The sequence below is a fragment of the Haemaphysalis longicornis genome, unplaced genomic scaffold (assembly GCF_048455015.1).
Source record: "Haemaphysalis longicornis isolate Haplotype H1 unplaced genomic scaffold, Haemaphysalis longicornis Haplotype H1 scaffold_4, whole genome shotgun sequence".
Taxonomy (NCBI): Eukaryota; Metazoa; Arthropoda; class Arachnida; order Ixodida; family Ixodidae; genus Haemaphysalis; species Haemaphysalis longicornis.
The window spans coordinates 52,662,375-52,806,553 of NW_027526361.1; the positions used below are offsets into that span (position 1 = coordinate 52,662,375).

Sequence of the window (144,179 nt, forward strand, 5' to 3'; positions counted from 1 at the left end):
TCTGGTGTCCTCACTGACTCCGTTGTACGCCAGTACGCCCTGCAGGAAAGCCGACGTTCTATGACCGTGTTGATGAATGATCGTCGGTTAAGTGAAAGAAAAAGGTTGCCGTGGGCCGAATCGAACCTCTGTCCCTCACTTTATGAAGCCGGCGTCTATCCGATTGCTCCATTTCGGCATAGTCGAAGTGAGCGCCAAGCAGCAGGTACCAATTAGCGTCGTACACCCGAAACCCAAACGTCAGGCCTGCGGAGGGCATACCCGAGAGTTGCTGTGGGTATTGTATAAAAAGTGGTGCGTACCTCCAGAGTTGCACATACTCCCAGTGTGGGATTGGCCAACCAAAAAATCCATCGCGAGAAAGCTTCACCCTCGACCGTCGTCGCCGTTAGACGGAGGTGTGCATGATTTTAAATGATGAGCATTTCAGTAACTCACGATGTCACCCGCGTTGACGTCCGTAGTCGTAGTCCGCACCCCTCCCCCTACACTATATAAAAAAAAATGCTATCCGGTGCCTGGTTTCGATCCCTCGACCCTGCGGGCGGAACGCAATGTCCATGGTGCTCTACCCACTGCGCCACAAAGCCGACACAGAATGGGAGGCTACGAACGCGCCTTATATCCTTGACTCATTCAAACTACGTCAAGAAGCTGCTGATACAACGCATTCACTACCACCAACTCCCCAAACACTAAACGTTAACGCAATACACCCACCCCCTTTGCGACGCATTTACTCGAGTCCTTCTCGCGGGGAGATGGGCCCAATTTCTGGCTGCCTTTTTGTTTACACGATCATCTCAAGCAGGTAAATTGGTTCGATAGGCACGAAGCAACCAGAACAAAGTTCGCCTGCATCATGGGCGAAAAACAAATTTTGAAAACAAGGTTAAGAAATAGAGAGTCGGTTCGGTTGCGCCAATCATAGAATACGCTGCGGAAAGCAGCAAACGTTTCTGCATGCAAAGCGGTGCCCAAAACCTCACGCCAGGTATATGTGCAACTGTGTGGTTACGAATACTTTGGCATCCAGTTACTCCACGTTTACTCTGGTTTGAAAAAACAAAACGTGTGAGAGGAATAATTTAACCCGAGTTATTGGTGAAGCTGTTGCTGCCACTTTCACAGACAGGAGGGTGAATCGTACTGAACATAAAATTAATTGAAAGAAGATCCCCGCGATGCTTATTACCTGTTAAATATGTTTTGTGTTATTGGAGTTCGCGAACAAGACACATGTAAATAAATTTGATCAGGAAAAATCGCATTGACGTTTTGAATTACTGTCAAATTACAAGAACGCCAACCCAAAGTACAGAGATATCAAGTTAAAAATACGGGATGGGCGATCTTTCGGGTAAGGAGCGAAACGCTGTAGAAAAGAGTGGCCGCACTGCCAACCAAAACTGTGGCGATATCAAGAAAAAATATTAGATTGGCGAAGTTTCGGCTCAAGTGCGGAAAGGACGAGTACGGGACAGTCTCAACACATGAATAGATGATTCGAGTTTATCTTGTTCACTCATCGGCGCTAAAATCATCGATTTTATGGGTTGCGCGATCTTATGGGCCTTTGATTAAATTTAATATTTCACCCCTAAAGGGGCGTGGGCGTTCGCTCGGAAGTTTACGGTACGTCGGCTGCGCAAACATAATCTCGGAAATAAATTTCATGTCCTCATTGGTACATAAAAAATTCCTGAGGCAGGGCGAAACATTTTTCGAAGTTAAGTGATTCCATCTGTGATCATTCGATTTTTAAAGCGAAGCTATGCTGTATGTCACGGTCTCCCCATATAGCGTACGTGTACGATGTCGCATCGACAAAGAACTTTAGATCTTGCGGCAGAGGCAACTTTCTGTGACTGCTCTGTAGCTCTCAATTCAATGTATACGTATCTCGGGAAAAAAAAGTATATTGAAATTTGCAGAAAAGAGGACTCCATGAATAACGCAAGTTTCACTTACTTTTGATGATTATCTAGTTCACAGTGAATTTGTTAACGTAGTACAGTTCCCGGCTGCTGTCAAAACAAGGGCGCCTACGGAGGGAGAATGCATGACTATAGAAAAGGGCGGTAACCTTTGCTTTATCAAACTGATCCCGAAACAAATTATGTGGCCGTTAAGACGACTTTAACAATTCATATAGTTTCCTTTACTTGTCATAATTACCTAGTTTAAAGACAAGTTGTAGATATTGCGGAATTTCCGTCTGCTCTCAATACACGGGCTTGTACGGGAAGAAAACTGAACAACCCCGTATCAGTCTACTACAATAAAACTCTAGTCGTTCCAGGCTCCATTCACCTAATTAACAAGATAACATGCTCAAGATAACATGTCGTTCCAGGCTCCATTCACCTAATTAACAAGATAACATGCTCAATCGCAAATCACAAACAAATGTATTTTGTGTTATGGAACCCTTGGAATTCGCTCAGTTTCGCTGGCCAGCCTTTGTCACAAAGTAACAGGGAACTCTTTTTTTTTTAAAGACGTTCCTTGTTGGTCCTGCCTGGAGACGTTTGTTGTTTGGACTAGCCTTCCAATTTCGCACTGACTTCATCAATAATGACATGAGACACAGGTAAACCTATTCTTGGTTATATGCGTTAAAGCCACCCTAGCTGCTTATGCCCAAGATCCAGCGCTCATCGCACTGATTGTGGGGATTTAACGCGGCGACGCTACACAGGCGATGAGGTGAGGGCTCCGGATTAATTTCGACCATCTCAGGATCTTTAACGTGCGCCGAAGTCTCGAAAACACGGGCGTTTTCGCTTTTCACCTGGAAGCGTGCATTGTCTTAAGCATGCCACTTGTGAGCTCGGGAAACTGCTGTGCACCATGATTTTTTATTTCATTCAGTGAGCGGAGTTTACGTAAGAAGAAGTGCAACGCCAACCGCACGCCACTCACAGAGTTGTAGGCAGCCGTTTTGCAAAAGAATATAAATTTAACGCCGCTTTGAATAAAGTTTCGCTTTTATTTGCCCTATTTACGTAAAGCAAGCCTGCCTTTCCGAAACGATGCGGTCAGACTAACAATGTGCACTGATTTTAACTAAATAGTTTCCTTACAAGGCGGATATTCGCACCAAAAACCTGTATTTTCTGGGTATTGGGAAGCCCCGCCTTAAGTGCGCGGAGCGATCGGTATGCATGCGACACTATAATGAACTGCGCAACGTTGATGGTATAAAAACCGGCCGATTAGTTGTTGCAGGCACCTTTCCGAGTAAGACGCCGAGAAGAATGAAGGCTCTGGTAAGCGTCTTGATTCAATATACGCTCCGACGTTGGTAATTCGCTTTCCATAAAACTGCTTTAGCGGTTTCTGCGAAGAGAATTATCGAAGCTTTCTTCATTCTTTATTCTCAATTATAGTCTTTTAACGTCGGCGTTAGAAGCAATATATGACAAGCCCGCTTCGTTGAGTAATTCAGGGGCTCGAAATTTTGCTGATGATGTCTCGGATGATGTCTCTAGGTTTTTATAAGCTAAACGCGCTCAGGACCAAAATGGTGCTAAAAGCTTAGGGCAAACACGGTTGAATTGACTCGTACAATGTACAACGCGCCCTTTTAGCTCGCAACTGCAATTGTGTGCTCATCATTCCCATTGTAGTGATGTAAATATTTCCAGACGAAGTCATCTTCATTGTGATGAATGTATAAATTAGTAATCAGGTAAAATCAAAATCAGTTTATTCCCAGCGACTCCAGCCGTTTTTGGGATCCCTGAGTTAATTCTTTAGCACTGCTAATGCTTTATATGCTTGGAATAGGGCTCGAAGGTGCAGAAAATGTCTGTGCACTTCGGGTTTTCTTCTTCCACACCTTCGTAAAGTACAACCTGCGGCACGCGGCGTGCAACGCAACTGTTCACGAACGTGCGTTAACAGTCCCCGTGGTGGGAGAACAATCGACGATAGTGAATGACGCAGGGGTCAACACCGAGAGGACTGTAACGGCAGTTAACTTTCCAGAAGCACGTGACGCCGACGCCATAGCTGACGTTCCTCGTTTAAATAGTCAATGCGCATTACTTCTTATTTTCTCCATCCATGCGACGTTCGTTAAATTGACTGCAATAACAGGTTCTCTCTGTTTCGGGCTTAATACAAAGCTTTAGATTGGGAAACAGGACGAAATGATAGTTCGGGACAAATGATAGGTTTGAGCCACAGGAACTATTTGAAATCCGGGATTGTTTTTCCACATGGAAGCTTTACGTCATAACAGGATCTTCATGCGGCAGGATTCTGCGGAGTTAGTGTAAAATTATGCTAAAGGTTAAGCCGGACCAATATTTCCTCCTATGCTGTGATGCAGTTGCTCCTGTCCGTTTTCTGCGTGGCCATGTGCATCGCACATGCCATCCTCTTCAAGAAACATCTCCTCGGAGGCCATGGACTCAGGGGTGGATTCGGCCCCGGCTACGGAGGCGGCTACGGAGGTGGCTACGGAGGTGGCTACGGAGGTGGCTATGGAGGCGGCTACGGAGGCGGCTACGGGGGTGGCTACGGGGGTGGCTATGGAGGCGGATACGGCGGCGGCTACGGTGGCGGATTCTACGGATAGAATTTATACATGTGACAAATTGGCCCCAGGGTGCGTTAGCTCTGCCATACTCTAATTGTGACAAAACTGCGCCTGAGGTGTAAAATTCCGATATAATGGACGCTGTCTCGAAGCATCTATACCAGGGGTCGGCTCGACTATGTTGGTGTATCCGATGAAGGCCAAATTGAAATAGACCAGTCAACGCCAGAACTAAGTTGGCCCTCAACAAAGGCAACTTGTGTAAATTAATTCGAAAATTGTGTTTAAGCACCACAAAAGCGAGCGATTTGCATTGATTATTTTTCGAGATGAAAGGCCGGCTTGTGGTTCATAGGTATCAGTGGACACATGCACGGAGCGAATATAGACTTCTAACTGCAAATAGTTATAGCCCTTATTAAGGTCCTTTGTCGCAATGAAATCCTGACGAAACTGTGGCGATGGATATCTCTAGCATTAATTGAAAATATTAAATCGAGAAACACCCCACACTAAGGGTACACAGTGCTTTAATAACAAAAATATGTTTATGTCTCGCTTTGTCCCGTTAACCGGTTCTTTACATTAACAAAGAACATTGTTTCTCGCAGGTTCCAACCAAGGCCTGAAACTACATCATGATTGGAGGAGACAGCAGGGAAATGTGAATCTCCGAAATCAGTCACTACGAGCAAACTGCAAAAAAAAAAATAATAAAGTGTTTTTTATATTCCTTACGGTTTCTGTTCTCGGTCGTCCATCTACAAACCGATGCTATACAGAGGAATAAAACTGGCTTCGAGTCAACAGATGTAGGGAGGAGGACGTCGGAGTACGATAGGTTGAACCATTTTTGAATAATTTGTTGATTTATTTATTTCCAATTACCCTCAAAGCCAGAGGCATTAAAGAGGGGAGTGGATACAAAGATACAGGTCGAATAAAAATTTGTTTGCATGAGTACAGGCTTGTTAGGTTCCTGGGTATGCATTATTAGCTAGTGCGGTACGAAAAAGTCGGTCGACAATGGTGGCTGTTGGTCCTGGAAGGTGGTTCTATTCTTTTGAAGTGCGTGGTATGAAGGACTTAAGGCAAGCTCTTGTTCGGCAGGGCTGGATTGAAACTTTGTGAATGTGATCAAGTCGTGGGGAAATGTGCATTGGTGGAAGTATGAGTTCGGTGCGCAAATGAGAACTGTGATTGAATATTTTATGAAATTGGCTCAGCGAGAAAATTGACGACGGGATGCAAGGGAAGGAAGGTGCAATGTGTTTTTCATGGGCGTTATGCTAGCGGCACGGTTGCAGTTATGCAGTATGAAACGAGCGGAGTTATTCTGTACTAAAGGAGCTAATTAAGTTATCAGTGCTGGGATCCCATATGGAAGATGCGTATTCTACTTTACTACGCACTAATGTTTTATGTAACGTTAGTTTTAAGGACATAGGTGCGGAAGAGAAATTACGGCGAAGATACCTTAACGTTCTGTTAGTACTGTTGATAATCGTGTTAATATGAAGTGACCAGGTGAGGCAGGAAGTAATGTGAACACCAACATAGCGGTAAGAAGTGACTGATTCGATGGGGGAAGTATTAATATAGTACGTAACAGGACTGTATAAGGAGCGAAACATTCGCATTGCTTTACATTTGGTAGTGTTAAGGTCCATTAGTCACATGTCACACCAGTCTGAAATTGCGCTCCTGTCAGTCTGCAGAATGTCAACGTCGTTTATATTATTAATCTCTCGAAATATTACACAGACGTCCACGAAAAAGTGAATGTTAGAAGAAACAAGAAGGAAGGTCGTTGATTGATTGTAGGGTTTAACACGCCGACTCAACGCAGGCGATGAGGCGCGCCATAGTGGGGGGCTCGGAATTGATTTTGACCATCTGGGGATCTTTAACATGAACCGAAATCTCGTACACACGGGAGTTTTTGCGTTTCGCCTTCATCAGAAAAGCGGCCGCCGTGGTCGGGAATCGAACCCGCAACCTCGTGCTCAGCAGCACAACGCCTTAGGAGGGAAGGTCGTTAATATATATTAAGAACAAAAGCGAACCTAAAACTGAACCCTGAGGAACTCCGGAATGAACAGTACTAAAGGGAGGGTTGAAATTGTTAGCAGTAACAAACAAACTGCATTCGGTTAAAAAGAAAGTGCTCCAGCCATGGTAAAAGATCGCGACCAATATTTCATTTGCTTAATTTAAGTAGTGACAGCTTGTGTGATACCTTTTCAAACGCTTTAGAGAAATCTAGAAAAATGCAGTCTGCCAGTGAACAACGATCAAGGATGATGTTAAGTTTATGAGTACAGGAAATAAGTTGGGTTTCACAACAGAAGGTTCTGCGGAAGCCATGTTGGGCGCTGATAAAAAAACAGTTAGATTCGAGAAATTTTACAATGCTTGAGTAAAGAATCTGCTCCAGTATTTTGCAAGGAATGCTAGTTAAAGAGATTGGACGGAATGTGAAAGGTGAATTGCTACTACCTGATTCCCGAATGGCCACCACCTTCCTGACCTTCCAGACCTCAGGGAGAGTGCAGGTGTCAACAGATTGCTGGAAAATCTTTGACAAAATAACAGAAGAATACAATTTAGTACCTTTTAAAAATTTGGGGTTAATTAAATAAATACCAGGGCTCGAGTAAACCTGGAGTTCTTGAATTTTTTTCTATTCCTTTGGGTTCGATAATTATTGGATCCATTTGTAGGAATTCATAAGTGGGCATGTTTGGGATCCCAATGTTGGGACCAGAAGTAACAAAACTACTACAAAAAACATCGTTTAAAATCACTGGACATAGTCTATCAGGAATGACCGAGCCATCCTCATCGAGTAAGTTGATGGAATCACTAGTGTTGTGGTTAATGACTCGCCAGAACTTTTTCGGATCGTTTAAGAGTCTGTTAGGCAAAGTGTTTTAGATAAAATGTTTTTTCGCTTCTTTTACCTTTGACACGTAGTCAAGGTTAGCCGCCTTGTAAGCATCCCATTTGTCAGCACAACAAGAATGTTTTGCAGCACGGTACAGGCGTTTCTTCTTGTTCGAGAGGTGCTTTAGGTACGTGGTGTACCACGGGGCTCGGGAATGGGATGAGAGGATGCGCAAAGAGACGTATTTGTTTATTAAGTCGTTCACTTTTTCTTTAAACATAGACCAGTTAGCTTCTGTTGTACGGCTGTCAAAATCCTGAAGGAAAAGGTTCAGGAAAATTGACAGTTGCTGGCTAATTGTTTAAAAATCCGCTTTGTTATAATCGCGAATACATTTAGTTCTCGGTTTTTAGTACAGACATAAGTATGTCAAAACTAATTGATAAATGGTCGCTCAGAGATAGTAAATAAGATCTGACTGATGCAGTATCTGGGTGAGAAGTTAGTATCAAATCGAGAACATTAGCGGAGCTGTTCGCTATACGAGTTGGTTCGGTAACATGCTGTGTAAGCGAAAAAAGCGAGCAGAGGCCAACACATTCGGCGCTCTGGGATGAAAATGGCATAACGAATGGTCCAAGGGGAAGCCAGTTTATATTTAAGTAATTAAAGACGCCCATTAGAAAAATTGTAGCGTTGGGTGCCGTGGGACAACGATGTTTAGCACGTCATGAAGCTCAACAAAGAAATTGGGTGGGTAGTTAGGGGGGCGATAACACACCCCGACAACAATTCTTTGGTGCCCAAGTTCTAAGTATGCCCACACAGTTTCTAGTTCAGTGCGTAAGTTAATCGTATAAGATATGAAGGATTTGTTTATGGCTAGAAGAACACCCCCGCCTTGCCGCAAAGTACGGTCGCAGCGGTAAGTGTTAAATCGAGATGGGTTGTTATATAGTTCAGCGTCATGCACGTTTGAGTTCGACCAAGTTTCCGTGATTCATTTTATTGCGATAATGTCAGCATTACACGAGTCAACGAAGGAGTTAAATGAATCTCGTTTATTAACAATACTTCTAACATTTGCAAGTAGTACGGTCACGGGTGTTAACGCACCCCGTCCCCTCGCGTTTCCCTATGTGGTCGGAGATTTCGAGCTTTGTGCCGCGATTTCGGTTGCGTGAGGCATGTTAGATGCACGTGCTTCAGGAACTGCGCGCGCAGATTCTGTTATGGCTTCATTTTGCGAATGATACAAGTAGCATTTTTTAGCAGCGAACGTTTTGTTATGTAGCAAATAAAATTCGGGAGTAATTGGTCAGTTCTTTGCGAAATCCAGAAGCAGCTTTAGCCTTATTTCGCGAGTAGCCGGTGAGTAGTCTTCTGGTATACTAATGCTGCTTTCATTTAATTTTGAACGCAGAGCTAACACCTGGCTTTTTACTTTAAACGACAGGAACTTAATTATGACAGGGCGGCATTTTGAAGGAGAAAAAGAGCCGATATGGTCCGCACGCTCTATTTCATAGCGGACAGCTCACTGTCGAGCTCTGCTGATAACACAGAAACTGCCTTTTTCCGGTCTGATCCCATGTTTCTCGCTCATCTGGAATGCCATAGAGGACGACGTTCTTTCGTCTAGACCTGCTTCAAGGTCTTGTAATTGAGGCATTACGGCATCATTCTGGTTTGCCAAGCACGATGCAGTGTCCTTTACAATTTAAAGTTTTTGTTGTATTGCACCAAGGTCATGATTTGAAGTTTCAAGGGATTCAAGGCAGGCAAATATATCTACAAATTTAGTTTCCATTGCACTCTGGCTGGATTTTAATGATTTAATGTCAGTGCTAAGCTCCGTAGTGCGTGCGTCAATGGATTGTAATAGTTCGAGCAGCTTGCCAGAGATGTCTGGTTCCCTTTGCGAACTGTGGGAGCGAAGTGTTGGGCCCGGATTTATTTCAATATCCCCAGAACAGAGTAGCAAAAAAAACCATGTAATAGCACTCGCAAGCAATTCCGGAAAGCACTTGCGGGAATGGGGGCGAAAAAAGGAATCGGCTGTCGCTTTTTTTACACACCTGAGGAGCGTAGAAAAGATGCGTGTAAGCCATACTGCACGAAGGCAGCTCCCATGCCTACGGATGATTCCATCGAACCGCCGGGATTTTATATGCGTCGGTTGAGAAGATGTCTCTGCTGTCGCCCTAATAATCAGATTTGTGTAGTTGCAGATAGCCGGTACGGAAAGTATTTTGCGTGCTGGGTCATTGGCGTCAGGCAGCCCGAAGCCACGTGGGCCACAGGAAGCAAGTAGGATGGTGGAGTGGCCAGCAGATAAGTCGTTGCCAGGATCATCAGGGCCTGAGAAGCGTAGAAAAGGTGCGTGAAGCCATACTGCCACGAAGGCAGCTCCCATGCCCACTCAATGTACCAAAGGGTATGTTTACCAGTATGATTGCAAGTAGTAGCTTCCCGATGCAGCAGAAACATGTGAGTGTGGAAGTGAGCGAGGAATTGTAAGTTCTATTATAGAGTACTTTACTCAAGGAGTCTGCTGTAAATGCCGACCTGTGCTGTAGTCGCCATCCTCACTGCCGGCACTATCGTTACTTGTCGTCACCTAAATCACTACCACCATCATCAGCTTGCTGATGTCCACTGCAGGACGACGAAGTCTGCCAGAGACGTACAACAGCTGCTACGCCCCTTATTCCTTGTCGATTTTCTGCTCCTAAGTTCTCGGCGAAACCGCATCCTGCTGCTCCGCAGAATACCGCATTAGCACACGAGCATCTCGCCAGCTTCGTAGGGGAAAACGCTTATATAGCTTAAAATAACAGGAATTAGCTTCAAACTCTAAAGACGCATCTTCTTCTTTTTTTGCAGTGAATCTGTCTATGGCAGGGGCAAACCATTTGCTGTTAGCTATCAGAAAACTTTCAGAAGCACGGAGTGCGCATGAGGAAAAATCCGCGTGCGAAGGGATCCAAGCCATAAAAATTGAAGCCCCTTCGTCTAATGACAACGATGGTTGAAACAGTCACCTTTCTAGTGAGGAATTCGCTGGCTATCATCAGGGTAGTCGGGGTTCACAAAGTTTTGGTGGCGAGACCGTCACCATTAATGAGATCAAGAAAGCTTCTTTTGAATCTGAACTGCTTCGACCTTGTCGAAAGGGCGCCATCAGATAGACATCTGTTTCATGACACGAGGGACCCAGATACTATTCTGACCACGGGAAGGCGCTTGTGAGGCGCTTGATGCGCCTTTGTGAGGCGCTTTGTGAGGCTTTGTGAGGCGCTTGATGCGCCTTTGGTTATCATTATCAGTATCATCGTTTTGTGAAACCCATTGTGTAAAGTTGGCATTTCAGCAGTACGTTTTTGTGACGTGACAGTCGCCTACAGTGTGACAGAGAAAGCTTCGCTTTAAAATGAAGGAAGCGGCGAGGCGCAGCATGGTCACGTGCACGTTTGTGACGTCGTTGGTGAATCACAGAAGGAAAGGTAACGCTATCGCAGCGAATAGCGTGTTGGTACGAGGAACAAGGCCGCGAGCAGCGGCGGCGATAGAACGGGAGCGCTCCCGTGCTGACCCGGCAGCCCGAGAAGCAAAACGGGCCGCAAAGGCGAGATAAATCATCAACTTTACGCCTATCCGGCGGCACGAGTGAGAGGGCTGGCCCGCGACGACGAGCGCAAAAGACGGCGTTGAGACGTCGATGACGCTGCAGCCAGGAAAAAATAATCTAAAATGGTATGTAAGTGTAGCCATACTGTAGCACCGTGTCGCCAATAGAGCTTCGCTGGACAAGAGCCCTCACAGAGTTGAATTTACTGATTGCTTTCAAAATTTTCGAATGAGTCGCGAAATGTGGCCGAGGCGGTGTTTTCACTAATTGAACCAAGCTCCCTCCTTTGGAGAGAGATGGTTAAAAGGCGAAGCTCTCTGCCACACAACCTGAGTCAAAGTACAAAATCCAAACTGCTTCGACCGTACCAGAATGGCGCAGTCGGATAGACGTCTGCTTCGTAACGCGAGGGACCCAGGTTCGATTGCAACCACGGAAAGGTTTTTTTTTTTTCTCTCGATGCGCTTGACGTGTCTTCGCCTGTCATCATCGTTAGCCTCGTTGTGTGAGATATTGTGCAAAGTTGGCTTTCCTACACTGCGTTTCACTCGGACGCGCAACGCAATCAGTGGGTCATAGAAAGCTCCCCTTTAAAGCGTTTTGCTAATTGTCCACTTTCAGTTCGATGGGGGGGAACAGGATTGGTTACTTACCGGTCTTAAACCCCCATAGTGATGTAGCCTGCTATTAAATTGTCTGCTTGGCTGCGGCATTGTTGTAGCATTCACGATATACCGTACTGTTCTAAAACGGCCCTCAAGCGCCTTGGTACGTGAAAGGGGAAACGTCCTTGCCAGATGAAAACTACATAGACAGTATCGAGTTAAAAGAAAGTATGCCCAAAAGTGTATGGCCTCCTCCTATCCAACATTTATCTCTAGAATTCCCTAGATTATCAAAATATCATAGCTTTTACAATACCAGTAAAATTGTACCCAAATATACGGCGCGTTTGTTGTAAACATGTTTCCTTTAGCGGGTGCACAGTAAAAGTCACAAAAGCATGGCGCTGCTTCCACAAAAAAGACCATTCATTTTGGACCTCACTTGAACGTCCAATTCAATGTCAACTTTAGTTAATCTCAAGCCGGTTCTCTTGCTCTGACGGCAAAACGTCCAACTTCACTCAATGCGAAAGTTGCAGCGTCTGCCTTTGCTTCAAGCTCCCCTCGGCAAACCTGGTGAGGTTGAGGTTATCACATGAGGTCCGAACTCCATGCAGTCGCCTTCAACCTTACGTGGAAGCGTGCAGACTTGCGCCATTCCAACATTTTTACCATTGGGCACTCAAAATTTGCTCAAAGATTCGGAGATAGTTCCGATTTCTTTTTTGCAATGAAGCTGTTTGCAATTACAGCCCCCGTACGCATTCTGCTCATGCGCTGCCACGAAGAGGCGGATGGTATCCCGGGAGGGTTGCGTCCCCATCCTGGACAAAAGTTCTTGCGGGAAAGCCAAGTTTACTAAGAATGTTTCGCAAAAAACGACTGTAACTCTTGCTTTTCAAAAACTATCCCCCCGAATGTATACGTTAGTCGTACACAAAGACGACTCTATCATTATGCAAAGTTTCATTCACTTATCATAATTACTTCACAGTGAAGTTGCAAACGTTACAGAAGCACCATCTTCTTCCAATGAATGGTCTACAGGAGGGAATGGTTACGGAAAATGGTGGTAAATGCTGTTTTATCGATGCAATCTCGCAACAAAATATGTGCCAATTATTCGTTAAGACGACTACATTATTACGGCGAGTTTCATTTTTTTTATGGTAATAAGGTAGTCTGCAGTTCAGTCCTAAATGCTGTGGAATTCTTGACTGCTGTCAACACGTGGACTTCTAAAAGGGGGAAATGGACAGCACCATATTTTTATGCTATGATAAATATCTACACTTTCCGAGCTGCATCGTGCTAATTAACTAAGAAGTGTGCCCAATCCTGAACTGCACACTAACTTTTTTGTTTCGTGCACTTTTCTGAACTGCGGTCAATCGTGTTTTGTTTGATGCTCTCGTTCGGCTTTGGTGTCCAATCCCCATCACATATGGATTGAGGTCGAACTTAAGGGCTCAACACCAGCTTCGCTGGCACTCCACATTCACAACTTGGATCAGCCTCAATCTTTTTGGATTAGCCGATCTAGTATCGGCGGGAACGTCAGCTGTGCAGTATTTACCTGTAAAATTCTGGCCTCACGTGCAGTCTAGGAAAGTAGATATTAATAAGAGCACTCATATCCTTGTCCATATCACTCGTGCGCCCGAGAAGCTATTGTGCTGTCTGTTGATTTTGCTTCTTTTGACCAAACTAAATCTAGGCGTAATATGATGCAACGTACCTTTTTAGACCAAACTTAGCATTCTTCTTAAGTATCGGTTGCGCGTGTTGCAAGTCGTTAGAGGTGCCGCAATGGTGGGCACAAATTACGAATTTTATTTGACCCGTTTATGTAAAGCAAGCACGCCTACTTGAAGCGACGCAGCCAGGCTAACAGCCTGCACTGATTTTAACTGAATAGTTTCCTTATAGTAGATTTATACGCATGAAAACCTGTACGGCTTGCGCAACGGGATGTCCTGTCGCAAGGCTGGGAAGCGCTCTGAATGCATCCCATACTGTCACGAAACGCGAAACGAAGATGGTATAAAAGGATTGCAGTAGCCCTCAATAGCACCTAGTCAAGCAACGCCCCGGGAACAATGAAGGCTGTGGTAAATACACTGCGTTTGCGTATGCTCTCACATTAGACGTCTGCTTTTTGTGACGCCAAGGAGACAACAGTTGGACAAAAATCTATTTTTGGGGGACTTTTGCTTTACCGAAGACTCATTAATGTCCCACGTAAAAGCCTTTCCTGCTAAAATGACATATCATATCTATTTATTACAATTGAAATTTAATTTTCTGCTGAAATCTGGACTGGTAGGACTTCAGGTAGCGGCTTCAACCGGAATGGTGCCCTGATCGACCGCCGGCGCGCAGCTATGAAAACGGTGAAGGCACGTACGGCCCCAGAAAAGGGTGGTATACCTTCCATTACGACCATTCCATAAGAGCCTCAGGACATGTGTATTCTGTAAGAACGCTGAATTGCCTAAGTTTTAAAGGTTCCCCTGGCCCCATTTTGAAACAAAATTTGTTTTGAAGCTTTCAAACTTCCTAAGTTAAGAGCGGCGTTTCATAGATAAACTCATACAGGGCACCATCTATGAGTAAGATGTCGAGTATAAAAGAAGTGCTGGGAATACGTACGGCCCTCCTTTTCGAAAACAGGACACGTTGACCGTATCTTACGGCGGCTACTATTCACCTGATTGTGCCAATAGAAACTCGGCATTTCTGAACGAATTGTCCAAGCGTATTCTTCTCATTGGTCCAATTCCAATAGTACCACTTATTTTCTATCGCTGAACATACAGCAGAGCATTCTGCTATTACTTCGAGTGCAGGAAACTACTAGAAACCAGTCGGAGCGCCATCTTGTGATAATTGAGTTTCACGTTGCCCGACTTTACTGTGCGACGTTGTTCAAGCGCGAAACACTGGAAGCTATACCATGCTCCTTTGTTCCTCCGTTGCCGCCATGCAGCTAGCAGTGTCCGTGTTCTGCGTTGCCCTGTGCATCGCACATGGTATCCTCCTCAAGGCTCTCGGACTTGGCGCTCTCGGACTTGGCGCCAGTTCCTTGCTCGGCCACGGTGGCGGCGGCTATGCCCCGTACCCAATACGATTCCACGGCGGCTACGGACGTGGTTATGGTGGTGGCTACGGAGGTGGCTATGGAGGTGGCTACGGAGGCGGCTACGGAGGACGATTCTACGGATAGAACGTACACCTACACTTTCGAAAAGATTCCCTTGGGTGCGTAATTTTTTTGATACACTTGTTTTGGTGAAAGAGCATTTGAAGTGTATTACCCCCAAGTAGTGCTCCTGTTTACAGTATATCTAACGAACGTAGGTACAATATGACCAGTGAGCGCTACAACACAACTGACAAGAAGCCCTAGCGGTGACTATTAATTCGGGAGCATTGTTAAGAAAGAAAAAAAGTATCAACAATACATCTGAAATTTCACTGGAAATAAAAGCCAGCGTGTTATTCTGAACCACACATGCATGAAGCGGATGCTAAGGGCTAGCTTAGAAGGGCTCCACCCTTGATTCTAGCCTTAGTGTCTACAGAAGTTCGACCACGCTTAAATTAGCGATAGAGATTTGTATTTTTTTTTTCATATTAAACCACGGTGCGAGTTACACTGCAGAATGACAATCAAAACCATATGCGCACCCACCTCTGCCTACCAATCACAGAACTACTGAATCGGCTGTGACTAATATTCACTCCCTTGAACAATTGGAATTCTGACTGGCATTGTTTTGCGATTTTGATGCATTCTTGTGTATGTGTACAATCTATTTCCAACAGTGTGCTACGTGTATTGCGTATTTTTGTAACTTTGGTGCATTCCTGTATTTGTTCAAACTATTTTGATCAGTGTACCACGTGTATTGTGCCTAAATGTTTTTTTTTTCCTTGTGATGCCCCTCCTGCTTGGGCCCTTCAATGGGCTTGCAGTATGTTTTAAATAAAATAAATAATATAAACAAACTTTTCTATAAAAACTTTTTAAAATGAATCACAGGTGTTTTTTACCGCTACCATGTCTCTATATATATGCCGAATGTAATTTATTCATTTTTAGATATACAGTACTCAGGAATCGAAGTTTCCAAACGAATATTACAGTTCAACAAGTATAATTTCGGAGGTTCTCCGAATTCTTGGAATTAGTGGTACCCCACTGAAGCCCTCAACAATCGAAGTACGTTTTAATACATATTGTCAGTGCCAAATATGAAATTCTATAAAATCAAATGAATAAAAACATATTTATTTTATCATTGTCGAATATTCATGTGCCACGTATATCTGATGCTCGTTATATAACATTGCTTGTTTATTTATGTACAGACACAAGTTTTACTTTTTGCAGGTTACATACAAGTGAAGAGTTACGCCAAGATATTGATTGCAGGAAACACGGAGAATGGGAAGAACTGTTTACAAGTCAGGGGAACTTAAGAGCAATGTGAATAATAAATTATTTAGTTTCGAAATAGGGTATGTTGTCTGTTTCCTACCCATTCTATCGGTCACAAAAAGGAATGAAATAGGTCGCGTACTTCGTGTACCGCCAGTTTGGTTTCTAAATACTTTGAATTGCGAAAGCGTGAGTTGTAACACTGCGATTTTGTACCTATGTAATATGAATTCCTAAAAGAATTCATGTGTGAAGAAGTAGTTTTTATATAGGATGGAAATACCTGAGAGAAAAAATGAATTCGCTCTCTCCGCAATCACACTGAACTCGCCAGCAGAGTACTATTACGACCAGGCACCTAGACTAAAGCGCGAAGTCGTTTTTATTTCACCGGCTTCATTTAGCGGTAGTAAGTGCAGTGTAGATTTGCAGAGGCCGCTCCCGATAAATTTGAATTCTTATCTCTATCTTAGCTTAGTTTAAGGAAAGCGCATGCTTTAGCTATCTGCCTTATCAGCTTACAGCTAAGACGTTAACCTGCCACGGTGGCTTTTGAATTCAAATGACCACTGGCAGGACGGTGTTGTATGCTGCTGTACGTGGAGTCGGCACCGAGAAAAGAATTCCAACAAGGTGGCCACGTAACAGCGTGCTCGCAATCTCTACAGCTCCAAGAGAATAGGACTGTGCTTTGTGTATCAACGTTCTAAATGTCCATAGTTAACAGGGAATGGGTCCCGCCAAGAAGGATTCGTTGGCGTCGCGATTGAAAACACGTAAGCGGGGTCATACGGAAGAAACTTGGCTTCACGCCTTACGAAACTTGCGCTAACAGATGAAGGAGGACAAACAATGCGCATTGTTTGTCTTCCTCCTTCTGTATGTCCAGTTAGCGCAATTTGGTAAGGCACAATGCACGAACTAGCCCAACACACATTTTACTGAAGCAGCTTGGCTTCGTTCGGTGTATCCATGTTTTTTTGTCGCCAGCGCCTACCGGCGAATGTATATCACTGTTGTGGAAGAGGGCTGTCCGCTTTTTGTTGCTGGCGTCATGCTACGCCTGGCTGACTTGTTGCACAGGGAATAATTGGAAAGCAGTGTTGCCAGATGGTGGAATTCGGAACCAGATAGGTAAAATCCGGTGAAATGTGTGGCATACTGGTGTTAAGATACCGGGACGGCTACAGCATAAAATATCCGGTAAAAAGTGTTAAAGAAAGTGTGTCACTGCTTTGAGCCATGGTTGGCCCCCTTGAATGGAAGCTGTTGCGACTCCAAACACCCTGAGTGATTAACATTACTGCACTGCGTGTGTGTTTTAATGACTTCAGTAAGTATTTTGGTGTTTACTATCCTATGAAAGTAGTGAAAACTAAACTGTGACATTTTGAATTTCAAACAAATCACACTGAATGACACCTTTCGGAGTTCTTTAAGCGGGGCGTCCTTGCTGCGCTCCCTCTGTAATGAATTCTTCACTGACGTGCTTTGAAGGGATTGTTAATTGTACAGTAACCAGTCAGATGTAAATTACTCACATATTAACGTGACAGAAATATACGTTGCACCGAGTTCTATGTTTGAATAGCAAAATAGGCAAAAATCACAGCGAGCACTGCATCGAATGGGGGGTAATGTTTTGTGCAAGCAAGCAGATAGAAAACAGAGCAAGTTTTTTTAAACTGGAATTTTGAAAGATATTAATAAGAAATGTTATTTCATTTTACGTAAGCTTATTTTGCTAATTTATTTATAGAGGTAATTAAGTCACCCCTTCTATGATGGGATGGGCAAAGCCACAAACCACAATTCTAGAGACTTTTTTGGCAAATAGCCAGCTTAAAAAAGATTCAAGAGCTAGAAATAGTTACAGAGGCCATATTTTAGTGCTGGTGAAATATGGTGAAATTTTTACACAGGACTGGTGTTGAAGCTTTTAGATGTGACGCTGAGAGGAGCATCTCTTGCCGGCGGCCCTGTCCTGCGTGCGTCCGTCGTCCGCGTCCGCACAGCTGCGTCTCTCCTCCGCTCACCCCCTCTCCTCTCTCCGATAGCGAACACTCTCGCCCAACATCTCGCCCAACAATGGGAGCGTGGCGCAGCGCACTCTCACTCCGCCGGTGGGCGGCGCTGCGGGCTGTGCGCATGTGCAGTACTCTCTCTCTCCGCGGTCTCCTCTCCTTCGGGTGCGTGCCGCGCTCCGGCCGGTCTCTCAGTCGACGGTCGCCCACGCTTGCGCTTGTGCTTGGGCTTGCTCTCTCGCAGTACCGACGATTGCTTGATGCGACGGTTCCTTTATTAAAGCCTCCGTCTAAACGACAACAACATCAACGTCTCTCATTATGCTCAAAATTACGCCCGCATCTTCTCGCGTGGAACCCAACGATGTGATTGAAACGCAATTCACGTTCACTACGCGTTTCACGCAATTCGACTAATCGACCCAACGGAAACACCCAACGGAACCCCCTTCAGCGTCGCATCACACCAGAATTCCCGCGAGGGGAGGTGGGCGTAATATTTTTTTATTTCTATCTGGCAACGCTGTTGTAAAGTACACGTGCCTTACCAGGACTATTCTGGCTTTATTGACAACGTCCTCGATCTGGGTGGGTGTTTTTAAAAACAATTGCCCTCTAACACGAATACACGCACAACAAACGCTACAGCATTCAATTCGCCGACTCGGCTGTGAGAGACATTTCAACTCAACCTTTGCTGTGATGGTTTATTTCGAAGCAAAATTGGTTCATGTAGGATCCAACACATTTCGTAAAGTTTAGAAATTTGCCTTGTATTATCCCTGACTTCGTGGCAATATCTATTGGAGTTTGCGGCCACAGCGACCACAGAGGGGCGTTGTGTGTCTAAACGGCTCAAAATACACCGTCCGTAGCATTGATAAGACTACTATATGATGCATGGCACTCTCCATAGAGTATTCAATTGACATCACGCATCTCAACCACCTCGTAAGTATCCGCGAAAGCATTTATTCCCAATAACTGCATAAAAACAAATGCACTTATTTTTATTCTTATTATCATCCTATTTTTATTATAATTAGAAAACGCATTAAACCTTTTTACGTATAAGAAAAGCTAACATGTTCCCAATTGTTTGTTTTCAACAGATCACCCGTGCTTAATAATGCCAGGCTCTTTTTTGTAGGAGTACTGCAATATTCTTCTGCGACCTGTCTTGTACTTTGCTTATAGCCTGGAACGATCATTCTGCATTTATATGTCTTTACTGTAAATACTTTGCCAACGCTAAATATTCTGTTTTTATTACTCTGCTGAACTACGTTTGTAAGCTAACACTTTGGCAATTTTTTCTCGGCTTCTGTCTTTACTTCGCGCAGATAAATACCCTGAAAGAGGTTGAGTTTTGACGTAGTTGCTTAGGTCGCCCTAATTTGGAATACTTCTTGATAAGAGCCGCGAACTCGCCTTCCGCATCGGCGGAAAAAATATTCAGCGCATTGATTTTCTCGTGGCTAGCCATACTTTTTACAGGCGAGCTCGACGCCGCTGTTACAATCAAGAAGTACAACGTGACTCTCGTGTTTTTAATGTACGGTTACCCTAGCTTCTTAAAAGGCTTAGGGTCTGATAATCCGAACAGAAGGCTAGGGGTCAGTGCCCACTTCGATACCTGTTTTCGTAATAAATGAAAAAAAAAAGTTTTTTGACCTCAAACTAAGCGAATAAAAGTAGTTATAGAAGGAAGGGTTGCTCATAGAATATCAGGAATGAGAATATTTAAACTAGCCTATTTTTTAGGAGTAACGGGGCCCAGGAAACAGTTGGTACCACGTTATTCTCAGGGAAAAAAATCTGCAGAAATTCACAGAATTGTCTACTAATACGTAGTATTCTTTTTTCCGATTGTCTAGAGTTTGTGTTCTTTACAAATAATTATTTTGGGTTTTCTAAATTCTTTCCGACCGATTATCTCCATTTACGCCATTATAACGAGAACAGCTGTTACTACGGGCAATCTGACTTTTTGTGTAAATGAAGGAAGTTCGTTCGCCCTTTTCGTTATTCTTTGTAGTTTACTTACTTTTTGGTCTTTTCTTTCAGCTTCTGTTCTACCAATTATCTCAGTTCACGGTATTACAAATATTACATGTTGAACTTCCACGAAATGTGTATTATGGTGGAAGTGTAGAGCGTTACGAGATCGTCGCTGTGGAGTTACTCGGCAAAGAATGCTGCGCATTAAAAAAGCCTAATAAGATGAAAACATTTGTTTTCACTTAAATCGAGTGCGTCATTGCTTAGTGAAAGTCCCAAAATCTCACTTTCTTGCCTGACTTACTTCCATAAAGGGAAGTTTGAATCGGAAATGCACATTGTTGGTCCTAATAAGAGACGATGAGTAGAACAGTTTCGAACTTTAAGGTATTGTAGCAAATTTTTTTTTATTCGCTTCAACTTTTTATTGGTTATGGCTCCCAACACTCGGCCTCACATCCCACAGAGAATACATACGAGTACGTTTTTACCCAAACGTCCAGCCTGCTTGCTCACGGAACTACTACCAGTGAGATCGCACTGATTATGTGTATTATGGTTGTTTTGCTTGTTTTTCCTTAACGGAGTTACGCGGGGAAACGTTCCAACGAGGCCAAGCTTGCAGCATGCTAATCAGATACCGCCGACCGCTGTCCGCACCTATTAGAGACGTCAAACGTTAAGGAGGACGCTGAATGAATGTTCGCCCTTATTTGCTTCGTTTTCGTAAAGCAAGCACGCCTGTTCGAAGCGATGTAGCCAGAAGACCCCGCACTGATTTTAGCCGAATAGTTATCTGACAAGATAGTTATTCATGACACAAACCAGTATCATTTGCTAAACGGGAAATCCAGTCTCAAGGGCGTGCTGCGATCTGAATTTATTCTGCAATGTCACGAAAAAAGAATAGAAGTTGGTATAAAAGGCTCACCGTGGCCTTTGAATGCGTCATTTTGAGCTTGGCGCCGGGAACAATGAAGGCAGCGGTAAGTTTTATCCTTGAAAGTATAGGCTCCAACGCTTGTAATGAAATTCTCATGCAGATATAGATTTATGTATAGAACGTGCATCAAAATTGACGCTCCCCCTCCCCCCTTCTCTTTTTGAGCACAATGCTTTCTTTCGTTTCTCGCTTACTTCGGCTTAAAGTAAACACCTCTGATGTAAAAGTGCATCGTTTAATTGTATAATTTACCTGAAATATTATTTCCGATCATGTTCATCAGTTTCTAGATGATGATCTCCGAAATTTCGGATTCTAACCGGATATTTCTTGCTATTCAAATCGCATGTGATTAGATAATTTAGTTTTCGGGTATAGAAAAGAACTGATAAGGATCTAATATTCTGTATTCAATAAAGACAGGAGTATTCAGAAAGCAATGCATCTCAACGGTGTTTAATGATCAAGTACCAATGGCAGTGCTCCAGTAAATGGTCTAAGTAGGGTAACATTAGTTGCGGTTGATATTTCAGCCTTAGGTGCGTATATATGTTTAATACTATTCTGCGCTCGGTCTTATCAAATGCGATTGAATTAATTGCAGTTATAAAGCTGTAGAATGATGGCAGACGTGGTTAACGCAATCTTAACCTTCCGAAAATTCGCCGCTATAAAAAGCGTTCGTTGTAAATACAACTGTAAGCTTCAGGGTATACGTGGTTTAACCACTGCTTTCTGCAGTGACCGGGTACTACCTCATGGAAGTTGCATTGCAGAGCCACGAAGAAGACGCTTACTAAATGAATATATATATATATATATATATATATATATATATATATATATATATATATATATATATATATATATATATATATATATACATATATATATATATATATATATATTGTTTTTTTTTTGCAAGACAACTTTTCGCCTCTGAGCCCGCTTTGTTCTAGCCTGCGATGAGTAGTACACCTTTTTAACGGGCTTCATATACTGTTAGTTCTCAATTCATGTGCATTGATTCATGCGCACGATCCCGTTCTTCTAATCATCAGCGTATATCTTCCTCTACCAGATTTTTTTACAGGACCCGATATTTCTGAAAATAAAAATATTTTATACTTGAAGCTTCTTCTTGTTGTTACAATATTTCAGTTCGGTTCTGCTCCAAAACCCAATTATTCTCGCTCTCTTATTTTGAAGATCCCTGCGCGAAAATTAGGAAAAACTACTATTTATTTTAGCTAACATTCTTTTTCCGGCAGCTAGTGGTGTTATATCTTACAAGTCAAATCAAAATGACCTCATGTTTGTAAGCTTCTAGAAGGTGAATACGTCTGGAACGAAAGCGAATTAGAAGACGTTAGTCGGAACAAAGTGCTACATTTCTTTGTCTTTTTCAGAGACTCTTTTCAGCGTCGATATCTGTGTGTCGAATTTTCGAAGCCGAGTTTAATTCACATGAATACATATTTGCTAACAACCATCTAGTAATGACAGGGTCTACGATAGGGATGTATTCGTATTGCCAACCAAATGTTGCAACTACCAGAATGCATTATCAGGCTCATATAATGCAAGATTTTCCAGCGCAAACAAAAGCCTTAAAGACATTTGAGGTGGGCAAGGCTTCCTTTCCGGCGCATTTGGGTACACACTCATCCCGTGGAGATTTTTTTCCGTAACTTAGACCTTTATCATGAAATAGCTGAATCTCCGTGTGAAAAGACGCTGCTGTGTGTTATGGACTAACTGTGCCTCAGCGGCAGCTTTATCTCTCCTGTTTCTGTTTCACAATGCTCTGCAGTTGGTGCTATCCATATTCTGCGTGGTCCTGAGTGTCGCCCATGGAATCCTTCTCAAGGCACTAGGACTGGGCGCTCTAGGGCTCGCAGCCGGTTCCCTTCTTAGCCACAAACTAGGTGGTGGTGGTGGTGGATACGCTCCGTACCCAATTCGATTCTACGGCGGCTACGGTCCCGGGTACGGTGGCGGCTACGGAGGTGGATATGGAGGCGGCTACGGAGGTGGATATGGAGGCGGCTACGGAGGCGGCTACGGATTCCATGGCTAGACTTAATGACACTGAGAAGTTTTCCTTGGGTGCGTCAGCTGTGCAATACATTTATTGCGATGGCAACGTGCTTAACTGTACTACCATAACGTAGTACGGATATTTTTAGCCAGGAATCCCATATTCGAATGGTAGCATGTCTGAAAAACACAAAATAGCAGAGCACCAATTAAAGCTACCACTCAGTTCAGTTGAATTGGAAGCAAGAAAAATGACGTAAATTAACTAGGTGGCGGGGCTACCGCTCAGACCAATCGTACGGGAAGTAATACAATATTTCGTCACGGATGACAGGCCAGCTTTCTGGCTACATATTAGCGAAGCGAATACTGGGGCCGAATTCTCCAAAACGACGGGCCGTCGCTTTGAAACGACGGGGTAGCGCCATTGAAATATATGTGTTCTGGGGTTGGGGCGTCGCTTTGAGGCGTTCAGCGTGAAGCAGTAGCTGCAAGAAAAGCACTGTGGCAAGGACGCGAAGCGACACCCACTGCCCACAGTGCTTTTCTTGCAGCTACTGCTTCACGCTGAACGCCTCAAAGCGACGGCCCCAACCCCAGAACACATACATTTCAATGCCGCTACCCCGTCGTTTCAAAGCGACGGCCCGTCGTTTTGGAGAATTCGGCCCCTGCATGCTAACTGCGAAGGGTTCCAGCCCTGATTCCTAGATTACACGTACAAGAAGCGCAGTGGAATTAAAATAATAGGCGGACGTTCCTATTTTCTTATTCTGTAATTGTGTATCATCAGCCTTCACTGTTTCCAGACGAATAAAATTAATTAGCGAAATATAATTTGAAACGTTTTAGAAATCTCACAATTTCCAAGGCCTTTTGAAGCTCTAATCATAAAATTGTTCTCGAAGAGGTATTCGAAAATCTACAAAATATATTATGTAATAAAAGTCGAGGCAAGTGAACAAAGCACTGCGTAAATATAGGCATTCGAATACTCGCATGCTGATTTGAAATTTTCGGCACTGTATAATTAAGTAAAAAAATTATGATTTATCTTTTCTTTATCTCGAGTGAAATGGTTGTTCACATACCGAAAGAACTTTGCCAAAATATACAATCTCTCTCTCTCTCTCTCCCTCTCTCTCTCTCTCTCTCTCTCTTCTTTTTGGGTCGCAGGTTGAAGTTTAACAAGATCGCGATTTGCCAACCGACGAGGAGCGTGAAGATTTCCTGAAAATTAAGGTCGATGTAACTACAAAACAACTAATAAATTATTTATTTTCGGACTTTCGCATGCTGTCTGTTGTTCACGGACAGACTGGCGTACACAAAGTAAGCGAATCAGCCGCTTGAAAGCAGTGCTCTTGCGAAGCCCATTTAAGAGGAAAGGAACCACTCGGGGTACCGCGACTACCGGCTCATTGAATTCATTTTTCCGGAACTAAAACTGTTGATCAGTGTGAATGAAGCTACATAAACATAAATTACATAAACGATGCGGTGTGAGGTGTCTCGCTGCCAGTGGAGGACATCACCTCAATTTTAAAAGCGAAGTCTGAAGTGACCCTTGTGTCAAAAAGGCGACGTTGTCAGGCACAGATAATGGCTGTCACCGTAAATAGCAAAAACACTTAAAACGTTAGCATTTTTGCCAAGGTCAGTATGAATTTCGATGAAGTTAATCAATTTGTTTGAAAAGAAAACTGCGTACGTTGGAGCTGGAATGTGAATAGAACCTGGGTTTCCAGAGCGGGGGTCGGGTGCATTGCAACCACGCTACATCAGTATCTTGTCACACGCATACAAGATTTTGCCTGATGCATGCGGCGCTGACGTCATATCACGTGACAGGCGAACGGGACGGCACGTGAGTACAGCAGGTGCACTCGAACCATAGAGAACTCTGATTGTGGGGAAGCTGCGGGGTGAAGTGCAGCAAGTCTGCTTGTTAAAGTAATTGGCGCCAAAATACAAAGAAACTAAAGCGAAAAGAGAGGCAAACTCGATGTAGCAAAAAATAACTGTTTGTGGTATTGCCGGGAAACCCATAGTACTTTCGCCTTCAACGCACGTAAGCACATTGTATAGCGCTCCGATGAATTTTTTTTTTACTCTTTTTTTAATTAAGTCACACGCGAGAACGAGTGCATTCTCTATCCTCGCTACGCCAGTCATTAACGTACGTAGCTGGATCACAGGAATATAAAGCTCTTTTCTGGCATACACTGGCTACACTGTGCACGCTCGGTAGTGTGGGGTTAATTTATATTACGAGACACTGGTCGCACTAGTTTAACGAGTGGAATTTAAAAAGCAGGTCTACTCTTTCCTGCCAGAAAAGACAATCTGCCCCTCAGTGACACAAGAGAGGGGGGGAAGGGGTGATTATTGTTAGGCTACAATCCTTGTGATGTACACACGAGCAAATTTTTGGTTTAACTAACGAACCTATCAGTCCCCGTTACAAAATCCATTTGTACCTGGCTGAAAATCTAACCCCCGACCTCCATCAACAGTCTTCGCACACAGCCGCGGTACACATCAGCCATCTTCAACGTTTTGTTGTCCTAAGCTGCTCCACTTTGTGATGGAGAGAATTCTTGACAGCACGTACTTACGAGCGTACAAATTTGAAAACATTAGCTAGGCATATGTCACATTCCAGGAAACCCGCCTCCGCCCCACCCTCCATGTAATAAAAAAAACCACGTCAATTTGTTCTTCGCCCATTCGCACGCAAAACACCCTTGCAAAATGAAACATTGCAAGTCGCCTGTCACTCCTGCAGGCATCGCCGAGTCGTTAGTTCAATCCGCTTGACTGACCGGTCGTACGTATGCTGTTATAGATGTACCTGGGAAAATACTCTTATAGCAATGGCTTTGCATTATAATGAGATACTAGGATTCTTGTTGGCATTCAACTTCAAGTAGCGAGAAGCCCAGAACTTAGGAATATTAGCATCTTCTCACCGCCGTAGGAGCGGGCGCTTGTGAGCCTAAAATCATTAAGTTTCCTTACACACCCTGGCGATTATTTTCCTGGCGTTGGCAATGAACAAAAAATTACAGTAACCTTGCTCCGACCTCTGTCGATGTGACTCGAATAGATCTTGCGAAAGATTTGTGTTGACGAGCTGAATTTACCTCCCTCACCTCTAAATCCGTTCCCCTCCCCCCCCTCCCTCTGGCCACTTACTCCTCATCCTCAGTTTCAAGGTCAAGTTAACCCCTTTTCTTGTCCCCTACTCTCCTTCCGTATTGCTCTTCAAATTATGCTCTTCGTTGGTTCGAAGGCCTCATGGCTGCCTTTGCACCACCTGAAAGCTTCCAAAAAATTATTGAAGAGATACCGACAAACCAAAAAAATTGGCCGCATACCGGCTGGCTTCACTGCAAATGTCGTCGAAAGCCGGTAGCCTTCGGTCCCCCTGCCCTTTACTCCTACCCCTCACCTCTTTCCCCGCACTCTCACTCCTCTCGTGGCGAATTCAACAAAAGTTTATAACACATCTGGTATTAAATTTTCCCGCCTTCTCACTGCTTGCACGCGAACTGTTGAGGCCCACTGCCCACCCATTCGTTAAAAATTCGTTTTAAAACGAAGCTTTAGTGTTCTCACCGATGGCGTCTGCAACGCGAAAACACCGCAGTGAAAGAAAAAAAAACGCTTCTAGTGGACCGAATCGAACCTGGGTACCTCGGATTATGAAGCCGGTGTCTATCCGATTGCTCCATTTCGACTTTTTTGCCGGTCTACGACAATAAAACAAAACACCAGGTGCAATGAAACCAAAACATGCACAGTAATTCCGCCATGCAACCAAGGGCCGGCGTTCCCTTTTAGAATTCCCTAGGCGCAATTAGGGGTTCGATTTTGGACAACCACTATGGTGGAGAGTTCCTCGCTCTCTGAACTTCAACTATCTGTGATACACTTTCCCGAAAATGCTGTCGCGTTGCTCGGGCGTCTACATCACCATGAAGCAAGGCCATGTGCTTGTTACGAAAAGGGAAAGCCGTTATTCAGCGTTTATTGCCGCCATGAAGGGAGCGACGCAAAGCCGTGCACGAGAGTCCAAGGGCAGCATTTCGAACTCATGCCCGTGCCCCTCGCACTCCTCGTGCGTGCCAACGTGCCGCTTCTTTCTAGGCGCCTCTATCACCATCATCTAGATTGTCCATGTTGGCGGCAAGTTAGAAATCCGCAACATCCTCCACGCCCACCAAATGCTCACTCGCATAGAAGCACAGATACGACAGTTACATTAGTCTAGTAAATTATCTACCGCACGCCATCTAAACTTGTCAGATCCCAGTGTGACCACCTTTGGCAAACACTGTCGTCGATTGTCCATGTTCCAGAAAAGCTACCGAAATTTGCCGACTCCGCCACTCGGCAGTGCTCTGGTCGCAGCAGTTTGCAGCATGAAAAGTGAACACAATTCACAATGTCTGAGGACTTCACGCTTTGTCGAGCTGTAGCCTCCCCGTCACTCTCGCGTATTTCAGCGAGAGCGTTGCTGACTCCACTCCGAAGAAGTCGCCTATGAGCATTCTCAATGGAGTGGTGACGACGGTCATCTCCAGGTGCCAGTAGCGGGTGTTTCGCTTCATGGGTGGTGCAGTTGACATTCGTTCTTTTTTCAAGGTGGCCCTTCGCTACTTTTCCTGCGTGGTGATCGCTCTTGGCTTGCCTCACAACCTTATCGTAGGGTCTTATCCCTTCTTCGTTTGAAGAAAGTTGTCGAGGTAACCTATAATGTTTGAAAAGGGCATTCTTGCGGTTGTCGACCGTAGACTCTTCAAACTTGCGCAATGCATCTTCATCGGGATGCGAATTCGAAGCGTTCTTGAGACCAACTGTGCCTACCTCCGGAAACCGCCGAAAAGAGCAAGATAGGTCTTCATTGTCGTGCGTGTCTGTGCGAAGAACACAGACGAGGCTGCTGCCTTTGCATCTATTGCTCTCTTGCAGAGATAAAGGTCCTTGTAACGTCCATCCCATTCTTGTATTGACAGCAACCAAAGCAGGATGCTTCTCTCCCCACTGCACTTCGCTCGATTTCGACACGAATTTCAGATCTGGTCCGAGCCAACGAAAAGGCTAACTCCTTGTTTAAACTCCATGCCAGGGAAAGCGATGGTGTCAGCCAGTGGCTTCCCCTCGGCGACCAGGCGCTGCAGAAGTGTGTTGCCCTTAGGTGCTTCAGCCACGTCTTCACAAATGAAAGGCACAACGATAGCTTCAATGTCTGTACACGTACTGTCATGTTGACTGCGGAGGGTCGCTGTGACAACTTTAAACTTCTTCTTGGGACCTCCAGATCGGCCGAAAGCACCGACGGCCAGATCGACTTCGCCAATTGCAGCTAACTTGAGCTTAGAGGCGACGTCTTGTCGGATGAAAGTCCGCTGGCTGCCATTATCAAAAACTCCACGGACGTAACAGCAATGTGACGAAGCTTAAATGCACATCGTAGTAGCATGTCGTCGCCTACATGCCCCCCACCGGACCGTGTTTCGGCACCTCCGTACGAGATGTCCCTTGGCAGTACATCTTAAGCATCGACCGTCACTTGGCGGGTTCGCTCGTCCACCAAGGGGATGTCGCTCGGACATTCCTCCATTCTATGATCTTTGGCGGAGCAAAATAGGCAAGACGAAGTTTGTGTCTTGTTGTGCAGGACGGCAGTTGTCGGAATAGACTGCTGCTTCTTAAGCCCTCGGTCAGCCTCCCCACTCCGTTGAGACTTGCTGATCTGAAAGCTTCTTTCCCTGCACTCGACATCTACTCGCAAGAAAGACAGTAGATGTTCTACGTCTTGCGCAGAAGAACTCTGACTGCTCGTGGAAGCAGTGCTCGCAGCAAGGCTCTGCTGTTTGAAGTAATCGACAATAATGTCGCAAGGTATCACCTTTAAAAGCACTTCATTCAGCATAGCCGCGTAAGACGAAATTCCAACACCCAGGCTTTCCAGTACTCGCCGGTTCATTTGCACGTGGTCGTACAGCTTCCTCAAAGCGGGCACGTTGCGGGCTGAATCGACAGCCCGCAACGTGCCCGCAAAGCAGATTTTCAAAATGCTTCAGCTCGATCACATTGGAATTGCCATACCGATACTTCAAGATATCAACATCTTGATAACACGACTCTGTCACTTGCAGGCCAGCAATGGCTTCAACAGCAGCTCCGTCAAGAAGCGAAAGCAAGTAATGAAAGCTGGTAATATTGGACAGCCGGGGATTCTCGTGAACGGAATGTCGGAACATGTCCCAAAAAGGTTGCCACCGCGTTATAGCTCCGTCGAAGCGCAACAGTTCTAGCTTCGCGAGACGTGCTCCAAACTCACCATTAGGTGGCATGGGCTGTCCGGTAGACGCAGCAGCCTGGCGGTCTCCGCTGTCGTCTTCCGATGGAACAGCAGTCTGGAGCGTCGAAGATGACCTCAACACCTCCATGTGATGCTCTAGTAAAGCCAGTGCGCTGGTCGCTGCGTCGTCATACTCCATGAACGAACCGTACTCTTCCGCTGCTTGTTCGTCGTTCAGGTGTGCTTCAAGCTCGGCGTTAAGTGCGGACAATGCTGCATTGCTCACTCGAAGCCACCCGTGAAAGACCCGAAGGGCGGAAAAGTCCAACTGCTGAGACTGTAGCAGCTGGTCCACCTCACTGATGATCTTCGTGTTCACAGCCCGCCGTGACGCACGCTTGTTCTTGATCCGTTCCATGCCGGTCTTAAGAAAGGCGTTCCCAGCTCGTCAGGAGAAGGCTCGCCGCAACGCTGTCTTGCTTCCCGGATTTTCGGCACCAATGTTACGAAAAGGGAAAGCCGTTCTTCAGCGTTTATTGGCGCCGTGAAGAAAGCGACGCAAAGCCGTGCACGATAGTCCGTGCACGGCCCGTGCCTCTCACATACCTCGTGCGTGCCAACGTACCGCTTCTTTCTAGGCGCCTCTATCACCATCATCTAGACTGTCCATGTTGGCGGCAAATTAGAAATCCGCAACAGCGCTAATGCCAAATACTGTGCAGGCCTAACATCACGACACTGTCATTTTCTCCATCCACGCACAAAAAACGTATGCCGTGTGGGCTGAGTGTAAAATCTTTCCGGAGTGTCCTTTGGAGGGCATACCAAAGGAACACTGCGGCCCAACAATATAGACATGAACCATCATTTAGGGTTGTTTGCAAATGGAACAATCGGTTACCCATGGCATTGAGAGCTTTTTTTTTCTGTCATCCATGATGATGGTGGTTGGATTTTCATGGCGAAAGGCCAACTGGGGAAAAGCGCGTCAAATTAGTGGTTATGTATCAGGGGCAAGATGGAAACACTAAAATCGCTCAATAAGGGCAAGAGTAAAAACAGTTGAAGACAATGGTAGCGGCTGGTGTATAGGGCCAGTTTTGATTACACATGACAGCAAATGAGGTTTGAAAACTTCACACCTGACAAATACTTAAAACCACGTTTGGAAGGGACCATTTTCTTTCACCCAAGTTGTGTCTGAAAGTGCACCAGTGGGCAATTTAAAGAAAAAAGACTTTCGACATGGTCGAAGCGATTTGGTAAACCTAGACGACAACCAAACAATCCGTCATGACAAAGCTTCGTGTTCAACCATCGTCAACATCTGACGGATGGGTGCATGATTTCTTGTTCTGCCCAGAACATCACGAGCTCGAGCTCTGCTCTTGTTGAGTTCAGTTTTATCTCGCCTATCTCTGCCATTTTACAGCGTTTTTTTATTTGCCGTAGTAAGAACCGACTCAAGGTGTATTCTTAATTAACAGAAGGCGGGTACTTTCAATTGTGCTCTTTCATTTTGCCTCAAATGTGCCGGAGGTGTCTATTGCGATAAACAATGTGGATATATCTGACCCATCCAAGCAGTTTAGGTTGTTTACCCGCCGCGGTGGCTCAGTGACTGAGGCGTTGCGCTGCTGAGCAAGAGGACGCGGGTTCGATTCCCGGCCGTGGGGGCAGCTTTTCTGATGGAGGCGAAAAGCAAAAACGCCCGTGTGTACGAGATTTCGGCGCACGTTAAAGATCCCCAGGTGGTCGGTATTAATCCGGAGCCCTCCACTACGGCGCGCATCATCGCCTGCGTTGCGTCGGTGCGATAAGCCCTACAATCAATCAACTTTAGGACCCATTTATACTTCGCTCTCAAGTATTCATTCACTTTGGCTTGGCGCGCGAATAGAGTAAAAGACAGACATACAGACAAAGATTTTTGTGCTTAGGTAGCCCAAGAAAGACCATTGTAGTTAAAAACATTGCAAAACAACTCAAGATTGCTAGTCGCATTACAGAACCCATTGTGTAAGATTTCGACATCAAATATGCCTGGATAGTCAATACTATTAATATACCGCGCTCTGTTACGGCGCGCTCAATAGTTTCGGTGTAGTGGTTCAGTGTGTAAAACCTTACTTCGTTTGCATTCCAATTTGCTATGAAAATTGTTTCTGCAAGTGTCTTATGTTGTGTTCATGCGGGAAATCGGTTACATCTTTACTCTAACTAGTTGCGTAAACCCCACACAGTTGGCCTTTTAAAAGGGCAACTTCTGAGAAAACAGAGTTGCGAAATGGGCATTTAATTTTATCCCGGGGATATGGCCTCCGGACAGACCTTTCAGGATCTAATGGGCACCCCTCCCCCCCTTCCCACTGAGCCACCGCGGGCGAAAAAACTGTCCACCTCTTGACCCGAGAGTTCGACCGCCGGGCCCCCGAAAGCGTGCAGGAGAGGCCAACCATATTGCCCACATTTCAAGAGGTCACTTAACAAGATAGGTTAGGACGACTTACCTACCCACTGGCGCATATACAACTACACGACGAACAGAAAGTATCTCTCAGTGCCCTTCGAATAGCCCTCCATTTCCTTAAATGCCAGTATTTCCACACTATATTATCTGCAATGCTGCTTGTGTGGAGTCTCCAGGACAATTTTTTTGGTGTAGGGGTCTGTCACCATAACCCACTACACCCGACTAATCCCTTTCATGCTCCCCTGAAGCACTGACCAGCTCTGACCTCGAGGATCAAAGCTGGTAACGTTGAGGACATCTATAAACAAGGATGCCCCAAGGCGCCTTAGGATGAAAACTGTTAGCAATAAAGGTTACTATTCTCTTTCGCTTCTACCTCGCGCTCTAATTTTATAGCAATCAGAGAGAGAGAGAGACGGGTGGGGGGGGGAAGGAGAGAGAGAGTGAAGAAACTTTACTGTCCGCAGTACCTAGGTTCAGTCCCTGATTTCAGTCTCAATTCAACGGGTCCATGCAGTGCTGGACCCGTTAATCCGGAGCCCATGTTCACGGAGATCTCCCTGGGAAGCCCGGATGTTCACTGTCGGCGGGGGTGACAGCCGGAGCTCCCAGGAAGTGATGGAGGTGAGGGATGAGGCAAGAGGGGGTGGAGTGCCTTCACAATAAGAATTGGGGATGAATGGATTCCGAAGAAAGAACAGGTGGGACAGGTAGGTGAGTTAAGAGAAGGTCAGAAAATAATAGTTTGGATGTTACTCAATGATGCACGTGAGCTCCCTACCGAGCTCAAAAATATCGCCTGTGCACTTCCTTTCCGTTTTTTTTCCCGCAAACCACAATCACCACCACCATCAACAGTGATTGCATTTCATAAGAAAACTTGCATTGTTAGGCCTAATCAGAGGCGCTAGCGTGATCTGTCTTTCCGTTAGGAAAGAACGGCCTGGCGGTAGATCTCGGGTGCTTTCAATAATTTCATTCTCTAATGCCAGCCTCAAAGCCCAAGGTGAAATCTCAACATTAACAATTCCAACGAGAGCCCAGCCCCCGTACAAACGTATTTCTGCGGCAGCTTTGCATTGGCCGTATCACCTGCGAGTTTGGAGCCGCTGTTGTGCGGCCTGCTTGTTTTGCATGCCTGGACTTTACAATGTTCGCGGGAGGGTTTTGCAACGCAGCTGATAAGAGAAGCTGGCAGCATCTTAATTGGGCGCCTGTAAACGCTACTGAAATCTCCCGAAACGGAACTGAATACATTTTGGCTTTTATTTTCCTGATTTCCGTAAGACAAGCACGCCTATTCAAAGCTATGCAGCTGGCGAAGATGCAGCACTGATTTTCATGAATAACTTGCTTACGATACAGTTTAACGCAACAAAAACCTGTATTTTTTGGTAGATGGGAAGTCACGTCTCAGTGCTGTTGGGTAATCTGAATTCTTGCAACACTGTCGTGCCATACGTAATAGAGATACTATAAAAGGCGCGGTGGAACACTCACGATTATTGCGTTAAGGCGTACTCTGGGAACAATGAAGGCATCGGTAAGCTTTCTGCTTGGACATAAGGTCCTACGTTCATAACCCGCCTTTCACAATAACAACTGCGTATACAACGTACAAATCCCTTTGCAAATCAAAGATCCGAATCTCTTTTTGGACTACTTAAACATTTCATTTGGACTTTGCAATTTCCCACGGAAAGGCTGTTGTCGAAGAAGAACCCATTGTGTTGACAATTTAATACATCCCCGTCCGTTCAGTTTTCGGTTGTGCCGCCGGAATGCGGGTGCACAAAAAGCACATAAAAATATTGAAAATTTAAATTTATCATCGAAGTTTCTCGGAAGCTTCGTATTCTGAGCTAAAGTAAAACTCCCCCGTCATTCTAAATTTCTTGTAGCTAAACAAAAGACAAGTAAAATTGTTATATATTGTAGCCATACAGTTTTTTGTAGTAGTGCAAGTATTCCTCCCTGAAGGAAATGACCCAAAAGTTATGCCATTTTAGAACTATTCTGCAATGTGTTGATCTGAGCTGTTTACGTTCTTCCCCCATAAACCAACTGTTCCTGCTTTATTTTCTCGTAGCGGTGCACCCTCCAGTACACTAAATTGACTCAATTCTTATTGTTCCCAATACCATTGTAGTTCTTCCACGCAGCACACTCATTATTCGTTTAGAATTCGCTCAAAGGTTCAAGGTCATTGTAAAGCGTTTTTGTATTTCCCTTCAATCACACACAAAGAGTACTCTTCACCGGTGTTTAAAAAAAAAAAACCATGCAACATTTTCTTTAACCTTTTTCTAAACCTAAAACGCTTCCACAGCGCAGTAAACAAGAGCATTCAGTACTCATATTACGGGGTCACAACCTACCTCAGTGAAACATCGCTTCTCTATAGGGCTATCAGATAATTTTAAAAATTGCTCAAACATTTCATCTCTCCCGCATTTGGCGTTGTTTTCGGGCTCTAACTACGTCATTCGAGCGGTGTCTGACTATTGGCCGATTTCATATCCGTTGCAGCGAAGATGGCATTTGAGTGAGTGCCTTTATCGGCGACGTTGCAGAGTTCCTTTTATGATCGATTGCTTTGTTAATCGTACAGATCTAGCGGTGCGTTATGGGATCACGTTCAGCCAAAAAACTTCTTAAAACCCCGAAGTTGCTTATTCCTAGCAATGATTTTTTTTTTTTTGTTATGAGATCATTGGATCCTCCGGAAAAAGATGTCACTTTAAAGCAACTTACAGTGCGAAGGAGCCCCTCATCTGTCAAACAGTCATGTGCAGTAATCAAACAGGCATCCAGCAGTCCTCTGTCTCATAGAGTTTCATACAATAATAAATAGAGGAGAAACTGCCGCTAGTGTCAACGCGAACTCCGAGGCGGCGCTTACGCTTCGATGAGAATGATGGGTAGTTCTGGAACCGGATTGCGTAGGATCGAAACGGGCCTACGGCTGCGGAATGTGTGTTTTTGACAAAAGACTCTTATTTCCCGGTCCTATGTTTACAAATTAGATGGCGAACAATAAAGCTAGTGACCCAAAACTAGTTTTTGTACGAACTTAAACGGCGCGTTTAAATAAAATGCAGACGCGGAGTCGAGGAGGTTTGGGGAGTAGGTTTGCCATTTGTCGCAGACTACAGCGGGACGCGGACCGCTTTAAAAACTATTTCTAAAAGTTTTGGCGCTTGCTCTTTTGAATATTAAGAAAATTTTTGTGCTCATAAAATAAAAAGAGAAACCGATTACTTTTGGAGAAGCTGCTCTAGCCTAAATTAGCGACATTCGCTGGTCTACGCCCAAGCAGCCGACGTTCGCACGAAAAGTTTGCCTGTTCCAGGCTGTTCTCAACCGTCACCATCTTCGAAAATACATTGATTTTCCGAACGAGCAGCGCCGCAACTCCTAATTCGCAGGCAACGTTCCTGCATAGAGCTCCGTCGTTTGTGTTGCCGCGCTCGCTGTGCCGGCAATGAATTGGTAACCAACTGGATCCGGAACTCTGGTTATAAAACATTTCCACTGAGGGCGGCGTGTGTGCCCGTTCGGCGTTCAGTTCAAGGAGAAACGTATTTCTAAACGCTTCTTCCAACATAGGCAAATACGTTCATGCAAGTCAAAAACGAAAACGAACTGGCTGCTCAATTCAACACATAATAACTTCCCCAAGCCATTGAGTGCCAATCCGAATCCAGGACTACACATCACGCCCATCACAGCGGACGATCGCAGCGCCAGATTTATCTCTAGTTATTGTATGAAACGCTATGCCCTGTCTCACACCTATGTTTATAGGACAGTTGGGTCTGCAGCACTAATATTTCCCCCCTTAACCCTCCTGTGATGCAGCTGATCGTGTCTATCTTTTGCCTGGCCCTGTGCACCGCACATGGTATCCTTCTCAAGGGCCTGGGCCTCGGCCTCGGTTTGGGCGCCCTCGGCGGCTTCGCAGCCGGTTCCCTTCTGAATCATGGTGGTTATGGTGGGTATGGTGGTTATGGTGGCTATGGTCCGTACCCAGCGCGATTCCACGGCGGGTACGGGCGTGGATACGGCGGCGGCTACGGCGGTGGCTTTGGAGGCGGCTTTGGATTCTACGGATGAAGTGTACACCACTGAGAAGATGGCCCTTGGGTGCGTCAGTTTTGGGATACACCTAGTGGGGGGGGGGGGGGGGGGGGGGGCAATGCTGCCTCAACGGTGTCAGACTCGTGCAGTGTTTTTCCTCGCATGAGTTGATTCCGAGGTTCAAGTCATAATGTGGCCAATGAACGTGAAATTGAGCGAAGCCAGTTAATTCTACGGCGCTGTTGACCTATAATGAAAAGGAGAGAGCTATATTAATTAGGAGCTCTTCCAGCATAACCAAACTACGAACTGGAATACATTAAAAATATGATTACAAATTTACAAGGGCTCGATGGAGATCTTTCGTCTGATTTAGAAGCAACAGTGTGGATTACACGCCAGAAAATCTTTCAAAAAGAATCCGCCACCAGTTAGCATCATCTATCTTTGGGGTGCGTCTGCTCCAGTGAGCTTTACTTTGGTCAATACACACAGTCAACGCAATCTGAGTACGATATATTAAAACGGTTGCACAAATTTCATCATTTGGAACGAAATTTTTACTCTGTCATGCGAACATTCATCGTCATCTTATCAGATATTCGGGTCGTTCTAGAAGTTTTTGCTTGCGGATTTATGATAAGGAGACTCACTGAAATACATTTAGCATGGATATTTTAAGGCAAGAGATCTACAAGGGCCACGTTTTTTGCAATGATGTTAAATAGTTCATGCTAACCATTAGACGAACATGTCATAGATCAACTTTGGAGGATTCCCGTGCCGTTAAATTGACGTGATTCACGCTGAAAGGAATACAGCGATTCTCTCAACTAAGAAGACACTGTAATAACGTAGTGCTTTAGGTACCTCTGAGCCACAAAAATGTTTAGAAATTCTCTAACGCTCCACGCTTTTGAATGTGTAGGATTTTACTGCAAAAGTTTACGTTCTATGGAAGCTACTCCAATGCACGTTCAAACACGTACACATTTCAATTGTCTCTACCATGTCTGACCGCCATGACGCCAGCATAACCTAACCAAATTTCAACGATTTTGACATTACAGTTTTTCCTTTGTAAAGTCAGAAGAGCGCTGGGAAAAGATTCGAATTGGAGGTTTAGGCACCTGAGCCACACCTGGGTTATAGGTGTGGCGTAATGCAGGGCTATAGACTTATTTCGACGACTTAGGGATCATTAACACTAACATTTTAACTGCAGAGCACTTTAGGGGCTCGCCTTGTCGTGGTAGCTCGCTCTAACGCTCGATGTCAAACGACTGCCGGAATCAGGTGGCGCAGCGAGATAACAGACCCAAGTAGAGCCCGGCGTACCGTCGTAGGGCGTCCCGCAGGGGCTTCGAAAACCAAGTGGTTTATATAGTCACAAGCGTTAGAAACTCGTTAAAACGCTGGCGCTTGCCGTACATGTCCCCGTTATTTAGCGCGAAGAAAACTGCAGGTACATTTAAGGGAAAATATATGTAATTAACCGGCAGCACTCGCGTTCATTTAGTTAGGAATACTCGTTGGGTTGTTTTTTACGATAGTAAGCGAAAAAAATGGCAGTGCGACGCCGGCACGTGCGGGAACAAAAGCAAGCACAAAAGGAACGGAACTCCCGCTGGCGCAGTTTCAGGAAGGGGGCGCGCTAGCACTGCGAAGGCGGGAAATTTGAATTGAATAGGGTGGTAGCAGTGAGCTGATAACGGCGCTACAGCCCATTTTGGTGAATCATTGCTCTGCACTTCCGACAGATTTCACGTTGAGTAAAATGGCTTTAATTTTTTTTTTTCACCCCCATCAAGAAGAAAACCATTTCGAAATTCTCCTGCAACGGCAACATCAGAAAGAATGGGCTGCTATGGGAAGGGTATGATGACGGACAATGGCTACGTCTGGCGCTCTACCACGATATCTTCATGCAAATTTCACCTTTTTGTAGCAATTTTATTCTAGTATAACCATGCCGATCTCCATTTAATTTGTTATTGTATATAACACGTCTTCGCAGCTTCCGAGCGAAAACTCTTGGTTGGTTGGATAAGTTTTTTTCGTGCAGGTAGTTGCGACCAGTTGATCGGCGTCCTCGAGAATAGGACATTCGAAACACCAAAATGCTCGTATAACCTTGGCAACAAACTTGAGCATAATAACAAAGAAAGAATCTGCAGAAATTCAGAGAATCAAATGCTAATGCATAGAATTCTTATGCCGCTTGCCTAGAGTGCGAGTTCTTCACAGCCAAATATGCCTAGGATTAGCAAAAGACGTTGAATTATATTATCCTTTTTAAGTTTTCTTTTGTTTCTTTTCGCCAATGATGTAAATGTATACCATTATAGCGACGCAATACCGTTACCTTGCTAAATATGTTTTTTTTCTGTAGAAGCAAGGGACGTACTGGCGAGTTGGCTCATTTAGCTATTTTTATACGCATTTTCAGCGGTCTTTTGCGGACTACGTCTTTTTGTTCTTCATTTTGGGGGAGATGCATGAGATGCGTATTTTTGATTTCGTCAGATCATCTTTGCGAAAATATTATATATTCTAGTTCTTTTTATTTTTGGTTTTTCAATATTCTGTCTAACCAAGTAACGCCATTTACGCTATAGAAACCATTAAACGCGGTTACTCCCGCCAAATCTGCGTTTTTGTGGAAATGCAGGGCGTTACATGGTGCTGGCTGTGGGGGTACTCAGTAAAAAATGCTACGCATTAAAACACAATATCGCTGTTCAAAGATTAGAATATTTGCATAGCCCGGTAATTTGGTTTTGTACCTTAATAATGCTCACACAATATTTTAATGTCAGTTTTTTCACACGGAGTGTTTGTTTTGTATCTAATAAAATGCCTTTGTTCCTTGGCAGGTTCCACGTGGACAATTTCGACAAGGGCACGTTTGGCGGAGACCTTAGAACGCATAAATTTGTACAAAAGTCTGCATGATTCGAAAACTGCAGAACTAATAAACTATTTATTTTCAAAATTTTGTTTGATGTACGGCTGTTATTACGCAAGTTGGCTCCATGGAAACGCCGAAAATTGAAGCGTGTCCGCAGCTGATGCAGAGAGTGAGTACAGAGCTTCGGCGAGTGCACAAAGGAGAAACCTGTGGCATTTTGTATAGCCCTTTTATGTCATATATTAAATTGAAGTAAATTCCGTCCTTAGTTTAAAACTAACGCCCATCAGAACACATTTTCGGCAGCCCGGACATAAGACGCTACAAATAAAGTTTGACCTCTCTCTCTGTCCACGATATGCAAAAATTGCACAAGGGATTGACGGTGACTTCGCTGTGTGCACAATCATAATCATCCGGCACGGAAAGTATTTTAAGTACCTTACCCTTTTAAACGGTAATAGCAGAAATATTGTACTTTCCATATACATGACAGAGCCACTGTAATTGTGGAGATGTCCCAGACCTGCGCGAGTACGCCGTACCATTAGACTGAGCAACTCGGGCGGAAGGCACCGAACCTTTCGCGAACACACCAGAGCCGCAAACAGTGGAAGCAGCAAAACCAGAGGAAAAGCTTGAAGGGGCGGCTATGTCTCGCGCCGAACTTATTCTCAACTCAAGTTTGCTCTGGCCGCCTGTCGGCTAAGGTGAGAAACTGACCAATCGCGTCTGGTTGCTTTTTTCTCCGTGACGCGCCGCGGGCGCAGCGCTTGTCGCGTTCATTTCAACCGCAACCAGAATGCAAAAAAAATACATACATAATTATAAACTTCCAACTGCGTCATTACAATGCCGCTACATCAGTTATCCAGGCAGAAAAAGTGGACGTCAAGCATCTGTCCCGGCCATTTTACGTGTCGTCCCGCCGCAAGGACAAAAGTATGAGTATACGTTTTCACCTGTTCCAGTGAGAAGCAGACGACGGGGATGGAAGAGCGTTACAGATGAGGAACATGACAACAGAAAATAAGGGGAGGTGAGGATAAAGTTTTGCTGAAAACTTTTCACTCGGAAGGACTACCAACTTCCAGTAAACAATTATATATTCCCACAAACGTGACCTTTCCGCCGGTAATTAGTCGGCTATCTCTATTGCCAGGCGGTGACAGCGATTTCGTGGGGTCCTTGTGAACGGCAATGAAGAAAGCGGACTGATCATCGGCGGAAAGGCGTTGTGTTGTGTTTGCGGGTACAGCCTAGCAGATGACGGTTCCTCTGGCGTGTCCGATGTGCGCAGGCGAACTACTCCCGCTCATTTATCAGCGGCCCACCGTGATAAGGCACTGACCCACCCCCAGCCGACGCTCCCGCGATATATGAGAGTTTTAGCTGGCCGTTTTTTACGGCCCGATCCACTCCCGGCGGCACGCTCGGCGCAACCGGAGCCAATGCTGTTCGCTGCCAAGCGCTCCACGCATGCGCAAATGGCGCTCCCGCTTGCTATCACAGCTGGGCGGACCGTGATAAACGGTCAGCTAAAACTTGCTATATAAAAAAAAATCTTCGGCTGCATTTTTTTTTCTAGTAATCGTATACCTAGTTGCTCAAAAGGCACTTAAAAATAACATTTTTTGAAAGTGGCTCATACCATTGACGTCAGTAAGATTTTTAGAAAAATAATGCCTAGAGAACCGAGTTCGACCAGCCTTGTCTTTGAAGCCATAAGCTCTAGGTAGGAAATCCATGAGGCATTTCCAGGTTTCTTTTTATTCTGTGCTCCGATACCCACATCGCAGTCCGGGCGGATGGTCTCTAAAATTTGAAATTCCAAACGAAGGCCCTGCTTACGTGTGGAGCCGTTTCATTAAAAGCATTAGTAGTCTAGGTCACGTCACTTGTGCGCCAGAGTGGTAATTCAGCATGCTCTGCAGCATCCTAATTGGATTCCCGCGGCCGCAGCTTCCCCCAGAGACCTCACTCGTCTCTGAATAAAGTTTTCCTTATCTTCCTCGCTTATGTAAAGCAAGCACGCCTGGTCTGAGCTCTACGAGCATCGAGACGAACAACCTCTATACTGATTTACACAGAATATTTTCTCACAAGCTGCAGTTAATCACAGCCAGAACCCGTTATATTGACGTTTTGGAAAACTGCGGGTATCTCAATGCATGTAACACGGCCATAAAGTACGCAATGAAGACTAAAAAATCGGACCCTCCCAGTCTGTGAAGAAGGACGACCAGCGAAACTGGGCCCAGCACTAGAGCGCAGGAAGCAAAACATATTCGTTTGCAATTGAGCCTAAGTACTTAATAACTAATTAGCTGAATGTCACTTTCAAGAACTAGAGCCTTATCCTAGCGGACAAACGTGAAGCTCTTCGTTTCCATCCCGCGGAGTAGGCATCCTCCTTTCTGTGTAACCCACCAACCCGATCCGCTCAACCATGGAGGGGAGCAGTCGCGTGGCACAGAACCGTGAGATGCCCACGTTGGAATCTCCCCTATCAGGAACAGGCGTGTAAACGGTGAGCGCATGAAGCCAGCCTGCGCGTGCAAGCAGCCAACCCTAACGCACGCATTAAATTGGCCATGCAGACAATATACAAGTTTGTTTTGTTCCAAAGATTGTGTTTTGTAGTGCCCCCAACGTTTGTCCGGCAGCAAACGATGTGTTATTCTCTGAGAATTCAGGGAATTTATGTTAAAATTTTAATTCTCCCTCCAAATTCTGTGTTCGCGACGTCTGCGATGACGTAACAAGGAGAGATCTGCAAGCGAACGTTAGTACGCTGTCAACTCTGCAGCAGAAAGCAAAATACTTTTTTTTACCGTTAGTCCTCCTAGATGGCACCACCATATTATGCCGAGCCGCTGTCTGCCTTGGCTTTGTTTCTGACTGTATTTGCACCTGGCTTGTTTTTGTTACGGTCGCTAGTAACCCTTTCGTGAAACATGGGGTATGCTCGTCAAACAGGGTCGTGTCGCTTACACCAATCGGCCTTGGTCGTGTGAGACAACCCCAAAGCACCAAACTGCTGTGCAGCTGTAACAAGCATAGTGCGCGCAGTACCAACAACAGCTCGCACTGGTGCTTCTATGTTTACGCATACTTTCGCAATTTCCATTGTTTACTCGACCATTCTTACTGCTCTTAAATGAATATGCATTACATTTAAGCGAAAATAGCTCGTTCTGCAAACTTATAAGCCCTGCCTACCTTGCGATTGCTTTTGCCGGCCTCGGCCAGTCGCAGAGGTCCACATATTACGTCATAGGTTCTACCGCGGGAAATAAGCCAGTGAGCCGTTTGGCCATTCCCTTTCCCCCTAATTATATAACTTATTATAGTGAAGCTTACGTTGAAAGTGGTGTCAGTATGATTTTAACGATGCAATCTTTCGAATGCACCAAACGTGTTTTGTCTGGATGGCCCCTTTGAGGAGCAACAGGAGACGTGCGCGTGTTTAGACATGAAAGACGTCGGCTAAAGAATCATTCCGGGAGCCCTTCAAACCAAACGGGAACAACACTAGGCAAAACAACACCCCAGGAGCCCTTGAAGAAATAAACACAAAAGAAGCTGTAGCTATAGTGGTTGTTGCTATGCTCAGAATTTTCTATGGCGACTTTATATGTTTTCGTTATTGGCTCACGTCGGCGTTCAAGCGAGCAAGCTGGTCTTCATTTCCGAGGCATTCGCAGCTACTCGATGAGATGGAACTTCAAACGACAACGGTGACGGCGGCATGTTCTGCGGCAGTTGCTTCCTGTGGTTTTCGCGTCCATTCGCACTTCTCTGTGCACCAATGCTCCTTCAGTTCTCACTCTTCTTCGTCCATGAGGACGACAGGCGTCCGCTCCACAGCGAGTTAAAAGTGCAGCTACTGATAACGGAGCTAGCGCCGTTATCAGCCGATTTCTCAACTTGTGAAAGAGTGATCGGTGGTGGCGAGAAGACGTCGGGAGTGGCGAAGAGAAGGTAAAAAGTGATGTCGAGTCAAGCGCTTTCACCGGAACGAGAACATCTTCGCTTTAAATCGCTTTGAGTAGTCGTCGGTAGCATCTTGTCAATTTAGATGGCAGCAAAAATTGAGACTGTGGTGAGCGCCCTGCTACGATACAGGCACCGAGGTTCACATGTAGGATTCAGTGGAACGAATAATGAACATCTTCCACAAAGTCAATTTTTGACGTATTTTTTATTGGTGCCATATTGATTTTGGAAGTAAAGGCACTTTGTCATGAAACTACGTCGCATGGTTATTTACCGAGCCTAATTTCGTTTTCTAGCACTACTCATACAGTTTTGGGGGTATGCCTTTAAAATAGTCCAGCACAAAACCGAAAAAACAAATATTCTGTTTTAATTACTGGAACTCACTCACGGGAGTTATAGCTGCTTTGTATTCCGAGCCGAGGTCGAAATCACCTTTTCCCTCTAAATATTGAGAAGCTAAAGAAGCTACGTACGAAAGCAGGGTGAATGGCTTACTTCGCACAGGACGATCGCATGGCAGAAAAAAGTTCCAAGTGTTACACTTAACTGCTTGTCACTTCGATGCGTTCGCTTTGTCTCCACCGAACCTTAACCATCGGTTGGAAACGGCCGGCGCGTGAAAAGGCCCTAATCCCTTCAAGCAAACATCGACAAATGGCTCCAAGGTGATATTCAAGGAAGCACGACAGCCGCCTTGCACTCTCTCTCTCTCTCTCTGGCATGCGTTTAAGGTCACAAACATTTGGGCACGTTCACTCCGGAATTCCAAGGCGACAGCAGCGAAAAAGTTGCGTTGTTTCCGGAGTTGGCGGCTCGTGTCCGTATTCAGAGAGGGACCACCGGAGGTCCCTCCCGACTTTTATGCACCTATGCTATCTACGTGTGTTGCGCTGTTTTTGTATTTCCCGCCATTTTTCCGCGCAATTCGTCTCCGTGCAACGAACCACCCGTCATCCGGAGAAAACTTACGACACAAGAGAGGGCGACAGCGGGAAACCAGCGCTGCCGAACGCTGCAACGGCCATAAGGCGCAACGAGCACGCATTGCGCGCTTTTTGTAATCGCCGAAGACAGGCAGGAGCCCAGGCCGGACATTTGTCACGGAACGATGAACTCGCGAGGGGGCCCAATAAAAACCCAGTGCACGCTGTCTCGCCCCTCCTTTCTCTCTCTAAAGACAGTGCCCTTTCTCCCTCCCCGTTGCCTAGGTCAAGTCAAAGTACTAAAAAAGAAGAACAAAACCGCCGTTTTCGTGGGCCTATCAGTTCCGCTAGAAGCCCTTATTTCGGAGCATTCTCTTTAGGGGGTTCGCGTTTCCAGTCAGATACACCCTTTCTTCTTTCCCGTTCTTCACTTTGCCTTGACTTTTCCTTTTTTTCTTGTTTTCTCTTTTTTTTTTTGCCTTTCCCCTGTTTTGCGTGCTGACAACGTGAGTGCTCACGTAATGCTTTCGAGATTACCCGCTAGTGTTCTTGGCGAGCGAGTCACTCATTCGTGCCACCGCTCGCTTTTACAAGACTGTGACGCACGTTCGAGGCTTTGACCATTCGCACTGTATACAAACGGGCTGAGAACATGTGCGAATAAATGAATCTTCTCAGAGGTTTATGAAGACTATGGTTACGTTTCGGCTTCGCAGTATTGTTGACGTCAGAAGTATGCCGTCGGCCGGGAGAATGACGACTGTAGCAGCGCGCGCGCAACCATGATTTATTTGGGATTTCAGTAAGTGCGGGCAAGATTAGCGGCATTGTTAATATGTAACCGTGACGGGCCACTTGTTAATTTTAAAAACGAGAAAAGTTAGCGGTAGTGACCACGTTGAGTTTGTGGAATGGCGTCATTTGTGTTTTCCCGTCTGGGAACCGTTATCACTTAAGACCGCATTTTAGGGAAATTTCAATTGTGTTCCTTGCGCTCCTATCGCGCCATTTTCGTATATGGGGCCACATTGGAGGTTAAGGACATTTATGGTGTTTTTATAGTGCATAGAAATGCCTATTTTAGCGTTTGTGTCTAAATATTCGTAAATACCTAAAAACGCCTATTTTCAATGCCTATTTTTTGATATCGCTACCTATATGAACACAATTTATGCTCAAGTTTCGCTTTCGTGTGTAGCTTTATATTGTTGTCAATGTTACCGGGGCAGCACTATAGTGTTCAACCTAGTCCTCTAGTGGAACCAAAACTCCCGGAAGACAACCACTACCACCAGTGGAATAGGACGCTCATTCTCGGTGACAACAGAAAAAATGTTGAATAAAAAAAATCTGGAGATGGTGGTAGTTTTCTATTGTTTCCACAATTTTAACACGGATTCTTAGAATACGTTCCGCGTGCTCTTCGAACAGATTTCTTCAAACATGAGAAGTCGCACCCTCGTTTCTAGGAGTATACTCAAATCCAACTATATTTTCAAAGTAGCGGTTGCGCATCGAACATGCCTTTGTTACCACATCCCTGCGATATTGAGCAGCCAACGGCGAAACGTCACTGGCAGCTGCATTTCTTTACGCCTTGAAATTGACACTGCCGATGGGCTCTAAAAGGTGCTTTTCCATCAAAAATCTGTTCGGCTGCTCAACACCATTTGAAAATTGTTCTTTAAGTGTGGGAAGTGCATTTGGCAGTGTTGGGACGTCTTGATTGTTCAAATGGGATATCATTGTATATGAGAAAATTGCTAGTGTGGCACCTAACAGTCTCTATGAAAGAGTGTATTCATTTCTTGATAAATCGTAGTCTCTCCAGCGTTTATTTTTTGTGTATGTTTCGTTTCCGTCTCAATTAAATTGCCTCAGGCAGACCTCACCTATGCTCGGGTACAATTTTTTGAGGAGAACGGAAGTTGCCACTGCGCCTCATCACCGCAGCCGGCTGTTCTGCGCGCGGCGCTAACCACGCCAAAAAGGGGCCAGAAACGTGTGCGGAGAGCACTGCGTATTCGCGCGCGTTTTTCCACTTTTGAAAACCGGTCCGGCGGCGATCAGGAGCACGCACGAATGCTACCGGACCGGTTTTGGAAAGGAAAAAAACGCGTGTGGGAACGCGTCGGTCCCCGCGCATGTGTCTGGCCCTTTACTGCAAATAAGACGCGCGTAGTTTCAGTGATTTTTCGAACTTAATCTGCTAATTAATTACTGCAGCTACGGTAAACAAACTACGTGAGAAAAATCGGGCGATTTCCTTTCCACACGCGCCCGCGCTGACTTCCGGGGCCGTTGTTTCAGCGCAGTGCAAGTTGCATGATCTGTTGCCATTCTAAACTTGTACCTGGGTATAGCACTTTTTAAAACAGGATTTCCTGCTCTCAGGTATTCTTTTTCATGCCTGTTTCACTATATGCGACGCTCGAGCAAGCGAAAGTGGCCACTGAACATGCACGTGAGCAGCGCAGTTGTTGAAGTACGCCAATGAATGAATCGCCAGCAGATTCGTGGGACAATTCAACAGCTATGTTCAACTGTTGGCACCTTTGTTCCATCATACACGAATAACAATTTCGGTGGTGGTGGTGGTGGTGGTGAAAACTTTATTCATCCAAAGCTGTTAAGAAAGAGGCGCCGGCTGGGAGCACCGGCACACTGCAATCACCTAGTCGACGGCCAGGATCCGACCCAGAAGTGCAAGAGTGTGTAACAATTTCGGTTTTCCTGTAAGAGATACAGGTCGCGAATGTCTTCGTTTGTATTTTTTTAATTCTTGTGAAAATTTATGGTGCCTTTATTCCGTCATTGGAAAGCTAAAACATTGTTTTGCCTGCCTGTTTTCGGCGCCTAGAACGCGCTTATTAATGCCTAAAAATCCGGCCTCTAGTTATCGCATAAAAATTTTAAAACTCCGTTTTGTTTTGCTCCCGAGGCATTGGCGACGAAGGTAAATCAAAGGTCCCTGAAGTAAACAAACCTCACACAAATACGACAGTAGCCTGCTTGTCTCCCCCAAAATCTTTTCTATCTCGGGAAACAAGGAGCGCATCGAATTAACCAAAATCACAAGATAACACGGGATGTCCCGGCGCCCATGCCTCGCAGCGCATGAGCTTAGTGGGCTTTATTTCAACTGGCAGCTAAACGATATGGTGGCCAATTAGCGGTCGCTCGGTTCGTTCTGTCGCAAATGTTGCTCGTTTGCTATGAAGGTTAGTGAGTAAATATGGGCGAATTCGCCCAGTGGATTGCATGTTATGTTCTCGAAGAATAGAGGGGCTCCTTTTTTTTATCAGAGCTTAAACCTTACTCTTTCGGAAACCACTCATTTTTTCACTACGTTCAGTCATTAAAACGGCCAGAGAGAGAGGAATTTTATTGAAATGAAAAAACACACAAAGGTCGGCCTGATGGTAATATATCCGGCCAGCTATTCTGTGTGTGGGAAGGGAAAGGGGAGGAAAGAGCGTGGATAGAGGACGAGAGAGATGAGATAGCGGCGAAATAAATAAAAGGTTATGTACAGAAGATGCCAATACTTATACTGTGCATGTTTAAAAGTTCAGCCGGACGGGCCTAAACTACGATATCGCTGAGAGGCTAGTCCAGGGTAAAAAAGAGCCAGTGCATTCTTCCGGGTATCTCGAACATTGAGGGACTTCCTGTGGGAACTATTAGGTGCCCTTGAATGCTTTTCTTGGCTGCCGTACCCTTCCAATCTTCCCGGTCCCACATAATTTCCCTCGTACGCTGCTAGCACTGACATGCATTTCTATGGTCATCATCATCATCATCATCATCATCATCATTATCATCATCATCATCATCATCACCACCGATACCAGACTACCTGCGCCCACTGCAGGGCAAAGGCCTCTCCAATTAATCTCCGATTACCCCGGTCCTGTGCTAACTGCGACCAATTTATCCCCGCAAACTTCATCTCATCTGCCTATCTAACTTTCTGCCGCCCGGTGGTACACGCTTGCCTTCTCTAAGGATCCCCTTTGTTACCCTTAATGACCAACGGTTATCTTGCCTTTGCATTACATTCCGTGCCCACGTACATTTCTTCTTCTCAATTTCTACTAATATGCCCTTAACACGCCATTGTTTCCTGACCCACTCCGCTCTCTTCTTGTCCCTTAATGTTACACCTATCATCTCGCGCGCCTCAATTTAAGTTGAACCCTCTTAGTAAGCCTTAGGTTTCTTCCACGTAGGTGAGTACCGGTGAGATGCAGTTGTCATACACTTTCTTCTTTAGGGACAATGGTAGGCCGCCATCCATTTTCTAAATGCCTGCCGAATGCACTCCACCCCATTCTTATCCTTCTAAGTATCTCTGCCTCATGGTTGGGATCCGGGGTCACAACTTGGCCTAAGTAGATATATTCGCTTACCACTTCCACTGCCTCGCCACCTATCTCAAACTGCTGTGCTGTCCCGAGGTTATTGATCATTACTTTACTTTTCTGCGTATTAATTTTCAGGTCCACGGTTCTACTCTGTTTGCCCAGTGCGGTAAGCATGCTTTGTAATTCATCACCCGAGTTACTTAGCAAGGCAACGTCATCAGCAAATCTGAGGTTACTGAGGCATTCCCCATTAACCCTTACTCCTATCTGTTCCCAATTCAATGTTCTGAATACTTCTTGTAAACATGCTGTGAATAACATTGGAGTGATTGTGTCTCCTTGTGTCATGCCCTTCCTTTACTGCTCTCCTTATGGAGGATCAGGATAGCCGTGGACTTATTGTAGATATCCTCTAGTTTTCTTACATAATGCTCGTCTACACCCTGGTTCCGTAATGCCTGAATGACTGCTGAGGTTTCGACCGAGTCAACTGCTTTCTCATAATCTATGAAGGCTATATATAGGGGCTCAGTATACTCCGCGCACTTCCCTATCAGCTGATTGATCGTGTGAATATGGTCCATTGTTGAATTGCCTTTAGGTAACCCTGCTTGTTCTTTAGGTTGACTGAAATCTAAGGTGGCATAAATTCTGTTAGCGATTATCTTGGTAAGTACCTTGTAGACGGCTGACAGTAAGCTGATCGGCCAGAAATTTTTCAAGTCCTTCATGTCACCTTTCTTATGGATTAGGATGGTATTCGCGTTCTCCCAAGATTCCGGCACACTCGTGGTCATTAGGCATTGCGTGTACAGGTAGGCCAGTATATTTATGGTATTTTATGGTATTTGAAGCTAAACATGCGAGCTCGCCCATGCAACAATGAGAAATTCGCTTGCTCTCCCACCCCTTTTCTGATATAATGAAGCACACCTCCCACTCCGTTGCCTTTAGCAGACTCGTTCTATGTCGCTATGCAACAGCTATTACCTGGAGGTGTGAATTCTTCCTCTTAAAAGAAAATAAAAGCACGCAATGAAGGTAGCAAGTAGGCCTGTTAAAGGGGCCGTAAAGACAGAACTGGTTCGTTTTATTCGAATGATTTGGTGTTTTATATTGGCCCAGCGCTTGTCCCGCAGCAAACGATGCTTTGTTCAGCAAGAAATTAAAACAATTTAAGACAAAATTCTAATTCTCCCGCTGCATTGTGTTTCGTGACTTCGGACATGACGTGTCCCGGGCTGTTACAAAAAACAAAAGCTAAAATTGTTCCGTGGCAGCCATAAAGTTTCATACTAATATTTACTAGAGGAAAATCTGTCGCTGCAGTCCCGGGCCGCCGTGGGCGGCGCCATCGCCGCTAGTGACGTTGCTCGCCTACTTGGCTTGGTTAGCCACATTGCTTCTTTTTTGTCTCGAAGCCAAAATCAACAAAAAAGGGTAACATTTATTCTTGTTCATCGTGCATGAAGCTTCTACATAATCACTGACAAAAATAATCTTTCTGGAGGTTCAATTTTTCAATAACAAAACAAATTTGATGAACCTTCTGCAGTAATATTGTTGCTTTTTGCAGCCAGAGCCAACTTTCCACCCTGTTAATGAGCCATCCCAAGGACAAGTGGAACGTGCCTGCCCGGTACACGACGGAACACTCACCGAAGCGCTGCTCGCGTAGACAGAGGCGCCACATTTCCCTCTAGTGTATATTAGTCTGAAACTCTACGGTGACAGCAGAGCAGATGACACGGCCATACCGGAGCCCGCGCAGGCTGCGCCCCACCCACAGCTTCTTTCTCGTCGTCATCGCTGTTGATGAGGGCCATGGCGCCATGGGGATTGTCCCTCGAGTTCCGTGGCAGTATGCGGACTGAGGCTGCGGCCAAAGGCATAAACATGGCTTTTGTTAGCCTCGCATTCGAAAATGAGGACAATAAAAAAATTTATTGTCTGTCGTAATTTCGCGTGTCGTGCTGTCGTCTTGTCGTATTCTTGTCGTGCCGTGATTCTGATGTTCTGTCGCGTGTCGTAATCCGGTCCTGATTTTGATGTTCCGTCATGCCGAATTCCAGTCTTGTCGTAGTCCTGATGTTCCATCAGTAGTTGCACATGGTTTGAATGTTATTGCCCGTTGTGAAGAGTAGCTTAAATGGCACTGCTGTTTCAACTGCCGGAATGTTTGTCGTTGAGAAAATTGACTTTGTCGTTACGACAGAAATGTGTGTCGTAAGAACAGGTGGCTTTGTCGTAACAAGAAGACTTCTGTTGTGTCAACAAAGTGTTTTTGTCGTACGACAGGAATTCCTGTTAGGTTTTTGCGGTATTCCTGCAGTGAGTTTAGACTGGGTGGTTACTCCCTTCATTGATGGTGTACCCGCCTTATTGTTACGGTTGATAGTAATTGTGCTGCGAAACAATGGGTATAACTCTACAGGTAGGGTCACGTAAGTGGCAGTGTCGCGTATACGCCAGAGCCAGAGTCGTGTCAGACAAACCCAACGAGCCCGACGCCCACTTGTCCTTGTACCTACGCATTTGTTCGTAAAGGCTTTGTTTACGCCACCGCTATAAAAAGAATCTGCACTAACTTTATGTGCAAATAGCTCGTTCAGCAAGCCTATAATCCCTCTTCAATTTGCATTGAATTTTGTCGCCCTCAGCCAATCGCAACAAACTGCACATGTTACGCCCAGGTTCAGCGCGGAAATTTCGAAAGTGAGTTGCATGGTTATTTTCGGTCTTCCCCATTATACAGATTATGACGTGAAGGGTGCGTTAAAAGTGGTGTCAGTGTTATTGTACTGACGCAATCTTTCGAACCAACCAAACTTGCATTTTGTCTTCATGACCCCTTTAAAAAGCAAGCATTTGATTTCTTGAGCGTAATAAGGTATCAAAAAACTGAAAGCACTACCCACTGTTTTAATGTGAGAGGGAGAGAGAGGCTAAATATTTTCATTCACCAGCTCATCGGTGTATGATGGTGGGACACCAACATTGTAGGAGGCGTCCTCTAGTCCGGGATACCCTGATCCTTGCTGACTGCCCGTGTCCTCTGTCAGGATGAGCTCCGTCGAGAGGTGTGGTGATGGTGATGACGATGGGGATGACGATGATGACTAGCCGTTGTGACGTACGTCGCGACCCATTGTTGTGACCAAACTCAACATTCCTTGTCAAAGCTGACACTGATGACATCGGTACCAATATTCCTTGTGCATGTATGCGCCGACAAGGTTTTGAATGTAGCAAGGCACAGATCATGTTCTGTCACTAAATGACCATGCCGTAGCAGGCCCTTCAAGTGCTATGACATCTAAATAACGCGGCCTGTTTAAGATGGAAGAAATTTCCGCGTATGAGAGGAAACGAGCAGCCAGCCAATGCACCTGACACCCGCGGAGCCTTGTCTAGATAGCGGGTCCTTATGCCTAAACCAGAGCATACATTCCGCCGCAGCCAAACGCATCGAGATGGCTAAAAGACACGCAACGCCACGGCAAGGGGTGCCTACGGACACTTCTGCACAAAGGCGGCACTACTCGGCAGAACGGTGCAGTCTACACAACGAAATCGGGAACTATTGAATCATCCGGCTCGCCCAGTGACACGGTCACACTTCCGGCGGAAACGGCGGCGATGACCAAAGACCGGGTTGACATTGTGCCCCACAAGTAGAACGGAATGCCCCACGCGCCCGCAAGGCTGTAGCCACGGACAAAAGTGGAGGGGTGAAGGCGGTGGGGGAAGGTTTCCCTGTCTTCTCCGGAGTGGACAAGGTCCAGCGGCTGTGGCAAGCATGACTTCCTTGGCAGTTGGAAAACACGAGCACGAAAAGAAGGGGGTTCCCAACTATGCGACCTGTAATTTGCGGATTGGACGCAACAGTAGCGCAACGAGCTTGAGAAACCAGGAGACAGCGAAGCACGACGCGTTCCTGGGCAATCCTTCATCGTTTGGGCAGCCGCTACTTTCGTTTCATACTGCGGATGTCCTTATCTGGGACGGCGGGCCCTAGCCATCCGTTAAGGTTATAGCTCGGCATATATATACACACGCTTACTGCTTTCGGAGACGACACAGTCGACGACGTCCTAGAGCGCACGCGAACTAACCTGGCTTTGGTCCGGCCCTGGTCAACATGAAGACGCTGGTAATGTCAAATACGTCGCGTGTGATGCTAAAATTAGCAACATTTTGTCGCAATTGATAAACAGAGTCATATGAGTGCTATTCCTCTCTAGGCTGATTTTAAATTATCTGTACTGATAAGGACAGGTGCTGAATACCATGCACGTTTGGCCTAAAAATTCATTAAATTCATTGAACTTTCCAGACCTCAGTCCCGTAATTTGTTTGTGTGTATTGACGTTCTAAGATACCTTCGGCAAAAGCAAATTAGTGAGATTCCGAAGGAATCCTAGGGCGAAAAATAAGTTAGAAATGCAGAATTGACGTTTTGAATTGGAACACAGCCGTAGGTCGTTTTAGCTTTTAATTTGTCTTCTGCAGTTACAGCGATGATAATGTGAAATATATCTCTTTAGCAGTTTTTGTACAAAGAGTGCACATATTTTTTAATGGTTGCATTGTAATTATTAACTATTTTTATGATCCACAGTTTTACGTCATCATTTTCTGCATTATCGCCACGACCGCATTCGCCGGGTACGGATACGGTCTCGGATACGGAGGATACGGCCTTGGTGGCTATGGACTCGGCTACGGACTCGGATACGGACTGGGCTACGGACTCGGTGGATACGGACTTGGAGGATATGGCCTTGGCTATGGCCGCGGTTTTGGTGGCTATGGGCTCGGATATGGAGGATACGGTGGCTACGGTGGATATGGCACCGGATACGGGAGGATTGGCTACGGACGAGGGTACTACGGATAAGCTTTCACTATCCTGTCTGTACATTTGTGAACCGAAATACAATATGTGAAACCTTCTAAGCGCTGTCTCCTGCATTTCTCTTGGACGAAACAAAAGCCCAATCAGAAAATGTACAAGGTAATTGAAGCTAGTTCAGCCCTAACTTCCAAATGCAAAGTTAACGCAATTCATAGCGTGGTTATACGGAAGGAGTGACAGGATGTAACAGAACTCAATACGATATTAAAAGACGAATGGCAAACTAGTGGTTACACCCCAACTTTAGACCTGCATTCAGTTTGTGAACCAGCATGAAATATCATGAAGGTCTCATGGGCGCCAAGCTTCACCCGAATATAGCTATCAGTACATTCACGTCACACCAATATCCCCAGTAATGAATGTTGATACTAAAAATGTCCTGTTTTCTAGACCAACCTCCGGACAGCAAACTAAAAATATAAAAAAGGTTATACATGGGGCTATTACAAAGATTTACTGTATCAGTCGCGTTGTAGAGATAAAATACATGACTTTAAAACACCAATGGGCTGAGAACGAACGATATGCGTTAGAAGCAATAAGTCTGGCAAACATTTACAAACAAAATACGTATGCCACACAACTCTAAACAATCAGATATACCTTTTAGCTAACTAAACGGACATTATCTACCATAAAAACTGTGACGTGTACAGAAACAGGCGGAGCTGATTTCCGCTCACAAAGGCAAAAAAGTGCAACAACACAAACTGCACAACCTTTTCGATATTGTCGGAAAAATGTTCAGTAAAACGTTTGAGAGCGGAAAACAACGCTCAGCGTTTCTGACTTCACGAGTTACCGGTGGTATTAGGCGCACTCGTAGCGAAAAAACGGCGCACTTGAAACGATATACGAGCCGCCAACTCGCTCGCAGGTGGCCATTGCGACAGATCATTGGACACAGTGTCTTAGGCGCTCAGAAAATCTGCCACCATTAGAACTAAAGTAGCGGATCCGGAGGCCGAAAGGGAAAACAAAGTATAGCATAGGGTAAATAATCCATAACAACCATAGCGCGTTCTTTTTGAGCATATTCTACACAGGCGTGGTCACGCTACACACTAAGGAAATGAGCCTTCGAATGAGCTTCTCGTTTTTGTGTAGCTCGTTTTTTGTAGTCTCCAAGAGCCTGCCGTGCGTTTGTCCGTCTGGGTGAACGACCACGTGGTCGTGGCGTCGCCTGCGGACCATGACACGGGTATATATGGGAGTCGGGCGACCGCGGAGAGCCACACGACCAATTTTGCACAGGTGTACCAGAGCGGCAGCCTCTGCAGCCTACGCTTAAGCCCACCGACATGAAGACCCTGGTAAGGCTAAAACCTTTCCGTCTTCTGTTTTTCCTTTTTCATCTTTGATATTAATATTCGGCCATGCTGCGACATCGATGGTCTTCTCGGCGTTTTCGTTACTGCTGCTTAGTCGCCGCAATGCAAGTAAGACTCTAGCAACAATAATCGGTCGTGTCACCGACTTTGTATGTGTCTCATAAACTACTTATGCAGAATGGATTTATGCTTCAGTACCGCTTTCAGTACCGCTTTTATGCGTCTGTTTCTTTACTAGTGATTTATAGTTATTACAGATTCCCCTGATTGATGTAGTTGTTTGAAAGCTTTTGTTCGCACGCAAAAAACTTTAAATATGCAGCTTTTTTCTCCTATCCCCGCGTACCCAAGCTTTCCAAGTCACCTCACACGAAGCGTTAACCTAACTTATAACAAAATTTGTCAACCAATCAATCGATCTTCCATCTGAGCCAGTTATCATTTCCAGTACTGACTATTATGAATCACATATGATACTAAAACAGAAAAGTGATATTGTTATGTGACGCAGTTGTCGGTTTCACAAATTCTGAACTGGTAAATGGGAATGTGGTTGTTTGGTACCAATAAGCGAAACATGCGGGATTTAAACGAAACCCCATTGTGTGGAGAACACTGGGGACAAAGAGGGGTGACACGGAATTTTCGACGTTCCCCATGCAAAACGCAGGTGCTTGCACAACCAGATAATAATTCCTGCTTCAATATCCAATCTCAGGATAGGATTTTTACAAGCGTGCTTATCTTCCTGACACACTCCAGTAAGCTGCTTTATTTTGAATGATCAACATTGATTGAGCCAAGCAGTTACTTTATCGCTCTCCGCTACTTGATAGGATACCGCCAAAACATGGTTATTTCTGTGTTTTTTTACAGTGAACTTCACGTTAATGAGCAGGCAAGGGGAATGTCTTGCGTTGTCTCTCTGAAGCGACCTGAAGAACTGTGTTTCCTACACGCTAGAAACTCATTTTATTTTTCAGACTGGCATAGCAAGCCAGTGCGACGGCTTGACTAACATCACCATTTTCTATTATATTTTATATCATTTTTATAATTTTGCATTGCAGACATTATCAATATCTAATTGCATAGAAGGCTCTATAACTCAGAGTTATGTCTTGGTTTACTTTTAATTAATCATCTTTGGTGGAGGTTGGCCAGCAAGAATTCCCTGAGCCTATTCGTTTCCCGCTTGATTTCATGACTATAGCAACTAGTAACAACAATTCTCCTCTTTCCTCTTACGTCACGCATGGTAAACCTCTGCGGCTCACCTGTCTTTCCAACTGTGACGAGAAAGCCCTCGCAGTAGTGACGGTATAGCGTTGATCCGCTTGAGAGGACTGAATGCGATGAGCGATGATTGTTCGCTTTGTGCGCCAGCAGCTGCTTTTCGCTGGCTAACGAACATGTGATTAGGCCAAACCGTCTGGCAGGAGTTCACTTTATGCTCAATTTAGCGAAGCACTGGTTAGAAACCTAAAATCTTATTGCATGCCATGAAATACCCTAAAAACGCGAGAGACACATTTTCTGAGCTTTCCACTAGTGGCCATCTTTCGTTGAACATAAGGCTACCAGCTGTCTTTACGTACCAGCTACATAAAAAATTATAAACTACATCAACCATCGAAACAGGCGACCGTAAATTTTTGATTCCGGAAAATTTTATGAGGCGCCAAATCCGAATTTACTCCCTCTCCCTCCCACCCTACTCAATAGTACGCCATAAAACAACTACAACTGTGGCCTCGCCTCCGCGGGAATTAAGGCCGATTGCAAGATTTTTTTGTGCCCAATCTTTATTTTTTCCCTTTGCAGTTCTCTGTTCTCGTCCTCTGCCTGGCGGTTGCCGGAGCTCTGGCTGGATACGGATACGGGCTCGGATATGGCCTTGGCTACGGTGGTTACGGCCTCGGCTATGGCCTCGGTTACGGTGGCTATGGACTCGGATACGGTGGCTACGGACTCGGCTACGGACTTGGTTACGGAGGATATGGCCTGGGCTATGGCGGCTACGGAGGTTACGGAGGCTACGGTGGCTATTACGGCGGTTTCTACGGCTAACAATCGGCCCTCCCCGAGTTAATCTTTGTAAAAAAATAAAGACTGTTTGCAACTGCACACGAACTTTGTGAAGTGAATTCAGATCCTTCAGCAAAAACAAATCCACTTTTGCATTAAAATTACATAACGTCTTCTCACCACACTGTTACAATATGTTAGTTTCGGAACTGGACGAACTTTTATCATAAAGTAGGTTTATGAGCAGCAGTATATGAAACACGAGTTTAACGGGGAAGCGACAATAAACTTCGACCGTTTTATTCTGGTTGTCATCACATTTATGAAGCAAGCAGTTTACAAAAACCTTGCGGGCAAATTTACACACTCTTTGAAGATAAATGCAGAAGACCCAGTCACGTAAACCCCATGATTGGGCAGCCGGCAGCATCACACATGTATTCCAAACATCAATTTAATTTACTTTAGAAAACACAAAAAAGAAATTAAAGCCTGGTTAGTTAAGGTAGTCAGAAGGCGTTGGCCGTCCTAATATATATTGAGTAATGCACAATAAAGCATCACACCTAACGTAAGATATTCGCACTGTATAGAAGGATAACTGTCAAACTTTCAGAGCCAAGAAAAGTGTTTTAGGTGCTGTATTTCATATTAGCAAAAAAAAAAGCAAGCATTCCCTAGAGTTTGTGGGCAAAAAAAAGGGGGTGAAATATATCCAAACCTATAGCACGGTTGGAAGCGCGCATTAATTCAATAAAACATTTTGTAGCAGTACGACGTATATCTTAGGTTGTCTTGAGCTCAGAATCCCATCAACAGCAGTAATATACAGACAAGGCAATACTAAACAAAGCTGTAATGTTTTCTTTTTTTTTAGAATTTGTCCCCCCCCCCCCCCCCAAAAAAAAAAAAAATTCAGAGAAGCTTGCACTAAGCGCAAGACTGCAATTGCAAAGCTGTTGTAAGTGAGCATTGCCGGACGCACGGTTAAGTTTCACTAACATTGCTTATTTGCATAGTTGCGGTGCTAGTAATCTTCATCATACGCATCGAAGAGGTCGCGTTCTTCTTTGCGGCGAGTGGTGGATGCAAAGCCACCCCAGGATTGCAGACTTCCTCCAGGTCAACTGGCGAAACTTGCACTAAGGCGTGCAGGGCTTGAACCACAGCGAAGCCGCCGGATTTCTTTATACGTGAGCTCTGAAGGACACATTAGTAGGCATTTGTACACGTTTGAAATTGTTTATTTACATGCTCCGCGGTTGGTTTGCACTGCGCTAGTAGTAGTCATCGCCACATGCATCGATATCGTCGTGTTCCTCATGTCAGACATTACATGCGCGGTAGCGCTTGCCGACAGCGGTAGTGTTTTTTTTTTTTTTTTGCTAAAGCCACTGCGCGTGCCGGCAACGTTTGAAGGTCGCTGCGAGGCACGCCCTCACGAGCACTCGGCATTTTCTTGGTATTTTTATCTGCAACGGTGCACTTGCGGCTTGTACAACAGCTCCGCTGTAAACAAATTATACGACGGCTTTACTTAACATGTGTCCTTACAGTAGAAAATCAATGCTACACTGCCAAATTATTTATGTCTAGAAATTAACTTTAGCCTCAAAAACGAGCGAGCGAAAGTATAGTCATTCTCTCAAAAGCATTGAAGGACTCTGGCATAGTTGTATCAGTTAGGTAAGAAAACGGCTGTTCTAGACCAAGCTTGCGTTCAACTGAAAATATCTCATTATTTTGCATGCCGTGATTCATGGAGCTCTTCATATACTTAGCATGATCACAAGCTTTAAGACGGTACCAAGTTTGAATAGAGCAACCGATTAAAGGGACCCTGAAACTCTTTTTTAACTGTTTTTTTTAATTCTCAATGCTTGCAGAACGTAGTCACCAAACACACCCAGTACTTAGATTACGGGGTTGCAGCACGAGGTCGCGGGTTCAATTCCCGGCCGCGGCGGCCGCTTTTCTGATGGAAGCGAAAAGCAAAAACACCCGCGTGTACGAGATTTGGGCGCACGTTAAAGATCCCCAGGTGGTCAAAATTAATCCGGAGCCCTCCACTATGGTGCGCCTCATCACCTCCGCTGCGTCGGCGCGTTAAACCTTACAATCAATCAAAGACTACAGGGTTGCAAAGTACCCCAGCCAAAAACTGCTGCTCTATGCCTATCAGATAACTCGCTCAAAATATTATTCGTTCAAATATTACTCGCTCAAAAAACTCGCTCAAAATATTATTCTCTCTTTCCCGGTCTTGACGTTTTTCGACGACTCGAATTACGTCGCTAAGGCCGTGTAGCGGCTGTTGGCCGGTTTTCCTTCAGTTGCAGCAATGAACGCTTTTCGATGGCAACTTAAAAAAAAAAGCCACAAAAACAAAGCGGAAACGGAAGGCGTATCTGGTGCGACGAGCACTTCACGCAGTGCCGCTCCATGCTGGGGATAACTATAGCATTCGCAGTGGTACCGGACGCGAATGATTGAGTGGAAGCGCTGATCGAAAGTGTTGCAGGGTCCCTTTTAGAAAAAAAGCTCTGTCGCCTTTTCAATATATTTTATTTTCATTGAAGGATGTGTTTGCATCCAAAAAGGTCATCTGCCACGCTACTTGCTGAAGGCTGCTACGAAATAGCCTGAACGGTTTTTTTTTGTTCCCCAACAAGTTGTCCAAAATACATAACACAAACTGTTGGGCCAATAGTCTTTATGGTCACACTGGAACACTTAAACAAGACGTATGACTTGAGTGTTATTCCGAATATTTAAATCCGCTGTGCTTCTGAAAATATTTTCACGCACTGTGCCTTCTCGCTTTGTGTTCGTCATAATGGTACGATAATCACCTGTGGGTAAAGTGAAAGTTGCCAGGCGCTGAACAAGACCCGTCACTATTAATTGACGTAACCTCGAAAACATTTACAGCAAACAAGCGAAATGCCTGTATACAGTAATTAAAATCGGGCCTTTTGAAAGGTACATTGGGAACGCCTCTCCGTCTAAGGAATATCCTAAAAAGCTTAAGCTTTGTTCTGCCGCTTCAATATTCGTCGTATCTTAGCTAAGTTATATCCCATGAATAGGTGAACAAGCCCGTCAATATAATTAAGGACTGCGCGTACTGAATTTGCCTTGCTAGTCCTCATTTTCAGCTTTTCGTGTATTCTCCTTGCTTCAACACCGAATGCTCTTCACTGCAATTCCAGGCTAAGGATGGTTCTGCGGATCATCTTCAGAAAGCAGCAAGCAATATTCAAAGCAAACGGAAGACACCTCATAGGAACGTTTCAATGCGTCAGCAATAAATGGCTCATTGAACCGAAAGGGAGCCGTGCGGTTGCTGTGGCACCTAAATGGTGCCACGTCACTGCGCCATGGCACTACTTTGGCACGACCAGGGTAGTGCGTGGAGCAGTGCAATGGCATCGTTTAGCTGCCACAGCTAACGGACGGCGGCTCTTCTGTTCACTGTTGGATGCTTAAGATATGCCAGAGTACCGGGTACGTCTAAAAATGGGTGGACCAGATCTACCGGGATGTACCAGAGTAGTGCTATGGCGATTATTTAAAAAAAAATTGTGTTCACGTATCGACACTGAGAGACTGGTGTTGGGTAAAGGGAACGGAACATGTTTACGGGACCTTACGCACCAACATACAGGGTATTGCAGGTCCGGCTACGGCATCCGCAAAGTGCTAGGATCCGGTTCGGTCCACGTATACTTCTTACTTACAAACGGCATCCACATGAAGTACAGAATATCTTGCATGTCCTCCCCGGTGTTTCCACGATTTCTGTTGCTGTAAAAGCATTTTATTCCCACCCCCGTTCACAAATACTCATTACTCGCATCATCACGAACTTTACGTCATATGCGCAAGGAACCAGTGCTAAAACGAAATATTTAATTATATGTGTACAACAAGACACAGCCACATTATTTGGCTGTATAGATTCTGCATCTTCTCTGAAGAACCTGAGAATTTTCTCCTGAAATCTGTTGGGGCCACCCTTTAAGGGCAAAATTGCTGGCACGAAAAGGCCGACGCAAAGACACCTGCGAGCTTATGACAGGCGAGCTCACACGTCCGTGCTATGGCCGCAATCGACCACCTTTTTCTTAGATGTTCAACAGTCTTCCGTGGACGTTTTTCAGCGTGGTGGCACTAGGTGTGCCGTTCATAAAAAAAAAATTCACAGCATATCCACGGGGTGAATGATGATGAGTGGGCGAAGCTCCTGGGGGGAAATCATCGGTAAAACCGTGACTCTTCAGTGAAAGTTTGCCCACTACATCTGTGTCCGAACGTAGCGTCTAGAAAGTCTCGCTTAAACCGCGCGTCGGCACCCTGGGGCTGAGCTCGCCTGATGCGTTTTGCAGACGCCTCACGAGCTCTCACTGCATCGCGGTCTGCCTGCCGATACGCGCGCTTTCTCGCCGCTTCCCGTTCTCTGACGTTTTGGAGATCCTCTTCGCGCCGCAGCCGTGCCGCTTCGCGTACGGCAGGGTCCTCGCGCCGTTGCCGTGACGCTTGGGCCTCTCGTTCTCGAACGCTGGGATCTTGGCGGCGTCGTCGCGCAGCCAGACGACACGCTTCGGCCTCCCGCTCTCGTACGGCAGGATCTTGGCAGCGGCGTCGCGCAGCTTCACGGAGCGCTTCTGTCTCGCGGGCTCGCACATGTGCAGCCTTATCCATCGGGCGACTCCGAGCGTGCGCCAACAGCGAACGGATTTTATTACAACGCTCCCCGCCATCTAGTAAACAATCCAAGAACTAAACTAGAGGTAGCCACGCCATCTAGTAAACAATCCAAGCGCATTTTTTCATCATATACAAGTACCGCCATCTAGTAAACAATCCAAGAACTAAACTAGAGGTAGCCGCGCCATCTAGTAAACAATCCAAGAACTAAACTAGAGGTGGCTACATACATATGTCGAGGATGGACAGACCCACACCTTAAGAAGCTTCGCCCCTAAAAATTATCGTCATTTTTCACTTTAACGACCTTTCGCTCCGCGGAGACATCATAGGCAGGGTACGGGACATCGCCCTCAAAGATGGGGACATTCTAGTGTCTTCTGGTGCAGACAGGCATACCAACGGGTTTGTCAGTCGACGCATGTTTCTAAACCCTGGAAAGCGACGGAAATGTGCCAGAGGGTACACAATCAAGGTCCCTGTGTTGCGGCGGCTACTGAGGTTTTACCTCGAGAACGCGTTCTTCCCATTTCAGTGCTCCATTTACCGGCAGGTACACAGGACAACGATGGGTGCTGCCGCATAGCTCACGGCAGCAAAAATTACGGTGATACGGCTTGAGCTACGCGCACTCAATTTGTTCAGTTCTGCGCCCAAACCCTTCTACGTTACGTAGACGACTGCGTCAACGTAATCAAGGAGGAAGCACTGGCTACTTTTACAACCCACATGAATGGCATGTATTAAGCGATAAAATTTACCTTAATGGATAAGCAGCGCGGCTAGCTTCAGCTTCTCGACATCCTCGCAAAGTGTGAGGGAAAAACGCTGGACCTTTAACGTATATAGAAAGACCACCCTAACCTGCATATCAACTCAATGAACTCTGCCTCCTACGAGATGTCTGTATACTCGCCACGCTTGTGAGCTATGCAACCAGGATTTGCAAAAACAAACGAAACAAAAAACAGAAGACATCGCTGTCGACGTTGCAGCACGTGCATCGGGATCTCGCTGAAAGCGGCTACTCTGACTCGTCTGTGAGCTCTGTAAAACGTCAGCTAGCGTGGTCTCAACGCGCTGGCAGGACGCGGCCCAAGAATTGTTCTCCGATAGTGCATAGTGCATGTGCCTCGGATTAGCGAGCAATTAGCGCGTGTTCTACGCTCCTACCGGGAATACTGGTAGCACCTGTGCTAACAGAAAAGTTACACGCGCCCCGGTGGCACAGCGGCTAAGGCGTTGTGCTGCTGAGCCCAGGGACGCTGGTTCGATTCCAGGCCGTGGCGGCCGCTTTAATGGTGGAGGTTAAAAGCGAAAACGCCCGTGGGTTGGAGATTTCTGCGCACATTAAAGGTCCCCAGATGGACAAAATTAATACAAAGCCATCCACTACGGCGCGCCTCATCGCCTGCGTAGCTGCGGCGCGCTAAACCTTATAATCATTTAATAAAAGTAAAGTTACAGCCCTTCTTGATAAACGTGAAATACAAGCTGACAATGTAAGAAAAAACAAGCTGACAAAGTAAAAAGTCTCAGGTATTAGCTACAGCATTCCGTGCGCAGACTGCTGTCGAAGCAGATCGGACAGACGTTGGTAAGACAGGCAATATCAGCAAATACTCAAGCAGCACATGTACGACGTAAGTGAGGAGAACGTATGAACGATCTGGCCGAGCACGCAGAGGCGACTCACTATGAAAGAGATCAGCATATACCTCTCTGGTTTATCTCCAATGCCGGATAATCGAGACCAGGGAGCACAAACTGAATGACTCAGTGAAGTTTACCGCGAATCTACGACGACAGAGCGAGGTAGCAAAGTGCTCATGCGTTATTAGGCGGATTGAATGTGGTGCGGCACTATCACCTTCGAACGTTTCGTGGGACTGAGCATATTCCTTTGAATGACTTTATACGCACGACGTCGTGTGGTCTGGCGGAAGCCATTATACGCACGACGCGACTGAGGCGCCAATGCGGCAGTTGCTGAAAACTGAAAGCGCCCTCATTATACGTGTTGGCGGGTTCCCCAAGCCCCTTGGCGGCTTCGACGCAGGCGGCATGGCATTCGAAGTTGGGGCACGATTTAGTTGCTTTAGCGATTTCAGCTCCGGAACAAGGCCTTTTTCGTAGTGAAAGCTACAAAAACAGTGGACGTCGTCAATTCGCGGATAAGTGTACGACTTGAACGACTGCAGAAGAAACTGAAGTACACAAACGCGACAACAGACTCGGACATCACGATAATAGAATCGGACAATAGACTCGGACATCGCCGTGAGTGTTAATTAAAGCGCCCCATTATTTTCGGAACGGTCGGTTTGTTGTTGAGTGTCGCGGTTGCTCGAATGACTGTTATGTTACACGCTGATACTTCTACGCATGCCGTTTTGTTTTATTGTCCGGAATAAACTGGTTCTTTCTGTTTCTTGCGTGTCGGCGTCATTTCATCGAGGGGGTCAGGCTCGCGAACCCTTCGCACATGAAGGAAATTCTTTAACGACGTATACCTGAACCGGCAAGGTCCTCAGAGGCGTTGCCAAATCACCCCCCTACCCGGCGACCCATGTCCGACGCTGGCTAGTAAGTGAGCGGAAGCGGTTTGTCCGGTTAGGTAAAATCAAGACAGACTGATCAGTTACAGTTGCGAAACGACACCTGCGAGGATTGCTGTACTGGATGGGAGCAGTCTGTCTTGATTTTTACTAAACCAAGCAGTTCTTGGAACGTTCAGTGCACATTTGGTTTCTACCTTTTAGTGTACATAAATGGCTAATGCCCAAAGCAAACATGAAAGCTGTTATCATTGCTCAACACATGTGGATGTGCTTGAAATTAAATGTCGTGGGTATGCATTTCGAAATGGTGAAAATTGGCTTCCATGTGGCCACCGAAATCCGTTTAAGAATAAAATGAAATGGGGGTACATCTGACTTCGTTTCTTTTATAATTTGTTGCAACTGAACTTGAGCCGGTAACTTTCTTAACGCGCAAGAGCAGAACAGTTTGCCGCATCGTTTAGGCCATCGGTCAACGTAATCCTCCATATACGTGTTAATTCTAAATATAGGATAGGCGCTTCCATCCCACAGTATTAATTCGGAGGCTGGATAAGAGCACCGCCATCCGTTGTGGGTTCGATGCGATCACAACCCGAGTGCTTCTGAACTGCATTGACTATGAAGATTGTAATCCGAGATAAGAAATACGTGAAAATTATAACCTAGGTTATTTTTAGGGAGCTGAACGTTATTTAAGAGCCCCAAATTTCCATCGGTAATTGGGAATATGGTCGGTGTGTCAAGGACGTAATCTGGCACAGAGCATGTTAAATAAGTCGCATCGTTGCAATCGTAAGTGAAATAAATGCATTATCCGGTTATATGCCTTGCTTTGCATCCATAACATCAGCTGTGCTTTTCTTATTGTGATACGGAGCACGAAAGCTAAACGAAAACCCATTTCGAGGAGCGTTGTACGGCTGTCATTTGAACAATCGGCTTCGCGACCCGTGGTATGGTACCCGTGGTGCGACGGAAAAAAGCGATAGAGCCGCTTGGAAACTGGACAAAACGCTATATCAGGGCGATTGGGACGGGCGGAGCAACAGCGCGACGCCGGTTGCTTTGGCTGCCGCGTTGGTGCGTCATTCATGTCGTGCGTATAGTGGCTTCCGCCAGACTTCACGACGTCGTGCGTATAAAGTCAGTCTATTACTTTACGTCTTCACGCGCAATGACATCACCTAAATCTACTAACGGGACTGCAAACTAAAAAGCGACGCCCGAGCCAACGCTGACCCTCCCAGTGTCCTCCGTAATACCAATCAAATACTACGTAGGTTCAGCGAGCAATCGAACGGAAGATGATAAGTGTAACATTAAAGGAACAAGAAGAGAGCGGAGTGGGTCGGGGAACAAACGCGTGTTAAGGACATATTATTAGAAATTAAGAAAAAGAAATGGACGTGGGCAGGGCATGTAATTCGAAGGCCAGATAACCGTTGGTCATTAAGGGTAACAGAGTGGATCCCTAGAGAAGGCAAGCGTAGCAGGGGGCGGCAGCAAGTTGGATGGGCGGATGAGATCAAGAAGTTTGCGGGGATAAATTTGTCGCAGTTAGCACAGGACCGGGTGAATTGGAGATTAATGGGAGAGGCCTTTGTCCTGCAGTGGGCGTAGATAGTCTGGTGGTGGTGGTATGATAATGATGATGATGATGATGACTACGTAGGTTATGCGTAAAAGCAGTTGGCAAGCCGCCCTGAAGAGTGCACATTATCTGATTCTTGATATTCCCGTTGGACGTAGATAGACGAACAAGGATGAGCTATTGCGTAATAACCGAGAAGAAGGAAATAAGCAAGAAGCGCGGACAAATTTTTAAAAACGTCGAAAGTTAGAAAACCAGTTGCCATCAATAACGTATGCTATAAACATGATGTGAACATTAAACAACATTGTATTTGTTACTCCGCGGTAAAAGTAGCCAATGAACGTTATGAATAATACGACGCGATATGTTGGTAAAAAGGGCATTAGACATAAATTTTTGAAAAGCCATAGAAAGAAGGAATAAAGCACTGTCTTCTACTCCGCAATGCAAGTTGTAAAACGTTACATTGTATCTTCAGTAGGCTGTGCCTCCTCCGCCTCTTAGGAATTTACTCTCCGCCATCACTGTAAACGGAAGGCATTCCCGAAGTCTAAATGTGACGCTGCGTTTACCTCAGCTCATGCGTTCGCCGCTGCGGGAAGGAGAGGCGGGGGAGTACGACCACTCGGTTGCGCTCGAGCGGAAACAGGCCGAAAGTCGGCGGTAAGCGGTGTTCCGACGAAATATTGTCCACTCCGCACTCCTTCGGAAGTCAGAACAAACAATAAAAATAAAGGCGATCGGGTGCTAGCAAGAACCGGCGAGCAAATAAGGTGACGCGGAGCGGAGCGCCGGCAACAATTCCGCCTATCCCGCACAAGTCAAATAGTTTTCGAGGTATGTCTTTTTTTGGAATTCAACGCTTACGAGTATAGACAGCCGCTCCAAGCGAGAGAGGTTTGGCACGGTCGAATTTACGAGCCGTAGACGAGGGGCGGTAACGGGTATATATACTGTCGGCCTCCTCAGTAGGGACACTTCGCAACCACCTTCACCTCCGACATCGTCAGCTACTTTCCTGCCACAAGGACTCGCACCATGAAGGCTACGGTAAGACCACTGCCCGCATAACTGTGAATACCCGCCTGGTTTAATGAGCTCATTGTGGCTTTTACAAAAACCAGTAGGCCGCCAATGAGCAGCCGTGAATTCCCCGCTCTGAGTGCCATACGGTCATTCTAGACATCATAATCAAATTTTCTGGCATACTCTGTAAACGCTAAGGTGAATTTAACAACTGACCTTTTGTGCGCACAAAAAAACTATTTGGGGCCAAAGGATCACAGTCGTATGACATTCAGATCTTCTACTATAGACAACCGCTTATATGAAGCCAGGAAGGTGTCCTATACCAGCATCTACTCGTGCCTTAATTTTTTTAAATATTCCGCGCATTACCAGAGATATGTGAAGGCGATATCAGGTCAATATTGATCTGAAATCTCGTGCTTCGAATCAATACTGCTGTATGAACGGATCTTCGGAGGTTTGTTATAAATTCTTCTTGCCAGGAAATTAGGGTCTCCACCTGTTCATAAGGTATTTAACGCCGACAGCGTATCTCCACTGCAATTTTACAATGAAAACAACCAAGTGACTATCTATACCTACCTTAACCGTGGCAATCCAAACCCTTTGTTGCCGCAGCGGCGCTAACAACACTTGACTGCGTGTTTCTTTCAGCTCGTTCTCTTCTCCCTCGCAATGGTGATTGCTGGCGCTCTGGCCGGATATGGCTACGGTGGCTATGGAGGCTACGGTGGTTATGGTGGATACGGCCTCGGCTACGGCGGCTACGGTGGATACGGCCTCGGCTACCGTGGCTACGGCGGATATGGCCACGGCTACGGTGGCTACGGCGGATATGGCCTTGGCTATGGTGGTTATGGAGGCTATGGTGGATACGGCGGCTATGGTGGCTACGGTGGATACGGCGGGTACGGCCATGGTTTCTACGGTTAAGGAACGTTAGCATTGCCCTATTTAAATAAAGCATTTGTAAATATATTATCGGTTTGTAAAGCCCTTGCACCACTCAGGCAAACGATGTGTGCATACGTCGTTTGTTTAAAAGACGGACTAGCCTACAGCACCTGCCAGTAATAAATGAATTATAAAACAACCATTTTACAAAACTTTCGTCATTTCTTTGTTTGAAAGCCCTGAGCCATAAGAAACTGCTAGTATTTCTTCAGCAACCTCGCAGTAACAATCCAAACATGCATTGAATGACCCAATCAAGCAGCTCAAAAGCATTCGCAGATCACTTTTGGACAACTATGCAGTATACATATTTATCTTTCTCGTTCTTGGGTTAACTTTACGCTCTGCTTTATTTAAACTGCAGTAACGTGTAATTTTCGTTGTTCGATACCCCGCTTCGCAGTAGCGTTCATAACATTTTTATACTTGTTCAGTATCACAAAACAACCGCTTTGCGGCTACTGAAACTGCTCGTCAGGCAAACCTGTGTATGCTCGTAACATTCCGCAAACTCAGTTCTACTCGCAGTTAGTCTCTTTATTGTGGATTGTATACGTAAAATATTGCTTGAAGGGCCCTTCAGTTTATTTATGTTTAAAGCCATTCGCCGTTTTAAACGTTGCTACAAAATCAGGCTAACTCCCCAAGAAGGCTGTACGAGGCCCAAAGTCTCATTTTTCCCTAAACAAGGCAAGGTTTGGTTTCGCTCCCGAAATCCTCCTCCAATCTTGGAGGATAAAATATTCGAATAAGCGTAGATTCCCTTGGAAACATTAACAGCCCCCGGATTCAGGTTATAACTCCAGCGATTCCGCAGACAGTGTTTGTTTCCTTGGCCGTTAAAAAAAACAACGAAGTAACCCAAATTCGATCCACAGAAGCTTCTTCTCGAAGCCATCTACTCCAGGCTTTAAACCAAAATAAATACGCCGAAACCGCTTCTATTCTTCGGGCAGCGAAAGAGCGACTGGGCTGATATGAAAAGGGCCCTGTGGAAATATAGAGCGTACGACAGCGGCATTGTGTATTCATTTCCTGTGGCTATGAGCCTCCCTGAAATGTTCTCTCTACGCATCCTGATTCCCATTATGTCACCGAGGCGACTGAAACGACATCTCCATATTACGGTTTTGTTAAAGCCGATGAGTACTGTAAGCGTTTATCGTGACTATACACAACGATTGACTGCGCCTTATATCCTGAAACGGCTCTGCAAAACGTGTTCCACTGGGAATACTAAACTGATCTCAGTAAAAAAATACTCCTGCATATTTAAAAAGAAACATCCCACGGAAGTAATATGTAATAGTAGCCTGAGCCTTGTCCAAGTACACAGAGCGGAAAAAGTTTCTCGTCGGGCGTGGATGCCGAGTTTACAGCCTTGAAGCATTACCTGGTACTTGGATACGCTTAATAAAACCGATCGGCCGGGTTGCCGCCAAGTATTCTCGAAAGTCAGCCAATCAATCGGTTCAGTTGCTAGCCGAATCTTAATGCGCATTTTATGATCCCTAAGGGGTTCAAGAATGCGTGCACACTAATAAACCATCGCTGAAACAAAATGGCTTCATCCTAAACCTGACTTTATGCGAAGTTTTATGGTACCCACAGCCGTGTATAGAGAATACATCATACCCACTTTTAGCGAAGCACCGTTTAAATACAAGCCAAGTTTCTAAACTGACATTTATATCCTAGAGAAGGCCGTTGGTTAACGGTACTTTTAAATCACACCGTCTCATGCGGCACTGCGTCAGTGTTCTGCTCCTTAGACGAAAACAGAAACGTGAAAAACCGAAGCAAATGACAACAAACACGCACTCGCCGCAATGGCTCAGCGGTATCATATTTAACTACCGAGCATGCCGTCGCGGGTTCAATTTCCGGCAAATATCAACGCGCTGCCTTCTAGTGTTTAAAGCGCACACTTATTTTCGTCTTATTGAGCTTTATACAATGAATAACAATACACAGTGAAGCCTGCGTGTGTCGCTGAGCCTCAACCACAAAGTAGCACTGGGAAGAACAACATAAAATATTATACCCCTCGCGTGTACCCGAGAACATAGACCTCTTTGGAAACAGTCGGCTTTGCTTTTGTGTTCAGTGAGAAAAGCTACATTTTTAAGATTTCTGGTGCAGACAGCTGCTAAACACTTTACATAAAGGTTAAAAATTTACGCCGCGACATCTGAAGTTGAGCGCAATGTCGTTTGACACGAGAATGACACTACGAATTCTGCATCGGATAGAAATCTAAAGAGCACCAGAACCTGTACCAGGGCCTGCACTTGTACCCGTTCGGTACAAGTGGTTCCGAACGGGTCGTTATTGAAGCGCTTCTCGAAGTGGCGGTCCGCTGCCGCGAGGAGTACGCGGCCGCTCATGCCGTTTGCTGACGCTCGCCAACACGTCGACGTTGCATGCTACAGGACGGCGGCCCGTTCTCGTGGCGTTTTCGAGGCTCTCCGCGAGGCTTACCCGTCTTGGCGTGCCATAGCGGCACCTAACAGCATCGGTGCGCATACGCTGCGCTCCTCGAACTCAGCCCGGATGAGCAGCTTCTCCTGGATGGACATTTTGCGGCAATCAGGCTCCCTCAGGGGCGGGGTAAAGCTGGGCAACTCCACGCAACTCTGCTTTCTGTCGGGAAAGGCGTGCTTCTTTACACAACACGTGACGTCACGTGAAGTAAGCTCAGTGTGCGACAAGATCGACGCAAGTGGTAATTCGACAGCAGGTCCGGCCAATTCTTCCTTGGCGGCTGCTTCGCGCAAACTGTTTGAAACACTGAATCCTGGATGTTACGATAGCTTGACATTGGAAAACCTTAAGGACTCCCGCCCCTAGGTGTTTAGAATTTCATGGCAGCTAAACTTATTGTTGGTTGAAATTGTTTTTCTGCAGAATTGGATTGATTGATTGATTGATTGATTGATTGATTGATTGATTGATTGATTGATTGATTGATTGATTGATTGATTGATTGATTGATTGATTGATTGATTGATTGATTGATTGATCTTCTGTGGTGAACCGTTTCATTGAGCCTTTCCCAATCAGCCTGTGTAGACATGTACAACTTTATGTATGCCTGTATTATACATATATACACTTAAGCATCCCCTCCAGAGACGTACATCACCTTTTCTATGGTCACAATGCACTACGAGCGCACTAATCCCGGCATTAACAGTTGTCGCTGTGAAAAAATTCTACGTCAGTGACCACAGAGCTACCATTTCATGATGACAAAAACCAGAAAGGTTTGCATCAATAATACAGACTGCGAGCATTCCTTTATGGAGAGAATGCCGGACGATGGCCGCAGGACTCGGCGGGCCTAATCACGTTTTTGTACATGCTTTAGCAACAACAAAAAATAAAGCGCCGTAGCGCTGCACGGTTCAATGACTACAAAATTAGAGCATCACCTTGAGATCCAAAGATATATTCACAGTACAAACATTTACGAAACTACCTCTTGTCTCGCTTTAAATTGCTAATAAAAAAAATAATCCGGTAAACCCGAAATCATTTCCTAGCCGCAATCACCGCAGGGACGCCACCAAGCGTTTTACTTTTTGTCCGCCTCGCCTAGCGAGGCGTACTGCCTGGCAGGCCGCCAGGCGAAATTTTAACCTTGGAGACAAAGGCAAATGTGCAGCGCAGGCGTGCGCAATGTCCCGACGGCAGTGCGATCCCCCGGGGGCACGAATGGCGACGGAAGCGATAGCTCCGTCTTCCATCCGCTTAGCTGATCTCCGCAAGGCAATTGCGAATGCCGTTTGCCTCCTTGCTTATAACGCATAAGTGGATGCTAGTTGGCGCTACGTAGCTGAGTGGGAAAGCGTGCAAACTTTTAAAAAAAGGACGTGGATGAAAAAAGATAGCAACAAAAGACGAGAGCGCACTGAAAACCCCCATGAGAGCAACGGAGCAGCCATGTGATCAAGGCGTGCAGCAAAAAAAGGGGGGAGGGGTGCAGCAGCAGATGACAGAGATGATGATGATGATGGTTTAGGTTTAATGGCGCAAGGCCAACAAGGGCAAAGAACGCCAAAAAAAAGGGTCTCTGAAGATCACTCAGATGTATAATGAAATACTAAATTATCTCAGTAAAAACAAAATTGAGGCCACTTAAAATTTCTGAAGATGGCTGGTGTATAGGGCCAGGAGGAATATGCAGATTACAGAGATAAGCGGCTGCACTTCTTGACATCTGCTGTCCAAGCCCTCGAGAAAGCTCAGAAGCCTAAGCAAAACGACGGGTGCGACACCTTTAGCATGCCCATTGCACTGACTATGCGACAAATTCATCGAAAAACGGGCATTCTGCTGGCATGCCAAGCAATTGTAAAGTATGCAGCGTCTATTAGTGCAATCCCAGGAATAACGCTAGTTTAGTTAAAAGATGTTGGTTGCACTTAAACACATATAATTGCCTCCATGTAGCTGTTCTCATTCATGTTGTCACGTACAGGACCCTGGGGACACTAAATGTTAGTAAAGAAGTATGAAAACTCCAGTCTCACCTCATTACTTTGTGGGGAGCCTCCAGTGGGTGCTGCCCTGGCCCTCCCAGGAGAAGTAGCTCCGACAATGTGCCCCTCCCTTTCCGCGCCTATTTACTTCGATTGCTTGCCTTTTTCTCGAACTCGAGGATGGCCCCACTTTCGATGACTCGTCTCGAGGCACCCCTGGAAATGAGTCAAGCACCCAAACCAACAAAGTAAGTTGAAATCCGTGTAAGTGAAAATCCGCGCAGTTCTTACACATAAAGCACAAAATGTTCCAACCAGGCAGCTAAACGAATCCGTTAGTACTGAGCGACGCACGTTCTCCTCCAAGGATAACACACTGCACTTGGACGCAGCCACACACGTTCCAAGGAAAGGACGCATGGTGGCTGCACTCATAGACTCAGACTTTCATATGATCACCTGTAGCTCGCTACGTTATTGTACTGTGACAGACGCCGTGGAGCCTGCTGTCACTCTGGCAGCGGCGGAAGGCTTCCAGAGCGGCCGCTCACTTACAATAATTTCCGATTCGCATGAGGCCTGTAGACACTTTCTGAACGGACAAGAAAGTGACCTCACATTCCGTGTACCATTCCAGGCTAAGGGCGCCGTATTCCCACACCCTTGGCACCCACCTAAGATCCAACACAGGATACTGTTGGTCCCGGCGCACTCGGGAATACAAGAAAACATGTATGCAGACAGGGTATCTCGAGGATATACTACAAACCCAGCACCCGACGATTCCGACATCGAAGAACCCACGCCAGTCTCCACGGAATACTGGGCCCCACTGCAATTTTACGGCGGTATCAGGAAAAGATACCCCCCGCCACATGAAACCCTGAAGAGGGCAGAAGCCACCGACTGGAGACAGCTGCAGACAAGCAGGTTTCCAGAATTAAACATGCTGAGCAAAATCTACCTGACTCAATATGCAGACGCATGCCCTTTGGTCAATCAAAAAACCCCACTCTCTAACACACCACATGGGAATGCCAAAGCATAACGCTGCCTCCGAGATCAAAAATTCTAATGCCTGCCAATGGGAGGCACTGCTGGCCAGTGACTGCTGTGCAGACGAATTCGGTCTGATTTAGCGGGCACGCAAAGAAGCATAGGCCGTTGGAGCCAAAGACCAAGGGTACCGCCCCAGCTGACCTGTATGGTGTGAAAATGGCCGGCGGCACCGGACCCCTGCCCAAAAGGGACCCTGCTGCCCGACGGACGACGGCGAAGACGTAGCCGGCCTAATCGCCCCGGCTGAGGCGAAATAAACTTATTCTGTCTGTTTGTTTCTCTCGTGCTCCCTTAACCGATAATTAAGGCAGTGGCCAGTTTTCCCTGTGTAGGAGCCGCCGCATTTGAAGGAAATTTCATACAGACTTCTTTTACGCACTGCCCATACGGAGTGGCACGCTTCTTTGAGCCCCCCGGCTTTTGCCTTGCTGCCATCGTTGTGCATGGGCAAAGCTGGGTAAGCTTGTTTTGGGCCGAAAAAACTCTGTACACCAGTGAAAGAAGCGTCTTGAGCTGTCTAGTGAAATTCTGCACACAGCGCATCTGCACATCTGCGCATTTTAATATTTTCATATCCTATATTATCGCTGCACATCATGGCAATAAAACCAGTTGATAGCTAATGCATGTACTGTCATATTCCTCGTTTCCGGGCATTTTTTTACCGCTTCCACCATGTCGCAAACCCCACAGATGTGACGCTTGGTAGTGGCACGGCTTTATTAATGAATTTAATGTGATACGTAGAATTGCTTATTGGGCTTCGAGAGTGAGAAATGCGGACAGGGCGCCCAGCAGGAAAAATAGCTGGCTCCTGCGCCGCATGTTGCTGTGTGATTAAGGAGACTTCGCAAGACCCTGGTCATTCCCCATTCCATTAGATGTGTAATTACTACAAGGCTTATACTCGCCTCTCGGCGTTGAGTCGCAATTATTTGCGACCTGTCACATACTCTGTACCGAGGAGCCAAGCTTGACTCTCCCCGTCTGTCTGTCGTCTGGCTGGCTGTCGTCTCTCTATTTCTCTGTTCGTTCGTCTGTCGTCTGTCCGTTTGTCTGTAGTGCGTGCGTGCGTGCGTGCGTGCGTGCGTGCGTGCAATTTTACGTATCGCTCAAACAAAGTCGGTCTATAGGCTGACTGGAAGGCATCAGATTCGGCTCAGAACAAAAAAAAAATTCCTTTTATGCCGCAAGCTCGCCGTACTAATCTACGTTAAATGTACACGTCGTTATCTCCGAGGAAATCGCCCACGCGGATGTTCGTCGCCGAGGTCTCTGAGGCGTGGCTTCCCAAGCTTTTAATGTATGCAGGCAATCAAACTTTTTCGTGCCCTGAATAGACCTTCTCTACTCCGCGTTTTACTGCACCAACATCGAAAAGAACGCCGAAGGGAATATTCCATGTTTTTAATAGAATGCAGGTTTTGTAGTTCAGATCACCTAACCATTTAATTCATCGCACCGGCGAACAGCACAACCGCGTGACTCATCCAATGGGGTCTTTCGAGCGCATTCTGAACTAGCCCTACTATAATCCCATACTAAAAATATATGCTTCCATCTTTCCGCCACCCCACCATATGTCACGATGCCTCCACCCCAATTACAACTGGTGGTAATTTCCTGAGTTCGAAAAGTTAGAAACTTCCAGGTAGTGACGTCAACAAGTGACGTCACCGGATCATTCCCAATAGGTCGTGAAAGGAAAATGGTCGCTTTGCATGATTTTATATTTATACAAAGCGTTTACATCTGCGTAAAAAGTTCAGGACAAGCGCGAACCTCCTAATTTCTTTGTAAAGGGACTTACCACTGTTTACAACTAACTTTAATACGCCTGTCAACACACAAATACTGCCGGCGCGAAGAGTCTGCCACCGGCATGAAGGGAAGAATTTCGGGTGGGCTACATTAAAGCAGTCGTGATGATTCCGCGTTGCGAAATATGAATAAATTGATGTTTACAAAAAAACTTTCGCGCCACCGCTGCGCATGAACTCAGTTCAGTTCTCGCTGCACTGAGCTATGGGTCCGCTTACGCAGCCTCAATTCATCGTCGTTGGAGCCCCCATATTTCCCACAATCCGGCCCTCCTCCTCAGTGTCACCTGAACCTGACGAACCTAAAGCCGTTCCGTTTTCTGATCTCGATTGATTGGTAGATTGTGGGGTTTAACGCGCCGACGCAACGCAGGCGATGTGGTGCGCCGTAGTGGAGGGCTCCGGATTAATTTTGACCACCTGGGGATCTTTAACGTGCGCCGACATCTCGTACACACGGGCGTTTTGCTTTTCGCTTCCATGAGAAACCATTTTCTGATCTCAACTATCTTGAAGCTTTATTCGTTTCGCACACTCTGTGCATGCAAAACGAATGCTTCACCTGCATTTGCTAATACCTCGGGCAATTATCTACAATAGGCAACTAACGAGCAATCGATAAATGCTGACACAAATTCGGATGACGAACAATCGTGCGTTTTGCAAAGCTTTATTTTTGGACGTTCGACTTCACTGCTGCGTTCTTAGACTATGGCACTGTTCAAAGCTGTGAGTGGCGGGTTTAAGAGAGTATAAGCAGCTATTGGTGGTGCTCAGAGGTATTAAATGTTTAGTTAAATGTGAACAGCTAATAACAATATAATTGACAAATTCTGCATGCGTGGTGAGAAACATTAACAATACGTTTCTTTCGAAGATGTACTTGACCTCAGCACAATATGTATCACAAATTATGCATATCTAAAGGTGCGGATAGATATCATAAAATAATGCCGTAGTACCCAGGTGACACACGCACCGCGTTGATCTTCAGCTTGATTACCATCGGCCCAAACGTTACCCTCACTGAACCTCAAATTCGCACAATGAGGTTAAATCGAACACGTTAGACCTCACTCACTGCCCACTGCCCGTCTAGCTTCACCCTAACGTCACCTCTTCTGATAAGGAATAGGTATATTTTAAAATGAAGTCGCCTTCACGAGGTGTCCGACCTCTGACATAGGGTTCAAATCGCGTGTAATACGCATTAAACTTCTTCGTGGTTTGAGCGTGCATAGTAGCATCGACGCCGTTCGTGTCGTGTACCAGCGGTTATAACCGGGCACCTTAAGTGGCACTTCTTACAGAAAAAGTGTGGCTAACTGTCGGAGATGACGTATGTACCGTCAGGTTCACCCCGTGTTTCGCATGATTGAGTGCTGCTCCAGATATGGAGGTACTCTCAACCGCTTGTGCGGCGACCTATGCAGAGCCCTCGGTGTTGGGCGCAAATGTCCATATATAAATAATACACTATTCTGGTTCAGGGTGTACTAAATCGTTGAAGTGCCGTTCGGCAATGTTGCAGCAGGAAGCCCTTTTTCAATATACTGACAAATAAATTTAAATATCCTTCTGTGATGACCCGTGCACTTGAGTTCTGATGGCGAAGGTTTTCGAACACAAGTCAGCTGAAGAAAAATTACGTGATAATTCCGAAAAATCTTAACATTTACTTTTTTTTTCATTGGTGAGTAGCACAAACAGGAACCACCCAATAAATTCATAACAAAAAAAATTGGCCCAGACAATGTTTCCAAACAAAAAATCGCTGTACTTTAGGCATTGTTTTCGGCAATAATCGATGCCGTGTTAGCCGACACAAAACAGACAACCAGGAATCAATGCACTTTTGGCAGGTTTGGCACAGTTAGAGCCAATCCGGGTCGTTTCGAACAAACATTCAATATAAGGTCGCGGAAATGTCGCAGCTACATTTTCCAGATCCATCGGTGACGAAGCAAGAGGCTAATTTATAAATCAAAACTGGCAGCCTTCCTGGTTGTGTCCCAATAAGGCCGAACGCTCACGATAAATAAGACAGAAATGTAAAAGGGGATTCCCCTTGTGCCTGCACGTGGAAGCAATGATCGTCTCATGAGAGTCTACATCACTACAGGGACGCTTTGCGAGAATAACGGCTGGGCGAGGGGAAAACACGCTTGGGTCATGGTCTCGACCACATGTTTGCGCCACCGATGCTTCGAAGAAACAAACCAATCAGCGGATGATTCGCGAGAAAGAAGAGACACGATTAAAAACAAAGGATGACCATAATAAAAAAGCGCCGCGGCGCGACGCAACGGTTTTTTCCCCGCGCGGCGGCTATTGCAATCGCCAAGCGCGCTGTGTGAAGGCCACGAACGGCTCGCATTTCCATTCCCCGCCGTATTTCCCAGGCGCCGTGGCTTGCTTCTTTTCCTGCACTAACTCACACCAACACATCTCTCTTCCTACTTTACGATCGCTGAATGTCATGAATTAGCCGCGTAAGTATACGTGTGTGTATAGGTGGAGGCCAAGCCCGCTTTGGTGCCTCAGGTTGGTAGTGACTCCGGATCCCGAAAGGGCAGAAGTAGCCTACACATGTTCATGGCACCGTTAGAGTGCTTCGATTTATTTACAGTCAAGCCGTTTAGTAATTTGTTGATTCCGACATTTCACAAAACTTAGTATAACAGGATAAAGAAAACAAATCACCGGCACCGGCAGTATTCGACCCCCTGTCTGGTAGATCTTAGAGTAAGTCCTGTTACCTTCTGATGGAGGCGAAAAGCAAAAACGCCCGTGTGTACGAGATTTCGGCGCACGTTAAAGATCCCCAGGTGGTCAAGATTAATCCGGAGCCCTCCACTGCGGCGCGCCTCATCGCCTGCGCTGCGTCGGCGAGTTAAACCCTACAATCAATCATCAATCAAGTCCTGTTACCCACTAGGCTACGACCGTGAGTTACTAGCTTACTCAATCGGCTGTGACTGTAGGGAGAAATATCACGCCGCCTCCTCGACACAGAACACGCGATAGAGTACAGCTTGCATCTGCGGTCTCCCAGTTTAACTGTGCGCGTTTCATTCGTTCGTTCTGCTTCTTCGATTTGCTTCGTCTTCGCCGTTATAGCAACGAGGATGGAGTAGAGGTCGTTGCAGCAGCCAAGAAGAAGCAAATTGGCTGCAATCGCGGACTTGAACCGTCGTGATGGTCGCGAAGGTTGCGTACATCTTCGCTACCTGCACGCGTTAATGTGAGCTTTCTTCATTTTTTCAGCAAGTTTTGATTTGTTGTGTACCATAGTTCAATAGAAGTGGGACGCTGGGGACGCTGAGCTACCCGATGGTGTTGCACTTTTGTTGTTTTGTTGCTCTCATTTGCGCCGTATATCGCATCCTCTCGTATCAGCACAACCTTGTAGCGAGAGAACTATTCGGTTCACAATAAAAGCAATACATCTAGAGGTGCTGAGTGTTTCTGAGGTTAAAGGGGCACTGACACAAAAATTTTGCATCTTGTTTTTTTTGTTGCGATAAGTAGCTAGTGACCTACTTATAACCTGTAGAAACCTCATTGGCTTCAGCGTGCGACGGTTGTTTAATTAGAGGCATTTGCAATGCGGCCAGTCGCAGTTTCTGTTTCAGCGAGTGCCGCGAAACGATGGATTTTGTGGATTTTGTGTGAACAAAGCTGACCACGTGACCGTCGGAGGGATATCACAGTTACAGAGCAGAGCCGCCGTAGCACTGTCGAATCCGCATCGACGGCAGTTTCTGCGAATGCCCCCACGTACTGATCTCGTGAGGCGCTTAATTAAAAAGCGACCGTGGTCGTGACGCAGGCGCTGCGAGTGCAAATGCTACCGTCGCTAAAGAACGACGCGCGACGCTCGAGACGGTGGGTGGCAAGACGCGCGCTGGGAGCAGCCGGCCGGTCTGCCTACAGGTCCGCCTACAGATGTGTTCGGCTTAGCACTGCGGCGGATATTCGAGTGCCGCTCTCGTAAGCGGTGCAGATGACAATTTTTAATGCAACCCGCCGTCGCATCATTAACTCCTTTCTCATGCAAGCCACCATGGTCGGAACTTGGGGACAATTTCGTGCAGCGGTAACAAGCTATCACTCGAGCTACCTGCGCCGGCCTGGGCCACTTCGCGGCCGTGGCCGCTGCCTGCACAGCGACCGTGCGGCTAGCTCAGTGGGCTTTTCGTGCCTCCGGCGCGTTTTCGCATCCAATGGTAATAAACAGTAATAGAAACAGAGTGCCTGGAATCGCTGTTGAACTTTGGTCGTGGCCAGCTGCCCGATGAGCTGACGAAATCACGGCGCCTCCGCCGCCAACGATCGGGTCGTTCGTTCTCGAGAGCAGAAGCTCCGCCCTCCGGCCCTCCGATTGGAGCGGCGAGCCGGCAGAGCCGGCGAAAAACGCCGGCAGTGCGGAAGCGGCAAACACAAACTCGTGACGTGTTTAGATGTTGTTTATTTACACCATATCCTCGGGATGTCGATTGCGCGTGGTCCTCTGCTGGCTGCTCGGTTGCGTTTCGCACACTTTAAAATTGATTTTAAATATGTTCTAGGCTGTATTCGCCGCTGATATTTTGCAGATGATGTATATGTGTTCCCACCAATCTATCTCCGAAGTTATCTCGCCTTCAAAATTTTGTGTCAGTGCCCCTTTAACAGTAGCTCGGCAAAATAGTGCGACAATTTTTTTTTCAGGAGCGCATTGGGCACCACAACTTTGCGCTCTTGTTGGATAAGGCGGTGCATACCAGTGCCTAAACGCACGCCCTCGTTGAACTCGCTGACCGCTGCGGTTGACAGCCCGCGACGGCGTAGTAGGCCAACCATTAAGAGGTTATTGCGTACGCGATATTGGGGAAATACGGCGCTTGTTTTGTCAAACGAGGATCGCGTGAATGAAACTTCCGCCCTCGCTAAACAGCATACTCTCGTTGGCTTTGTGTTTCATAGGGGATTCGTCCGCAAATGGTGCTCCCACCGACCCAAGCAACTGGCAGATCAAACGACCGTTCTATTGCACCTGAGTTTCATGTCAAAGATGCTACCTTAGTAAGCACGGCAAAAACCCGGTAAGAAAGCACTGTACTCAGCCGATAAAAAACAAAAAAATGAGGACACAATTTGCCTGATGATGTAAATACTTCATCGGTGTGATTCCAAACAGCATGGGTTTATTTCTTTAAGGCAAGAAAGCTCTAAGAAATGTCAATTTACCTTTATTGAGACACTAGCCTTTGAAAGGTATACTGTGCAACCAAAAAGTAAAAATGAATTTTTAGTATAATGCCCCCTTCTTTGGCTGTTTAGCTTTTCTGTTCGAGATCCTTGGTTTCTCCGCAAAACCATAAAAATACGTCACCCGGTGTCGTAACTACGATCTAATCACTAATATATTTGCAATCTACAGTTTCAGAGACAACCTGTTTTGTCAAATACACATGAAGACTTTTTTTTTTTTTTCTTTACTGCATGGAAAACTTCCCTTAATACAGCCTACGAAAGTTAGGAGTCATCCAAGAAGATGCACATCACTGCAGCTAAAATAAGCCATCCGTTAAAACTCTGGCAAGCAGACGCACGCGTCCAACAGATGCAGCCATTCTGGTGGGTCACTTTGCGCCGCATAAATGCTCCGCACCAACGCAGTTTGTTCCCGAAAAATGGACTTCGTTGGGCGAGGGGGTTCCACGTGCCTGTCCGTCATGCGGCACTTCCACAAGCTATACAATCCGATCACAACAAACATATCATAGGGCACTCCAGTAACATCTCTAAAAGGCAAGAACCGAATTGTATAAGGGGTAATGTCCATGTCCTTTTTAAGAGTTCGTTGCAACACATCCCAGAAAAACACCGCATCCCGGCACAAAACAAAACAATGATCAATGGTTTCAGGTTGATTGCATAAACGGCAATTGTCAGACCAAGGAATAGACATTCCTTTCTCGCGCAACCATGTTTTCACTGGGAGTGTTGATGTATGCAGCTTAAAGAAAAACGTTTTTGCATTTGGAGGAAGACACATACGTGTGACCCGCTTCAAAACACTGTCCTTATGGTGGCCACTGTAAGGCTGGCGATAAACCGGCACTGGGAACAGACTCTCTAATAAAGTGTTCGTCAAAGCCTTCCTGGAAAGGTTAAACAGATATTGCAGGGAAAACCTCGCAGTAAAGAAATTGAAGGTGTCAACCACCTCCTTTAAAAACCCCCATGGCGGTTTCGTACTGACTTCACCAGTGGAGACAAGCAAAAACGGTAAATGAAAACTTATGCGCTGTTGAATAACGTTGAGCAGAAGTGGATGATGCGTCACCTTATAGAAGAAAAACCGAGATACAAGCTGGTGTACAAACAAATGTATCAGCCCAGCACCCCCAGACACTAATGGAAGAAACAAATTGTCCCTACGCATAGGTTCCCATTGGGACCCCCACACAAATGTTGCAAAAACTCTATGTAGAGCTTGCACTTTAGAACGCGCACAGTGGAGTACTTGCAGCACATAAACAAGCTTTGCGACAAGGAAGACATTACAAACGTGCGCACGCGCAAACACAGCAAGTTCTCGCCCCATCCATGCCTGAGAGGCTCGCTTGACTTTTTGGAGTGCCAATGACCAATGAGGCCCGGTGTTTCGTATTTGGTGCAAAGGTACACCTAGGTATTGAAGTGCGTCCTTATCCCAAGAAATGCCACCAAATAAGGACGGTTTCGCACCCCATTCACCAAACCAAAATCCCTTTGTTTTTTCCATATTCACAGCTGCTCCAGACGCGCCACAAAACTGCCTGGTGAGATTAAGGGCTTCTTGAACGCTTTTTTTATCAGCACAAAAATAGGCAATGTCATCCGCGTAAGCAAGGACCTTAACCTCACAGGATAGCGGTGAAAAGCCCCGTACTCTTTCACTCTGCTGAATACTAAGGCACAGAGGTTCGAGGTATATGGCAAATAACAAGGGTGAAAGGGGGCAGCCCTGTCTAACAGACGACTTAATCGAAACTGGCTTAGACAGAACGCGGTTGACGACCAGTTGTGTGGTGCACTGTTTGTAACAAAGCTGAATGCCTTTTAACAACACATCCCCTAAATTTACCGCTGCCAATAGTGCGAATAGGAAATCATGAGAAACGCGATCAAATGCCTTTGAAAGGTCAATTTGGATAAGGGCCACCTGCTCTGACGAATCAGACACACACTCCAATATTGAACGGGCAACATGTATGTTTGTTTGAATGCTCCTACCTCTAATACCGCAAGTTTGATGAGGTCCTACTAAACTAGTGATGACAAGTTGAAGGCGCCTAGATAAAATTTTTGCGAAAATTTTATAATCTACATTGCAGAGAGATATTGGCCGATAGCCGTCAACCGATTTCAGCTTTTGTTCATCTTGCGTTTTCGGAATTAAAACTGTGTGTCCTAAATAAAAGGTTGGCGGCAAAACATCATGGTCGTATGCTGCTGTGAATATGTCTAACAGAACGGGAGCAAGGATATCAGAGAACTTTTGATAAAACTCTCCGCTCAAACCATCGGGCCCCGGGGTCTTGTTTGTCTTGAGGTCAGATATGGCAGCCTTAACTTCTTCGAGTGTAATAGGCCCAGAAACCAGAGCGCACTCATCGTCTGTCAGCTTTGGGAGTAAATCAATGAGGGAACTAAATTCTTGCCCCCGAGCTAATAGACTTGACCCCGCAAATAGCGTGCTGTAGTGGTCGTGGAAAGCACTAGCAATTTCAGCTGCTTCAGTGTACTTAATACCGTTATGTTGAACTTCGATTACCTCCTTTGCAAGTGCTGACTCCCGCTCATCATTTAGTGAACGACGAGTGGGGTAACTATCAAAGAATTTTTCAGTTCTCGACCGAATTAGAGCGCCATGGTATTTTTCGGTAACATATTGCTGAAGTTGTGCCTTAACAATGCCAATTTCCTCTACACCCGATCCCGGACTGACCGCTTCGAGTTCATGAAGCCCTACCAATGTACGAGTTAGTTCCCGTACATAAAAACGTTTTAAAAACGAAAGGCGTGCGGACTCTTCTATTGCGCAATCCCTTACCTCCTGTTTGAATAAATCCCATTTCTGATATAAAGAAAGACTGTGTGTTTCAAGAATACTAGTGAAGCAATCGGATATATGTTTACAAAATATTCCATCGGCCAATAAAGAGGTATTAAGCTTCCACAGATCCCATTGAGGCAGCACGCTACGCGGTCTTGCTCGTCCTAAGCACACAGATACCATGCAGTGGTCTGTGAAGAAGATCGGGCGTACAATATAGTCAGAAATTCTAGGCATCTCTTCTGCTGAAATGTATATGCGGTCAAGACGGGCATTCGAATTGCTCTGAAAGTGAGTAAAGTGCATGGTACTCCCTTTTACCAGACCAACATCAACAAGACCATTATCATGCACTAAATCAGACAGGGTGGCTGCACTTTGGTCGTATTGTGAACGTGGTCTAGATCGGTCTTGCTCACAGCAGACACAATTAAAATCCCCCATGAGGAGGATTTTCCGTTGTGTGCGTAGAAAATTCCCTAGTGACATAAAAAAGGAGTTACGTTCCCGACAATTAACTGGAGCATAAATGCATATGATACGCCATTCAACTCCTATCATAACAAGGTCACAGCAAATAAAACGCCCAGCATCATCTATACTACAGGAGAGACTGGAAAACTCAACTTTCTTGCTAATAACCAAAAAACATCCACCAGACAAGCCTGCAGAGGGACTAACACATACGCTGTAATGTTCTAAAAAGGGTTCTAATGCAGCCGCCGTGTCCTCATCACTGCAGAGCTTTGTCTCCTGGATGGCCGCAATGTCCACGCCCATCCGTTTAAGGAGGCGTAAAAGCTGGTATTGCCTTCTCCTGTTTCTTAGACCTCTCACGTTAAGTGTGGCAGCGTGAAATGCTGTGACACTTGCCATTTTGTTGGAGCTTCTCAAGCGACCTTTTCACCTCCAGATGTGCCACCCTTGCGGGTGGTCTTGGATGACAGTGATTTTCCTGACTTTTTGGAGCCAGCCCGCGTCACAAGACCACTAGTCACCACAGCCATGTCGGAAGAATCTTGAGCATTGGACGCTTGCTTTTTGCCAGCGCTCGATGACTTGTCCTCGCCGTCGGCAGGAGCTGGCCTGTTCACCGATCCGCTGTTACCACCCGGAACATCCTCTGGTAGAGCCACAGCATCCGCCCAGGATGCGGACGGCAAGGTAACGGAACTGTCATCTCCACCTTCTCCGCACGAGGCATCACTGCTGTCATCATCGCTGGCAGGTAAAGGTACCGCAGCATGAACCTCCCCTGAAGCGTCATTCGAAGCTGTCGAATGCGTGTCCATTTCCTCTTCTCGGTTCTGCTTACTAGACTGGGAATCATCCTGCCGCTCGCGATCAGGTGGCACAGGGTAGGGCTCCAGTTCCCTGCGATCCACCGCCGAAGAATCTTGAGGCCCAGCCTCCGGATTTTCCGATAGCACCGACTGGCCAACTTCACCTGATGCGTCAACGACCTCCGTCACATCCATGACATGAGCGGAGACGTCATCTTCAGTAGTTGATTCCTGGCCATGACGAAGCTTGTCTGCGTATGTCATGAAGCACCTTTCTGCGGTATGACCATATCGGCGACACTCGTTGCACCGGGGTGTTCGGCACTGCCGTCGCACGTGCCCAATCCTGCTGTACCGCAAACAAAGAGGTGGCCTTCCAGGAATTAGTACAAGACACTGGCTCCCATAAATGTCCATCATATGCGGCACATCAGAGACCGATACTCCATCCTTTAGTGTAAGGGACACCTCACGAGCTCCAGTCTCCATATGGTCCATTCCCGGACACCGCCACATTTCTCTGGTAATGGATTGGGTGGTTCCAAATGGTTCGAACGCTTCTGTTACTCTACGGTTTTCCATGTGACGCGGCACCCAAAGTAGCTTCATCTTAACATTCTTTGTATCCGGGTCAAACACCATACACTGCAATCCTTTGACGATGAACTTCTCCAGCTGGACTAGCTTCTGCTTGACGGCGCTCGAGACGCAAGTAACCATCCACACGTGGCTCATTTGGTATTGCCCGATACACAAGACGTCGCGGAGGTTGATCACGCGAGCCAGAGCATCCCTAAAATCGGGAGCACGGTATGGCCGGCCTTTCAAGTCCGCATGCAGGAAGACAGTGTTCAAGACAACATTACCGGTTGGCAGACGGGGAAGGATGATCTTGTACGTATCCATGTTAGTTCCGGAAAAAGTAGTACCTCGGCCAGTGGCCGATGCGCTGTTTCCAGATGAGAGCATAGAGAAACACAGCCGCTCGGAACGGCGTCTTCTTGAAGACTTCTTCAAGAAGAAGACTTCTTCAAGAAGACTTCTTCAAGAAGACTTCAAGAAGACTTCAAGTCTTCAAGAAGACTTCTTCAAGAAGAAGACTTCTTCAAGAAGACTTCTCGGAACGGCGTCTTCTTGAATACACATGAAGACTTGACTTCCGACTTAATTTTATTCTCTTCTTCAAGAAGAAGACTTCTTCAAGAAGACTTCTCGGAACGGCGTCTTCTTGAATACACATGAAGACTTGACTTCCGACTTAATTTTATTCTCGCTTTTTACGATGAGTAGGATGAATAAGGCATACACTTGTACGTATCTTGTACTGTGAATTTTGGCAGGTTACACATAGGCATATAACCGCGTGCCTCCCCGAAGAATAACGGAGATTAACCTGGACAGAAAAGTTTGAGGCGCACAATGGCTTCAGTTACTGCGAACTCTGAGAAGTGCGTGAAAGGTGGTAAGTACAAATATCAAATAGCTGAAAATAAACAATCAAAACCTCAATCTCGGGTTTCATTTCGAAATTGTCAGTTTTGTGGTTGTGTCCTCTAATTTGTTAAGGTTAACGCGTCTTCTTACGTTTAAATGCGCACTAGGCTGGAAATGTATTTAGCAAGAACAAAATTACACCGTCTTCCTGTGGGGAACCCTGATGAGGATGCGAAGCATCGTGGCGGTTCCGTGTGGTTCCATTGTGTTGCCATTATGTTGAGTGATCTGGTTTTTACTAGCGCCAGAGGGAATTCCGCGTCCGGGTCCACACCGGTGGCAAAGACACGCAAGTGCTGTTGTGTTACGGTGAGTAGGCGGTGGTTCTCGAGGCGCCGAAACTCGTCCATCATGTTCTTGTCGATGTTGTCTCTGTGGTAGAATCGGTAGTCTCCGTCAGCTTTGGTGAGGTAAAGGTTGTTGACATTGGTGCACCGGCTGAGAGCAATGTACACGCCCTCCTCTTCGCAGCTTTGTCTTCTCGTTCTTCTTGATGATGATGATGATGGTTAGAGTTTTTTGGCGCAAGGCCAGCTGGGGCAAAGAGCGCCAAACTTCTCGTTCTTCTTCTTCTTCGGCGGTTCCCCTACGGGAAGATGACGACGGTGGTTGAACGCGAACCTATCTCGTGATGGATTCTTTGGTTGGCCAATCCCTAGGGGCATCCTGCCACAATCAGCATCAGAGGCGCTGCGGACGGGGCTGGTTTAGCTGCAAGGCGCGTGGCGCTTCCGCCACAGCTTTCCCACGGGAAATTCAGCATGCCCCTCTAAAGTTTTCAGTTCGTCGTTTCTGTTGACGTTCAGCTTCGCGTGCCTTCGTTGTGTCAGTAGCTTCTTGACGTAGTTTGAATGAGTCAAGGACATAACGCGCGTTCGTAGCACTTGCTCCTGTCCCGGATTTGTAGCGTAGTGGGAAGAGCACCGCGTACCTCCCGTTGCGGTCAGAGAGTCGTGGGATCGAAACCGGGCGCCGCTAACTATTTCTCTTTTTTATAGTGTAGTATCGCGAAGCTGTGGGTGTAAGGAGGAGAGTTGCGCATGCGCAGTGAGCGTGTGGACGGTGCGGCCATCAACGACGGAGGACCAGGCGAGCCTAAGAAATGATCCGCATTTAAAACGGAAGTCATACACATTGCCTTTCGTGAGAAGAGGTCTGCCCCTTATGTCAATTGTATCATAGGGCTATAACACTAGCATACTCGCAGGTAATCCGCGTGCTCATCCTGCCTTCCTGACACTCTGGGTTCGATCCCCAGCCACAACAAAGTTTCCCGAGGTTTTTTTTAAACGCAGTTACTTCACTTTTATTTCTTTGAGTGGCCGACCATTTTGTAGGTGATATTTCCGTTACGACGCCGACGACTATAGATTTGCGGCACACCTAGTGGACTAATGCTTTCGTGTCACACCTTTCTCTTTACCCCTATGCGATTATGTTTATCACGAGAAAATATCTGATCCCTCCCACCCGACAAGGACTATAGGTGGTATTCATTGAAAAGTTTAGCTTTAAATTTCTTCGATTGGCAACACTGGAAACAGCCACGGACATGGAAGAAAAAGAACCGGCGTGCTTCATATGCTCCGTTTCAACCAGATTCTCAACGGTGGTGTCAACAGAGATGTTATTAATCGCACTAACATTGGAGTAGAGGCATTACTATGCGTTCGGCGGGGTGGAGTTTGGAACGTACAACACACATCATGCGCTTAGCACGGACAAGTACCGCCATTCCGCGGAGCCTGACGTTACCGCCATTCCGCGGAGCCTGACGTAACCAGCAAAATCGCACTCACATGGTTGCCTGGATGCGTGCCTCGCCAGTTAACACAAGCTATAGGCCTCATGCGCTGCCAAGGCTGCGCCACAGGGAAGAGAGGCCCCGCGTTTCCCATACGTTTGTATCGCTCAGCAACGCTCAGGAGCGTGGCACTTTCGATATCGTGGGAGCATGGGCATCAAATGCTGGTCTGAATACACTTGAAAATATACACTTGGGCACTCTATTTCACGGAAATAAAAAAAGAACCATTTGACGCGCACATTTGTTTACAATGTGGAGGAAATGGCAGGTGAGTAACGGAACTCTCCCACTCGCAAGTGCATCAAAGGTCGTATAACAGAAGTACAGTTTGGTCCGAGCGCTTTTCCCTGATCTGGTAAGCTTTATAAGCTTCGAGTTTTTATCTGTCATTAGAAACAAAAGCACGCACACTGAGCTATTATTGAACAATTGAGGGCTCCGCGCAGCACCGATTCGAGGACGCTGCATGCGCTGATTTCTCTTGTTTTCAATCGCTAGCAGCAATTTAAAAGTGCAACCCGTCGTGGTGGCTCACTGGCTAAGTCGTTGTGCTGCTGAGCATGATGACGCGAGTTCAACTGCCGGCGGCGGTGGCGGCCGCTTTTCTGGTGGAGGAGAAAAGCAAAAACGCCCGTGCATACGAGATTTCGGCGCGCTTTGAAGATCCCCAGGTGGTCAAAAGTAATCCGGAGCCCTCCACTGCGGCGCGGCTCATCGCCCGCGTTGCGTCGGCGATGAACCGTACAACCAAATTTAAAAGTACAACGTGCTTCAGCAGTAATCTTGGTTTGACTTTCATGTGGATCAGTGGTATGCAACGTCAAGTGATGGCTGTGTATAAGTGACGATGTAGTACAGCAAACAGACCAAATCGCGGGTACGTGAGAAGCGATATGAAGTGAGCGCCAGATTTGCATTCTTTTATTGCTTTAGTTTCTTCTATTTGCCTTTTCACGCCGTCTTTTGTATGGTCACATGAATCAGGCCCCCTTGGTTTCTCATTCAGAGGCGTGCTCAAAGAAAATATCTACTCGCGCGACGTTAGGCTTAATGTGCTTTTTTTTTTTTTGCCGGTATCGGCAATGTTAGGTTCATTTTCAAAGAAGCCCGTCGCTTTCAGTGCTAGTAATATCCATCAGCGCTTCACGTATTGCATAGCGTAGTAGTGCTTATTTCTACAGGCGTGCCCCTCAAGGTGGCATACCATATGTTGAGTGTCATTGCTTAACCCTGCCTCCCAGCCTGCATGGATTTTTTTTTTTTTTTCGTGAACCAATGAGCCAGAGAAGAGACCGTTCGCGAAGTTTGTACTCGTTAAAACACGGACTCAGCTACAACAGAAACAAACTAACATCAACAACAACAAATTCAACGAGAAATAATTTAGGGTCAAAATTCGAAAACTTGGTGACGCCATATAAAATGGTTGATTGGTTTTGATCGACCGGTTTGAGACACCCGTATATTTATATCGATTGACACGTACAAACAGCACGAAATAAGAAAAATAATCCGCTCCGTTTGTTTTCCCGCCGGCTGACACTATTCGAAGTTTAGGTTTGTGAATCAGGGTTTGTGTTTATGTTTGTATTAGGTTCCTGTTAGGTTTGTGTTGTCTACCCGTATTATTTTCGACGCTGTAGGTTAGATGTATTTTTATTAATTTCGGCTCTAAAGCCTACCCAAAGAAACTGTGCCTATTGTTTTAGCTTTTTGAGCCACTGATGTGTAAGGTGAGGTACAGCTGCTATGCATCACTCTAAAGAATTATTTTGAAGATTCATGATGGAATGGTTTATCTAAATCCTCATAAAGATTCCCCTTCGGAAAGATTTCTCTGAAAATGTGTGCTCCCTTCAACGGTTTACCTGACCGCGTGGCTCCGAGTGCTGCTATATGAAAAGGGACAGGTTTGTACACTAATGAGTCCGGCTGTGCTCAAAGCACCTCGTGCGCACTTAACAAACTGATGCGGAAGAAGTGAATCCCGAAGCAGAGACTTGACCCTTTCGGTTGTTTTGACAGTACGTCACGCATTCCGCTGTCTCTGCAATTGAACTTATACAGCGCTGTTCTCAGCGAAAATCATGCGTGCAAAACAACAAGCTGAGTGCACAGTATCGCGGTATAATTAAGCCCTCATTGTGAATATGGGGCTAACAACGCCAGCAGTGCCACGATTACGGCGATTAGTACAGGCTAGGCTACCTCTGTATCATTAATTTCTGCTTGCTGCATCGACCCCCGCCGATGAAATTGTTTTTAGCTTTCCTGAGGGATGACAGCACCGTTCAATTGAAGAATAAGCGGTTTGAAAGCACCGAGCGAATGCACATTCAACCACTTACCCGAGCGATAACGGCGCACGAGGGAGCTCTCTGTGCTGTTTGCGGGAGAAGAAATAAACTTGCGGTTCTTTAGATTTGTTTGACCAGTGAAATCAATTTTCGGGATATTTTAAACATTGTGATGCTGATAAAGATCGCTAAACTGAGTTGTAGATTAATAAAATTTGACCGCCCGTTTGCTAGTCAATACAAACATAAGCGGCGCGTCTGCTCTTGCACTACCCACGACGGCAAGGCACGAGAGGGCGCTGCATGTCCTCCAAACTCCAGCGCAGGAGGCCTACACCTCGCAGCGAGCGCACGAGCCAAGTGCAGGGGCGGGAAAGACCACGAAACATTACACGAGATCTTGTGTCTTCCGGGAACCAAGAGTTTCGCAACGTTGGCCGCCACACCGGAGGCTGGCTGACAGCGCCCGATCAAAGCCTGGCCAAATGGTTACAGGAAAGATGCGCAGTTTCGTTGCGCGCACGAATGACGTCTCCATAAACTCTCGTCACACGCTTGGGATTGCGTTACAGGCCGCGTGCTTTTCTCGGTGGGTATATAAGCTCGCGCGATTCTCGTAATGCTAAACAGCTTGTCAAGAGACTCGATCGAAGGTCTTACTCGCCGAGGTGTAGAACGAGGATAACCATGAAGGCTGTGGTGAGTTTCATAGGTTTCTATTTTCAATCATGAACATTGAAGAAACGCCTCATCTGTTAGTCCGGCTGTAGTGAGTGGGTCTGTGTTAATTTGGACCGACTGGCGGTCTCTAACATGCAACGAACATTGTGAACTAAGGCGTTTCCATGCTTGGCTTTCATGGAAATCAGTGTGGTTGTTGGCTAGGAAGTAACCAGGCACCCCATACTCTTGTGACAGGACGGTGTTTTATGCTGTACGTTACCGCAATGGGTAGCATCTCAAGCTGGAACTTTGAATTGAATTTATTTCACTATGAAGTTTAACGTGCCGAAGCTACACAGGCGATGAGGCGCGCCGTAGTAGAGGACTACCAATTAATTTTGACCACCTGGAGATACTTAACGTCCGCCGAAATCTCGAACACGCGGGCGTTTTCGCTTTTAGCCTCCATCAGAAAAGGGGCCGCCGCGCCCGGGAATCAAGCCCACGTCCTTCGGCTCAGCACTACAACACCTTAGCCACTGGGCCTCCGCGGGGGGTGCAAGCTGTAATTTTAGTGATAGCCCACATACTCTACCTTGTTTCCTGGCGAGGATTTAGCTTAACGGGTACTCCCGCAAAATTGATGCGTATACTGAAATTCTGGACATTCGGTTTTTTTAGGCACGTAATACAAACTTAGAGGGAGAACCTTCTAGAATACACCGATGCCCATGTGCAACTTCTTGGCGAAGGTAGCATCCAAAGGCCTACCCTCCATAACTCCCATCACCCTGGCACCTTCCCGTGTTGTTGAACCCACTGCAAAGGCTTCACCTTTAGCGCTAGCTGTGCAATGAAGCCATTCAGAACTATCAGGAACTTCAGAATAAATGACTGCAAGTGTAAGGTGATGTTCCGAAACGCTGGACATGAGCTCGATGTAAACAGCTACCAAAACTTTAATCTGCCCGGTCGAAACAGACGACAAGAAAAATTTCTGTAGTACGTCCCATTTTCGCGTGTCGTACTGTAGTCTTGTATTCTTGTCGTGCCGTATTCCTGTCCCGATTTTCATGTTCAGTCGTGCCGAATTCCTGTCTTGCCGTGATCCTCATGTTCCATCAGTAGTGTCGCAAGGTTTGAATGTCATTGCCCATCGTGAAAAGTAGCGTAAATGGCCGTTCTGTTGTGACTACAGGAATGTTTCTCGTTGAGAAAAGTAATTTTGTCGTTACGACAGAAATGTGGGTCGTAACAACAGCTAGTTTTGCCGTAACAACAGGACTTCTGTTACGACAGAAATGTGGGTCGTAACAACAGCTAGTTTTGTCGTAACAACAGGACTTCTATTGTCACAACAAAGTTTTTTGTCGTACGACGGGAATTATTGTTACGTGTTTGCTGTTTCTGTTTGTGGTATTCCTGTTGTGATTTTAGACTGGGTGGAGGATACTATTTCCTTCACCAGTCAACGTGCTGCTTTTTATTAATAGCCTTAAACCACCTAAGAGGCGGAGCGTAAGGCATTAGTCTACGTTGAATCATGCATATAACCCAACACAGCGTATTCGAACTGAACTTCCAAAACCTAACCTCACAATAATACAACGGACGAAGCTTGGCTTGTTATTTGCGCTTGTGCGAATTTGCTTCCGCCTTAGTGTGACAAGTTAGTGCTGACAACAACAAACTTCCGAAAGAGATCCCGAGGAAGGTTTCAAAGGAAATGCGAATCATACATGTACTGAATCGCGCAATGATACTTAGCTTTTGGTCCCGTTTTCTCACACGAGTGTATTTGATATGACTAGCACAGGTTTATTTCCCGGACTTTCAACTTCCGTCGAGGCATCTTTGGACCAAAAAATAACAACGCACCGGGTAGTAAAAGCAACACTCGAGAAGAAGAGAAAAGCAACAGCGCAACATAATTTTTTTTCTTTCCGCAATAAGCACCAGTACGACGGACTTCACCGAACCTACGTGGTTCGAACCACTTGAACGGCACCGCTCTCCCATGAGGCGGACTTCGATGAAAACAAAACCGCTATTCTTGCGCCATAAAAACCCAATCATCATCAAAACTGCTATTCTCGGGCATCCGTATATGTCCCGCCTAAAGTGTACCGACAGATTCCTTAACAGTAAGCAATGTTGGTTGTATACACCGTGCCCCCAGTGGTAACAGTTTGTGTTCGTGCGGGCTGTTGCGAAGTGTGTTTTGCAACTGAACGGACCCGGGAGCCAAAATATACCTACAAAAAGCGACGAATAAAAACTGCCGGGGGGAAGTACATTCAAAGATGTTACTAATGCTCCTGAGGCATTATTGTATCATTACGTGTTGTAGGAAGAAACACACCATTCCGTGAGGGGGCGGGTAGCCTATTATTGCGTTCCCCACTAACGTTACCACAAGCCTGATCCGTTGACGGATCGCGAAACTGGCTTTCGCACAGGACGAAGGGGCGCACGCAGATAAGCCGACAATAAGGCTTCGATAAGACGGGCAGTGATGTTTTTAAGATTGCAACCATTGGCGTGAGAACTCTTAAAAGGAGAATTTTTACAAATTCCCACAAGCTCCGCCAACTTCAGACTTCCAGCGGTAGCAGTATGCTCACGCACGGCGGAATTGATTGATTGATTGATTGATTGATTGATTGATTGATTGATTGATTGATTGATTGATTGATTGATTGATTGATTGATTGATTGATTGATTGATTGATTGATTGATTGATTGATTGTAGGGTTTAACGCGCCGACGCAACGCAGGCGGAGAGGCGCACCGTAGTGGAGGGCTCCGGATTAATTTTGGCCACCTGGGAATCTTTAACGTGCGCCGATACCTCGTACACACGGGCGTTTTTGCTTTTCGCCTCCATCAGAAAAGCGGCCGCCGCGGCCGGGAATCGAACACGCGTTTTCGTGCTCAGCACCGCAACGTCTTAGCCACTGAGCCACCGGGGCGGGTTGCACGGCGGAATTAAATTGAAGGAAGGGCTAGGAAGCGGCATCCAGACTTGGAAGTTAGTTTTTGATTGAAAATACGTGCTAGCCACAGTGATGCTAGCATAAGCAGCACATTATTAGAAGCCCTCTTAGGTTATTACATTTTTTTAAGAAACTAAAATCGGCTGTTGCGCCGAATAAATGCTGCCACAGACGTTGAAGACAGTTGAGCAAGAAAGCGCAAGTACAAGAATATGCGCAAGCAAACAACACAACACGCCACTCTGTCGCTGCGAGTAATATGCGTGCTACAGGTTGTAGCCAGAAAGCAGTCACATTTTAGAGAATAGTGCAGAGAAAGCATGGGGCTTCAGGCCGTGATGGTTCTTAGAAAAGAGTCCCCGAGCTATACCTTGGTACCATTTTTTAGACAGGCATGAGTTACTATAATGCCCAGACTAATCGGAGTTCTATTCCCTTAACTGACAAATAAAAGTTAAAAAAACTGATGCTTACGCACAAGCGCTTGTGCTCACGTAATTGTCAGCTGTTGGGTTAGCATTGTAGAACCTTATATGATATTTTCAAGTTGGAACCTAGTTCGTGTTCAAAATGTGCGGAGATATCGGATCTTTCTCATAATATAGTTTCTTACTATCTCTTTTTTTCTTTTTTGCAGCTGTGCTTGGTGCTGCTGTGCCTGCTCGTGGCCACTGCCGTGGCCATCAAGGGTTTCGGCCACAAGGGTTTCGGAGGCGGAGGATTTGGTCACGGAGGAGGATTTGGACACGGAGGAGGATTTGGACACGGAGGATACGGCGGCGGAAAGTTCGGAAAGTTCCACGGATAAACCGCTATGGTCCGAATGGAACGAGAAGCAAGCCAATCGAAGCCAAGCCAAACATTGTTCTTGAAGTCCAACGTATGAATGCGAGCACAAACCAGTGGTCTGTTCACAATAAAACACATTTGTTAATCCTGGTCTCTGTAAAACTCGTGTAAAATTGATTATCAAACTAGTTTTTAAGTTTCTGTCTTGCTCCGTTTATTGATAGTGAAGAAAATGCGTTTTTATGCATTTAGGCTAACCACATTCAAACTCCTCAACACGCACACTAACTGTACAAATAAATGCGGTTTAAGGTGGTAGGTTATAATAAATACCTAGCAAGCGCGGGCGCTTGTCGGAAAGCTTGAGGGTGCCATCTAGTTAGTAAACTATAATGCACACATGACGAAACAAAGGCCAACGGACAGTGAACGAACGCTTGCTGTCGTTTTCTCTGTCAGTTGTCCATTTTTTGCGCAACTGATTGAAGTTGTCGGGAACTTTGCTGACTCAGACAGCAACGAAAGTTTAGAAGACTGGCAATAGTACACGTATTGACAGGAAGCAACTAAACGCTGTAAAAGCTGCTCGTACCACGAATAGGAATCACTAAGTACCTATACATATGCACGAATAGGAATCACTATGTACATATATACATATGTGCCTCCATTCTTGATATGAAGGTATTGACCCTTCTCGAAAAGGTCAAAGTGATTGATAAAAATGGAAGGACTTTTTTTGGCCACATCCATGTTCTTCGGAGTCCTCACACTATAATTTTTTGCATGCAAGCATGCAGATCGCTTTCGGGGAATTCTGGAACTACTTTAGACCGGCATTAAGCCAGTGGCCTCGTTGGGTTTTTACTCTACGCAAGAGGAATATCAGGCGGAAATAAAAGGAAACACGGGTGAGAAGAGCACGAAGCAACGAGCTACGCACGTGTCTTCACCGAGAAAAAAGGTGTTTACGCGGAAAGAAAAAGCACTGGCCATTATTCCTGAACCTATCAGTTTCTCTCGTATATTATGCGTAGCTAGATTTTAAAAATACGTTTGCCTTACTTGTGAAGTAGGTTTATTCAATTTTTCCGCGAAACCTGAGCACAGCATAAATAAAAGTAAAGTTGTCGGGATAGGTACTATTAAATTTTGCATAGGGTGAATTTTGTGCGAAGCAGATAATTTAGCAAAAACAATCATAACCCTATTGCTAAGTGTTAGCGGTTAACACGTAAACGAAAACTACTAGAACCATTCTCGCCAAACAATAAGTGCGCTATAGGACAACGAAAGCAGCTTTTTGGTATAAGCATGCAAGATAAATACAAAAACTGCATGTGGCTGGAAAGTTCACACATCGAAGTAAATGTGCTCGAAGCGTTACCTGAAGCGGAAAGTACACCACCAGAAACATACTCGTACGCATTGCCAAGGCTCAGTAGGCGCCCCGAATTCATTGAATCTGGATTTAGATGCAGGCTATGCCGCTCTAACTTTTTTCTGCATGTACCGAGGACTTTTAAAAGTCATTCATACAGACCTAAGAGTTTCATAAGAAATGTGGTTGGTAAGGCCGGTATTACAAGTTGAGATAAATCTCGTATACGTTAAAACTTCAGACAGCGCAAAGCCGGAGGCAGGATATTTTGTTCGGAGTTCGGAGAATTCCCCTTGTGCCATCTCCAGGGAATCGATAAAGCTAGCAGGCCGGTAACAACCGCTGGGCCCCACAGGTGCCGCCATCGTCTCACACAGCAGCAAGTCCAGGGCTTCGTTACCAAAATTGTATATACTCAGGGTATATATTATTACTTATTAATGGTTTCTCGGGCACTCAATGAGCTTGTATTAATTTTTTTTCAGGCCTCGCTTTGAGAGAGAATTTCTAGTGATGAACTTTGCAATTACGTGTAGGCACATCACTGTGATTGCAACTTTAAACTAAACTGCCTTTTGGCAAAGTGATTTTTCCTTCCAAACTGATTGTTCCAATCTGTTTTACTTTGAGAGAGTATGCTCACCTGTAGGGTATGCACAACATCAGCATTGGTAATTTATTGAACCTGTTTGCAAGACCACGCTTACACGTGATAGTGGTGTCATCCAACACGATAAAAAATGTTTTTCTGGGTACAGTAAGAAAGCGTAAACGTTGAGTGTATTGTGCTATGGTTTTTTAAACACGTTGATAATTGCCAATAGCTTAAACGTAGCCCGCGAAGATACTCCCACAACGACTGGGGCGGAGGAAAGATTTAGGCGATAGTGGTTTATGCCCACTTTGTTCTATAAAAAAGCCGGGTTTAATGTGTATTGCATAGAAGCCATCGGTACATTCTCTGCAATGAATGAATAAGGGTACGCTCTGCGGGAAATTGCACTAAGAAAGGAAAGGCACAAAATGAGCTTTCATGGTCTGTATAAGTTGGCAGTGTGGGGTTATGCTTGCAATGATCAAAACGAACAGTGTTAGTCAGAGCAATAGTGCAGGTAAAGTAAAATGTTTTAGAGGTAAATCTGATAAAAATGTTTGGCATTTTAATTTTGGACTCATTATTGGTTTGTGAAACAGCGCAAATGAGCATGACGATTTCGAGGAGTGCTCTTCTAGTTCAGTGGCCAGTTGCAATGCAAATGCATTGATGTTCACAAAAACAAAGAAGATTTAATTTAAAGGCCGCAGTTACGTAAGCTAATATAAACTTACCTTCAGCAGCTTACAGCACGGGTATTTTATGTTACTTTTTAATAACTCATTTCACCGCGCACACACGGCAGTATTTAGAGACGATGGTGAATTCTTACTTAGCAATGCTAAAGTCATAGCCATTGTTAATTTTACAACAATAGCACAGTCACTGGAAAATAAGTCAATATATTAGCGTTTAACGTACGCGTACTAGCGGCGTTGACATCATCAGGAAATAAAACACGCCAACTTAAAACTATTCCTGCCGTGGGGCGAATTACTAAACATATGATGGCCGTTATAGAATCAGAACCAGAATCAGAAACAGATTTTATTTGTTCATTGAAAAGGCATACATGAGTGACAATACATGAGTGACATGACAATGAGTGACAAACTGAAAGCTGTTTGAAACGAAGCATTCAACTAATTTTAGACGTAACAGTAACGGTAACTTTAGTTTAACTGGTAAACTGCTCTACTGTGAAGAATTTGAAACAATTTGCGAAAGTATGCCGTAATGCATTCTGGTTGGGAAATAAAAGAGGCTCGCCCAAGCTACGAGGCAAGTTGAGATAAAAATGTGTTGGCTTCGATTGTGTTTGTTATGTGTGCAAACATGTGACAAAAATCCTGATAGTGTTAGTTGCATATGTTGATTGCAACAAAATTGTAACAAAATTTGCAAGGAAGCAAATGCGTTTTGTATTCTCCGGGGAAGCCTTCTACCGGTATTGAAGCTGCTTTAAGTAAGCCTATCTGTTTAAAGATCAGCTGTTAGTTGAGCTGTGATCTGGTGAGCGTAGACTTCAAATATCCAAAAGATCAGGTAAAGACTGGCCTGCCCACAACGTTTTTTTGGGCTGTTGATGCTGGTACTGCAGCATTACTGCAGCTTTCTGGTGATGGCGATGTAATTAGAAGTTTCAAGAATATTTACAAATGCGTTGTAGTAATTGTTAGGTTGATGCTATCAGAAACAGTTACTACATGAGTTTTGAAAATTAATTGCAACTTCAGCTCATGCCTATTTGAGGAACGGATTTTTTTTTGCTTGCTCATGTATGCTTGTAAATTATGTACGAAAAAAAACACAAGGCCTTCAATGGAGTCTCCTTATGAGGGCTCATTTAATTATATAGGTCTTCGACATATATACTAAGGCGACGTAGCTTAGACGTGCGCATTAGTTATTCAGCAATCTTGCAGTGGTTGTGGCTTAGAACCTGACACTGCTCATGGCAGTTTCAAATGTTGCGGCTCCATCATTAAAGAGCAAGCCTTCCGCTTGACCCACCACGGCAGTGCAACCAAGATTTTTCCTCTTTTCGTAATTGTTTACAACGCAGTCACTTCCGAGCAGTCGAAGCCGGCATATTTTCCCCACATTTCCAGAACCACTTATCTTGGCGATCGCCTTTCGAGAGCGGAAACGTATCACGGGCGCATAACGCGGGCGCATAGAGTGTATCGGCTGGCGCAGTTTTCACAACAAACAAAGGAACTCCGAACCAGGTCGTCAGCCTGCTCACCTGGAAAAACAAACGTCGCGAGCATAGCCCCGGGCAGTCGTTACACAAGCGCTGTTCTGACACAACCCTGACGTCCTCTGGCGAATTCCCTCTTTCAATTCGCCACTGGCGACCACTACGACGGCGTGTCCGAGATGTCGTTTTCATAATTCTGTGCAGACTGACTCAGGTATATGCTCCCAGTCCGGGTGTGAGGGAGAGAAAAAAAAGCCCAACAACGGTCCGCTTTAAACCTTGGGAGCGGGAGCGGCACCTCTCTTTTTCTGCATGCCTCCTTCACTATATAAGACTCGCCCAACAGAGAACCGGACAGGCATAAGCTGAATACTTCCATTCTCAGCAGACGCAGACAAGGACCCCTCCCACACGTCAACATGAAGGCCTGTGTAAGTTTCCAGAGCGGCCATTGCTAAAAGACGATGATGATGGTTTGAGTTTAATGGCGCAAGGAGCTACGACCCATAATCGGACGTACTAACGCGAATACCATGGTTGTCTCGAACCGTGCATTATTTTTTATTCAAATTTTTAAGCGTAAAGTTGCACAAAATCGGTTTGGAAAGACGGCGGTAGGGCAGTACCAGCGAACTTTTCTCCTATTCGGATCGTGACCATATAGGGGATCCGCGTTTGTCGATGAGCAGAAAAGGTGTGCGCCAAAGAAAAAATAAAAGAGACTTTGTATATCGCATTCATAATTTCAGGTTAATTTTGAATCTTCAAGAATAACGCATGATCACCACTGCTTTTCCGCTTCTACTGTTTGCGATTTGAGCCAATTATAGTAAAAAAAAAACATTACTTGATCGTGAAATAATCTTAGAACAGATAATTGGTGTAAATAAAATCACATATCAGGAAAAAAAGTTGATTAGTTGATTTAGCATTCGAAGAGATAATTGGTATAAATATATAAGCACATTAATTTCAAGAAAACACATTTAGGCCAACAAATTTGTTCCAAGAGGCAGAAATTAAACCCTAACGCAAGAGACGCAAAGGTCAAGCACCAATAATTACACTATCATATTAAATGTCAAAATAATGTTATGCAATGAGTTTAATAATTCACCCGACACTATATACGATGAGCGACAATTCAACTTCGACATTAGTGTGATTCCATTCGGGGCACTCCTAGTAAAACGCAAAACATGCGGGTGATATAAAAAGTGGCAATTTCCCTCACGCTTTCGGCGTGTGGATTAATAATTCTTTAGCGTTATGTAGCAGCTCAATTGTGGGTAAAAGAGGCTGTTTTCTCATAGAAATGTCCTAGCTTTTCCGCCAGAAAATGCCTTGAAAGAAATACCCCGCCCATAGAAACGAAAGCGAAGTATTCTGAACTACCCCTTTTTTGCATACACCGGAGTACGAGCAGAAGCATGGTTACTTGATATAACGTGTGCTTGTTAGGATTAGGTACTTGAGCTTGCGCATCATGTAGGCCCGAAAGCTGTCATGCTTCCTGTATTTAGTGCAGATATATGCAACAACATAAATATGAGGAACTGCATTTGTGCAACTCAGAACATTGTATTGTGTCAGAATTGCCTACTACATTGCGTTTATTCATTTATTTTTCCCGATGTCTCAGATCGCAGTCATTGTCCTCTCTGCAATGGTAGCTGTGGCCATGGCTGGCTACGGGCATGGATACGGAGGCTACGGCGGCTACGGTGGCTTAGGGGGCTACGGAGGCTACGGAGGCTACGGAGGCGGATACGGCGGTTACGGCATCGGCCATGGCATCGGCTATGGAATCGGCAGCGGACATATTGGCTACGGTGGTTACGGCGGCTATGGCGGCTATGGAGGCTACGGAAAGTTTGGTGGATACGGAGGTTATGGAGGTTACGGATTCCATGGCTGAGCATCGAGCCAATTCACCAGTGCCAGCACATTCTGTACAAAGTTTCTTTGCCAAAAAATAAACTATCTGAATCATGAAACAAAGTATAATACAGCACCCGTGTTGATTTAGCCGCCCTGGCTACAACCTGTTTTCTCGCCTAGGAAACAAAGTCAACCAGGAAAGCGACAATTTATCTTTGTCTGTATGTATACTGCTTACAGTAAGTGGAAGTGATTTGTCTCTGCTGCTGGAACATGCTCCTTTCAATTACATCACTGAAAGTTAGCATGCTCGGTAATGTTTATAAAACAGAGCAAACAAGCACACTTGATGGTTGCCAGAGATGCCAGAGCAGTCCGGCGACTAATAATTCAAGCACAGTTTGAACTTCTTGGTTTCGTTTGTACGCTCAGTAGCAACGGCAGGAACTTGTCTCTGTAGCTGAGCCCTGAAATGACTCTTTTAAGCTGTGACCCACCATTTCGTTTGTGTTCTGAAAATCTGCTGACTTCCACTCACCTCTTCACGCAGCAACTACTTCCACACCTGAATAGGCATGTTGCATGCTTAATCAATTCTTTCAACCACTTTCAACCACATGAAAAAGAAAGTTTGTTTTGATAGCTTTGCAACGTAACTCAACCATGGCGTAAGAAATCGCCAGTTCCACAAATTACCGGAGACATGCAGCATGTAGATACACAAACTACTTGAGGCTATGTTCCTGTCAAAGGCGGAACTTTAACGGACAGAATAAAACACATTCAGAAATAGGCTAGAAAACAAAATAGTTAAAAAGTAGATATTTCTACTGTTGGTTTTTTGCCAATGCCCTTGTGAAACATGCCAGCCATGAAATGGTGAAACCTAAAAATAATTAGTTCAATAACACGAGTGGACGCGACGTATGCCCATGTCACGTGCATGAGATAAAATAAATGCAAAAGTAAATTTAAATATATCGAGAAAAATAAAACACTAAAGCTTAGTGCAGTCGAACCTCATCAATTCCAAGTCGCCTAATTCGAACGTCTGGCTTATTCGAACTGATGATGCCGTCCCGGCAAACGTGTGTGTATTTAAACTTATAATTCCAACAAATTTTCGGGCCCCTTCGAGTTCGAATTAACGTAGTTAGACTGTAGGAATAATAACTTAAAATAAATTAAATTAAATTCATTGCGTTAAATACACTAAATTAAATAAATTACATTGCATTAAATTACATTAAATTAAATATATCCTGCTTTCCTCAAAGGTAGGTTGCACCGCCAGGTCCGTCTACCTATTGCTGTTGTTGGGAGCTAAAGCCATTTCAAAAGGTGACATTGCACCCGTTGCACGTTACGCTCCAGAATATGAGCTCGTCCACCAGCTATTGTTTTTGCAGGAAGCTCAGGTTGTCATGGTCAACCGCTGTCAGGACTGAGTAGACGACGCGAACATCTCTGATGTTCTTCCAGGCTCTGTCCCCGACCTTTTCAAGCTCCGTTCCCAGCTCATGTGCAGATATTGTCAGCCTCGCCACGGATGCAAGTGACAGTCAAGTCCATTTTCTCTCTGGTCTTGCATTCTTTGAGCTATGGCAAAGAGTTGAGGTGAAAAAAAATGGCAGCATCTCCACTCCGTGGATGATGGCCAGGCTGCGGAGTACGGGGACTCGACATGACATCCAAGTTGCGCCCCGAGTGACATCTGATTTGCGCCCCGACCGTCAATCGATTTGAGCCGTGAGTTGCACCTTGATTATTCCCTAAATGAAAGTGCAACTCACGGCTCAAATCGAATTTCGCTTGATTTTCGCTTGATGGTGGTGTGCGCACGGATGGACGCGGACGGACATGGGGAGGTCCTAAGGTACTCCGCACCGTTACAGGCGAGGGAGTAAGCAGTTTGACTCTCGTGCACTAACTCACGATCGTAGCCCAATGGGTAAGACGACTGACACTAACTCTGCCTGGTCTACCAGACACAGGCTCGAACCTTCCGGTGCTTGTGTGATTTTTTCGCGATTGTAAATGCTATGCGTATGGACGCGGCAGGACATTGTGCGGTCCTAAGGTGCTCCGCACCTAATACTTTTCACCAGACAATAGCTCCTGTATTGAAAGAAAGCACAAAATAAACCTACGGGTGCCGAATGCTTATACTAGCACGCGAAAAAAAAAACACGCACACAAGGAATCTACACACGCATCAGCCTAGGCTCGTGAAATCATCTGTGTTGGTGGGAATTTTGCCGTCGCCGTCAATGGGAAATAGTGAATCAGCCATGAGCCTCTCGGGGCTACTGTCATTGTCCCTTGTCAATGACCCTGGGTGGATTTCTGAGAATTTTATGTTGCTATGTGACGCCGCAGTCAGATTCGAATTGAAGAAGTGGCCTTGCACAGAGTGGCCGTCTACGGTATGGCGACTTGTACAGTAGAATACCTTCGCTAACACAATGATCTGCAGCCGTAACGACCCCGAGATGTGTACCATGACAAATGTCTTTGGTGCTCCGGGCGAGCTACACTACCACACTTAATACGGGCAACCTTGCGGAAATTACCCAACACCCAGAGATGACCCAGTAGAACTTGAGGGCAATGCGAGGCCTATTTTCCCCGCCCTGATACAGAGGAGCAAAAGGACAGTCCCTTCTTACTAACCGTAAAAACCACCAGGGCAGTAGGGCTCCTAGCCCTCATCGGACGGCAAGAACCGATGGAGACTTCCCTCTGCCTGTTCCTTTCTCAAGTTTCTTTTTACTAGAATAAAATTTCCAAACTGCCCCAACCAGCTTCCAACGGCTGCTGGTGTCGTCATTCTACCTTATTGGTTAAGTTGTTAGGGCTATAGTCAGCCTTAAACGGGCCATGAATACAAAATACAAGTTCGATTTTAAAAAGGCTGTTCTACCCCGCGAAAAAAAAAGCAATTTTATAGCCAACTTGAAACAAATAATCAAGATATGGAGGAAAACTATACAACAGTGGCGACTCCAACGCCACTTTCCAGCACCTCTTTTATGACGTCACAGACTCTTGTTTCTACAACTGGCGGCCGCCGACCTAACCTACCGCCAAGAAACATGACTGAGGGGCGATAGTAGTGGGGTCTCTAGTTGTGTTTTATCGTATCACTTGAATGGCAACGAGCAGTTTATACACTGACAAATTTTTTTTAGCGCCGGTCCATAACACGCCGCTCCTGCCCATATTACGTCCCTATTGCGCGGAATTTGAAAGTCGATCAATATTTGGTGCGCTGTTCCGGTTTTCAAAAATCTGCATAAATTCAGAGAATTGTCTACTGATGCGTAGCATTCTTATGCCACTTGTCTTGAGTGTGTGTTCTTTGCAGCCGAATTTTTTTTTATTTTTATAAATTGTGTCAGACCAACCTCCAATTGTGCTATTATAACGATTACACATGTTACTTTCACCAAATCTGCATTTTTTTTAACTAAAAGAAATTACACTGTTCGGCCTGTGCCGCACTTTTTTATATTTTCCTTGTTTGTTTTAGTTTTTTTTAATTCTGCTAGACCAATTATCTCCAATTATGCTATTTTAACTATTACAAGTGCACCGTCCGGGAAATAAGCATTATTGTGAAGATGCAGGGCCTTATGCGGTTCGCTATTTCCCATCATTTTTTTTTAATGTTTTTCTTATTTCAGTTTTTCAAAAATTTCATTGCACCAATTATCTGCATTTACGCTATTATAACGATTACAGGTGGAACTTCTGCGATATCTGCATCATTGTGGTAATGCAGGGTGCAACACTGTTCGGTATTTTCCGTGAATTTTTAATATTTTTCTTGTCTTCTAGTTTTCCAACATTTTGTTCCACCAGTTACCTCTATTTACGCTAGTATACCAATTACAGGTGGAAATTCTGCGAAATCTGCATTATTGTGCATTATTACGCCATTTTGAGTAATTGTTCCCAATTTTTCTTATTTTTTAGCATTGCAAAACTTTGTTCGACCAATTATCTCTCTTTACTCTATTATAACGATTACAGGCGGAAATTCCGCTATATCGGCATTTTTGTGGAAATGCAATGCGTTACACGGTCTTGGGGGGGGGGGGGGGGGTACTCGGCGAGGAATGCTACGCATTAAATATTTCTTTCGCTGCTGGAATAGAGCTGAGTGAGATAGCAATGTGTACTTCTTTCAAATTTCTTTCAAAGTTTCAGTTTTTCTCCAGGGCCGTATAACGTTAGATGGAGCATAACGGCACCAAGCAACCTCAAACTCATTTTGGAAGAAATTGTGGGTACTGGGGAAAACCGTTAGGCCTCAAAGCGTAACGTTAGCGCTAACGGCGGGTCGTTGCATGCCCATGGAAACGTCAGCCCCCCGCGTACCCCTGTTCCCCTCCACATGACGCGCCACCGCTAATGAGGAAGTCAAGTTGACACACACCCCGTTCGCAGTCAATGGGGGATTTCGATGGAAGTATCTGGCCATGGCAGGCAGCTCACACAATAATAAGACCTTTCTAAAACATAGTGGTAGGCTCTGAGAATACAATGAAGGTAAGGTAAGAGATTATCTGTTATTGAAACTACGGCACTCCGGTCAAATTTGTAAAACATGACATTGGCGCGCTGACGTAGATTTGAACCTGAAATACACATCAGGCCTGTTGTAATTAGGTACCGCATAGAAGGGGAACATTTCGTAATTAGGTCATAAATTCCTAGGAAAAATCCCAAGGCAGAATGCACCCAGAATTGCCATTACTGCCAGAGTTGCATATTTACAATACTGCCAGTCTCCACAGAGACCATAGCAGGCGGGCAGTACAATATACAGTTACAAAGAACACTAAACACTTTAAGGATAAAAAAAATAGGTAAAAATGAAAATCAGCAACTTTGACCCTTACAAACAACAGCAATTATGCACACCATACACAAAGTGCTACAAGTACAGGCTAATTTTCATGAGAACAATAACAATGGTAATTTAACATTATACACTATATGCACAACTATCTACACAAAGTGTAAGTGCCTGCTGGTTTGCTTGTCACAGAAAAGCAACGACATTTTAAAGATGCTACGGGACGTCATTTTCAATTCTTGATAAAAAATCAGACAATTACCCGGAGTTAGTGGTGAAAGGTGTTAACCGATTCCATTCGTGGATGGAAACTGGAAAAAAAGGAGCATCGTTGTTACGTTTATATTCAAATAAATTATATGTATGTTTGTACCGGGTAGCTCGTGTTTGCGAATATTTAACGTATTTTGAAACGTCTATTTTTTCATAATTATGTGAGAGTTGATAAAGAAATTCTAAACGTGCCGGCTTCGCCCGTGTTTCGAGCGTGGGAAGCCCAGAAACAGCTAGAAGGGTAGTGGGTAAACCAGCCCGTTTAAATTTCTTATGTATGAATCTTATGGCCTTCCTTTGTACCTTTCTTATTTTCATTATGTTATCACGGCATGAGGAAACCATACAGTATTTCCATATTCTAGAATCTGCCTAATGAATGCTATTTAGGGTAGTAGTTTTGTTGATGTGGGTGCCAGTTGGAACGATCTGCGAAGAAAAAAGTTTTAATATGACAGCCGTCCAGGGGTTCACAACTAAGTGATCACCACACAACAAAAAATGCGTGCTAGCAGTTTGGCTACATAAGTGATGTACCAGATCAGTCGAATCTCCAACAACCAAAGCAAGGTGAACAAGAGAGACAAACATTTAGGTGAACAAGCCGCGCGAAAATACAGGCACTGAGGAATCCGGCAGGAGCGAGGGACACAAAAAGTGACGCCTACCCCGCTTCCTGTCAACGTTGCAAACTTCCCGTTCGTTTACATGGCTCTTATACAAAGCTGTTTGTTCAAGGCAGTAAACTCGCAGACTTGTGTTTGCGCTGAGGTCGAGGCGGGAGCCAAGCAGGCGGAACTAAGCGACGTCCGTTACTAACGCTACGCTGAAATGGGAGAAAAAACCTAGATGCCTGCCTTCCGAAACACCGTTTCGGAAACGCCCCGGCGATTTCATGCAGGGGGGTTGAGCGTTCAAGACAGATAACATCAGCGAGGAAGTGCCTCCTCTTGCGCGGCTTCGAAGTTTCTTCAAGTAACCTCCGACAACTGAATTCCCCTGCGCTTGTGTAGGCATTTCCTCGTTTTTTTTATACAGGGAGAGCGAGGAGGTAGTTATGATGACACTACGAGATGGGACGGCTATATAAATGCCGAATATTGGAGATAGGAGAACACCAGACACAGCCTGGACGTCTGTGCAGGGGGATTAACCGACTGTACAGGATGAAGGCACTGGTAAGACCGGCATGACTTCAAATTCTACGCAGAATCCCTTTCTTGGTTTGCGTTGGCCGAATTAAATTCTTAAACTCGTAAACCCAACCCCCATGAGAAAAACAAATGTCTACAATACTGGACACAGTAAGAAAGCGAAAATACTGGAAAGCTTTAGTTCTGGTCCGTGCACTGCTGCGCGTGTGATTTACTCATCGCAGCAGATACCTTTTACAACATGCGCTTTGCTTGAGTTGCTATTTTTTTTAGGATGGCTTTTCAAATGCGTCTATTGCTGCAACGGAAAGAAAGCCGACGGATGGCTCCGGTATTGATGGTGGGAGGTCACTCAAGCGCGCCATAAATTCCTATACTTTAAAGAGAACCAGTACATAAATTCGTTCCCTTTGTTTGTGTGGATGTGTGATGTGCGTAGAGTGGTAATATTTAGCTCAAGTATATAGTGGCCACCCAACCCGAACCATTTTATACGTTGCAAAACGTAAATTGTTGCAGAGACCCCCAGCATTGTAGGTGTCATTCGAAACTTCAACTCTCTGGTATAACCAGCGGAATTACACCGGAAGAAGAAAAATATTGTGCTAGAACTGTTTCTTTTCATTGTATTGTTTACGTGCCACTTGTTTCCTCTGAAGCACACCCAAAGGCTGGTTATGACGGAAGCGACTGAATGCTTCCGTGCCAATGGAATGAATGCTGGGAACTAGACTTGTGCGCTGCTTTTATCGTAACGTGAATGTAAAAAACCAAGAGAACCACAGTTTGGCCATAAACACTCGCTCCAGTCAAATGTTTTGCGCTCTTCGATTATCAATGCTTCTTTAGTACATGAAACGTGTCAGTACAGATGCGAAGTCTTGCCTGCAGTATAATGGGAAGTTCTTAAAAGTATAAAATTCCGTGGTAACATAATGCTATTGTACCCAGAACTAGTGGAGAATGCAGGCACCCTTGCCGAAGTTTCTGTATTGCCTTTTTGCTTGCGCTCTAATCCCTCTCACCTGACATAATTTAACTCTTTCATGTCCACCCACTTAGTGGAACATCTTGCACAGCGTAAAATGAACAAACAATACTAAGTTATAAACACCACAAACGCTCAGCTTTTGTGGTGTCTATTAGTTACTAGTGTCCGTTACTTTTACGCTGTGAATGATGAACGTATTCCGATTCGCCCAAATTTCCGCCTTGATTCAAGCACTACTCAGTTCCCTGCCACTTTTCTTCTTTTCTAGGTATTCTTCGCTGCACTGGCTATTGTCTTAACCACTGTCTCCGCCGGTATCTTGTATGGAGGTGGCTTCGGCTATGGTTGGCCCGGTGGATTCGGATATGGATTTCCCTATGGTTTCGGATATGGCAATGGCTTCGGCTACGGCTACGGTACAGGGTTTGGCTTCGGCGGCTTCTGGCCTGGCTATTGGTGGCGCTAAGTGGCGGCGCCCGCAGGAACGCGGCCAGCCCATGAACTCGCCACCTCGACATCCGTCGTCTTCACGACAGCTGCTACACACGAGGGCAAGAAATGTGTCACCTAAGCTAATATTGGCCATCCTCTGCAAATAAAGCACTGACCTCATATTTTATGCGTATATTGCGTGTTACTGACCAGATTTCGTTTATTCGGAGACCATATTTTGGTCGCAGCGTAGCTTTTACAAGCCATTTTGTATAGATAAAAAGGTATATAGCTGTTGTGCCGCCCCTTCAGCCAAAATTGAAACAACGTCACTTCATAAATACCATGCATCTACAGTGCATTTTGGCAGATGCCGGTACGAAAGAATAAAAGCTTAAGACAAATGCAGGTTATCGCACGCTACTTGCTTGGTCATAAATGGTATGCTATTATTCGGGGATCTTCCTAATCTGACGCGCTTGCCGAACAGATCAAACATAGTTAATAAAGGCTGCCGCAGCTGGAACTTCCAAGCCATTAGTTATTCTGATTTCTCGCATGCATCAACGAAATAAAAGATCAATAAATAAACGTATATTAGCCCACCATTTCCACGACAAAATCCTTCTACTTCCTCAAAGCATGGGAAGAAGTGCACAGATTACCACCATCTCCTCCTACCATGAGGCATGAACAATTGTAATATTTTTACATGTACAAAAAAAAATAAGTTTCTGTGTGTTTCTGTGTTAATCTGTTTGGCAGGCCGCTACAGTTACCCATTGCCGCTATTTAGTCATAGGAAATTTTACACTACAGCTTTCCCGCTCAAATCGCCGGTCGCTGAGGGATCTATTAAAAACACCCCAGAACGGGATATTTTGTAGAGAGCAAGGACTCGACTTAGACATAATTACAGTAGAAGAAAGTTGCAGAAATTTCAACAGTTTTGTACAAATCGTTGTTCAAGTTACTGCGAATACATTTAAAGGTAATAACATGACTGCAAAACCTGGCAGAGCAACGCGCTATACTTAAAACTCCACGAAAATAAAGATTGCACCTCAATCATTACCTGCGCGAGAGTACGTTGAATTACAAAAAATAACTCAAGACTAATCGTTTCTGAAAAAAAAAAAACTGCTACTAGCCTGAAATCTGCACCTGTTAAAATTCCTAAGTCATTCCTATTGCAGAAAGAGAACGTTTTGTAGGCAAGCATTTGTGAAGCATACTGGCTGGGCGAGTCGAAAAGGCATCTAGAACGCCGCTATTAGCAGAATAGCTGTCAATTTTCACCACATTCCTCAGGATGGCTTGAGACGAGAACAACAATGGGTCTGTGTTGACGGGGCCCCTCGAAGGACGGGGCTGTTTAAGACACTGACAATTGGGAGCAGCATATCGGGTGAAATGCTTCAGCGAGCTTTCGCGGTGCGGGCGGCTCGGAAGTAAAGATAGAAGAAAAAAAAAGAAAGAAAGGAGAAGGCGGCGACGCAAGGTTACCGTCAATTCCTGACAATGAGACCAGCCATTGGAACACGACCTGCTGGGTGCTTACCGCTTCGGTTGCAGGTCGGCGGCGGAGAAATGAAAATAGTTCCGGATATTGGTCCGGTCTGGCCGTGTGTCGAGTGTCGACGTCAGGGGCGAAAGTGCGGGTATAAAAGCGAAACCCCCAATGATCTCCTCCACAGCGTGGTTTTCGCCCTCTTCGAGTCGTGAACAAGGAAAAGCCGCCGTACCGTCCGAACAACATGAAGGCTGTGGTGAGTGGTCGTGTGTTACGCTTAGTACCTATATGGGTGCGCTATGCCTCTGAAAGGTTCCTTGGAAACGTAAGCTGTATAGGGTAAAGCAGCTGGGGTAATTCTTAATTTTCTTTTCATCACCGGCGGTAGTAGATGACCTATTAAGAAATCGGTGTGGTAGGTTACATATAAGGAAGTAAAGATAAAGACGCAGAGGAAGGCGAATACGGGGCGAAGTATCATCGACCGCTATTAAATGAAGTTTCTGGCAGCAAAAAAACGAAACGAGCTAATTTATAAGATTAAACTTCAGGGCATTCAAATGGCTTAAAAGTCATTATTTAAAAGACAATATGACTTAATCGTCTGGCAAACGTATGGTAACACTGGACATTAGATTGCGTTAAGGGCTTCGAAAAATGGTTTGAGTAAGCGGTAAAAGTTGTAATAAAGAAATACACGAAATATTTCATTGGTATTTTAACTGGGGCTTCGCAGTTATAAAAATTTCAAGGGGCGTAGCAGCGCAAAAATGCAGTCAAACATTCAGGTTCGCCAAATTATTCACTCACAAGTGCAAACACTTGCTCTTGGCGTAGAGAAAGTATTGGTAAGCATACGTTCCGCCTCGTTCGAGCTGTGCCCACTGATTCCGCTATAAATAAAGTTTGCTGGTGTAATGCAAACTACACTTTAATTCACAACCGCCGCAAACTTAACAAGCTTGACATTTGAGAAGTTGATCCTTCCGAGAGGCTCAAAAGTGGTACTGATGGCCTTCTAGCGTCGGGCTGTAAGAGGAAGACAAAGATAAGCTGGTCTCTTCCGATAAAAACAACAACTAGGAAGCTTTCAAAGGTTTCGGATAAGTCAGCTTCATTTCCTGCTTTCAAAAAGAGGAAAAGCTACATTTTGGAAAGTCTCTTTCCCTATCTTGCAAAACATTTATGGAGCACTGGGAAAGCGCATGTACGCAAAATTTCATTCGTTAGCCCTGAGGAGTACTTGATATTTCAATATTTCATATAGTATGCTGCTTTCTAAGCTTCCTGGGAAGCAATGAGTAGGTAATCAAGGCGATTAACGAGGCTATGCAGGTACAAAACTGCCCTGTAAAATGGTAAAATGATGACTCTTGGCTCGCATTAGTTATTTCGGGGATCAGCGTAATGGGGCGGAAAAGTAAGGCTGACTCTGGGCTCTAAAGGCACTTTTCCAACTCATTAAGCGGCGAGATATAAATTATTGCGAGTTCGGCAGAACTTACCATGTTTCTTTTGTTATTATTGCGGAAACACTATAAGATGGTAACCCATGAGAAATCGGTGAAATTCGAAGCCTGTTCGCGGACTCTGAAGCCGAGCACAGCGTCATCTACTCACATATCAGCAACAGAGCTGCATCGGATAATAACTTATAAAACGGCTGATCAACCCAAAATAGCTGTTTCTAAGCGACAATCAAAAAGGAAATTAAGATCCCTCCCTCCAACTTTTTAGTGCCGCAAAAATTTGGAAATAGCCCGTTTTTTTTTCTGACTTTCACTGGCTGCTTGTCAAAGAAATTTCAGCAAACTTTCAGTTCCTTCCTAGTTTCTGCGAGAAGCCGCCTACAAAAGGGACCACACTGAAAGTTTTGCAGCGCTATCACTATAGATTTTGCTTAGGGCTCATCAGAATATTAAAGATGAGTTCGGTTGTACGGAGTGCTGTTACAAATATACATTTTTAACTGCAGAAGCATTTCTTTCCGTATCGCACATATAGGAGAGAATAACGGAAAATGGCTCTTGTATACATTCTAACATTGGAGCGTAAACTCCTTTCACAAACCAGTTGGGCTGCCGCCAAGTTATTCATTGTGATGGCTACGAGCGTAGTTTGTGGCTAATTTACACCGAATCCTTATAAATTAATAGTGTTAAGCTGTAGGCGAACAATTACGGTAATCAGTTAAGAGAGCAAAATTAGGTCTGAAACCATAGCTTTAGCGTATTGTAATTACGACTACCAAATCATTAATGACATTAATGGCTATAAGAGTTGCTGATGCTATATGTAAAACGCTAAATATGCAATGAGGGTGAATCGAAAGTTCCGTATAGTGTAGATAACAGTGTAGATAAAAGAACGAGGCAGCTTCATACAGTTACACAGTGTAGTTAAAAAGAAATTGAAATGTGTTGTAAGCATTATCTAGTTGCCTTATTACATAAAAGTACGGAGTGAATGGAAAAGTTCTGTGTTCTTTTTTGTGGTGCTTTTGGAGGTTTTAACTAGAAGAATACGCTCGAAAGGGCCGTTTTCTCATACATCATTTCCGCGCCAATTTGCTGACGTCGTATAGTAAACAATTTTATGCACCTAAGGTGCAGAACGATTGCGTTGAAGATTTCTCACCCATTAATCAACTCCGGCACCCGAACATGAGGGTGCTACGAAGTAACAGGTGTAAACATCAGTTTTATAGGGCGCTGGAAGGAATATATTTCGCTTTAAGGTACTAAATAATATGCTAGTGTTAGGCGGCTCAAAAAATAGTGCAGGTGTGCTTTTTGGAGGATGTATATACATGCATGTACGCAGCAACGGCTATATTGAGAGGAATCGCTAGTTAATGTTTAAGCAGTAATTAATACCTCTGGGTGGACAGCGGGAAAGTAGATAATAACCAAGAAAAACACAAACATTACAGTGTATAATGCTGAAACAGAATGAAGACAACTTGAAAACTAGTGTGACGTCATAATAGCAGTTGGCGTGGCTGCCACAAATGACACATGACGCCTTTCATTCAGTTGCACCTTGCGCACAGACGAATGCTCTAGACTTCAACTAACTAGTCAAATGATTAATCAGATGGGTGAAAATTCACAAACCGAGGATCCGAAAAATTTTCTTCCCCGTCCTTCCAAACGTTTACTTTTACGTGTGCATTGTTCATACGAGCACTGAAGTTGGGGGTCTCGGCTAAAGTGATTCAGTTGAGCGAAGATATACTAACTACAGGTGATACGATCAGATGTGCAAAGAAGTGGACAGTCGAACAAATACCAAGATGTAAGACACTGAGCACTGCAAGTCACGTGACCGACGTGTCTACGACGTGGGTATCAATTGAGATATCTAAGCTCTCACAGTTTCGCTCATAGGAGAATTCGGCTCGCTGTCTGGTGTGAGGAGTATTTTTATGTGGATATTTCAGTGAGTGGTCACATGGTAACACAGTCGGAAATGGTCGTTTAGAATTGGCATTGGCACATAAAACTATTTTTTCTATTACAGCTCGCGCTTACTGTTCTTTGCGTGGCTGTTGCTGTCACCTATGCTGGATACGGCTACGGACTGGGGCACTACGGCGGCTATGGCGGCTACGGTGGTTACGGCGGTTACGGAGGCTACGGGGGCTACGGTGGATACGGCGGATATGGCGGCTACGGAGGCTACGGACGTGGTTACGGAGGCTATGGACGTGGCTACGGAGGCTATGGTGGATACGGAGGCTACGGCGGTTACGGCCACGGCTACGGTGGCCACGGCTATGGCCATGGATATGGATTTAAAAAAATCATTTATGCCCACGGATATGGCCACGGTGGATATGGTCACGGTGGATACGGAGGATATGGTCATGGTTATCATGGCTAAAAGACAATGCCATCCTGTGTGAGTGCTGTGCCTTAATAAAACATCTGTTTCTACTTTCACTTTCAGTGGTTACCGCTTTTTTCATAAACTTCCCCAACGCCGCCTGTTGCCTTACCTAGTGATTGACTAGTCTTTTCTTTATATTACAAAATTTTATTTTCTAGCCACACTATGCCGGAGCAGTAAAAAAACATACCTTTTCGTAATATAACTGTTTGTTCACCGAAGAAGAACGCGCCGACGCAACGCAGACGATGACGCGCGCCGTAGTGGATGGCTCCGGATTAATTTTGACCACATGGGGATCTTTAACGTGCGCCGAAATCTCGCACATACGGGCGTTTTCGCTATTCGCCTTCATCAAAAAAGCGACCACCGCGGCCGGGAATCGAACCCGCGTCCTTGTGCTCAGCAGCACAACGCCTTGGCCATTGAGCCACCGCGGCGGGTAATATTGTAATATTAGAAGCCTTCCTTGATACAGCGGCGTACACAGGACTTTGCTCCAGGAAGAAAAGGAGGACGGGGCATGCAGGGCAGGAGGAAAACAAGGATATAATCTTTCGAAACTATCTCCACATTATCGTCATCCTCGCCTATTCTGGGCTCGGCTCCATGTTGGTTCACCGTATAAAGCCACCGACAGCAACAGTAGCATAATCAAACAACATCTGTCTCGGAACGCTTGCTGTTGCCTTCTCACTTTGTTTTGTCCACGCGGTCAAAACCTACTTTGTCAGCTTGGCACAGTATCACGGTATCACAAGGAGAACGCCTCCTTTACATCCTAGCTCCCCGCTCCCCGCCCCGATCCTTTGTTTAGCACAGAAAGTGCACACCACACCAGAGCCGGTAAAGCATGACCTAGAAGGACCTACATGCGTTTCGCCGAAACTGTGAAAAGAAGCCCCTGTGCTGCCCCTCTGCTGGGAGGTGTACGTTAGGAAAAACAATGCTGCAAGCTGGTTGGGCCACCCTTGTCCCACACACGATGCCAGGCCTTCAACGGTGCGAAACGTATATCTCCGAGAGACGCTAAAAAGGAAGATTGGTAGGTGGCGCACATGGATCGCTGTAAACAACGTGACTTCCTTACTGGTTGTGAGAAAGGAAAGCCGGCAAGTGGGCTTGCGACTTAATCTCCCTCACCTGTCAGTGCACCGTAAACGTTCTCGTCTGTGTTTATCTAACAAAATATATCATCATAAGCCTACCTTAAAAGAACAACTTATTACCCCGCCTCGCTATATCTCCTTTTGAACGGACCATAGTTGCTAAGTCGGCTTGCCGTATTGTCGTACTAACCTACATAATGATTCCTTTATTCCTAAAACAAGTGTACAATGGAACCATCTCCACGCCACCATCGCATCCATTACTGATACAACCCTTTTTCAAAACTGTACATAACGCGTATTGTTCGTAGAATATCATAGCAGATTGTGTATTGTTTGGCTGTTGTGTAAATATTGTACGTTCAAAGTTGTCCTACGCGCATATTAACCATTCCACTGTTGTCAAAACTGCACATCCTCTTCTCTTATGTTTCACCACTCTTTTCTGTTGTGCGCTATGGGCCCTTAAAGTATCCGTGATTAAATAAATAAATATACTGCACCGATACCACCAGTCCAAAAGAAAAGAAACAAAAACCTTGTGTGGTTTCCGACACTTAGACTTAAAATTAGAGAAAAAGTTGGCTAAACTATACTTGCAGTGGGTTCCTTGCTGTACATGCTATGTTATACTCTTGTGCACAACTCATTTGAGGAGCAAAGCGTTGGATGCAGCTCCCTTGTCTATAACGTAGAAGCCAGCCTCCCTCGACTCCTCGAATGCTTTCTTAAACGGCCTTCTAAACATTTCTTCAGGTTGGGTATAGACCAGATCAAAACGGCAGTTTGAAGACGCGTGTCTGTGGTGCTTTAAGCGCGAAAAAATCGAAAAGAATTACCAATAGATCAATGCCGTATACATAGAGCAGGGGACTTAACCAATCAGATTTGCGTCGGAGTTATCCGCCATGTAAATCGCCGCAATGAAAGCCCGGGCTCCTTCGTGAACGAACCAATTGCTTCCAACATCGCGCACTTCCACAAATGGACGAAAGTGTCAAACAAACTTCGACCCCGTTATCTCGGGGAAAACGGACGCGCATAATTGCAGGCACCGTGTGAGGAAATGAGTACGGTCGGACAAGGCAATCATCGGATGCGTTCTCCCGACGTACTCCAGCCACTAGGCGTGCCAGGAAAATTAGAAGGCTTCCTCTCGTGGACATCCATATGATGTGTTCCCCGCTTAAATCATATAGGTAAGCCAGGCGCTGAACTCTGTTCACCAATTAGCTGGTGCCTGCATTACCCGTAATCTTATTACAGGCACGACATTTACAGCACGCTGCATGCACGTAGGAATTAGGACCGATCGCATTATGCGATTCACAGAGTTCGCGAAGCCCGAAGGAATGGAGTGGTGTATGGAAATAGAGTGTTACGAAGTGTGAAGTCATTGAGCTAAGAACGCTCGTCGAAACATTTGCACCACCCGAGTGGTTTATGAGAACAGGCGAGTTTGCCTGCTGTGCCGCGTATCCAAATTCTGCAGAGGCTGTTTTAGGCAGGAAGCAACAATGGAGAGGCGGGAAAGAGAGAGAGAGAGGAGGAGGAGTAAACTTTATTTAGGCCAGCCTTGGGTGCTGATGTCTGGGTAGCCGCTTGGTGGGGGGAGGGGGGGGGGGTCATATAGTCCGGGATACCCCGGCCTGCGCTGGACACTCGGGCTCTCTCCACCAGGCTACGCTGGGAGGAGAGGTCGGAGCTGGTCAGCCCTGCCACCCACTTCTCGTATGTAATTTGGGGATTAGGAGTAAGGGACGGAGTTTGTTGACAGAAATTAAACTTCAATGTGGGACAATTTTTTTTTTCTGGTGATTCGGTATAAACAAAAGATAGCCTAAAAAGGCATTATACTGCGTTAATGTACTATGATGAACATCACAGTTATTATTGGTTATGTTGTTTTCCTGTGGTCACAAAGATCTATCTACTTTTCTGAAACACTCAGCTATCCATTTGCAAGCAGATAAATTCGATATGTTTTTTTTACGTACAGCACTAAATTTATTTCAATGGCGGAACTTGCCACTATACTACGAGTACGTACTCTGTTTTACAAAATGTTTTCACACCACTGTGGCTCCAATTATAGCATGGGAAGCTCGTAAGTTTGGGGAACAGGGGACGACAACGCTTCTACTAAATGATAGAAACTGCAAGAATTTGATATTTCTCCTGTAAAACTTTGAGGGAAGCTTCTTTTTCTTGTTGAGCACAAGAAGGCCTTCAAATTTTTCAACGATTTCTCTTTCTTTGCGCTGGGCACACGGAAACAGCAGAGGGAATGGACAGGACATACAAGAATATTAAAAGGAGACCCGGCAATACATGCACTTGAAAGCGCCAAATGAATGGTTATTCATTTCTGTGACTACATTCTACAGCAAATCCACAGCTCAATGCCTTTTTCCCGAATTTTTTCGCCCTATTAAGAGTAAGAAAACTAATAATTTGTGTTTGTTTTTCTTCGTCTTCATGCCTGCACTAAATAAGCTCCTCTGCAAGCTTAGGCCGCTCAAAAACACCGTCTTGCACCTCTCCTGAAAATACCACTGTCGTAATGTTACTGTTACGAAATGTCGTAGGGAAGGTCGTGCCTCACGTAATGTAACTGTATTATCCCTCCCTCTCTCTCTTCCTCTCTCGCTATCTCTTTCCCTCTCTCTCTATCTTTCTATCTCTTTCACGCACGCACCACACGCACGCACACGCACACTAGCTCACGCACACTTACACACAAGCTACACACAGGGCTGCCCCGTTGAGGTTTTCATTGTGTAAAAAAGAAGACAAAAATTTCAAAAGAATTTCGCGAAAGCTGCTTTATTTCTCTCGGAAATGCGCACTCATTTGATAAAGATAGATCACGCCAATAGAATACGCATTTTGGTAGCTTGTTTTTGCGGCACTTGAGACGCATGTCTTCTCAAGCGACCGAGTGTAGTGGGTGCAAATGCTGAGTACTCAAAAGACTAGGCTACAGCAACGGCAGTGTCGTGAGGCAGTGTCGTGACAGCGCGTGGCGCACATCGTAAATGTCCACTGCAACCGTCCCGTGAGTGAAAAATGAAGACGTCTTCCTGGCAGTTAACGTCGTGCTGCAAAGTGCGCTCACAAGGATTGCTAGGTCAAGGAAAGCGTTTCTCGTAGGCGGCTAGCGCCGCGACACAGTGGCGCCCTAGTTTGTGCTCCACCACCTCTTTTCCGCAGAACTGATGATGCTACTCCAGTCGCCTCTTCCCTCCGACACATCGCTGCTCTCAGCAGTCCATTCAAACCCTTGCGTAGCAACCTTTGCCGGTTCCGACAACCAACCGGAAAGAGGTCGGAAGAAAAAAAAAAGACGGAAAACCGAGAACGTTAACGACCAAGGACATACAAGCTGCGCGAGCAGTGAATCTAGGGCCCTCTAGTTCTTAAGGAAACGAGACAAGAGTCGAGAACGAACTGAAATAAGGGCGTGGAAAGTAAAAAAAAAAAGGAATTGAGAAAAGCTAGTTAGCATAGCATGACAAGCTTCAAGGTGGCGCAGTTCGCCCTGCACGCTGCTCTCTTTTGAATAACGGGCCCCGAAGCGCGGTACGGAGAACTTCGCCTCTTTTTGTGCAAAAACACCTCGGGGATGGCGTCGGAAGGTGGGCTATGTGTGAAAGAAAGGCTGAGCAGATATCGAGCGACGGCCGTCAGATAGAGAGTATGTGCCCCGCATATATACAAAAAAAAAATAGAGAGGCGCTCGCAGCCGAGTATGTAATCAAAGAAGTAGAGCGGCGACGTCATCACATTCTTTTGTTCTCGGGAAAGTTCTTAGTTGTCTTTTCATGGAATAGTTACACCGACGACATCGCTCAGAGGCACTGGCAGAGGCTATACAGAGCATCAAAAATAAGCTGCTGATTTTTTACGCATGTAACAGCGTCCACGAGACCTTTTAAGTAAGTTTATTTTCGCACTCATATTTCGTCTTTTTTTCCCCCACTTCCAGTCCGCTCCCCGTCGTGCGTCTCTTTTCTGTCGCGGCAAGCGCGAGGAAGCGACGCGACGAAAAGCCCTCCGGCACTACTCGTATTTTTCCTCCCCTCCAACGTTCGTGCGCTCCTTCCAGTCACTTTTACTCCCCACTACAACAAAGAGGGGAGCTCAGCTGTCACTCGAAAAGGCACCAAGACTCCTCCTTGGCATCAATAGGACCTGAAAGTACAGCAAAGGGGGTTGAAGGGCGGTTCAGACGATGAGGGTAAAAGAAAAAAAGAAATCAGATAGGCAGTGAGGCATTATGCAAACACGTCATCACGCAGCACGCAGCTCAGAAGAATGGAGAGCTGCTGTCACAACGACAAATCAGACGCAGATGCAACGTTCGTTATCGCCCGGCAGTGATATCAAAAGCATGGCGAATGGCATGCTGAAGTACCCCACGTGCATTTTCAGCTATTCTCGCTTTTGCGGCAGGTATTTGAGGAGGGTGAGGGGTAAATTCTAAGCGCAAAATGGAGTAAGAAAGGAGAGGAGTAGGAACCCTTCTACCAGTCCTTGCCCCTTAAATGGAAGTGAGGAGTCCCTTTACCAGCGTACGGCGCTGTGCTGCCTACACGCTTTGCTGCCCTAGAACGTTGAATTACAGGTGCCTCTCGTGGGCTCTAGCGACCGCCACTGATCTATAACAATTTTCTCCCTTAGCAGTTCTCAACCACGTGTATGCCGAGGACTATTCTGGACTACAAAAAACCCCGGCCCATTTCCACTAACGTGAAACCTGGGAAGGGTGAAGCATGCAGTGTATGAGTGTATAGTTGGCGCCTTGGCGTTTTTGCCCACGGATATGAAACCGTTGGGAGGTAGAGGTATGCAGCTTTGCTCTAAACGCTTCGTGTCTCTGAAGCACGAAGCCCCTTGCACGAGGTGTCAACAAGTGTCTCGGTATTTCTTTAGTGCGCGTTACGTTCCAGCGCGAAGCGTAAGCCTGTTTCCAGGTGTCTTAGTACCGTGACTACATGAGACGAATGACGATTACGACAACGACGACGACGACGATAGGAGACGCCAATAGCCCCAGCCACTAAGGGGCTTCGCCCGTAAAAGTGATGGGGGACCCTAGGAAGGTGTATACTGACCTGTGCCCTATTGTCACACAATTTACACTCGCAGCTGAAGTCGCACATAGACTTATTCATACGCCCGCGTTTTGTGCATCCGGCTATCTCTCACAATTGCAGTTTGGGCAAAAAACAGTCTTCGGAGCACGTGATACGCGCAGAAGTCAGACGTAGGAAAATGCGGCAACGCCATTTGGACAAAGCGGCTTGGATAAAATTCAGGTACGCTTTACCTTAATTTAAGCCCTTCGCTTGTGTTAAGTGGGCGTTGCTGCGTCTTTTAGTGTTTATGTGGTGTTTGTGTGTTTGCGTGTTTCAACTATTTCCGCTGTTTTTGTTCCATAGGAAGTAGCAAGCCAAGTTCAGGCTGGGCTGACTTTTTTTGTCATTAAAGTTCTCCCGCTCTCTTTCCAGGCTTTCTTGTGTTGGGTTCAAAGTTTGACTAAGGACGAGAAATACGGGTGTCATTTAAAAATTCGCCGACTCTTAAAGTGCTGCACAGAACCCTTGAGGTCCGCGGTCCCCTTGAAAACCATTGCTCCATATCTGGTAAGCGTTTGCGTCTCAAGGCCGCATTGTCCAACGTGTAACTTAAAGGAGCCATGAAGACAAAATATAAGTTGGGTTTATTAGAATGACTGCTTAGTCCCGATAACAATGATACCAATATCATCACAATCTTCGAACAAATAACGGAGATATTAACGAAAACGTGTGAAGCAGTCGCGACCCCCTAGCCAATTTCCCGCAACTTTTCTATGACGTCACGGAACCTTGTTTGTGCGATTGGCGGCCGCCTAACTGACCTGTCGCGACGACACATGACTGGACGTCTGTAATGGGGCCTCTACTTCCATTTGACCGCATCACTTGAATGCTAACGGGCAGTTAACGCACTGAAAATTATGTTTTATTGTTGGCCCGTGTGACGTCATTCTTGCTCATAACACGTCACTGTGGCGCAAAATTTGAAAGTTTTTAAATACTTCTTGCTTTTTTTTTTGTTAAAAAACATCTTTTGTGGCTGTAATGGAGCTGAGTGAGATACTGAATCCCAGTTCTTTCAAATTAAATGAAGTTGTATTTTCTCTTCATGGCTCCTTTAAGCGCAGCAAACAAAACACAGGACGAGGGAGACAAGGACCAGCACTGCAGGAGAATGTCGAATAACCGGTAGCTTTCGTGATCTACCGCGACCGTCACCGATCTATAACGATTCGCTACCTCAGTGATTCTCACCCATGAGCATGTCGGGGACCATTCTGGAGTAGAAAAAGTGATGGGGGTCCTACTATGGAATATGGTGACCCGCGCCATATTGTCGCACAATTTGCACTTGGAGCTCAAGTCGCCGATAGTCTTATTCACACGCCCGCGTTTTGTCCATCGGTCTATTTCTCACAATTGCAGGGCTGGGCAAAAAACAGTCTTTGGAGCAAGTGCTACGCGCAGGAGTCACACGTAAAAACATGTGGCAAACATGTAGCGCTGGTCCTTGTCTTCATCGTCCTGTTTTTTCTTTACTGCGTTCAACGGAGTTATAATGGATTACCAACTCGCTCGTACCCCCACGTTGTCCAACGTGTGTCATCCAACGTCACCAGGTGCTATACTCTACGGAGCGGTTTACGGCTAACCCAGACACTATAAAGCCATGCAAGTATTCGTTCTAGAGCTCCGAACGCCAAGGCGTGCCTTGAGTAGATAGCGCAGCCTCACTGTGGTGCCCGACTCCACCCAAACAAAGCTTTCTCTCTTCACCATATCGTCACTGGTCGCAAGACAGGGCTTGCATGCTCGGTAACCGATAACCCTTGCCTTTCTGGGCCTGCGAACACTCGAAATTCCCGCCCTGGCCCAAGGAGACATTCAAGCAGCACTCACAGATGGCGCCAGGAGCAGCGCACCTGTGAAGCGGTTGCGCTCCTTTTACCAGCTGTCCGTTTCGTGAAAGTATAGTGTTGCCCACAGCGACAATTTGCAATGGGATCATGGTACGTCGGCCGGCTCACAGCAATGGATTTTGCTACACGAACATATGTTCACCTGACAATACTAGACATTCTCTATTTCTGATACGATTATTTTCAGCGTTGTAGCCATGACATAAATGGTTCCTGGATTAATTTCAAAGGTGTCTTGTTGAAATTTCACACGTTCCGTCTGAAAGATTCCTAAAGAATGCGATTGCCGTGGCCCTTAAATTACAAGACTAGATATTTCTTACAACGAAAGTTGAATCGAATAAAAAGTACAAGAAGAACTCTGAAATGTGGCTGTTCCAAGCCACTAACTGATGACAAAATATTTAAGCACAAAACAGCGCACAAAAAAGCAATGATAAATAATTACTCTTCAATTCTAACAGAGCTTCAACAATGAAATTTGGAAACTTATCACCTGAGGCGTCTTGGAAGCGTTGAACTTCCTTTTTTGCTGCCTGCCAGTCCGTTCAGTCCACCCAATCTTCGCTACATCGATGTTTTCCCAACTCAAACGTGAGGGTGCACTGTGTCCCGGTTCATAATTGTTTTTCTTGGGAGTTGGGGAGAAGAATTAGCATGCCAAACCACGGGCTATGACGCACACCGTATTGGAGAGCTCCAGATTGATTTTGGCCACCTGACGATCTTTAACGAGCGTTGAAATCTCGACACACGGGCGCTTTAGCCTTTCGCTTCCATCTAAAAAGCAGCTACCGTGACCGGGGCCGAACCCGCATCCTTGGGCTCAGAAGTACAAATGCTTTTGCGGTAGCTGGTGATGATGCTATGATACCTCAGTGAGTGCATCGTTCGGGTAATGTTATGTTTCTGCGAAGGGCATGACATTGCAAAAATTAGTTGAGAGTGAATCTTCTCCACTATCTCTCTCTAACCTACCACCAACCTCAGCGGGAAAGTGCAGAAAAAAGGTTCAACGGCATTGATGATGATGATGTTTGGATTTTTATGGCGCAAGGACGACTGAGGGCAAAGAGCTACAAAGGATAGTTGTTCATTTGAGTGATATGACTACTAAAAACATTCCAGTAAAAGTAAACATAAAATCAAACAAAAGTCAGAGAAGAAAACTGGTGTAAAGGGCCAGGTTGTCATAAAGCATGATAAGAAATGAGATGTGAAATTTTGACTTCAGTGAGAAACTCAGAGACGCGCTTGATTGAAAACATGGGCTCGTCTCCTAAAAAGTGTGGTGGGTGTGAGGGGATGTGTTGTCTGTATAGTTGTGGGAAGTCTTTGCGTCGTGTTGTGTCAAGTGCAGTGCGTTGGACGAACATGTGGATCATGGATAGGCCCTCTCCACACCCGCTGCACATGGGTCTTGGCGATCCAGTGAGCAGGTGGGAGTGTGTTACATGTGTGTTGCCTATCCGTAAGCTTTCTAAGGTCACTTCGGTGAGTCTTTTGTGTGCATTTAAGTCTTCCCCTGCCATCTACATAAAACAAAGCTTGGGACGACAGTGTGAGTGCACAGGCGCGTCTATCAATCTATACGGTTTCCTCAAGCTGAGTTCACATTTCGCAGTTTAGCGTGATCTAACCGCAAAAGCGCGTATTTGGCGCGCACACGCGTGCTTTTGTTGTACGTGGCTTTACGCAAAACAATTTACGCCGGAGTTAATTTGTGCGAGGCACACACTTTGAAAAGTGTAGCAACGCATGACGTCAGAGTTAAACGGCTGATGGGGCACGCTGTGAACAATGGCCTGCAAAAACTGTATATGTACGAAAGAGTAACTTCATTCTAAAGCTCAAACCTTTTATGCGGGTAGGACATTTCCCATTAGCCCTCGCCGCGATAGAAATGTCGCTGAGGCCCCCTTCTGCCATATATAAGATTGACAGGACAATTGCTGACCGTGCCAGCCGTATTTCTGGCAGAAGGTGAGCGATTCGGTGTAGATGAGGTCTATATGTATCTGCGAATAATGAATAAAGCGATGTCCTACACTATGCCTCAGCCTGTAAGATCACATTTTGCGTTTTCTACATGTTGCTTGACGAAAGCCAGACCCCCTTAGATACGACCAACGTAAACTCCCGGGAGAAATAAAACTTGCTCGCCCATTTCGCCTAAATTCTGCGTCACCTATATGGTGTGTTCTAAAACGTTTCGCTGGTCATCCACCTTCACAGGGTGAAATGGGTCATTGATTGATTGATTGATTGATTGATTGATTGATTGATTGATTGATTGATTGATTGATTGATTGATTGATTGGAGAACTTTTATTTCTCCAGATTTGTCGCTTAACCGACGGTCACGAGCCCTTGGTCCCTGGCGGCGGTCGTGGCCATCTGGACGAGCCGGGTCTGGATACCCGGGTCGGCGCTTTCTCTAAAATATTTTCGAAGTCCTCCTTTTTCCTGCGACACGCGCATAAACGTTAACTCACGTGGCGCCTTGTTCCCATTCGGTAGCTGCGCTCGTATGCTTCTTAGCGTTATTTTTTAAAAAGAGAAAACATTAAGTTACTCACTGAGAGAAAAACCCGGCTCATCTGAAATACTTCTCTGCGGTCCCCGAAACCCGAAAGGCAAATTCTCATTGGTTGAGACGCGTTCCGTAGCGCCCGAATCGGAAAAATAAACAAAGAAAAGGATCGCACCTCACGAGGTTCCATAGCGCGTGCCTCAGATATAAAAAAAAATTAAAGCCGTTCCACTCAACGGGAAAACTGTCGGAAGTGCAGAGCAGTGATTCGCCATAATGGGCTGTGGCGCCGTTATCCGCTCACTGCTACCACCCATTGCAATTCAAATTTCCCGCCTCCGCAATGATCGCGCATCCCCTGCCTGAAACAGTGCCTGCGGGACTTCTGGTCTTTTTATGCTTGCTTTTCCTCTCGCACATGCCGGCGTTGCACTGCCACGTTTTTTTTTTTTTTTCGCTTACTATCGTAACAACCAAACCAACTAGCGTTTCTAACTAAATGAACTCGGGCGCTGCGGGTTAGTTACGTATATTTTGCCTCAAATGTACCTGCAGTTTTCTTTGCGCTAAACAACGGGGAGATGTATGACAAGCGCCAGCGGTTCACGAGTTTCGAACGGTTATGACTATTTAAACCGCTTCGTTTTCGAAGCCTCCGCGGGACGCCCTACGACATGTACGCCGGACTCTACTTGGATCCGTTCTCTCGCTGCGCCGCCTGATTCCGGCAGTCGCTTGACATCGAGCGTCACAGCGAGCTACGACGACAAGGCGAGCCCCTAAAGTGCCCTGCACTTAAAAGAAAGGCGCCAAAATACGCTGCTGTGGCAGACACTTGCAGAGCGTCGGCGACAGAGCACCCAACGTGACGTATTCTAAGCTCCCACATCTTCAGCCTGGTCAACCTCCTTAGCCTCGTGACAATCGGATTTGAACACTCGTTGAACTGATCAGAGTGACTCTGGCGCTCTGGCCGTCATTTGCTGTAATAAGGCTCCCGCGGCTTAGCGCGCAAAGAACACATGATGCAACGATCTGAAGAGCTAGACGATAAAATGAAAACTGTAGCACTCAGTGTGAACGAGCAGGCCGACGTGCCTAGTTTGGTCTTTTTGTCTCCTAATCGTAGATAGTTCACCAGTTGATGAAAAAAAAAAAAAAACGAGGGTCTGCGTATAGGAGGTCGCATGCAAAGCTATCCGCCCGTACGCGTTTGAGCGCTTGCTACGCAGGGAGGATAACGTGAACGAAGGTGCGAGCACTCAGCTTAATGACATCAAGGGATCCAGGAAGCACACGAGCTTTGGTTTGGCCACGCTTAGGCGTGCGCTGCATACATGAAAACAAAAGAAAAGAGCTGGTTTTCGTGGTCTCTGGCGGTAGCGGGTGAGTTGAGGGCACGCATTTAAGCATATCGGTCCAGTGTACGTGTGTCTTGCATGCCACGAAAGCGACATAGAAGATTCGCAAATACAATACTCGTGTTGGAATATGTGCGAAGCGAATCTTTGTAGTACCTGTGTTTAAGTTTAATTATGTTTGAGTTACTTTTGCGCACATGCTGATAAAATGACTTCAATATTGCTTAAGTAATTCGCTCATTTATTGTCGACGCTTCTGGTCCATTAGGTGCCCGCACCATTAAATAATAATTCGATACTTGAAATTTATTGATAGAAAATTGTTGTGTTAACTTGCCAGCATTTCGTAATAAACAATACTGATGTTGGAATATGTGTGAAGCGAGGCCTTTTATGGAATTCATGCTTAGGTTTAAGCATGTTTGCATTGATGTTCATGCTCATGATAATGAAATGAGTTTATTGTTGCTTAAGTACTTCTTCCATTTCTCGTCCGCGCTTCTTTCCCATGACGTGCCTACGCCATTAAATATTAATTCGATACTTTAAATTTTTTATAGGAAATTCTTGTGTTGACTTGCCAGTGTTCAGTAATAAACAATACTCACGTTGGAATACGTGGAACGTGAAGCTTTGTGAACTTTAATCCTGTTCGAGTTGAAGTTCGTGCACATGCTGATGAAATGAATTTATTATTGCTTAAGTAATTCGTCTATTTCTCGTCGACGCTTGTGCGCCATTACGAGCCCGCCTTACTAAACACTCAATCGTTATCCCAAGTTTTCTTATAGGCAACTGTTTTCTTAACATGCCAATATTTAGTTATAAATTAGATTTATCTAACGCTCAGGGACCGTGGCGAACGCAATAAAACGAGTTCTGATTGCCATTTAGGGCACCATTAAACTAGTACTTGTTAATTAACTTTTTAATTATTGCTGTTTGTCGTGTCATTTCAATGTGGAAATTGGAGAGGTTCATCAGTCCCCCCGATATCCAGCGCTGGATTTGCGAAAATGAAATTGCCGGCAGACCTATGGGCTGAGTACTTCCGGCCTCCGGACGCACACATCTGAATCTGTGCGGCTACAAAGCTCCGCAAGGCCGTGCCCGCGTGTTGACGTCACCCAGAGTTGCACACGTCACACGCACGGCTGGGCTAGAGCGGGCGAGCACCTCCTCTCTAGCCCATCAATGCCTTCATATTGCCTTCAATGCCTTCACAATGCCTTCATATTGCGGGCTTTGAGTGGGGTCAACACGCGGGCATGGCTTTGCGGAGCTTTGCAGCCGCCCAGCTACAGATGCGCGCTTACGGAGGGCTGAAGTACTCAGCGCATAGTTTTGCGGGCAATTGCATTTTCGCAAATGTAACGCTGGATATCGGGTTGACTGACGATCGTCTACAATTTCCACGTTACAATCACACTCCCAACTGCCTAACTGCCATAATTAAAAAAGTTAATTAATAATTGCTTGTAAATGTTGCCCTAAATAGCAATTGCAACTCGTTTTATTGCATCCGCCGTGCCCATTAATCTTTCGCGCAAGAAAAAAATATCTTACCTCCGAAAGCCTAGGTTTTTAAATTACTTAACGTTTTCCCTGAAACATCTTGTATACCGGGCGCTCACAACAGATGATAGAAGCTTCAAGATGAATACCAGACATGCATAATCATTTTCATTTGCATCTTCATTATCACCATCATCACAATCAATATCATCATCATCGTCATCGCCATGTCTGATTCCACTGCAGGATAAAGAAGGCTTCTCCTATGCTCCTTCAGCCGCTCCTGTCCAGTGATGCCCTGGTCCCTTCTGGCTGTTTCGGATTTCTGCCAAACGCAACAGCCTCAACACATTTACAAGCAAACAAACACGTATCGCACATTAGTGTATTGGTTCACCATCCTTACACTTTTTCCAACACCGCAAGGAACAGCCAGCTCGTAGCAGCAGCACGTTTTAAAGCGCACGATAAAAATGTGCTCCCACAGGCAATGAATTCACACAGGTTCTGCATAGCATGCGTTCCGCAGAACGAATTTGCAGTCAGCGTATTTCTAGCGCCGTACATCGGAGGCTTAGCACGCACGTAAAATTGAGGGGTTCTTAGGAGGGAGGCGGTAAGGAGGAGACCAAGGAGTCTGCGGGCAATTCGAAAAAAGAGGTCGAACGCGCGCTAGCCGCCGACATCAAGGAAAGCTACAGAGCCCTCTTTAATACCTTCAATTTTCCCCCGTGTAAGGGCGCTTACCAGGGAAACGCCGTTGGCAGCCCAAAACGAAAAAAAAAAAAAAAGAACATCTGCATGCAAGAGCGATATCGGTGTGCTGGGAACAAGCTCAGCGAAAAGCGGATTTCTTACCGACTCAAGGAAGGAAGCTTTCGATCCCGAATAAAGCAAACGAGCGCCGAATATGCGTTAAAAATACATTCAGAGTACTTCACCTGCAGTACGGGGTTTGGTCGTAGGGGCGGGGTTAAAACAGGTACGGCAGGGAAACGCCAGCTGGCGTGCTCTTTTGTCTCGGGATAAATAAGCGGGTTTTTATATTTCCTTTACTATTTGCTATTCTTTTGAATTTCTGCTTCGACAGTGTACAACTAACTTCACTTGAAAGTCGGACACCCTTTGCAACAACGTTTAGATAGCGCCCGTTCTAACAATGGCGTAGGCACGACGGGGTAGGGGAAAACCATGCCATTCATTCCTCCCCCAAAATTATACAGCCGAGGGGTGGAAGCTCTGCATCAACCTTGCACGGCTTCGATGTCTGCTCTCACTACAACGACGAGCCATTTCGCGATGCCCCGAAAAAAATCAAATAAAAAGCAATCGTAACGCCAGGTAGAGTACGCCCATGGCGCCCCGGTGTTTATTTTTAATCTTGAATGAATTCATTACTTCTGTTCCTTCTCTACTTTTTTGCCCCTTTTATGGTCCTTTATCCTCCCCTCCCCTCCCGCACCCTACAAATTAAATCCTGCGTACGTCACTGATGCGTGTAGTAAGTTAGCGGACCCCAGCATTTTTTCTTGCTATCGGTATTGATATTTTTCTTGTCGCTTTCGGGACACCAATGTTAAGACGAAAGTGATGAGTTCCCAAGCCTTCCCTTGATTAATAAAGGACAACGACAATAATAACAACAACTACGACATCAACAACACAAAAAAGCGTCGTTGTTGGCCGGTACGGCAAATGGCCGCGGCTAGAATTTACAGAAATATCACAATTTTGGGCGAAGTGCGCATGTCGAATCATTTCGAAAAAGTCACTCAATTAGTGAAGAGAGGGGGAGAGAAAGAGAGAGCGAGAGAGAGTAGGGACTACTTTATTGATCGCAGGAAGTTTAGGAGGACGGGGTGGCCGCAGACCCCAGCCTGGCGGTAACCAGCGAAGCCTTGTCGACGAGGGAGACTTGTGTTTCCATGTCAGAGTTACCCAGCGCTCCCTCCCACTGCTCATCGGAGAAAACTAAAGGGAAAGGGGTTTATCATGGCAGCCCCAAATTAAGTGGGGTAGAGTGGAGCGTGTTCCACACTCAGGGAAATTGGGAGTTCTCATAGGAATTGAACCATTGTCTGTAAAGTATGAGCCAAGGGCGTTATCACCACGCAACACCAGCTTTTTTTGTTTACTGCACGGCGCTGCATCAGCACGTCGCTAGCAGCGAACAATAGATATTGCGTGCGGCACTAACGTCACATTTCGTGACAGGTGAACTTGCCGGCACGTGAGTAGAACAAGTACACTCCTGCTATGGTCCACCATAAACTAATGAACGAAAGCGAAGAAAGAGATGCAAACATAATGTTGCAGTAAACCCTTTGATGCCGCAAGGCTTTCGGCTTCAAAGCACTAAGGAACCATAGGTTCCGCAGGGAAGTTTTGATATTTCTCCCTTAAAAAATTTAAGCTTACTTAAGTCACGGTCTATTTACTGTTGGCTAAACACATATGACGAACGCAGCAATTTCATGTCGCTGCAGGAAACTGAAATTCAATTTTTTTTTCAGCATAAACACTAGCACTCGGTGGAGGCAATTGCGGCGCAGATGGTGCTATAGTTTTTAGGCATTGTTCTTGCTATGTTTTCATTTTCTTCATTGTTGCCTGCTGAGAGATCAAAAAACGGATCATTTGACAAGTTAATAACATGTCATCCCATCACCCAAGAGTTTGCTCACGACAGCTGGATATACCAAAATTATCTGCACTGTTCGTTTTCTTGGTATTGTTAATACAATAGGCTGATCCTCCGTGAGGTCATGTAGATGCAGTTATCATCAGAGAGCGGCTGCTTTTTAATGAATACGTATTACTCAATGCCTGTCATAACGCGTCGATATTGTGTGTTTCACTCTGTGTAATAGTGGTAATTCAATCATAACCGGCAGTTATCTACCTATCATCATAGTTTCTCACAATACCCAGGAATCAATTTGTAGTCCTTCAGCATTTTTATTGTTTACAGACCGTTTTAAATCGGAGTTAAAACATAAAGCCTTCAAAAATGAACAGCCCCCGCGTCACAAAAGTGTGTTTTGTTGAGGCTCGTTTAGGTTCATATTGTTTAGTCAAACATGTTAATCTTACAAAGCTTGCCGAACTGCAGTGTCACACATCGAATTGAAGCGGTTTTTCATTTTGTCTTCTTTCATTTACCTCGTCTCTTTTTTATTTTAAAGTTTGCCCTGTAGCATAAACATACACGAGTACTCAGGTACACGAACATAAACTTTATTCATGAAGTTGTCTTCATGAATAAAGTCCAAGAGTTGTCGTTGAAATGGTCCATGAACCCAGCGCTGCAGTTCTGGAGGGCGGCCAGGGTTGGAGGCTGGTTGCATCAAGGCGCCGTAATCGGATTAGATGCAGTCCTGAACAGGTCCGCACCAAATGCTGGGCATTCACTTTGCGAATGGCGGAGTCCCAGAATTAACCGGCGGAACCGCATAGGCTGCAGTGTTTACTGTTGTTATATCAAAGACTGGTTCAGTCACAGACTGCGTAATGGCCATTGCTACGCGTAGCCTCCGCAGCGAAACGTCCACTTTGTGAGTTAGGTCAGTACGGTGGTTTGTAACCACATGGGAGTATGAGATCTTGTGGGGTTCGCCGGAGTTTTTCCTTCTGTGGTGACAGGTTCCCACTATGATCTCCGGGGAGAGGTGGTAGTGGTGGAATCACGGTACACCGGCGACTGGCCATCTCTGCCTCCCATCCACCACGTACAGCTGAACGGGATACCGATTCTATGCGGATCTGCGGTAGAGCACTTCTTGCTTAGTGGTGAATGGCATCTGCGAACGACGTGGCTTGTGCTATGTGACGGATATCGTGGATGGCTTTCGTAGAGTCAGTTCGTAAGTGTAGTCGAGCGTATGGCCCTGCCTGGACAAAAGGCAGTATTGTTGCCATCTCATCGCAAATTACGGCTAGTTCAACGAGATACGCTGACGCAACGGATTAGCCGCATATGAACAAGTTTGGTCAACCTCGGGTAGCTGGGTACAGATGAATGCGGTGTGCGCCATGTCACTGTTGACGCTGGCATCTGCATATTCGATTGCGCTGTGTCTGTGCCGTGCTGGCGAGAGACTTGGCCATGGCGGCCGATTGGCTTGTTGTCTACTAGTTATACTCACTGCCACGAAGGAATGTCTGAACCTTTCACGGTTGTAATGGGCACAACATACCCCATGTACTCGGCTAGCGCAGTGGCTGCACCGATCATCGAGACTTTACATGCACGGGCAGAGTGGTGTTGGCCCGCCAGCTCATCAGTCGTATAGAGTTGGGCTTCCGCCCGCAGAGTTGATCTCGAGGTCATTCGGGGTAGTCTAGTAATAGCCCGCATGGCATCCCGATTGACAACTCCAAGACTACCCCAGTACCTCATCGTGAGATGGTGGAATTGAGTTTGTTACACGGGTCGGGGCTGCAGCACTGGCCGCACAATGAGGCGAGCAATGCTGATGCGCGACCCGCCAGCCTTCGTCGCAATTCGACGTATCAGGTGTATTACCTGTGCAGCACACCCGCCGCGGTGGCTCAGTGGCTAAGGCGTTGCGCTGCTGAGCACGAGGTCGCGGGTTCGATTCCCGGCCGCGGCGGCCGCTTTTCTGATGGAGGCGAAAAGCAAAAACGCCCGTGTGTACGAGATTTCGGCGCACGATAAAGATCCCCAGGTGGTCAAAATTAATCCGGAGCCCTCCACTACGGCGCGCCTCATCGCCTGCGTTGCGTCGGCGCGTTAAACCCTACAATCAATCAATCATCAATCAATACCTGTGCAGCACGCTTCTTCGCACTCTACCCGTGGAGCCCCGGACCCAGACGAGGCAACATTGAGGCCCAGCACACGAATAATTGGGAAATCTTGTAGAGGTTGCTGATGAATAAACTACCGTACAAGCAGGTTCTCAGTCAGTGTCGCCCACGAATTTTCGTTCGAAAGTTCAAGCCCTACTTGGGCGCATCAGTAATCGGCCCTGTTTATAACGACGTTTGTAGCGCGTCTTCTTGGATAGAGATGTCAGGGTGCAGGAAACACACAGTAATGTTGTGAGCACACATAACGTAATACGCGCATGGTATCCCAGCCAACCGCCAAGCTAAAGGGGAAGCAAGGTTGATATTGGCACTGACTTTTTGAACACAAGCGCCATCGTCGTCGTCCTTTTTTGGATTTGTAACAATCAATTCAATTAGTGTTTTTGTTTACATGAATACAGCTATCCTCAATTATGTTTTCGTGCTTTGCCTGAAATGTAATCAAGGTTTCCTCTACTGTCAACAATTTTGACATCCATAAAAACAGCGTTAGTGGCTGGGGAAGTATAGCCATATAATGAACTTCGTCTTCATACACACCGTTATGGCAGGAGTCTTTCTACAGCGTTGTGCGGTCTCCCGAGAGATGATAACGATTTCAAAAAAGTAACTTCAAAATCAGATGCCGAGAAAGCTGTTCGGTGCTGTGAGGTAAGCGGGCTCCATCGTGTCATTCGCAACCTGTGGGAGACATCAGCGTTGTGACAGGTGGCGGGCAGTTGCACCCTCTGAATAGCATGTCAGTCAGGGAAGTTTAGTGCTTAGGCAGTCCAAGAGGGGAAAAGTTCACGCTAGAGTCGAACATTTTCCTGGGAACAACTGCTACACTGGGAGACTCGCCGACTGCGTTATGTCACGGTGAGACGTCGCTTTCTTTCTCGATCTTGGCGGGTGTACCAAAAAAGGAATTCCTGCTTTTCCGAACAAATCTGGAAGACGCCAGACGTCTCCCGCTGTTAAGAATATTGCGGATACGGGTGTACCCAAAAAGCTCAGATTTCGCAGGCTTTCTCGCGGGAGCATACGAGTCGTTACGCTGGGAACGCAAAAACATTTTCTAGAGATTTCGCAGAAAGCATCACGCTGGACCAATTTATACCGCTATACTCGGTGACAACTTAAGAACGGCACCAGAAGTTGCCGCTGTGCCTTATCACCGTAGCCGGATGTTTCTCCGCACGGCGCAAGTAGGGCGTTACTGGGAATATTTTGAACATGGTGTGGGCCATTCCCGCGATTTTTTTTACTTTATATGCTTATATACGACTCCAGTGACGACAAACAAACTGCGTGAGACAAGGCAGACGATATCACGCATTCATAGCAAACCCCTTTCAAAACGCGCGCGAACTGACGTCACGGGTCCGACGCTTTGGCGGAGTGATACACTACATGAGGTGGTGCCGTTCTTGAGTTGTAACCGAGTATAGTTACCACCCTTCAGAGCTCGTTACAGCCCCTGATTTAGGAAGCGGGCCCAAAAATTTGGGAATGCTGCTGCAAGGGGCCCTCTTCGACGTGCAACAAACGTGCCTCGCTGATTAGTCTACTGCCGACGGCAATAGACTGCTCAGGCTTATCGACCAATAGGGTAATAGACTAATCAGACTAATCATGCAGGCATGCTGTCAGCGTTCCAGCAGGCGTGCAGCCACTTAATTTAGTACTTCACGCCTTGGAAATGTTATGGTGGCTCCAAAGAATTCGCGACAGACCCAGTACGGCAAACCAGAGGGGCTCCAAAAGGTTTCTAACACAACTGTAACGGTGTCAAACCAACACTACAAAAGAACATTCACGCGGCCTCCGTTTTTATTCCCTGACCATCCGCGGCCTATGTGCATTTGTGTATACAGTTATATTGGAAGGAGGCTGCGCTTGATGTGGACTGATTCTTCGTTGCTTTTGCGTTCGCGATGCGGCTACCATAGATTGCTCTCTTCACCGTGACGGTGCCGATTGCTACTCGTCTACCTCATCGTAGCTCCTTATTTTCCCACAACTGCAGAATTATATCTAAGGCCTTTCATTCCTTTGCAGCCAATCTGCTCAACCGATGGCGGTGGAAATCAGAACGCAGCCTAACGGTCCACTCTACGTCGACATCGACGGCTTGAGGATGAACAAGCGCTTTTCTCCAGAGCTGGTGAGATCCGCCATCGAGTACGCGGCAAGACCAGACGACACGTTTTTGCTTTCGTACCCGAAGTGCGGGACCCACTGGACGCAGCAGATCGCGTACCTGATTGCTCACAACGGCGCCCCTCCAGCAGACGTTCTCCAGTTACACATGCATTCACCATCACTGGAAAAGTTTGGAGCCAAGACTGTCACCAGCCTGTCCAACAGGGGGCTCATTCGAACGCACCTTCCCTATGACCTCGTGCCCAAACACCCGGAGGCCAAATACCTCTACGTGTGTCGAAATCCCAAGGACGTTTGTGTCTCGTTTTTCTACCACACGAAAGGCTTGGATGGTTACGACTTCGCGGACGGCAAGTTCGAAGACTTCTTCGAGGTCTTCCTCGCAGGAGAAACGGACTTCGGCGACTACTTCCAACATGTGCTGCCGTGGTACGCCCGTAGAGGGGACAGCAACGTGCTATTCCTAAACTACGAGGAGATGAAGGCGGATCCGAAAAAGTGCGTGCTCGAGATAGCGAAATTTCTCGACAGAGATCGTTACGAAGCCCTTCTTGAAAACGAAGCCATCTTGGCAGCCGTTCTCAAGTACAGCAGTCCGGAGTACATGAAGTTGCAGCCTTCGAATGGCGCCGGCGCCGCATGTGCAGCTCCTTTATCCTCGCCCGACGTTCCTGAGATCATGCGAGCCGTTTTCAACACGCCTGGGTCAATACGCTCCCTGAAAGGTGTCGTGCGGACTGCGCGTAGCGGTGGATGGAAAGAACATTTTACGCCGGAAATGAACGACAGAATGGAGAAAAAGATACGGAAAGAAATGGCTCACACTGACCTTGTTGCGCTCTGGACAAAACATGGCATTTTATAAAGCGTCATCCATGATACCTTCGTGCTTCAGTACAGAAAGATAAAGAAAGGAGCAAGGGGACAGCGCATGTGAAGAACCAGTGTCACGCGTAAAATCCTTTATCTAGGAGCAACTATTTTTTCCTATGTTGCACGTTTATGAGTTCGGCCGATTCAGTGTATGTATGGGCGTGCTCATGAAGCACTGAAGTTGGAAGTATAGCAGCAATAAAATTTTATCTCCCATTCTGTGGCAGTGCATTTCAGAGAAGAATAAAGAAAATCAATATTTGAGGTGTTTTGCACGCCGATGCAGCATTCAAGCTATTAGATGCGCCGTATTTGGGATGGCTAAGGGTTAATGTAGACCACCTAGGTATCTTTAGCCTGCACCGAAATCTCGGCACACAGTGTTGTGGTTTTCAGATTTGGCAGTAATAAAATTACAGCAATTAAATTACAGTAATGAAATGACTTGCTGCAGTAATGAGCGATGTGATGAATCACTTTTGAGTGTTGGTAATTTAGTAACGTAATAAATTACTTCAAGTCTCTAAGTTAATAAAAATTACTCATTACTTTCCCAATTACTTTTGACTACGATACAGGCTGTCTGCTTCTCTTACGGCATAAAAAGTTGACAAAGAAAAGTTGACAAAGTAGAGTTCCAACGCCCACAGAGTCTCTGGTCATTGGAACTCTACGAACGCGAAGTAAACAACGCTTCGACGAGAGCTATACTGCCTGCTTTCTCGTACCTATTCGTTCCCTTTTCATGCGTTGCAAAGTAATTTCAAAGTAATTTCATTACTTTTGAAAAGTAATAGTAATGTAATGTCATTACTTTCGGCCACCTGCAATTTGTAATGTAATTTAATTACATTTTAGGAAATTCCAGGAAAGTAATTCAACGAAGTAATGTAATTTATTTACTTTTTAGGAGTCATTTTGCCATCTCTGGCCGTTTTCCTCCCGCATCACAAAGAATTGGCCGGGTATCTGCTCGCTTTGTTGAAAAAGTCGTCGAAAGTCTTCTGCCCCCACCTGCCTTGTAAATGCCTCTCCGCTCTACCACGCCCACCTATCACGCTCTTCCGCCCCAGTCTCGGTTCTGCTATAATAAACTCATTCAAGGTTTGCTTAATTCAGTTCAATTTTGTCGCTTTCGCACTGCTGGTGCACCATCTGGTAGGACCTTTTGCTACTGTTTTGCTTCACGTTCGAGCCACTAGCCCCACGCTTCACCGGGAGCCCTTTTTGTATTTTGCGGTTAAAATATTGCTATAACGCGTTTCTCTGTATTCGCCATTGCCAGAATTAGTCCCAGGTCTATTTTAAGTAAAAGGACAGTGGCAGTATCCGTTGTGTGTTTACCGTTTGCTTCAAATATGCCTAATGTTTTATTTGTGCTGAACAACGTTGGCAAGTATTACGTGTGTTAGGAGATTTCGTAGTTTGGAAATGTTTCGCCCATATAAATGCCTCGTTCAAGTGCTCCTTTTAACTTTTGGTGGGGCACTCGGATCGTGACAGACAGATACACAGAAAGCCAGACCGACATTTTCACGTTCAAGTTGCCCAAGAAAGACCATCATCTTAAAAACGACCGCCACGGCCGGGATCGACCCAGCGTCCGTCGGCTCAGCAGTACGACCCCTCAGCCAGTGAGCCACTGCAGCGAGTACTTTTGAGAGTGATAGCTACAGGCACTGCCGAGTGAGTCATAAGGAATTTTTAGCTACGAAAGTCGGAAATACTAGCTCTTCTTTTGGAGCATTCGCGTAAATGTCACGCGAGAACCAAGTGAGCGCTGGCCAGAGAAGAATATTAAATGTGCCCCTTTGGCGCACGGCACGATTACGCAAGACATGACATGAGCGGTAATAGTTTCTGGGTAGCTCAGGACAGTTGAGAAGGACGGAGTGGTTTGACCTCTCTCAAGTACCGCCGCAGGAGCCTCTGCAGCTTAGGTGCCTAGCACAATTCCGCGCAGCCATGCGATGCTCCTCGCGATGGTAAAGCGCAGGTTTTCCGAAGGCGGTTGTCTGCCATATAAACAGGAGGGCAGAAATGAGTAGTGAGGACATACATGCCTAACGTCATAGGTCTCAGAAGTTGCAGATTTTGCTGAGTTATAGTTTATAGACAGCTTTCATTAAAATGCTCATTGTAGTACAGTGCTGCTGTAATTGTTGTTGTTCCTGTGTTATTGCGCGACCGGGAAAATTACCACGACACTGGTTGCAAATTTACAAGCACGTCATATTTTACGGAAGCTGCCGACGGGGATGATAATGAATAGCCTGCTAACGACGGTGATAATTATGAATATAATGATGACGATGGAGGCGATGACGATGATGTTGGAATCACTACGAGGAATCGCAAGGGCGCAGAATAACCAGTAGTTAGCCAAGCGACCTTTCCGCTGCCTTTCGCAAGTACCGAGCAAAACATTTTTCCGAAATTCAGAGAATTGTCTATCATTGGGTCACGCTTATGCCGCTTGTCTGGAGTGGGAGTTTTTTACAGCCAAATATTTTGGTTTTTCTAAATTCTGTACGATTTATCATCTCCATTTACGCTATTATAACGATTACTTGTTTTACGTGCGCCAAATCTGCTTTTTTGTGTAAATGAAGGACGTGACACGGTTCGCCATGTTCGCTATCTTTTAGCATTTTTCTTATTTCTTGGTTTTCAAATTTCTTTTAGAACACTTACCTTCGTTTACGCTATTATGACCCTTAAAGGTGGAGCTTCCGCGGAATTCGCATTTTTGTGGAAATGCAGGGCGTTACACAGTTCGCCATTTTCAGTATTTTGTTCATATTTTTTAATTGTTTGGTTTCTGAAAATTCTGTTACACCAAACCTCTCCACCTACGCTATTATAGCGATAAAGGTGGAACTTCCGCGAAATCTGCATTTCTGTGGAAATGTTAGGCAGTTAGGCGGTTCGCCATTTTTCACTACCTTTTGTATTTTTCTTATTTCTTTGTTGTTTGAAAATTCTGTTCGACCAATTATCTCCATTTACGCTATTATAGCGATTAAAGACCGAGCGTGTTCGAAATCTGCATTTCTGTGTAAATGCAGGGCGTTACACGGCTCACCATTTGCAGCACTTTTTTCTGATCTTCTTATTTCTTGGTTTTATATAATTGTGTTCGACCAATTATCTACATTTGCGCCATTATAACGATTAATGGTGAAACTTTTGTAAAATCTACATTGTTGTGCAAATGCAGGGCGCTACACGGTTCGCCCTTTTCAGCATTTTTTTCTATTTTTCTTATTTTTTGATTTTCCAAAATTTTGTTCGGCCCGTATGTATCTTTATTGGCGCTATTATAACGATTAAAGGTGAATTTTTTGTGACATCTGCATTATTGTGAAAATGTGCGGCGTTACCCTGTCCTGCCTCCGGGGGTACTCGGCAAAGAATGCTATGCAGAAAAAAAAATGTTTACACTTTCCTCACTGTTGACTCTCGCACACCGCATACCGTAACACGCGAAAGTACCACGAACTTGTCTAATACCATGCTTTATACTATACCAGTAACACAAAACGTTCGACAAGCAACCTTTTGCACTTTTGATCCTCGATGAACATCAGAGATGTGCTGGCAAAAACACGTTAAGCCTAGCCTGTCAGTGCAACAGAATTACATGCGATATTTACTCTGGATGTGTGACTTCAAATCCTAAGCGTGATTTGGCTTGCAAGAATCCTTTGCTCAATTACTTTAAATCTTAGAATTACGTATTAGAATTACTTGGGAAATTGTTAAACATTGCAGAGGAAAATATAATAATAGCTCTTACATGTATACGAAAGCACTACTGAGAAGATATGAGGACAGAAAACTCAGGCCTTTGAAATCGAATTAGTAAAGACGTTATTCACGTAAAATGTTTTGAGCCAAAGTCAAAATGACATACAAATAGCCTGCAAGATAAGAAAACGGCCGCTCACAATCTCAAGTGTCTAAATGAATGGTTATATAAAATAGATGGGAGCGCCAGCGAAACAGTAAGCTCTGTTCATTGGCAAGCCAATTTAGGCTATATAAGTGAAGCTCGAAAAAGAACTGGCCTGGGCGGAAACTTTTATGATTAATTCTCTAATTAGCAATGGCACCAAGCGGACGTCTACAGTGCGCTATTTTCAGAAAAAAAAAATTCTCCTCCGCTGAACTCTTTAATTGAGCCTCGAGCGCTGAGAGGAGTTAATAAGACGAAAAAACATAAACAGAGATCAAAAAAGATTTAAATAATTATGTAAGTAATTGCGGGAACCCCTGCAATGGGGGTAAAGTACCGAGGCTTCGTTCGCATTTTGAAGTGGCCAGATATCGTCAGCAGAGAAATCCCATTTATTATAAACGATTGGGCTGGAGTTTCTTTAAAGATAATTGGAGCCTTTCGATTACAAATTTTTCTTTCTTAGAATGTTTTATTACCTTTATTCTTTTCCTATATTTCTCTTCCCGTGTCCAGTGCTTTAAAGCAACGCAGCTGACAATACCAGGAATGAGTAGTGTGGGGAACCCAGAATCACCCTCTACACTTCAGTCAGCCCCGACAGTTTGATGTCGTACTGTTGTATCCGTAGGTGAGCTATTCAAGTTATGCACGAAACTTGAGCGTAATATAATACCCGCACTTACACGCCGCCATTTCCAGTTTGCGATGACAGCGTGTGAAAGCTTGGAAATGTATTTCCACTGAAAAGTGATGTCAGAAGTATCAGATTCCAGAAACCTCGAGGGACCAGTGCATAAGGGCTATTTTTGGTCGTGGTACTATTTTATCTTTCAGCTCAACCCATACGGGTCATTTTGCAGTGGGATCAAGTGTTTTGGTGTAAGAAATCGCTGAAGAGAACTGTGAGTTTATCCACGCTGAAATTCCGAACTGCGTCTTGTCCAGGAAATGCGTTATTGGCTTATTTTTCTATAGTTTTCCAATTATTCTTTAAAGGGAGAAAACAAAGATGAGTCGCTTGCTGATGATGTTGTCCGATGTAGGGACCTGCTCATGTGCCCTAGTGCGCTGCATTAACGAAAGAACCCCCGCACTACGCTGTTCGCTGTATACATATACTCCATCCAGCCTGTGTAGAGAACCTCGAGAGTTCCCAAGCACACCTCCCTGTGGTTCAGTAACTTAAGCACCATACTGCCGAGCGCAAAGACACGGGATAGATCCGGCTGCTGCCTTTTCTGACATGCGGTGTTTAGTTTGACAACGGGGCGGATGGTTAGGCAAATGTAATAACCGCGCCTCTCTCACTCTCGGCTCGTGGAATCAAGGAACAACAGCGGTTCCGAGCACTGCAGTTTGCGACTAGGCAAGCCTAGACTGAAAGGGTGCTAGTTATCACTTTCGCCGACGCATCCGCCCGTTGCCAAACTAAAGATCGCACGTCACAAAAAGGGAGGAGCTTTACGTCGGCTCTCGCGGCCTTGCATGCGTAATCTTGCGCACGGCAATTAGGCTTTGCAGCTCAATAGCTCGGAGTACGGATGGGCTAGACGAATTCTGCCGAATTAACAGTGTAGAAACACGATTCCGTCTAACTTCTCAATACAAACATGTCCGCTTACCGCAGCCAGTAGAAAGTTAATTAGTAAATTTTAATGAGGCCACCGACCTCAATAATTACCACCTCATTCTGTGTCCCCTTTGGTGCATAACATCACTGTAAAGGTGGTCTTCATGTACATATAAGCGCCTAATTTTTAAAAAACCTGTCGACTTAACTTTGATCACCCTGTATAATGTATAGCTTCTTTACGTTTTTATTTAGTTTTAGTATTTCAAGCAGCTCAGATGGCTATTTCTTTTATAGCGCTCGTGCAGTAAGCGTGCCCAAATTCCCACAATATCGGATGTCTAGCGACTGCATTCCTTAGGGGGAAAAGCGTTCGCAGATGTGTGGTCGTGGGGCTGACCGGTGTGCTGGTTTACCCAGCGCAAACAGTGTTTCCCGAACCTGGTTTTACGCTGTACGATAAAAGTTTCCGTTGATTTTAATCCCTTAATTAGTACCTATATTAACTTTGCTGACTCTTCTCCAGCCTTCAATCGGTCTTAGATTTTTCTATCAGCGTACCAGTTAACGAAGCGTCGCTTGTGCGCTTGTGTGGAGCGACTTGCACTTAGAGCTCGATACAGTCTAAAAACTGACAAACTAAAGGCACATTCTTCCTGGCACAAATGTGCCGGGGCTGAGTTTTAACTGACCGAATGAAGTGCGACCACCCGTACGCCGCCGGCCGACTAAACGTTGGACCGACTGATTCTTTCGGAGGGTTGGCGAACCATGCAGTAGCGCACTCAAGCCAAGCCATCTTGTTTTGACGTCATAAGAAACGTCATAGGAAATTGCCAAGGAGGATGCACAGAGGAGGATAGCAATTTCGAATTGATTTTTATACTGAATAAATTTGCATAAACGCAGCGAGAGTAATAGTAACATGGCCTCAAAACCCCAGATTACAGTTTGCGCTAGTAACCCCTCAATGTTTACAAATCACTTCAGTGTACCTCTAAACTATCGTGATGGTCGTGAAGGTTGCGTACAGCTTCGCTACCTTCATGCCTTACGCGTGAGTATGAGCTTCCTTCATATTTACGCAGGCTTATCAGGTTGTGAAGGAAGTTTCCTGCGTACGCAAGACCGCTTTCGCCTAGGCATATAAAGCTTTGCTTTTCAAAAAGTGAAGTTTTCGTTCATATTTACACCGTTTCTTAAGATTGCCCTCGTTATGCTTGTTGCCAGCGCCCTCCCATAAACTTCCGTGATGGCTATTAGTCTCCCTTCTTCCTCATCACGTGCAGGTGGGATCAAAAATTGAATAACTAGGGGAACAAAGGGCCCCCGAAACACCACCTTTTCATCAGTGGCCTTGCCTAAAGTAAGCGCGAACACTAAAGCTGACGGCTGCCGCCAACACGAGCCATGCTCCGTACACTACCGAGTGCCACTGGTTCAACACAAGGACCAGATAGCAGAAGAGGAGATCCGACAGACAAGGGAACATAAACGACCCGGGCTGGTTGCGAGAAATTGGGCGGATATTTATTTAGGCAGGTTCCACGGAGAGGGACAGCAAAGAAGATAAGAAACAGACAATTTAGCGAGAAAAGGCAGCAGCCGAGCCGTGATCGCAAACGGCCAGTGGGTTTCCCGCGGTGGCAAGAAGCATTCGCGATGGGGCGAGAAATTACAACGGGTAGGGCGAATTCTCCTGGGGAGACGTTGGGAAGGCTGGCCTTCTCTGTGCGCCGTTTGTGCTGTGCAAGAAAGCAATGGCTCTCTGCGCTGCTGCCGCTCAACAGCTCGGCTTGTGTGGTGGAGCAGGGGCGCCCGGAGGCCAATAAAAAAGAACTGCTCTGACCTGCCGTCTCTTTGCATGCTATCTTAAGCATGGGGTCATCTTTGCTGTCGAGGCTGTCTGAAGAGGGCCCTCGGTTATGCGAAAAAAGGACATTCCGTAAAGACGAAAGGTTTCAGCCTGAGATGCCCATGTACCGTACTTACTCGATTCTAACGCGCACTTTTTTTTCGGAAAAATAGGTCGAAAAATCGCATGCGCGTTAGAATCGGGCACGAAATCGAAACTGACGAAACAGCGGAAATTTCGTCCCACCCATCGCCATCGCCATCTCAAGATGGCGCCAAAGCTTTTAGCAACGATTTTCCGGACGCAGGAAGCCTCGGCGCCTAGGCTTTTCTATCGGCGTTCAGATAAATCGTCAAATCGTTTCGTTTGCGTGCTTGATAACAGCAATGGCAGCAGCGGCTCTCATGCGTTCAAAACGAGCGGTCGGCTGAAGCGTGCGCCTCTGGAGAAGCTCGCGGGATGGGCGTGTGAGACGTGGGGCACGATCCCATCGGCCATGGTTGAACGTTCGTTCAGAAGTGTGGCATCGCGAACGCGCTTGACGGCACAGAGGGCGAGATGTTGTGGTCAGCGGAGAGTGACGGGGAGTGAGATGAGTGAGATTACTTCGGGAAATAAATCGCCCGTATCTCTCGCATTCGTTTTTCTTGCTCACAAAGTTCCGTGCGCGTTACAATCAGAGGTGCAAGTTTTTTCGGTTTTTTTGCCAGGAAAATCGGGTGCGCGTTAGAATCGGGCGTCTCACGCATTGAGACGCCCGTGCCGGTGCAGTCGGCCTTTCGCATGGGGCCTGCAGTGTATCTGCGCTTCTCGTGACCCATAACCCCTGCCGGCTGCACAGGCTCCGGAGGCCGGTGAGGCTGTGTCGACCGCGACCGCTGCAATACGACAGGTGCGGCGGGCTTGACCACGACACAGCGAGCTGCAACCGCGACAGAAGGTGCTGGCGATGCGGGGGATCCCATCCAATGGCAATGTGCAAGGCAGCGAAGCCTTTCTGCACTAACTGCGGGGTCCCCCACGTCATGCTCAACCACTCCAGTCCGCGCTGGCAGGAAAAGCGCCGAGTGTGTGCTGCCCTAGGACGAGCGCAGGCGCCAACCTCTCGCGTTGACGCTCGAGCGGCCGTGCGGGCGGCCGCGCAGCTCAAGCCGCCCCCTGCCGCGCCGGCGACATCGATGCACCAGCACCCGAGGAGCAGCAGTGCAGCCGGAACACCGGACGGCAGCAGCTGCAGCATGGCATCCAAGGAGCCCGAGCCCAGCAGCAGCAGAGCAGCCAGGCACCCCCAGCACGGCCGAGACGATGGCGGTGGAGTCTACGGCAGCAGCGAAAACACCTAGACCTTGTCCTTCGAAGCGTGGGAGAGCTTCAGCCTGCTGACAACCCCCTCCGACCCCTGTGCGTCCAGGCCGTGCAGGGACAACCACTCCCCGAGCCCCATCATGGCAAGGAGACGCCGCAAACACTCTCCGGTGCCCACTGTGCTGCAGTGGACTGTAAGCGCGCTCCGCCCGCGTCGTGCGGAACTGAGCGCGTACCTGCTGCAGCACGCGCCCGATGCGGTGGCTATGCAGGAGAGCTATGTGCGTGCGGGTGATGGCTCGGGGTTCACGCTGTCGGGAGACACGGGCTACCATAGTCCTACGACGTGTGACAGCAGGCAGTGCTCGGCAGTGTTGTGCGGTGACCCCTGCCCACCCCTCAGGATCCTCGTGGGCATCACTGTTTGTGCGCAGCGACATGCAGCACGCGGTGCTGGATACCAGTGGGGTGACAACGTCTCTGCAGGAGTGTGTGGCAGTGATTCTACGGCTCGTGCCGGGAGGTAACGTGACAGCGTGCAGGGTGTACATGCGCCCCAACCAACACTGGGACTCGAGCCTCCTGCACCCTGCTGTGCGATTGCCGAGTGGCCCTACTTCGCATCCTGGAGGGCGCCCCGCGCTCCCTCCTGGTGTGGGCCGTGCGGGACAAGGTGACACGGCTGGCTCAGCGGGGAGCTCGCATGCGGCTGTAATGGGTGCCAGGCCACATTGGGCTGGAGGGCAACGAGAGGGCAGACGAGCTGCCCGCCGACGCCCACGAGCTGTCCCCTTCCTCCAGGGCAGCCCAGGCAGCTGCGGATGACGCCCGC

General features: G+C 45.9%; 9 protein-coding genes and 3 long non-coding RNA genes across 12 annotated transcripts in view; 10 read left to right on the top strand and 2 right to left on the bottom strand.

Moving 5' to 3' along the window:
* Window positions 1-3,236: 3,236 nt before the first annotated feature.
* LOC144180346 (uncharacterized) lies at window positions 3,237-5,285 on the top strand. Its single transcript, XM_077708713.1, has 3 exons — window positions 3,237-3,272; window positions 4,340-4,618; window positions 5,161-5,285. Exons 1-2 carry the CDS (start codon window positions 3,261-3,263, stop codon window positions 4,586-4,588), a joined length of 261 nt encoding a protein of 86 aa, XP_077564839.1. The 5' UTR covers window positions 3,237-3,260; the 3' UTR covers window positions 4,589-4,618; window positions 5,161-5,285.
* Window positions 5,286-13,758: 8,473 nt separating this feature from the next.
* On the top strand, window positions 13,759-24,410 carry LOC144179750 (uncharacterized). Its single transcript, XM_077708190.1, has 5 exons — window positions 13,759-13,783; window positions 14,662-14,895; window positions 21,047-21,127; window positions 22,898-23,193; window positions 24,301-24,410. The coding sequence occupies exons 1-4, from the start codon at window positions 13,772-13,774 to the stop codon at window positions 23,162-23,164; spliced, it is 594 nt and encodes a 197-aa protein (XP_077564316.1). The 5' UTR covers window positions 13,759-13,771; the 3' UTR covers window positions 23,165-23,193; window positions 24,301-24,410.
* Window positions 24,411-33,405: 8,995 nt separating this feature from the next.
* On the top strand, window positions 33,406-38,985 carry LOC144180347 (uncharacterized). The gene is made up of 3 exons (XR_013324378.1): window positions 33,406-33,453; window positions 35,772-36,056; window positions 38,867-38,985. It is a non-coding gene; the product is annotated as an uncharacterized LOC144180347 (long non-coding RNA).
* Window positions 38,986-52,265: 13,280 nt separating this feature from the next.
* On the top strand, window positions 52,266-53,123 carry LOC144180349 (uncharacterized). The gene is made up of 2 exons (XM_077708714.1): window positions 52,266-52,346; window positions 52,815-53,123. The coding sequence occupies exons 1-2, from the start codon at window positions 52,335-52,337 to the stop codon at window positions 53,091-53,093; spliced, it is 291 nt and encodes a 96-aa protein (XP_077564840.1). The 5' UTR covers window positions 52,266-52,334; the 3' UTR covers window positions 53,094-53,123.
* Window positions 53,124-54,358: 1,235 nt separating this feature from the next.
* Window positions 54,359-56,566, top strand: LOC144180350 (uncharacterized). The gene is made up of 2 exons (XR_013324379.1): window positions 54,359-54,427; window positions 56,270-56,566. It is a non-coding gene; the product is annotated as an uncharacterized LOC144180350 (long non-coding RNA).
* Window positions 56,567-66,293: 9,727 nt separating this feature from the next.
* Window positions 66,294-67,476, top strand: LOC144180351 (uncharacterized). The gene is made up of 2 exons (XM_077708715.1): window positions 66,294-66,391; window positions 67,025-67,476. Exons 1-2 carry the CDS (start codon window positions 66,380-66,382, stop codon window positions 67,301-67,303), a joined length of 291 nt encoding a protein of 96 aa, XP_077564841.1. The 5' UTR covers window positions 66,294-66,379; the 3' UTR covers window positions 67,304-67,476.
* A 2,171-nt stretch (window positions 67,477-69,647) lies between these two features.
* Window positions 69,648-144,179, bottom strand: part of LOC144178698 (sulfotransferase 1E1-like) — a 326,559-nt gene continuing 252,027 nt past the window's right edge. The window contains exons 2-3 of the transcript XR_013324051.1: window positions 71,860-72,024; window positions 69,648-69,891 (exon numbers count right to left, since the gene is read on the bottom strand). The gene's annotated coding sequence lies outside the window, so the exon portion shown is untranslated. The remainder of the gene's footprint in view (window positions 69,892-71,859; window positions 72,025-144,179) is intronic.
* LOC144180352 (uncharacterized) lies at window positions 83,149-85,028 on the bottom strand. Its single transcript, XM_077708717.1, has one exon. The coding sequence runs from the start codon at window positions 85,026-85,028 to the stop codon at window positions 83,667-83,669; it is 1,362 nt and encodes a 453-aa protein (XP_077564843.1). The 3' UTR covers window positions 83,149-83,666.
* LOC144178697 (uncharacterized) lies at window positions 90,202-94,251 on the top strand. The gene is made up of 2 exons (XR_013324050.1): window positions 90,202-90,356; window positions 93,955-94,251. It is a non-coding gene; the product is annotated as an uncharacterized LOC144178697 (long non-coding RNA).
* Window positions 98,581-100,281, top strand: LOC144180353 (uncharacterized). The gene is made up of 2 exons (XM_077708718.1): window positions 98,581-98,716; window positions 99,928-100,281. Exons 1-2 carry the CDS (start codon window positions 98,705-98,707, stop codon window positions 100,201-100,203), a joined length of 288 nt encoding a protein of 95 aa, XP_077564844.1. The 5' UTR covers window positions 98,581-98,704; the 3' UTR covers window positions 100,204-100,281.
* Window positions 109,562-113,331, top strand: LOC144180354 (uncharacterized). Its single transcript, XM_077708719.1, has 2 exons — window positions 109,562-109,649; window positions 112,916-113,331. Exons 1-2 carry the CDS (start codon window positions 109,638-109,640, stop codon window positions 113,276-113,278), a joined length of 375 nt encoding a protein of 124 aa, XP_077564845.1. The 5' UTR covers window positions 109,562-109,637; the 3' UTR covers window positions 113,279-113,331.
* Window positions 132,371-134,874, top strand: LOC144180355 (sulfotransferase ssu-1-like). Its single transcript, XM_077708720.1, has 2 exons — window positions 132,371-132,496; window positions 133,679-134,874. The coding sequence occupies exons 1-2, from the start codon at window positions 132,489-132,491 to the stop codon at window positions 134,646-134,648; spliced, it is 978 nt and encodes a 325-aa protein (XP_077564846.1). The 5' UTR covers window positions 132,371-132,488; the 3' UTR covers window positions 134,649-134,874.

Bases quoted from the DNA above. Each gene is read 5' to 3' on its own strand.
- LOC144179750 (XM_077708190.1), top strand. The intron at 14,896-21,046 runs TAGAACGTACAC...TCACGAAAAAAG, and splicing joins ACGGAGGACGATTCTACGGA to AATAGAAGTTGGTATAAAAG. The intron at 21,128-22,897 runs GTAAGTTTTATC...AATGCTCTGCAG, and splicing joins CGGGAACAATGAAGGCAGCG to TTGGTGCTATCCATATTCTG.
- LOC144180352 (XM_077708717.1), bottom strand. From the start codon at position 85,028: ATGCTCTCATCTGGAAACAGCGCATCGGCCACTGGCCGAGGTACTACT.